This window comes from Ixodes scapularis, unplaced genomic scaffold, assembly GCF_016920785.2.
Source record: "Ixodes scapularis isolate PalLabHiFi unplaced genomic scaffold, ASM1692078v2 PGA_scaffold5__190_contigs__length_132052651, whole genome shotgun sequence".
NCBI lineage: Eukaryota > Metazoa > Arthropoda > Arachnida > Ixodida > Ixodidae > Ixodes > Ixodes scapularis.
The window spans coordinates 1,610,174-1,754,352 of record NW_024609880.1 but is presented as its reverse complement, the minus strand read 5'-3'; the positions used below and the strand labels follow the sequence as shown (position 1 = coordinate 1,754,352).

At 46.7% G+C, this 144,179-nt stretch overlaps 2 protein-coding genes and 1 non-coding gene across 4 annotated transcripts; 2 read left to right on the top strand and 1 right to left on the bottom strand.

Moving 5' to 3' along the window:
* Positions 1–55,891: 55,891 nt before the first annotated feature.
* LOC115315757 (ankyrin-1) lies at positions 55,892–115,720 on the bottom strand. Of its 2 annotated transcripts, XM_040502609.1 has the most exons (8): positions 115,371–115,720; positions 114,605–114,828; positions 109,456–109,705; positions 105,528–105,651; positions 93,567–93,769; positions 83,406–83,498; positions 67,237–67,491; positions 55,892–59,462 (listed from the first exon to the last, which is right to left on the bottom strand). In XM_040502609.1, exons 1-8 carry the CDS (start codon positions 115,450–115,452, stop codon positions 58,855–58,857), a joined length of 1,839 nt encoding a protein of 612 aa, XP_040358543.1. In that variant the 5' UTR covers positions 115,453–115,720; the 3' UTR covers positions 55,892–58,854. The 2 variants fall into 2 exon arrangements, with proteins under 2 accessions (XP_040358543.1, XP_040070838.1); XM_040214904.2 differs by lacking the exon at positions 83,406–83,498 and having other exon boundaries at positions 115,371–115,698.
* Trnas-aga lies at positions 114,273–114,354 on the top strand. Its single transcript has one exon. It is a non-coding gene; the product is annotated as a tRNA-Ser (tRNA).
* A 20,272-nt stretch (positions 115,721–135,992) lies between the features above and the next one.
* LOC120843530 (zinc finger MYM-type protein 1-like) lies at positions 135,993–138,056 on the top strand. The gene has a single exon (XM_040214923.1). The coding sequence runs from the start codon at positions 135,993–135,995 to the stop codon at positions 138,054–138,056; it is 2,064 nt and encodes a 687-aa protein (XP_040070857.1).
* The last annotated feature ends 6,123 nt before the right edge of the window (positions 138,057–144,179 follow it).

The window sequence follows — 144,179 nt, the reverse complement described above, 5'->3', positions numbered from 1 at the left end:
TTTTGTTCAAGATGGCCGCCGTGGTACCGCAGCCTTAAAGACCCCAGGCTAGCGGCTGTACCGCACTGGCTAAATTTCTCATCTACAGCTGGGAGACTCGTCGCCCCTATGAGGCAGACCAAGTTCTAGGTACAACTCAATTTTTTTTTTTTTTTGCGGTGGATGATCTTTGGCAGCCCGAGCCTCGAGCGTGGCTCGCGCGCACGTTGCGCGCCGGGCGCGGAGCGCGAGTTCTTTTGCGCGGTTATGGGGCGCAAAGCCCACAAACTCCCTCCCCCTCCCTACCCCCTTCTCTGTCTTGTGGCTCCGTAGCTGTCCTCTCTGGTTGGTGGTGGTAGAGGACGAGGGGGTTGTGACGATGCATAGGCGGCTGGATGCGGTTCTTGGAGGCCGCCTCAGGATTGGTGATGCGGTTATTGCAGTTGCCCATGAAGTCCTTGAAGGACGACGTACTCTACGGAAGCTTAAAGGGCCGTTCTCACTCCATGGCAAGGTGATCCTCCATCTGCGCGATGGCACGGCTGATTCTGTTCTTCGAAAACTTGATCTTGACGACATCGTTATACAGGCAGAGCAGATTGAAGAGCTTCTCGGTGTTCATCTTGTCGGAGTTAAGGCCGTACAACAGCAGCAGGGACTCCTGATGCGGGTCCGCCGCCTGAGGACGAATGGGCACCCCTGGGGCTGTGGCTGGCAACGTAACGCTCAGGTGAACCTTCGTATCGGCCCTGGTCTCCATTCGTGTGTCCCGTAGCCGTCGTTGTAGCCGCAGCCGGGGCTGCTGATCTGGCTTTCTCAGGTCCCGCCGTGGTCTTGAATCTTGCGCCTGGCGGTGTAGTTAGGGCCGTTAGAGGGTCCTCGGCTGCCCACTGCGTTGCCGTAGTCCCAAAACCACGTGGCTCATCGAGGAGGTTGAGAGAACAGCCGCAACGGTCGGGGAGGTAGCGGGACATGTCAAAGGTTCGAAAAGAACGAAAGGAAAAAAAAAGAATCAACAGTTGTCTTCTGGAGAGGCTTTTACAAGAAAGCGTCGGTAACGTTGGGCGCGGCAATAGACTAGCTAAATTTGCGAGCACACTGTCTGTGTATATCGCACATAACTACGCGCACAATCTGTATGGTGCGGAAACTAGTTCTCGTCAAAGCCTATTGCAACGCGCATCTTCTTAGCCTTCGTCTTCGTCACCAATATCAAAAAGAGTCCTCGCATAATCCACCTCCGAGAGAAGTTTGTCAACCGATTCATAATACCGTTTGAGGTTGGTGACATGAACAGGTTCAACGAGTCGTCCAGACTCACAATGAACGAGCGCGTACGTGAGGCGTGAGACCTTGTCTCGCACGCGATACGGACCATCCCACCTGTTCGCCAGGGAAGCTGTGAAACCTCTAGAGGCATCACTAAGTGGGTGTGTCCGCTGGAGTACAAGATCTCCAACTTCAAATTGCACGTCTCGGTAGCCACGATTGTACTGCTCAGCCTGCTGAAGCCGTGCGGCGTCCAAGCTCTCCCGGGCATCACGAACGATGTCCCTGATTCTGCATCGTAGGCTTCCTGCAAACTGACCGTATGAGCGAGCAGCGCCAGGGTTGTTGATCGTGCAAGTGTTTTCCAGTGGGAAAGTCAGCTCCTTTCCTAAATTAAGGCAAGCTGGCGTAAAACCAGTCGACCGGTTAACGGTTGTGCGCGTTGCGAACGCGAGTTCTGGTAGCTTTGCGTCCCAGTTGTGGTGACGTTCGGTGTGAACTATTAACATGGATTTTAAGTTCTGGTTCACCCGCTCTGTGGTGTTAGCTTGTGTATGATAAGGAGACGTCCGCCTGTGTTGAATGCCCAATGCGGCACATGAGTCGTGGAACACTTTGCTGGCAAAATATGTAAGCGTTGTCGCTAATCAATTTCGCCGGAAATCAGAAGCGTGTGAACGTCTCCATCAGACAAGTCCAGATTTTCTTGGACGTCAGCGATCACAATGCAAATAGCTCATGTTGAAAAAACAGCGCGACTAGACGTGGACACAGAGACGAAGAGAACACAAGACAAAGCGCTGACTATCAACTGTGTGTATTACACACTAAGGAATGACAATGAAATGAAAAACATGGAGTCAAATGTTCGCGCGCTTGCTTGGCGCCTCGTGAAATGTGTCCCTTTCTTCTTTTTTCCCCGATCGTAGATTGGTTTTCTTCTTTCTTTCCTCGGGAGCTTTTGTCACCCTGAATCCAAAACCTTCATCTCGCTGGGAGTCAGAGTCACCGATGGTTGGCTCACACACAAACTGTTGTTCTTCGTGATGTTGTAGGCTTCTATCATCTCTCGACATGTTTGGTCGCGGTGTTGAAACAATATACTGGTGTTTTCGAAGCGTGGTTCGCAACCGCAGTCTCTGCAATGTATCGCTAGATGCGAATTGGCGGTGCCCTTCAAAGAGCTATGGTGCTCTCTTAGTCTGATGTTTAAGCACCGGCCAGTCTGCCCGATATACCAGTGCCCACAAGAGAAGGGAATGCGGTAAACCACGCCTTTTACACACGACACGAACTGCATCCCATGCTTTACCTTACATGTGTTATATTCTGATCTTGCTTTACCCTCCTTGCGTGCACGTACAGCAGAACATAATCTACTTATTTTGTTTTGAGCTGAAAAAACAACGTTCACTTCGTATCTGGACGCGACTTTTTTAAGTCCGTGTGAAATGCGGTGAAGATAAGGAATGACTGAAACTTTCTTTTTTTCTTTTTTAACTGGTTCTTCTAGCATGGAATTGGAACTATTCTTTACGATTTTTATTAAACTATCGCATGCTGATGAAATAATCGAGTCTGGGTATCCTGAATCCTGAATTGAGCAAATAGCTCAATCCACTTGCTAAAGTGATCGGTGACAACCAACAAGTACTGGTTGCCACGCGGACTGCGTGGGAAAGGGCCCTTGACGTCGACAGCAACGCATTCCCATGGGGATCGCCTCACGACTGGCTACATGAGACCAGGGGGCTGACCACCGCGCGGTTTGGCTTTCGGACAAACCGGGCATGAACGAGCGTACCTCAGCACGTCCTGACGAATTCCTGGCCAAGTTGGAGCACGGCTTAACTTTTCAAAAGTCTTGCAGCCACTACTGTGACTAGCCAAAGCAGAGTCATGGTATTATCTAATGAACGACGTGCGAAGTCGGCGAGGTCTCACGGCTCGAAATGGAGTGTCTGTGGAGCCACCCTCCTCGTCGTCGATCTGAGGTATGTACCGGAGGAGCAGACCGCCTTCGGCCAGCAAGTACGAGTCAAAACCCATGTAAGCGTCTCTGTTGCCACGTCGGTCACGTGAAGATAACCACCCAGAGACCCTGCGACAAAGTCCATCGTTCTGCTGTGCTCCACGAAGTTCATTTCGGCTAATCAAAGTACCCCAGCGCGAGCCAGCATCTATCGCAGCCACAACATTGGCGTTCTCGTGCACGTGCTCCTCCCCGAGCGGAGCGCGCGACAAAGCGTCTGCAACTTTGTTTTGTGAGCCTGGCTTGTGCACAATGGTGTAGTCATATTTCTGAAGCGCTAGTGCCCAGCGAGCTAATCGTCCTGCCGGACTTTCCAGCCGCTGAAGCTAAGACAAGGCGGCATTGTCCGAATGGGTCACAAAGCGCGCGCCATCAAGATACATGTTTAATTTCTGCAGGGCGAATATGATGGCTAGGCATTCAAGCTCGCAAGAGTTGAAATTCCGTTAAGCTGGTGTCAGCGTATGGCTAGCAAACGCTACGGGTCGTAGGACACCATCAAAGTCTTGAAGCAGCACAGCACCTAAACCGTAGCCGCTCGCATCGGTTTGCAGTACAAACGGGCGGTTGAGGTCTGGGAGCAATTCAAGGATGCTGTTTTAGCAATAGCTCGGGACAGTTGAAGGGATGCATTTTGCTGTGCGTCCGTCCAACGCCACTTGACGCCTTTGCGCAGCAGTTCGTTCAGAGGCCGCGTTATCTCTGCACAGTGGGGAATAAACTGGCGGTAAAAATCCAACCACGCCAAGAAATCGCTGCAAACGTTTTGCATCATGTGGAGGAGGAAACTATGTTACGGCTTTCAGCTTGCACTCTAAGAAAAAAAGGGTGTAGTCGGGTGCATCAGGCGCTCATGCACCCTTTTCCTGAAGGACGCACCCTCCGTTGCCCAGCCAGTGTGCTTGTACACCGACAATGAGCATCCCCCTCTCCCTTAAAATCATCTAGGTGTACCAATGCACCGCCACGCTAGCCACGCGCCCCGATCAGCTTTGCTTGGATTCCCCCATGGAGGTCACTCTTTGGGATGGGCAGTTTCTTAGGAAGTATGGAGCTATCGTGTTCCCTCGGTATTGACAGTAGAGTGGACGCTATGCATGTTTTAGGCCAATCGGGTCTCCGGGTAGGATCACGTGACTGCAGTCTCCAAGCTAGAGATAAGGCAGAGCACGGCACCAGCCTCAAGGCCAAGGCCACGGATAGCATCCACTGCACTATTAACTTTGGGTCGAACTTTCAAGAGGATATAAGCGACAAATCCTTTCATTGTTAGGTTGCCCCTGAAGATAAGCCTTTGCGAGGGTGGCCCCTTTTGGCCTTGAAGGAGCTGCAATTTTCATACTCATTTCTTTTTCTTTCTCTCCCTAAGCTGAAAGCACAGCAGAAAGCGCGCAGTTGCCGGACCAATGAACCGAAGGCTTTTTTTATCCCTCGACTCCTCTGTCTGAGCGCGGATACGGCAGGAGCGTGATCACGTGGTAAAGGTTTCACGGATGACGTAGTAGCTTTTTTCAACCTCGGTATGTCTGCTTCCCGGCCTAGTTGCTTGTGTGCTGTGCTGCGACCAGCGGGGCTACCGTAGATTTCGCCCGCGACAACGTATTCGAGTGTACCAAGATTTCCAGTGTTTGAAAAGTTCTACGCGTGTATCGGCAACAGGGGATTTCTTCAAAAAAGCCCAAGGAAGTTATGTGATGTGTTTAGTGTTCGGTTCGGCAAATTCCTGCTTCGGCCACATCGTGTTGAATCTTCACGGACCCTTTTCTTGTCGTTTTTGTGTTTGTGTGGTTCTGCAGTGCCCGTGTCGACACATATATCGGATTACATATTTCAAGTCTGGTATTTTCATCGTAAGTGCACTGCAACCTACTCCTTTGCAACAACTGACCATTCCGTTCCGGATTACCTCTAGAATTAGGCAGTGTCTATTTTCTAGCAGCCGGGAGAATAATTTCCCCGAAATTCTATCGGCAGTCGCCTGCCATTAGCTGTATACAATCATGTGACAACTGCAGGTGGAATACTGACTTTCTTACTCTCCTGGCGTTTTGTGAAAACACGCTTTTGTCGATGCACGTTTTGTAGACACTAACGTTTCATCGTCACTCTTTACGCAAAATGCACGCTGTAGGGACATTTTGCCGCGTGTGTGTCTATGAGGCGCGTGCTCACCGACCCAGCCGACCCGTTCGCGCCGCTTCGTGGCGACAGTCTGCGGCGGCTAATTACAAAAATGTTAGCCCGCCTGTCCCCATACACTTCACTTCGCGGATACATTCTGGGGCGGCTCATTACAAGAAAAGAAAGGAGAGAAGCTAAAATAGAAAAGCTAATTTGAGTTGTCGATGAAACGTCGTTCGATGAATTAACGGCGACTGCCGGTGGATATTTGTGGAAATAATTCTACGGGCTGCTGGCAGAATTGACACTACCTAAGACTCACCCCCGGTTCTTGTTTGCTTAGTAATCTTTTCAGTTGTGTAAAAACTTCTTTGTACGTCTTCAGATATCACGGATTGCTTGCAAGTTTGTACTTGTTTACGGAATAGGCTGTCTAATAAACTTCTATGAGATTTGAAAACAATACCGTGTGTCCGTTTACCTGCCTTTTTGCAATCACCGGGCGCATACATTTTTTACTATTTTCCTTGATGTCTTAAATAGGTTTATGAAGTTATGAAACGGGTGCATAAAGTGGTGTAACCATGCACCTTTGAACCGGGTGCATCTGTGTTCTCTTCGAATTCAGCGAGTGTAGAAAGAGGTGTAACAGTACACTATTGAACGGGGTGCTCCTGTGTTCCCTTTGAGAGCAGTAGGTGTAGAAAGGGGAGTAATGGTACACTATTGAGCGGGGTGCGTCTGTGTTCCCTTTGAGTGAACCGGGTGTATGAAGAGTTGCAATGGTACACCATCGAATGGGGTGCATCTGTGTTCCCTTTGAGTGAAGCGGGTGTAGAAAGAGGTGTAGCCGTAAACCATCGAATGGGGTGCACCTGTGTTCCCTTCGAGTGAGATTAATGTAGAAAAAGGTGTACATATGCACCACACCAATGGGTGTACACGTACTCCCATATTTGGGGTGCACTTGTATTCCCCCAAAGGGTGTAGTATATGTGACAAGCACTTACACCCCCTATGGGTGTACCCCATGACACCCTATTTTTTTAGAGTGTGTCCTCGTTAGGGCGAAGCGCTCCACCGTTGATTACAAAACCGAGCAGGTTAATCTTAGATGTTGCCAGTTGCATTTTTCCTGGGTGAACTGTCAAACCAGCATTCCGCATGCGCTCGAGGATAGTCCGAAGGTCTACAAGATGTTCTTCAAACGTGCGTGAGAAGACTACTACGTCATTCATATACGCCATGGCGTAGCTGTGCCGTGCATCTCCGAGCACGATGTCCATAAGGCGTTGGAATGTGGCTGGAGAGTTGCTCAAGCCGAAAGGCATGCGCACAAACTCGTACAATCCTCTGTAGCATGTGAATGCTGTTTTCTCAATGTCAGTGGGTTCGACCTCTATCTGGAGAAAACCGCGACAGCTGTCAAGAGTCGTGAAAAAGCTCGCGATTCCCAAGTTGTACATGATCGACTCTATCGAAGGGTACGGGTACGCGTCACGAACGGTTACCGCATTCAGGCGTCGATAGTCGACGCAAAGCCAAGCCGTTCCATCTTTCTTGGGGGCAAGGACGATTGGGAAGGCCCAAGGGCTCTGTGAGTCACGTACTGCACCCGTGCCGATCATCTCTTGAAGCGCCTTGTCCAGCAGGGCCCTCTTGTGTACGCTGATTGGTCGAGGGTTGCAGCGTAGAGGCCGTGTATTCCCGGTGTCAATTGAATGCTTTAGGACACCGGTTCTACCGGGATTCTCCCTGAACATCGGCGAAAACTCCTCCAAAAGTCTTTGGAGACGCCGCTTTTGCTGGTCCGTAGCAGGACTCTTCTGCAAAGAATCGCTTACCACAAATGGGAGTCGCAAAGCAGGCGTTCTAACGCCAACGTTATCGACACTGACGATACAATCCTCTCGTCTGGTAAATGGGATCAGTTTCGCGTCACTACCTAACCGATAGCCTTTGTTCGGAAAGTCCAGAACCAGGTTCTGCCCGAAAATAAAATCTCGCCCCAAAATAATCGGTACCGTGAGACCAGGTAAGCAAACAAAACGCTGACGGCGTTTTTTCTCGTTTGGTAGACTTACCTCGCTAGAGGTAAGTCTACCAAACATAGATAACTTCGTCCGATGTCCTGACTCCCCGATCATCCTCACTGCTACAGGTGCAGAGCGCCGTCATGTTTCTCGAGGAAAGATAAAAAGCCAGGAGGCGACGTCACTTCCGGACTCTGATTCTTGATATTTCAAAAGAAGGGGGCGCAGTGCGTTCGCAATTCCGTGAAAGAACTTCTTTTACGACTGGCGTTATTAAATATTATAGAAATGTCGCTTACAAAGCTTCTGAATTTCATAATCGATTACGCCACATATAAAAAGAAGCGACGAGTCGTAAAGAAGTAGAGAACACGTCAATAATAAAAAGGCGCGCGCGCGCGCGGAAAATTTTTTTTTTTTTTTTTTGCGTTGTGTTTTATTTTGTGTGTCTATGACTACAATTTGCATCTTTCTGGGCAACGGAAAGAAACTACTGCCTTTGGAGTGTCAGTTTCTTTTTAATATACAATAGCATCGGTTATTGTTCCAATTTCCGAACAAATAACAATGCAAGAGCTCACCCGACTAAGCATTTATACATGGCACATAATTCCGTGCCCTCCAATTTTCCAGCAATGTTGCGTCTCTTCACGCTAGCACTAAAAATATTGAGGCACAGTAGTTTACGAGAGGAACAATAACTTCCCACCTCAAAAAAAAAAGTTTTTACAATAGACTTTTTTTTTACAACTTCAGTGCCATCTAGTGGCCCAAATGTCAGTCCACATTTTTGTATGCTAATGGAGGTTACGGTCTAGTACCCATTTCTAAACGGCAGACGTACGAAATTTACGGTGTTATTCGCTGTACAGGTGTTTCTCTATTTCTTTCATTTTCGATGGTGTCAAGAAACTACCCCTTTTTACAATGTACTTACATTAATAGACCGATCTCACCAGCCAGTTTGACTACGCTACCGCTGCCGCAATGCATCGAGGGAACTTTAGTCTTTCTGCACGTGCGACAACTTCGCTGGAGCTCTGCGTGTGTAGAGCACGAGACGGCACGAGCCCTTGCATGCACGGCCGTCTGCCTCCTGTGAACTAAAGTTATGGCGGTGTTACGCATGCGCCGAACGCTCAGTGAGAACGGTCTATTCAACTTTTCACAACAATCACCATATTTTATGTTAATGAGCATGAGCTGTCTGGAGCGTACCAAAGCCGAGCGTTCCAAGGATTTACATGACACCCAACTAACGTCTGAAATGTTGAAGCTCCGTGTAGGTGTCCGTCTTCAAATCCTTTCTTCAGCATCCACCAAAGGCCGCCATTCGCATGTACAGATTACAGACATCGGTGATGACGGTTATCAAAGTGGCCAGACCAAAAATTCGGAAAGGGTCTATTTTGTTTTTATTTTTAATATGTTTTGATAGCTCTGTACACTTCCTCGACCTATCCTGCAACGAATTTAACGCATAAAAAATACCCTACTCTGTTCGACCTTCCAACCAAGACGTCACAGCTGCCTTGACGTCGCCATCACTTGAAAAACGCTGACCACGGAGAGTCTTGCTGTAGAGTGGATAGTTCAATTGAGCCGACATTCTCAAATGGCAGTCTGTGATTGAAGTGGCATATGAACCGGTGCGTTGTCCTGAAGAAGGAGCACGTCTGCTGCGAGGTTTCCTCGTCTGTTCTCCTTGATTGGCTCCAGTAAATCAATCATTGTATTGGCGTAACTTTCTCTGGTTAGGTTGTCTTGTGTGACGTAGATACCGGAGACGAAAGTCTTTCAACATCCTACAAAACTGTTGTTGCGACTTTTTTCTTTAACGTGTTTGTTGAGGGGAAATGACTTAAGTTCTACTACGCTGACTCCATTTTTAGCTAGGGATCTTTGGTATAGGCAAAAGTTTCATCTCCAGTCGCCAAATAATTTAAACATTCCCTTTATTTTCACACCGCATCTCCAAGTTCGTTAACATTCTTGGAAGCCATCTTGCACTAACCTTTGATATGCCGAACTTTTCATGAAAGATTTCCCTAAATAAACCGGCCGAGATGCCGATTTCTTTAGGTATTCAAGAAACCCTAAATATTTCTTAAATAAATCTTTGACTTTCTTGCTCATTTCTAAAGAATTTGCTTCCACAGGCCGTCCAGCGCCATCTTCAATGGACTCTCTACCAATTTCAATGGATTTCACCAAACCTTTACTCGGTACTGTGATAGGACAGATTCTCCATAAACTGCAGACATCCGTTCATGCATTTATTTTTGCTTCTGGTGTACTTAGTGTGAACTTTTATCACTGAATATTTCTCCCAATTTAGCATTTTCTTACTTGGTTCGTACGAAGACTATTCTGACATTCCGTCTATTCGCGTTTTAAAATCGCACTGAGTCGCAACTGTTCCTGAGTAGCTTTGAGGCATGTCACAACATGTCTAGGATTGTTTCAGCACGCTTGCTACATTAATAAATTATTGAACCGGTCACACGTGAACAGAGCCACAGCTTTGCCCAACAGTTTTTTCTCCACCCGTTCACACCGGAAATCGCCTCGTCGCCAACATTACAAGCTAGTAAGAGCCGCTGAAGTACAGCAGAAATTTAACTAAAAAAAAAAAACTTCTTTACTTCATCAAAACCACTCCCCCGTCTAACAATAAGAATCTCCTTCCTGTAAATCAATGTTGGATCAATACATCAATGTAGCAATTAAGCGATCGTCCTGTCAATTTTATTACTCTTCACGTTTTACCAAAAAAAAAGAAACCTTGGCTCAGAAGGAAAAATGAATAAACGCGCACACTGAATCGATTTCACACCGTGCGGGGAAAGCTATGTAACCCCCTCCGGAAAGAGAATGGGGGGCATATTTTAAGGGGCGGAGGGTATTTTAGTAATGAAGCAATGGTGATGGTGCAAGCTAGCTTGGGTAACTATGCGCGGTATTTTAGTATCTTATTTTCCGAACGCGGAAGAAGTCCATTGCCTCAGGCAGGTCATTGGTGACAACCTCCTTTCTTTCGGAGAAGTACTTGAGTCGCAAAGTTTCCAAAAACTGTCTGAGACGGTACGGGCGTCGGTCTGCGCGGCGTATTAAGTACTAGTAAGACAAACAGCGCACACGATTTTACTATACTTCGTTTCAGCTTAACTCCAGACGCTACAAGAAAATGGGACAAATAAATCAGCGTCAGAAGCGCAAGTCACTAGGCCTTTTCTGTTTATGATTGGTTCATTGATAATAGAACACGTACAGAAACATGACGAACACCTTGATAGTGCGATTTTAACGCCGTTTGATTATTCCCAAACTTTCCGGATGATGCGTGACTTGGCATTAAAGAGCCCTAGTAAAACACACTACGTTATTTGCTTCGCGAAAAATTGGATATATTTTTAAATCCAATCTTAAACACGACCAGAAATCGAAACCGAAACTTCGGCTCCGTCCGCTAGCATTGGCCTCGGTCCGCCAAGAACATGGCTATCACGTGGTGCGAGATGTCACGTGATCCTTTACGCAACGACGGGCGGGATTGGGGCGGACGTATGCCAGGCGCAAGTGTCGTGTGCACCGCAGTCTTCACGACGCTTTGGTGTCTACGACATTCGACGACGTCTGCACCACTGTGACATCAGTCAGCGCACGTAGTGTCCGTAGTGTGAATGAAACTTCGAGCGACAATAATCACAAACGGTGAGACGACGACGGCGGTTGTGGCGTAAGAGATGGCGGTCGGCGGGGCGGCTACACGGCTCCCAAGAAGCCCGGTGCGCAGGCGCCAATCACCTTGACACCGCTGAGCGCCGTGAGCAAACGTTCCTGACGTCACCCGTAACGGGTGACTTCAGCTTGCCCGGAAAAGTAAAAACAAGCAAAAGGGGGCAATGGTGATGACCTTTAGCTCAATGTTGGCTGCGACCACGCCATTGACTTGACTGCGCTTTTGGTTGCGCCTCAATTCGCCAGCTCGAGTCGGCGATTTCGAGTCCTCACTCATTACTGCTCCATTACACACAGAATGTGATTAAGAGCTGGCATCTCTGTGAGAAGTAGGAGGTGACGTTCCGAAACTGGAAAACACGCGTGAAAATCTGTAAACTCAAACGCATATAGCTGAAGAGAAATTAAAAAAAAAGATAAAACATCTTCTCCGAAAACCCCCCACCCTAGACTCCAGGATACTAAACCTAACACTTCACCACTCCGTGTCCCCGTTACGGCTTCGCACTGCCGTGCCTGACGGACACCTTTTCGGTTCCTGCCTTCGTTGTCGTAGTAGCGATGGAGTTCGGTTTTTGGAGGCCAATCAGTTCTGAGCCTAACTCTTGGGTGAGAATCGTCTGGCTCGGTTGTAGGAGCATCCTATTTTACGGAAATCTCTCTAACCTGAACCCTGTTTTATTCAACATCCTTTCGTAATTTCCACGGCTAAAGAAACAAAAACATTTATTTTATCCACAGTCCTAGTTTTTTAGAATTTACTCGGAAGAGCATTCACAAAACCTAGTCTGACAATCGCATAATGCAAAAATGTATGCTTCATTTTTTTTTTTAAAGCACATTTGGGTTTTATGGCGTAGAACCGCAGTGGGCGCACTTTCTTAGTTGGGTTGGACAGCAATCAGAATGAAGGTGGTTTTGTAAGGAAACATACACATTTACTCTGACTGGAACTTTTTTTTTTTTTGTACGCTAGGGCAAAAATTAAAGAAAACATGACTACGCGTCCAATTTTTTTTTTTTTTTTTTTTTGATGAATATAGATGGTGTTAGAAATCCCAAGATTAGTTCGAAACTCGGTCGACCCAATCAGCGCCTGCACGTGTTCACGCTTCCTGCTTAGCGATTCATTCTTGGCAGTTCGTATTAACGCCGCAATTTTATTTGATGCGGAACGACAATAATATGATCAGTACACGCCACAGTGAGTATGCACCAACTCGACTCTCTGACAGGGTTGGGCGGTATCGCGATACAAATGTATCACGATAGTATTTCAGAAATACATTTCGTATCTGTATTTCTGTATCGCGATACATTTTTTTTCACCAGTATCTGTATTCCTGTATCGGAATACATTTTGAATGCTCTTTTGTATTGCAATATAATCAGGGTGAAATGTATCTCGTTACATTTCTTGAGAAATACCCCCCCCCCCCCCCGAAAAAAAACAAAAACAAATTCGAACGCATTTTTTTTTTGTTTTTTTACTTCTGAGGGCACCAGGGTCAAGGAGATGCTGGGGCACTGTTACGATGCTGACCAAGGTTTTTCCGATTCTCCAATGTATTTTCCTATGAGTCATCTTGCCCCTTCTGAGAAGTGTTGCGTAGCCGGGGACTCGTGCCAGGTGGCGTGCCAGGAGTGGAGTCAGAGAATCTTCTGTCGCAGGTTCTTAGGTAAGAATTTCTTGAGTTATTATTTGCTGGCATCCAATGCCCACTGCTAACCGTCTCTCTTGCCTTAGCGCACGCAGTACACGCAGCCGGCAAAGCTGAGTCACAGTCCGTTGCAGCAAGAGCCTGGCGGTGGTTGACTTCAAATAGCAGGATGACTCACGCAGTGAAGTTCAACACATAATCCAATCCGTCTGCGGCTGCGCCCGTAATATTGCACGGCTCAAGGGTACGTCATCAGCCGACGTGAAAGTTTTAACCCGCTCTTCTGGTGATCCAAAACCCAGGAAGGAAGTTAGACGTGGCCTCGTTGTGCCGACCCAGACTTCGTGCACCTGCGACTAGTCTCGAGCTCGCTGTTTCTCGGAGAGCTCGCACTTGTGCCGGCAATATCAGGTCGCAATCCACCAGGTCTCTATTTGGAGTATGCAACACGAAACTTGAGGACTGCAATCCACGCGTTAGCAGTCGTACTGCACTAACGAAATTGCTCATCTACAGTGTAAACCAGTGTCGCCTCATACTGGCACACCGACCTTATGCTGTATAAATCGCCGAACGTCCAATTTGACTTTGACTTTGCAATGCATGCGTCGGTGGCGGAGGGTCGACAAGAAGGACCTTCACAACAGGGATGCCACCGTATCGTTTTTTTCAGGTGGTCCACTATTCTCGAAAAGTCCAAATGACACTACCTGCTCGATCTTCGATGAGGTAACATACAACGAAAGTACGTATTGTCCTTTCATACAGCAGCGTGCTAAAGTTTCATGTTCATGGCCACACCTACAGATAAAGAATACCATTTCATTCCACCGTGAAGTAATGTGATAAATGTTGACAGGGGCGTCCTTATTGGACAGGGGCGTGTGATTTACGATGGACATAAAATTTATTTAGAGGTCGAAGTCTTTTTGCATCCCTCATCAAACAGAAAGGATGTCAGGGAAGGGACCGCGGTCAGTCCTTGATGGAACGTTTTTTTAAGTTAATTGAAGACTCCTCGTCGACCGAAATCGCTACCTTCAAGGCAAAGTGCCAAGCTTACGCGAAAGTAATTTCAGGATCAAAAAGTTCACACCTCCAACTTCAAGCTTCATCTTATTTGGCGTCTCATACAGTATCAGTATTTCTGTAATTTTATTTCTGCCCTCCCTAAAATGCATTCCCGTATTTGTATTTCCAAATACTTTTTGCCTCTTTTTAAAATGTATTTCCCATACGTATCGCCGATACACTTTTACAGATATATTTCAGTATCAGTATTTTAGCTAATATTTTAGTGTATTCCAGTATTTGTGTTTCGAAATACATTTTTGAGTATTTCTGGCCAACCCTACTCTCTGATGTCACGCTACTGAGGTGGCGCTGCTGTCGGTTCTGCGCATGCGCTGTCGCTTCCTCTCACGCGAAAATGGTTTTGTGCGCACGCGCGGCGCACTTCCCACACCTGGTGTGGGCACACGTTGGTTTTTTTTTTTCTAAACGGTCTATACTGGCGCATTTCACATTAAGAAATCTTAGGCCGTGGCCCTTTTTTTTTTGTGAGAAAAGAGACCAAAAAATTTTCCAGGCTCAACAGCGGACTTCGACGCAGCCGACCGAGCTAGCGCCGTTAAAAGCGACGTTTGCAACTTGTGGCGCCATCTCCCGACAGGCGCAGCCGACGCAAGGGGAGAAAGCAATCGGAAGCATTCAAAATTACGGAACTCAACATGCAATAGGGAAGTCGACTAAAATGGGAAGAAAATTAACGCAACGCAAGAAAGAGATTCAAATATACGCCGCAGCTAAAACTCACCAGCAAGAACAAGAGGGGCCCAATCTAAATAACTAAAAGGAATGGATAGGCTGCAATAGGTCAATCAGGGAGAAAAATGGAAGAGGAGAAGGCGCTTGATAATACTGCACGGAAAGATTGAATGTAACGCAGCACATCAGGAAAAAGGATGCAGGCAACATGTATGGATATTAGTAATATTAAAGGGAAATAGAAAACTAAACATTCGTACAGCCTGCATGGCTAAGGAAAAAAAAAAGACCCAGCGTGGAACATCGAGCGCATCTCAAATATGGCCGCATCTCAAAGGATATCACCACAAATTTTGAAAATGAGCCGGTCATGGTGGTGGGCGACTTCAGCTGTTAATAATGAGCTGGATGGTCGAGAAAGTGGAGTAGCAGGACTTAGGGAAGCAGTCAAGCGACTTTTCTAAAGATAGTCAAACTGGAGCCAGAATGCTAGGGAAAAGCCACATGGAGCAGCAGAAATCAGCAGACAGCAATTAACAACGTAGCTAGCGAAACATTTTGGAAGCTAATTACCTGAATGCAGGCCAGTCGATTGGGAAAACAGACCAAGCACCGATATCACGAAGAAACGGCAAAGACCTAGAGGACAAAAAAGTGGAAGCCGTTTACAACTCCCTGTAACATCGAATTAGAGCGCAGCTTTTGAGGAGGAGGAGGGAACGGTACTGGGGGGGTGAAGTGACCTGGGGGGGTTCACGTGACCTTGGGGGGTCACGTGACGATGCCGATGATGTCATCAGTGACGTCACTGATGACGTCATCAGTGACGACGACGATGGGGACTCCACTGACGTCATCAGCGATGATGATGATGACGATGCGGATGTCGGTGACGTCATCAGTGATGATGACGATGACAATGCGGATGCCGGTGACGTCATCAGTGACGATGACGTCATCGGGGATTTCACGTGACCCTGGGGGGTGGTCACGTGACCTCGGGGGAAGGGGGTCACGTGACTTCGGGGGAGGGGGTCGCGTGACCTCGGGGGAAGGGTTCACGTGACCCTGAGCGGGGTCACGTGACCTCGGAGTGGTCACGTGACCTCGGGGGGTCACTTGACCTCGATAGGGGTCACGTGACCTCGATGGGGGTCACGTGACCTCGGAGGGGGTCACGTGACTTGGGGAGTCACGTGACTTTGGGTGTCACGTGACCTTGTGGGCCAAGTGACCCTAGGGGAGGGGTCACGTGACCTTGGGGTGACCTTGTGGTGATTTAGGTTACGCCGACGCCGACGGCGACGCCGCTCAAGCCGGGAACGGGCCCCTAAGAGCTGCGCTCTAAAAAATGAAAGCCGTTTGCAACTCCCTGTAACACCAAATTGGAGTGCAGCTCTTGAGAAGGAGGAGGGAAGGGTTCTGAGGGGAGGGTATACCCCCTCCCTCATCCCTCGTGATCCTGCCTACTACTTCTCGTCCCCTCCTCCCCTCATCCTTCTTCACCTCGGGGGGGGGGGGGGGTCACGTGACCTGGGAGCGGGGGTCACGTGACCTCGGGAAGGGGGGTCACGTGACCCCCCCAGAGAAATTGTTCCGCTAGATTTAGCAGGGAAATATTTCCGCTAGATTTAGCGCGGAAATTTTTTGGCAAGATTTGGCGGGGAAAATTTTTCGCTATAGTGGGGAAATTTTTCCGCTAGATTTAGCGGGGAAATTGTTGCGCTAGATTTAGCGGGTAAATTTTTCCGCTAGATTTAGCGGGGAAATTTTTTCGCTAGATTTAGCGGGGAAATTTTTTCGTTAGATTTAGTGGGGAAACGTTTCCGCTCGATGTAGAGGGGATTTATCCGCTAGATCTAGCGGGGAAATTTTCCCGCTAGGTATGGCGGGGAAATTTTTCCGCTAGATTTAGCGGGGAATTGTTCCGCTAGATTTAGTGGGGAAATTTTTCCGCTAGATTTAGTGGGGAAATTTTGTCGCTTGATTAAGAGGGGGAATTTTCCCGCTAGATTTAGTGGGGAAATTGTTCCGCTAGGTTTAGTGGGGAAATTTTTCCTCTACATTTAGCGGAGAAATCTTTCCCCTAGATTTAGCGAGGAAATTTTTTCGCTAGATTTAGAGGGAAAATTTTTTGCTAGATTTAGCGGGGAAATATTTCCGCTAGATTTTGCGGGGAAAGTGTTCCGCTAGTTTAAGGGGAAAATTTTTTCGCTAAATTTAGCGGGGAAATATTTCCGCTAGATTTAACGGGGAAATTGTAGCGCTAGATTTAGCGGGTAAATTTTTCCGCTAGATTTAGCGGGGAAATTTTTTCGGTAGATTCAGCAGGGAAATTTTTTCGCTAGATTTAGCGGGGAAATTTTTTCGCTAGATTTAGCGGGTAAAGTTTTCCGCTACATTTAGCGGGTAAAGTTTTCCGCTACATTTAGCGGGGAAATTTTTCCGCTAGATTTAGCGGGGTAATTTTTCCGTTAGACTTAGGGGGAAATTTTTCCGCTAGATTTAGCGGGGAAATTTTTCCGCTAGATTTAGCGGGAAATTTTTTCCGCTAGATGTAGCGGGAAATTTTTTCCGCTAGATCTAGCGGGGAAAATTTTTCGCTAGATTTAGCGGGAACGTTTTTCCGCTAGATGTAGGTTAAATTTTTCCGCTAGATTTAGCGGCGAAATTTTTCCGCTAGATTTGGCGGGGAATTTTTTCCGCTAGATTAAGCGAGGCGATTGTTCCGCTAGATTTAGTGCGGAAATTTTATCACTAGACTTAGAGGGGAAATTGTTCCCCTAGATTAAGTGGGAAAATTTTTCCTCTAGATTTAGCGGAGATATCTTTCCGCTAGATTTAGCGGGGAAATTTTTTCGCTAGATTTAGAGGGAAAATTTCTTGCTAGATTTAGCGGGGAAATATTTCCGCTAGATTTAGCGGGGAAATTTTTCCGCTAGATTTCGCGGGGAATAGTTCCGCTAAATTTAGCGGGGAAATTTTTTCGCTAGATCTAGCGGGGAATATTTTCTGCTAGATTTAGCGGGGAAATTTTTCCGCTAGAAATAGCGGGGAAATTTTTCCGCTAGGCTTAGGGGGAAATTTTTCCGCTAAATTTAGCGGGGAAATTTTTCCGCTAGATCTAACGGGGAATTTTTTTTCGCTGAATCTAGCGGGGAGATTTTTTTGCTAGATTTAGCGGGGAAATTTTTTCGGTAGATTTAGCGGGGAAATTGTTCCGTTAGTTTTAGCGGGGGAATGTTTCCGCTAGATTTAATGGGGAAATTTTCCCACTAGATTTAGAGGGGGAATTTTCCGCTTGATTTAGTGGGGAAATTGTTCCGCTAGATTTAGTGGGAAAATTTTTCCTCTAGATTTAGCGGAGAAATGTTTCCGCTAGATTTAGCAGGGAATTTTTTTCGCTAGATATAGAGGGAAAATTTTTCGCTAGATTTAGCGGGGAAATATTTCCGCTAGATTTAGCGGGGAAATTTTTCCGCTAGATTTGGCGGGGAAATTGTTTCGCTCGATATAGCGGGGAATTTTTTTCGCTAGATTTTGCGGGGAAAAATTTCCGGTAGATTTAGCGGGGAAATTTTTTCGCTAGATTTAGCGGCGAAATTTTTCTGGTAGATTTAGCGGGTAAAGTTTTCCGCTACATTTAGCGGGGAAATTTTTCCGCTAGACTTAGCGGGGTAATTTTTCCGTTAGACTTACGGGGAAATTTTTCCGCTAGATTTAGCGGGGAAATTTTTCCGCTAGATTTAGGGGGAAATCTTACCGCTAAATTTAGCGGGGAAATATTTCCGCTAGATTTAACGGCGAAATTGTTGCTCTAGATTTAGCGGGTAAATTTTTCCGCTAGATTTAGCGGGAAATTTTTTTCGCTAGATCTAGCGGGGAAAACTTTTCGCTAGATTTAGCGGGAAAATTTTTCCCCTAGATGTAGGGGCAATTTTTCCGCTAGATTTAGCGGGGAAATTTTTCCGCTAGATTTGGCGGGGAAATTTTTCCACTAGATTAAGCGAGGAGATTGTTCCGCTAGATTTAGTGGGGAAATTTTATTGCTAGACTTAGAGGGGAAATCGTTCCCCTAGATTTAGTGGGAAAATTTCTCCTCTAGATTTAGGGGAGAAATCTTTCCGCTAAATTTGGCGGGGAAATTTTTTCGCTAGATTTAGAGGGAAAATTTCTTGCTAGAATTAGCGGGGAAATATTTGCGCTAGATATAGCGGGTAAATTTTTCCGCTAGATTTCGCGGGGAAATTGTTGCGCTAGATTTAGCGGGGAAATTTTTTCGCTAGATCTAGCGGGGAAATTTTTCTGCTAGATTTAGGGGGAAATTTTTCCGCTAAATTTAGCGGGGAAATTTTTCCGCTAGATTTAACGGGGAAATTTTTTCGCTAGATTTAGAGGGAAAATTTTTTGCTAGAATTAGCGGGGAAATATTTGCGCTAGATATAGCGGGTAAATTTTTCCGCTAGATTTCGCGGGGAAATTGTTCCGCTAGATTTAGCGGGGAAATTTTTTCGCTAGATATAGCGGGGAGATTTTTCCGCTAGATTTAGGGGGAAATTTTTCCGCTAAATTTAGCGGGGAAATTTTTCCGCTAGATTTAACGGGGAAATTTTTTTCGCTAGATTTAGGGGGACATTTTTTTGCTAGATTTAGCGGGGAAATTTTTACGGTAGATTTAGCGGGGAAATTGTTCCGTTAGTTTTAGCGGGGAAATTTTTCCGCTAGATTTAGTGGGGAAATTTTCCCACTTGATTTAGAGGGGAAATTTTTCCGCTAGATTTAGTGGGGAAATTGTTCCGCTAGATTTAGTGGGAAAATTTTTCTTCTAGATTTCGCGGAGAAATCTTTCCGCTAGATTTAGCAGGGAAATTTTTTTGCTATATAGAGGGAAAATTTTTCGCTAGATTTAGCGGGGAAATATTTCCGGTAGATTTAGCGGGGAAATTTTTTCGCTGGATTTAGCGGGGAAATTTTTCCGCTAGATTTAGCGGGTAAAGTTTTCCGCTAGTTTTAGCGGGAAAATTTTCCGCTAGATTTAGCGGGGACATTTTTCCGCTAGATTTAGCGGAAAATTTTTTCCGCTAGATTTTTTCGCTAGATTTAGCGGGAAAGTTTTTCCGCTAGATGTAGGAGGAATTTTTCCGCTATATTTAGCGGGAAAATTTTTCCGCTAGATTTGGCGGGGAAATTTTCCCGCTATATTTAGCGGGAAAATTTTTCCGCTAGATTTGTCGGGGAAATTTTTCCGCTAGATGTAGCGGAGAAATCTTTCCGCTAGATTTAGCGGGGAAATTTTTTCGCTAGATTTAGAGGGAGAATTTTTCGCTATATTAAGCGTTGAAATATTTCCGCTAGATTTAGCGGAGAATTTTTTCCGCTAGATTTGGCGGGGAAATTGTTCCGCTAGATTTAGCGGGGAAATTTTTTCGCTAGATTTAGCGGGGAAATTTTTTCGCTAGATTTAGCGGCGAAACTTTTCTGCTAGATTTAGCTGGGAAGTTTTTCTGCTAGATTTAGCGGGGAAATTTTTCTGTTAGATTTAGTGGGGAAATTTTTCCGGTATATTCAGCGGGAAAATATACCCATAATGCACCGCACAATTACGCGGATGGCGACGGCGACGCCGACGCCGACGGCGACGCCGCTCAAGTCGGAAACGGGCGCCTAAGAGCTGCGCTCTAAAAAGAAACAGAAGGCTGGCTGACTGAATATTTTACGCAACAACAGAAGCTCTAAGCAAACTCCAGAGGACGCAAAGAGCGGAGCAAAAACTACTGAAAGAAAAAAAAGGACAAGAACACTCTATTATGAAGCCCATAACTGGCGTGGAAATAAAGGAGCAAATAAAAATGTTGAAAAACCGAAAAGCAACAGGCACAAATATTATCCTCAATGATTTCATCAAGGCACTAAAAATAGAGGCGCAAGACAGCCTCAGGGCATGCTTTAATGGCATACTGGAGACGAATATAATCCTGGAGTGCTGGAAGCAAGCAAAAGTGAAGCTAATAAAAAAAAGGGAAACAAACGGACTCAACAGACCTGAGTGCCTATAGACCGATATCAATAATAAAGTCTGCAAGTTGTTCACGACTATTATTAACAATAGGCTGCAGAATATCTGTGAAAAAAATAACATGCTTTTACAAGGTCAGAATCGATTCCGGCAAAACAGAACAAGCGACTACATATTCACTTTAACCTAAGCAATAGGACTGAAAAGCATTCAGAACTCAGTGCGCGGCACTTTCGGATGTCGAAGAAGCGCATGACGCATTACCACATCAAGCTCTCTGGAGAAAAAGTGGATTTAGGAGAACAGCGTACGACTCTTAAGGAGCCTATAAAGGAAATTCGACGTCTGCTACACAATAGGAGAATGCCAATCAAGACCAGTGCCGATCACTATTGGACTGAGACAGGGACGCCCCCTGTCACCAACACTGTTCATTGTGTGCATCAACGACCTCCTCAGACGACTGAAGGAGGAGGGAGCCAGGCTGCGCGTCAGCACAATCACACAGAATGGAGACGAGGTGTACAAACGCATTCCATGCCTCGCTTTTCCTGACGATTGGTACACATAGCAGGGACCAAAGTAAATATGCAACACCTGGTGAACATCTGTACGAAAACGGCTGCGAGAAACTACTTTTAATTCAACGTGGTCAAAGAAAAAAAAAACTAAAAACCTGGGAGTAGTTTGGTGCAACGATAACAAGTGATAAGGACTATCTGGCCTAACATAAAAAAACGTATTTGCAAAAGCAGACCAATTGAAGGGGACAGTATGGAAGCAATGCCAGACACTCGTACAAGAAGTATTCGGTGGGCAGAACTTTGTGAAAAACACTCGCTGTCCCGGCCGTTACCTACACCACCGACGCACTCACATACAGCGCGGTCGGCACCAAAGGCTTGAACCGACACCAGTTCGAGCTGGGGAGGTGGCTGCTGAAGGGATGCCGCTGCGCAACTAACGCAGCAGTGACGGGCGAGATGGGCTGGTCCATGCACCGAACCAGAGAGGCCAGGTTCAAGCTACATTACATGGGAAGGCTAAAACTCCTCGCGCCGTAAAGCTACGCGCCAAGGATGTATTATCCTATTAGATACAGCGGTAAGGGGACCATTGAGTGAAGAAGCTAAAAGCCATAGTTTCCAAAGTCAGTCGAGGTACGGCCAGGTAACAGGCTGCCACGAAGAGAGAATGGGCCTAAACGATTCGCAAATAGGGGACACAGGCCGGAGCCCAGCAGTGGCAGAGGGCGACCCAGACGAAAAAGAGCCTCGAGCTCTCTCGAAAGCACAAGAGTGAAACAGGCCCGCCGGTACAAGGGAGATAGAGCCAGCGCCCTGCTTTTTCAAGCACGAAAGGGCTGCCTCCTGATCCAAAGCCGGAGGTGGGAGCTGTACGGGAGCGACCCAACCTGTCGCGTTTGCGGAGAAGAAGAGACAATCGAGCATGTCGTCAGTCGATGCAAACATCTCCAACAAACCAGGAAAAACTCCCCAAGCACCGGCTTGGAACGGGTCCTGGGTCTCACGGACGCGGATGCAGTGTTGCACTGAACTGCGTCCCAAGGAACGGCGTTCCTGGACCGCGTTTATTTTAGGAGGGACGAAGGAACGCTTTCGTTCCATCTTGCATCGGTGGAACGGATACGGGGACTCGTTACGTTCTTACAGGAATGGAAGAAGGAACGGCGCTTCTTGTTTATCGGACAGTGGGGCAATTTATTTTTATTTTTAAGGCGGAAACTCTAAAATTATGCAAACAATATATTTACGAAGTGCAAGATCCCGTTAACCTTATGGTTACTTATTTTCTGGTTTATTTTGTGGGATTCTCGCTTGGTAACAGTAGGGTGCAGGCAAGCTGGTGGACATTGATTTATTTTTTAGTACCCAAAACTGCGACACATAAAAAAAAAAAAAAAACTTTTAGCCAAAGAAAAGACACAAAAAGAAAGACGTCTCCAACTACACTCCCATCCTTGCTTCTAAGAATCCTCATACACCCAGTAATTTAAGGCCAACTGCAGCCATCACTGAACTTCCACTAAGAGACCTACAGTTACATCAAAAGGCCAGGTTACCAGAAATCGAACGCATCCTTGTAGCTCGAACATTAGACATTTGAAAGATACACAAAATAAATCTTAATTCCCTCTCCCCTTTTTCCCCACCTTCAAACTGAACAACGAATCCGACGTTCACGAAGAAGGACTGGTAGTTTTCAAGACTGAGCTTCCAAAAGCCCTACCCTCTTCTCCACTTACTCGTCTTGTGGACATCAACATCAAGAAGCAACTATTGCGAAGTTAAAACAATAGATTTTGTTAGATTGAAACGAGCGAGGTTGTTGTAAAACGCTTGTGCAGTCAGTGGTAACACCTTTAATGCGCAAACCGCATGGCGCGTTTTTCTGCACGCGAAAACGCGACGCACTATGAACGCTCGCGCGGAGGCTGACGCGGGGGCACCGGCATGCAGACAAAGCCAAGCACCGCCGGCCGCGCGTTATCAGCGTTGCCAGATAACAAAATTCTCAACACGCGATGTAAATGTTGACGCAAATACTACAAAATGAGAATTAAGTGAACAAATAAGTAAATAAAACGGGTTTGTGTGTCAAAAGAAACACCTTTTTCAATTTTTATATGGAAAATACAAATGCTTTTGAACACTTTCAAATGTGCTGAATGCGAAACAGCGTACTGTGCAGGATCACGTGATAGTTCGACCGACCCTCATTGGGCGAGAGCTGCTTCGACGCCTCGGCGCGCGCGTCTTGTTCTGGGTCGGCTAGAAACCAACGCTCCCGCGAAAACGCGCGCCCGCGCGCAGGAAATGATGTCACTTTGACGCCGACGGGCCTGAATCGCGAGCAAAAACGCGCCATGCGGTCTGCGTTTAATAAGGAATAATAAAATTAAACCCGCTCCTCCTTCTTGGCTTACAGTACGTTTTGCTCGTCTGAATCACCGACCACAAATATGGATATCGTGAAACGCTGAGATGTTTAAAGGTGAATATATCAACAAACGCAACCTTGCTTCCGGTTGGTTTGTTTTCCTGGTAAATTCCACCACGGCACTCAAATACGTATGTTGCCATTTGATAGAATATATATATATATATATCTTGGTAATATAAAAAAAATAACGTATTGGTAAAGATATTTTCCATTTTTTTAACGGTTACGGGAACGAGTTCCTTTTTCATAAATGAAACTTGTAACGAGAACGCCTTCCAAAAGCCAGAAGGAACGAAGAACCAGATTTCGTTCCTCTTTCGCGGGACCGTGTACAACACTACGCAGTCGACGACGGCGCCCGGAAGGAAACGGAAGACACGGAGCGCCGCCTCGTGACGCGGGAGAGACTTTGCCACAATACGGAACCTCTCAACGGCCGTGGACTTCAGAAGTGAACCTTTTTATTTTTATAAGTGACCAGAGGTACTCTTTCAGAGTACCCGCCCTGATCCAAAAAGGGTCTTTGTTCACTTGACTTACATTGCAGACGACCAGGCCGCCTGCTTTCTCGACTGAGTGCGTAGCGTATACACACGGTTTGTCTATCGGCCAGTGTGCATTTCTCACGAGCGGACGACTTGGTATAACATGTGCTTCAATATTACCTCTCCGTGACGATCACACAAGGCCTCCCGTCAGCGACACATTGCACCACGTGGCGCGGGAAATTGTGAGGTCGTTCCGATGTATACGCTCAGGCATAATCCCATGCTGTGTACATGCTGGAAGTGGCGCAATCCCTCTATTTTTACACTTCCAGTTCGGAACACATACAAGAAAAAACAAAAACAAAGCAGAGCGAAAACATTACAAATTCGATACGCATCTTGTTATCGTACTGCTTTCTTTGGGTTTTGGAATCGCAAAAAACTACACAAACTTGGATACATCGTTTTGCGCAAAGAAAAGACGGACACAAGAGAGAAAAACAAACACGAGCGCTCGTGTTTGTTTCTCTCTCTTGTGTCCGTCTTTTTTTTTTTACGCAAAAACCATGTATCCAGACGTTCACCAACTCGCCCAACAACAAACTATTTTACAGCACACAAACTTGAACTGCTTCTTCTATTGATGGGTACTCCCTCACGACACAGTACATCGGAATTCCATATATAGTATGTGGAAAACACGACGGAACGCGCTGCGTATTTACAAAATAGTCTCATCAGCACTGCAGAGTGACCCGCTTACAGTGACTCTCTGGAAAGAAAACACAATCTCGCCTTGTTAAAGGACCCATGAAACGAATTTTTTGCTGGAGTAAATCAATTTATTTTGAGATTGTACTAATAGTACATCGTTCAGTGGGCCAAAAGAACAAAGGTAGAAAGTCAGAAGCCTGACTTTCGCTACGAAAATTTGCAAAACATAGCGGACTATTTCGTACCTCCTTCCCTTCGTAAACTCTCCGCCTTTTCACTGTGATACATCCGCGGACCCCGCAGCGCGTCACCGGGCTACTAGCCACCATAACCTGGCCCCCGCAGCGCGTCACCAGGCCCAAGCGCACGTCACGCGACACCGAACCTCACTTAATCCCTTTACCCCTAAGCTGACATTGCGGTGGAAGCTACGCGCTTGCCGGACCAATCAGCCGCCTCCCTTTCATCACCTGACCTCATTCTCTGCGGGTCGGTATGCGCGAGAGAGCGTGATCACGTGGCAAATGTGTGGCTGGCCCAACGAGCACGTAGCTTCCACAGCATTGTCAGCTTCGGGGTGAACGGGGTGGGGAAATCAACTAGTCGGAATTTTGAGCGACGGGCTAATCTTCTAGGGGGACAATGGCTGTGTCCGGCTACACAAGCCAGATTCCGAGCAAGAGGGGACTCCCCCTTTCCGACTTCTTGAACTGTTTGGTACAATGAGCGATTTATGAGTTGAGGAGGAAAGCTAAACAGGAAAAAGTTGAAAAAGCGTTTCATGACTCCTTTAAAGGTGTCATGGAGCGCAAGCAGACATGCTCTTTTTATTATGTTACGTAGGTTTTCTACAGTCAACCAGCGTCGACTTTTGTTTGCTTTATTCCATCTTGAATTCAGAGCCTCGCGTGTTTCCTTTCGTCATTAAAGCAGTTTTTTTTTTTTAATGCGTTGGCATTTGTGCCTTGGTACATACGCTGATCTTGGACTGGTTTGAACTATTCAAAGTTTGCAACGTCGCCACGGGATGGCGCCACAGCCACACGTTCTGCAAGCGCCGATAGAAGGACGAAGGGGTGCGGGTGCGCGCTTTGGACGCCCTCGGAAGCTCTCCATGCCGCCGGCTTTGGAGACCTGTGAACGCCCATGGGCACCGGTTCCGCTCCTCGACCTGCAACACCTTCCACGCCGTTCTTGACGCGCAGTCCCCTTACCATCTCACCAGGACTCTGCCTCGCAACGCATTGTTATGTATAACCACCGAGAGCGACGTTATAAATGCTTCCCAACAGATGTGTGTCAGCCCGACTGATGTAGGACACCATACGATCCCGCTCATCGTGATGGGGGACTTCAGCGTTAACGTTAGAGGCGGACACAACCAGTGGCTGCTAGGGCACATGTCTCAATACGGAGTGACGCTGTGCACGAACACTAATGAAGCCACGTCGCGCGACGGCACCCCTATAGATGTCGGATCGCATGTGTCGCATGTTGTGAGCTCTTGTTTTAGACTTCTCAATGTAACCTCACGATTTAGCAAAAGTTTTTGGAGTGTATATCTTTTATTTGTGCTTTATCGGAGCATAGTTCACCCAAAACATAATTCTTCTCCAGTGATCTGGGACGGTCTTAGTACGACTGCTTCAAAAAATCTAAAACGTATACAGGAAATGTTTGCTGGAATTTATCATTGTAGATGTTCATACGACTCATACGTATACCCTGAAGTACTGAAATCATTACAGATATCTGAACTTGTAACAAGACGGTGTTCGCCCGATTTCGTATTTTTGTTTAATGTCTTACTTCGACATTAGCTCATTAGCCTCATCTGTGCACTATCATATACCTGGAAAGAAAGTTCAAAATCACCGCACGTTCCACGTCGACCCCAGAAACTTTATGTCACCATCAGGTCGCATTCACAGCGATTCAAATATCTCAGACTCATCTGACATAAGCATTTTCAATATAGATTTGTGCCGATTTAAAAAGTGCTTGTATGTGGCTGATGTATATAGGTAGCACTGCTAGTATTTTGTTCTATTTTGTGGTTTGCATTTCTTACCATCTTTATTCTTTATTGGTTGTATTCTTGTTCTAACGAGTGCACCAGTGCTTAGGCTTCGGCTGTTAGTGGGCTCGATAACTAAACGTATTACTATTATTATTATATTTAGTCGCCATGTACATAACATTCTAACGGCGGCATATATGGCATACTTCTTGTTGCACAGGTCACTCATGTGCATGATCTATCCGCCACAGGATTAAAGGCATGTTCGCGGTGAACAAATACACAGAACGTAATGGCTCTGTCATTTTACACACATTGTGCGCACATCCTTCATGCACAGGCTAAGTGAACTGATGTGAGAGGGGCTTCGGGAATGTTCACCCCGCGGATAAGTGCTGGGACGCTGCATTCACCATGCTTTAATATATAGGTTGTGAAAGTCAGCAGGCTCGATCTAAAATGGACCGTAGAAATCGACGCTTGCACGTAAAAATCTCAACTTTTCGTCAAAGGTGTATTTCCCAGGTTGTTTGTTTCTTTTTTTTTTTTGTAAAATTACAAAGCGTAGCTCCCTTTTTGTAAAAAAGATAGGACCAACAAACTTGTCAGGGTCAACGGCGGGCGGTGACGTAGACGACCAAGTCGAGTGGCGGGGTGCGTTTGGCACTTGTATGATAGATGGCGCCACCTCTTTATCGAGACTGCCCGCGACTACCGTGGTTTATTAAAAAAACACATCTTTCTTTTTAATGTACCTTTGCTTTAAAAATAAATGCGAACAATAAAATCACAACTTAAAGTAAAAAAAACTAGGTATCGTACAAAATAAAAGTGAAAGCCGTTTACAACTCCCTGTAACACCGAATTAGAGCGCAGCTCTTGAGGAGGAGGAGGGAAGGGTACTGAGGGGTGAAGTGACCTGGGGGGGGTCACGTGACCTTAGGGAGTCACGTGACCATGCCGATGATGTCATCAGTGACGTCACTGATGACGTTATCGGTGGCGATGACGATGCGGACTCCGATGACGTCATCAGCGATGATGACGATGACGATGCGGATGTCGGTGACGTCATCAGTGACGTCATCTGTGATGATGACGATGACGATGCGGATGCCCCTCCGAAGTCACGTGACACCCCCAGGTCACGTGACCCCCCCGGTCACGTGGCCCCCGCCGAGGTCACGTGACCTCCCCGATGACGTCATCGTCATTGATGACGTCACCGGCATCCGCATCGTCATCATCACTGATGGCGTCATCAGTGACGTCACTGATGACGTCACCGGCATCCGCATCGTCATCGTCATCACTGATGACGTCATCAGTGACGTCACCGGAATCCGCATCGTCATCGTCATCATCACTGATGACGATGACGATGCGGATGCCGGTGACGTCATCGATGAGGTCACGTGACCTCGGCGGGGTCACGTGACCCTGGGGGTGGTCACGTGACCTGGGGGGTGTCACGTGACCGGGGGGGTCACGTGACCTCGGGGGGTCACGTGACTTCAGGGGGGTCACGTGACTTTGGGTGTCACGTGACCTTGGGGTGACCTTGGGGGTCACGTGACCTTGGAATGACCTTGGGGGCCACGTGACCTTGAGATGACCTTGGTTACGCCGACGCCAACGGCGACGCCGACGGCGACGCCGCTCAAGCCGGGAACGGGCCCCTAAGAGCTGCGCTCTAAAAAAGCCGTTTACAACTCCCTGTAACGCCTAATTAGAGCGCAGCTCTTGAGGAGGAGGAGGGAAGGGTACTGAGGTTCACATGTTATCCGGGGGGGAGGGGTGGTCACGTGACCTTGGAGGGGTCACATGACCCCCTCGCCAAGGTCACGTGGGGGTCACGTGACCTGGGGGTATCACGTGACCACGGGGGTCACCTCTGTAAGATAAATTTTCCGCTAGATTTAGCGGGGGAAATTTTTCCGCTAGATTTAGCGGGGAAATTTTTCCGCTAGATTAAGCGGGGCAATATTTCCGCTACATTTAGCGGGGAAATTTTGCCGCTGGATTTAGAGGGGAAATGTTTCCGCTAGATTTAGCGGGGAAATTTTTCCGCTGGATTTAGCGGGGAAATTTTCTCGCTAGATTTAGCGGGGAAATTTTTTTGCTAGATTTAGCGGGGAAATTATTCCGCTAGATTTAGCGGGGAAATTTTTCCGCTAGCTTTAGCGGGGAAATTTTTCCGCTAGATTTAGCGGGGACGTTTTTCCGCTAAATTTAGCGGGGAAAATTTTCCGCTAGATTTAGCGGGGAAATTTTTCCACTAGATTTAGCGGGGAAATTTTTCCGCTAGATTTCGCGGGGAAATTTACCCATAATGCACCGCGCGGTTACGCCGACGGCGACGGCGACGCCGACGCCGCTCAAGCCGGAAACGGACGCCTAAGAGCTGCGCACTAAAAACGCGTTTGCCCAACGGCGCAGGTTTTGCTGCCAACGGATTTCGCATGCGTGTTGTCTGCTTTCTTTCGCTGGTCGGCTACACCTTCGGTCCCGACGCCATCTATCATAATGCGCGCGGCAAACGCACCCCGCAACTCAACTCGGGCGTCTGCGCGGCCATCCGCCGTTGGTCCTGGCAAGTTTCTTGGCTCTACTTTTTTACAGAAAGAGAGCTAGGCTTTGTAGTTTTACATGAAAAAAACCGACCTGTGAAATACACATTTAGCGAAAAGTTTAGACTCGTACGTGCAGGCGTCGGTTTGTACGGTCAATTTTAGATCGAGCTTGGTGACTTGGGACACCCTATATATGACCGCTGTGCGAAATCCTCACGTATTTCTTCGAGAATCAGCGCAGCGGCAGCAGCAATTTTGGCTCATTTTTTCCTCTTAAGTTGTTCTGTTCATTCGCAAAACAATTCGTTACGATTTGTTACGCACTAAAGTGAGCACTCCTGAAAAACAAAAGCAACGGAAGTGATGTAACCGCGAAAACTGAAGTATGCAAGTAACGTCTCTGTGTGTCACCATCAGCGAGTTCAGCTAGGTTAAGCGCTGTACAGCGGTCCCAGTGACTAATACGTTGTCAGAACTTCTATATTCTTTATGCATAAACTTCCGTTCGCATATTAAAGCTTTTATATTTTATTTTTCGGCTTGTTTGAATTTTATTTGTACGTACGTGGTTTCAGGTGATAGGAGAGAACCATTTTGAACTCTGCCTGACAAAACCCCATCAATTTAATCCTCCAAAGAACGACTTGTAGGAAACAAAACGAATGCGCGTTTTAAAGATGATTAGAGAAAAAAAAATATAATGTTTTTACTATGTTGGCAGACTTACATTGAGCACTGCGATAGGCGGATATAAGTGGGCCGTAGATTTTCCGGTGTTTCTTTGTAAAAAATATCGCCGGATGTGTTTCAGTGTATAGACGTTTTCTGTTTCTGTCTTTCTCAGTCACGTGGATCCGTATCTGGTATGAGAGACAAAAAAAAATAATAAAACGTTTCAACCCTAAATATAAGAAAAAATATAGGTGAGGAAAAACAAGAATGTCTGACAATCACGCGTTCTTCGGAAACAGCTTCCAGCGGCGTGGAGCGATCAAAACCATGTTTTACAGCACACAAGAAGTTACGATACTCAAGATGGCTGCGCCCTTGTGGAAACGGTGTATAATGTAAATTAGTGTCTTTCGGTTTTAAGGGAATGTCTAAACGGTCTAGACAATCAACACTCAATGCAGCCACTGCATAAAATAAATGGCACCTTTACCTCCAAAGCTTTATAAGGCATAAAATGCGTTATAGGGAATCGGTGAGGAAATTGGTGTGTCAGGTGACGTCCATTTTCCCGCAAAATTTAGAGGGGAAACTGAACCATTGTATACATCACGTGACGTAGAAGTCACCCGCTAAATTTGGAGGGGAACTGGATTGGTCCGTGTCCCGCGTCATATGATGTATATTTTTCCCGCTAAATTTAACGGGAAAGCTGATTTGTTGTATAGGTCACGTGACGTCGATTTCCCCGCGCTAAATTTAGCGGGGAAACTGCATTGGTGTTTAGGTCGCGTGACGTCAATGTCCGGCTAAAGATTGTGGAAAATGCACGGACGGACGGAAAATCTTTTGGGATTGGGGGGTAAAGTTAAAAAGCTTTTCACGTTTAAAAACAAAATGCGGCAAAACGGCGGCGTAGCTTTTTCTTTTCTTTTTTTTAAAGCCGTTTGTTTCGATTAATTTAGCAGGCACTATGGTGACTGGCAGCCTAAGAAACGCAGGGAGGGGCTTATTATGCTAATGCTTTTCAATTCCTCTAACTGATTGCCTGGGGTATGATAATGAGATGCACGGGACTCGCCACGCTCTGGATTTCTTAAGCTGCAAGACAGTATGAGGGAAGCAAGTTCGTCTGCTTCTTGCGCAGGGGTGACGTCAGAACAGAGCCGAGTTCTGATTGGCTTTGATTGAGAGGCTATTGAGTGGACCTGATTGCTAGATGCGTCGAGGTCCACCCACCATGTTTTTTCTTTCCAATCAGCCAGTAAGAGCTCGGCGTTCTGACATCATCGCAACCCCCGTGCAAGAAGCAGACGAACTTGCTCTCCCATGGAGGAGTCGCAAGAACGGGTGAAGAGGCTGCTAAAAAGTCACAACATGCAAGCTAATCTTTTTTTCTACAGTCTTAACGAGCAGCCACCTGGCAGCCATTAAAGGGTATTTCCAAAAGTGACGCTTTTCGGGGAGGGACGTGCCAGGCGCCAGTGATGGGCAAATCCCGCGGGACTCCCTCCCCGACACTAGTATTCACACGAACGGTGACGAGTCGAAAGGGGTAGCCGTGTTGTCAGACGGATGTAGCGGTCGCATTCTCGCAAGCAGGGCTAGGTGCGAGCTCACGACAGTACAAGAACGGAGGCGTACATGAAACGGCGATACGCCATTATGGCAGCAGCGCTCTTAGATGCAGAAAACAAACAAACTGCTTCATGATTAACAGAAAAAGCGATTTGAATGGGTGGATGCGACACGAAGGACGTGAAATCCAAAACCAGTTGTGCGAGGAGCGGCTTGATGATGGCATTCATGAATTTGGAACACTTCTTCGGGTGCCTCGGACGGCACGTGCAACAGCGCAAGCCACGATTTAGGCGATCCCGATGCCACCACCGGCATCCCGCTGAGGAAATTATGCGAGGTTGCCAGACACGCGAATAAAATTCCGCCAATTCCCAGGCCTGTTTGTGATGCCCGAGCAGAAGCTCCCCATCCTCCCGGGATGATATCCTTCAAGGCGGCTCCGCGCACACCCGTAACGTTGTTGCCACGTGATGCGCATCCCAGGGAGCGAAGGAAGGGATTGCTCCCACGTGTGAATACTCTTTTACATTCGCGTATTTCACTGGAAAATACACTTTACTCCGTGAAAATTCAATGGCCTTGGCGCCGACAGCTTTTCCGTAGTAGGAATCGCTGGACGGGCGCAGCCTCGGGGTTTACTTCTTCAAACTGAGACGGGTGCCTGTCGCCATCTATCGGCGTGGACAGCCTTCGAAGTAGCGGAGCTGGGCCTCCGAGATCCCGAAGCGCGCGAATGCCTTCGCGCTCGCGCGCTTCGGGATCTCGGAGGTTATGAGCGGGGGCAGCCGTCTCTGCTGTCTCGGCAAATCTGGTTTCTCGGCGCGTCGGCGGCACCACTCTTCATCAGAGAAGCGCGAAAGCGTAACAGCGTGTACAGCGCGACACGCATGCGTTGTCTCAAAAATAAGTTGCCCTCGCCAATATTTTTTTTTTAATATCGGCGCGTTGTTAAATGTATCTGAGCGGAGTAAAATGTCATTTCAAACGTTTAAAAGATTTAGACCTTTAAATGTTTCAACCTTTTAAACCTTTAAAGCGACAGTCCTACTCTCGCGAGCTGTTCGGAGACCCAAGTCTTTTCTTTTCAAAACATCAAGGCGTCGTTTTCGGCTTACCTTCAGAGGCTATTCCAATTCCGGCGACGTGCAGTATCACTAGCACCACATAGCCACAAACGCAGGCGGAGCAGCGCGGACGTTGTCGTATGTCACCCATCTCCACCTCGTTGGTATCCAGTGCACGTGATGCGGAGAGATCGACAAAAAACAACTCAAACACTTCGCAACAACCAGCACCGATGCACAAGATGAACTGCCGTAGGTTCTAAAAGTGGACACTTTCCGTACAATAAGCCGCACTTCTATCTAAAAGACGCCACACGAAGTTCCAGAGGACGAAAACTGACGGTGAAATAAACGAGCACGAATCAAAATATACACCACGCGACGAAAGTTAAATACGCCGAATCAATCTGGGCTGTGGGATTCTACTACCTCGGAGACCGGCGCCGACGGACGAGGAGGCGGAAACGCGGAGCCAGGACGGGAGGGGCGACATCGGTGGTCGGGCGCACGACAACAAGTGAACGGCGGGACCCACATTATCGGCGTCGACCGGTTCCTCTCTTACGCGAACCCCAGAAAGGGAAAGGAGGCAGTCGCTGCTGTCGATTTTAGACGCCAGGCGGCGCCATCGTACGGACCCCGGGTGCGTTGGCTGGCCCCAGGGCTTTGAGGGCGCTCGTCTAACAAAATAGTCCGGGCCATTGTCCACGCCCGGTGTATAATCCATCCACATCTAGTGCCTAGTTCGCACGTAACACTTCTCATTCCCAGACCTTAATGATTGCTTGCTCTATATTTGAGAATAGAACTTGTATCATACATACATGAATCGTCGTTAATACGTCATTGACAGCATCCCGCATGTCTCGTCACAATAAGCGATCTATAAAAAAATCCTTGTTTAGTGTGCAGTCAACGCAAAATTTTTACTTTTAAACATGTTTTGTCACCGGACGCCGGGAAATACGGCACGTTGAAATGAGCATGAGATCCGAATAGGGGCATGCCTTAAGTGCGCGTTCAAGCACCTCACCGTCTAACGCACGTCGGGTAGCCAGCGAGCTTCTAAGCATTCCTAAAGACACGAATTCGAGCTTGAGCGAGGTGCGTGAGTTTGGTTACGGGCGTGCGTACGGTCAAAACCTGTCTGCAGAATGTCCCCCCCCCCCCCCCCCCCTACACACACACACCAGGGCTGGGCAGAGATACTCAAAAAAGTATTCGAGAATGTGGATACTGAGTACATGTGTTTTAAAGCCCGAACACAAATACTGAGATAGATTTGTTTTTTATGCAACGGGAGATCCCTGAGATACTTCTGCAAAAATGGCAAAAAAGTATTCCGGATTATAGATACAGATACTTATATAAACACATTAGTTCACGAACGGTGCTCCGTGTGAAGAATGTAATTCGTGGCAAATGCGAATGCTAATTTGTGCTTGTGCTTCTCTTTTAGTGCTATTTTATGCACTACCTTACCTCGAACTCTTTATTTATCATTATGCCTAAAAAAAAAAACTAAAAAAAAAAAACATGTCACACACGTTGAACCACATAGTTACAGAACAAAAAAGATTGCGCACCACGACTGACATGCCTGTTTTGCCGAGAGGGCGCATCTCACAATGTCGTCTTATATGCTTCTGAGTCACCCATAGTGTGGGTAAATTGGACAACAGAGCCGTTCCTTTTTTTTCCAATGAACTCCTTTACAGCGTTCGCTCTGCTAAATTGGAAAGACTGGAGAACTTTGTAAAATGAGCTAATTTTGTTATTCTGCAAGTAACCTTCTTTAAACCAGTTTTTTATGTTGAGGACTGAGATGGATCATGTTATACGGCGGGTTAATATTGATTCCGAAGCAACTTGCACCAAAAATATGTTTTTATTCTTTATATTTATCTTTAAAAGGGCAACAAATATAACGAGATACCTAAGTCTGGAAAGTATCGCGATGCAAGCGATACATTATAAATGTTTTTCATTACTGAGGTACAAATACGTTTTTTTCAAATGTAGCTCGATACAGAGATACAGATACTCCAAAGCATCTCTAAGGTACGATAGCGATACATTTGTATCACGATACTGCAGAGCCCTGCGACGCAAACACACACACACAAATAATGCACTGTCTATGTTTTTCTTTTTTTTTTTTTCTATTGCAAAAATAAAGAACGTATCACCGAAAGCTCAGTTCTTGTCAGACCCTTCCCAAATGTAGCGCTAGCGGCCCGAACCTGGTGCCAAAGTTTCAAAAGTTGTCGTTATTTAATTCAAAAGTTATAAGCGATTTTCGGAATTTTTCAATGGGAAAATGACGGTCGATGAAGCCCGCAAATACATGGAGCTGAATGAAGTCAGCTATAAGGAAAGGACCCCAGTTTCCAATTAAACTTTTAAGAAATTCACCTGTAACCTTAAAGACCGACGACCAGACTGGAGGTTCTGCAAAGCAGAAGATTCTCCTCACTATGGGGGAGAAGGAAACAGGCAACGTCAGACAGGGTAGAAGGGGGAGAGGAGGAAGCGGGGAAGAAGTGGAAAGCGCGAACTGGTCGTCGGTCTTCAGCTAAGAAAATCACCTGTAATACCCATGCTACACGGGTACCCTGAGCCGCAGTTCGGTCGCATTCACACTGGCGGCTGAATCGCATTCGCAAAACGGTTGCGAACGTGATTACTTGAAAAAGCAGCACAAATTCACGCGCATTGGATGATGAAAACGAGCGGATCAGCTTCGCGGTTGCGAATCGAAGGCCAGTGTTGCCACACCGTACTCTCGTACAGCTACTTTAGAAGCAGAAAGTGCGCGTGCAAGACTTTGATCGGCACTCAATGTGCTCAAGCGCACGTGCGACCATAGCTTTGGCTGCAAAGCCACTGAACATTGTCCGCAATGTTCAGTGGCTTTGCGTTCCACGTGCGACCATAGCTTTGACTGCAAAGGCACTGAACATTGTCCGCAGTGGCTTTGCGTTCCACCATTCCACTATTTACCTTCTTGGGACACAGAGCGAACAACAGACGTGGACGAAGAAGAAACACACAGGACGAATTCCTGTGTGTTTCTTCTTCCCACCTACTCGCCCAACTATCCATTCCACTATTTACAACTCATCAGCCCAGCGTGCGATATATTCAGCCCAGCACGCGCATATTCGTCGCTTCACAAAGCGAGCAAATCACGTGTTATACGAAGGAAAATGTAACCGGCCAGAAGCCTTTTTTTCAGAAAGGTGTACACTGTGATCACTTTGGCTCAGCGTAAATGTAGATAAATATGCCCAGCAGTTTTGACGAAATAGCCGCAGATTTCTGATCGCATCATGAAATCGTCACCTCCCAGTGCACATTATCTCAAAATATCCTGTTAGCATTATAAAATACAGGACGCCACACATCGTACGCCAATCGGTGGCTACTTAGCATTTGAAGATTAAGTCATGAACATTTTCTCAATTTTAGGGTTAGAACTGTTGTTTGGGGAAGGAGATGTCCCTAAATTACAAGGTGTCTTTTTGTTTTTTCGGTGCCTCCTGTAGTTTTGTAGATATCTTATCTCGAAGCCTTGGTTTGGGGGTCTACGGTGAAACGGAAACCACCGATTCAAGCATGATGGTAACCCTTGTTATCAGCTCCATGGCCACCGTGTGACGCAAAGTTCGTACCGCAGTACGACAAACCGTGCGACTGGCCTAGTCCCAAAAGCAGTTCCGATCAGTCAGGTAGGATCTTATGGCTGTTTTACTGCTTTGCTTTATAGATATAAACATCTGTTGCAAATATAAATACACATTCATAACGTTGATGGCCCAAAAGAGAGTTCGCCACGATAAACGCAGCCTCAGAACGAGCCCACACTTATCCTTTGAGAAGAACTATAATCTTGGTGATGTGAATGCACGTTGCAGAAGCGTTGTGGAAGCTAATCATTAGATCGCGCTGAGCTGAAACGGAGTGTAAACTATGGCTGCCAGTGAATGCCACCTTCGGCACCACGACGCGCTTGAGCGAGGAGATAGTCAAAATTAAAGGAAGATTCATTGGTGGATCCTCAGGGCAGGGCCGTAACCAGGGGGGGGGGGGGGGGGGGGGTTAGAGGGTTCTGACCCCCCCCCCCCCCCCCCCGAAATTGTTTTCTGGGTACGGCCCTGGTCGGTGCACTGGCAGCCAGCCGATTTTAATCTCCACCTCTGCGCACGCGCAGTGGCGCCGGTCGGCTACCGGGTACCAAACCGGGACCGGTTCTCCGGTTTGCTGTGACTCTCCATTATATGCCACCGATGCACATGATTCATAGGCGAAAATAAGACAATAGACACTTTCAAAATGGCCGCCGCTGTCCCCGAAACCCCCCCCCCCCCCCCCCGAAATTTTTTTCTGGGTACGGCCCTGCCTCAGGGAATGCGTCAGCATGACCATTGGGAAACGCCACTCATGTCCTCCTACGGGAAACGCTAACGCTGACCAGTTCAGTTTTCTGCTTTGACTTTCTCTTTTGCTTCCTCTGTTTCTTGCGGGTCCATATCACAAGAGCGAATGACATTTTAGCGAACGGCGACATTTGAGCGAATGGTCGTTTTAGCGAATAACGGGGCCGCGCGTTAACCCATCCGTCGCGCTGCGCTTTACGCCGCTTCGCGGCGACAGTCTGCGGCAACTCATTAGAAAAATATGAACTCACTTGGCCCACCCGAAAACGCCGCTTCGCGGCGTCCGACTATTCGCTAAAGTGTCGTTCGATGAAACGTGGGCGTTCGCTAAAACGTCATTCGATCAAGTGAGTGCCTCCCGTTTCTTGCTGCCTCTCTTTGGCTACGTTACGGGGTCAGTGTTAGCGTTTTCCAAAGGGGGACTTGTGTGGCGTTTCCCAAGAGTCATGCTAACGCATTGATACACCAATGGATCTTCCTTTAATTTTTTCCGGTGAAGCAGGCTCCCCGAGCCTGCTTGGCTCCAGCATCTGTGGCATGCAGACCCGCGACGGCTTGCCGCGCTTTTTGCGCCGAGGAGTGGAAGCAGCTAGGCGCTGCTTCCACTCCTCTGTCTCGTTCGCCTGCAAGTTCAGACTCGCCCTAGCATCCGTGCGCGCATTGACTTCTGCCTCGTGACGTCGCCTCCCTCTCGCCTTTGTCCTAGTCACCTCCTCTCTAAGCAGCGTGCTTCCCTTTCCGCTGTTTTGTCCACAGACGGACGGCGAAAGCTTTCGCTGTCATGTAGGTACAAATGCTAACGCATTAATAACCTCCGTATGCGATCGCCGAGGCGCACTCACAAACTACGACCGCCAAAAGACATAGCAAGCAAAAATAGTCCACTGGGACGGCTGAAAACGCAGCAGAAAAACACGGCGAAAGAAGTGGCTGTACGAACACGTAACCTTCTTGAGTAAAAAAATGACATAAGAACACAAGGTTGCTTGACACACAACCGACCCGCTGAATTACCGCTGAGAAGCTGATGATAGTGTTGTTAATATTGGTTTTAGAGTAGATCGCAGTTTCCCATTAGTGCAATATTTTGGCAGTGCTCGTATTCAGTCTCCGTAAATCGGTATCAGTCATTTATTTTGGTTCAACTTTTGACCAAAGTTACCTCTTTTTAATGAGAATGAAAGACAATTGCAGGTCACCACAACATATTCTTGTCACCATACATTTAAATATCTTAGGTTATATTACGGTCCCCGGAATGGTGTGTTTAGCGTCCTATCCCACCCGTGCACCAAAAGCACGCTCCCGAAGTAGCAGGAAATGACGTCACGGAAGCCTGCGTGCAGTGTTGTCGGATGTCACGATCCTGACGGTGGGGGCTAGAAGTCCTGGCAAAACGTAAGAGAGAACTTGGTTGTCGCTGTCGTCGCGGAGTCCCAACTTTTCGCTACTGGAGCTTCCGTGAACTGCCAAGCTGGAGAGCTATCTGCAGCAGAACAGGCGCCTGCCGCAAACACCACCGCTGCTGGGACACCGCCAACACCGGCGACAACGGGGCACTTTTATGACGTCATATATCAAAAATTGAGGGACCACCTTTTAGGACGAGGCATACACAGCAGTCGGAGACGCTTTCCCGACACCATATGGTGACAGCATTTCTACCGCTACGGAGGTTAGCGGTCACTCATGATCCAGGAAGTCATTTTGCCCCAAATCAAATCGAGCGAACTCTAGCTGTAATGTTAGCCGGGATTAAAATTCAGCCCACGTAATCACGAAAGCTCTCGGCAGCGGTACGCTTCTATCCACGAGCAATGCGCCAACGCGTGTGGCCGAGACCGCCACCCATTTGCTGCGCTGCGTAATTTCTGCCACGCACAGCGTCCCGAATGTGCGCGGCAGAGTCGCCGTGACGCCGGACGCAATAAACAACGACACGCTCACAGTTGTGTACGAGTTGATATTAATAGGGACAAGATTCGGCCGGCACGACGGCTGCCATTGGTCTCCGGTACGTGTCAGGGCGCACGCCTCCACATTGTAAGCGCTAATCAGTGTAATGACGCCGAAGGTCTTCAGCCAGCTCGGAACAAACGGCCACTGCCCACCCTCCGACCTTCTACCTTCCTCTTTACCACTCTCTCCAGCGTTTCTCCCTCCCTCTTTCAACGCTTGGATCTCGTTCGTACGCGCACTGGATTTCGAGCCTGCTTGGAATGCGTTCGCTCGAGGCTCCGACACCAGCTGATAAAAAACAAGGCCCAGTCGTGACGTCATATGTCGGAGGCCTGCGCGAAGCACAGATTGGTCGCCAGTGTTACATCAGCATTAAGCTGAAACTCGAATTAAATTACCGGAGTGCCAGGCGAACGACTCTCATCTTACCTTGGTACGTCGCCGACACATTCACAAGCCATTGACTGGGGCTTTTTTTTTTTTTTTTTAAGAGATGAAACTTGGTGGTGAGAGGAGGCAGAAAGTGCCAATTGACGACACTCGCCGACATGTATAATGTTCAATAGACTACTTCCATAAAGCCCTGCATGCAACACGGCGCGCGTTGCACTCTGGGAACTAGTTGGCCAGGGAGGAGGGTGGCATGGTTTCGGTTTCGATCGACACGTCGACAAGAGATGGTTTTCTGGTCCCGAGAGCGTCATTTGTGGTCTCTAAACTAACCTAAATGGCCAGGCCTCGAAGCTTTAGCACAAGTATAGCTTGTCTTAACGCATGCTTGTTGTATTTTTGTACTTGAGCCTCCCTCTTAGCGTTCCAATCGAGGTATGTCGACGAGCCAGTGCTGGGAATCTCGACGCTGCGAAGCTCGGGGATCTTGCTTGTATACGAGTCAACAAGCTGTAGCAACCAATAAGTATGCATACATCGAGCTCGCGCCTTTACATTAGTGTTGTTGATCAGGAAGTTTGTTTGCTTCGTGCGTCCATAGACGAAATATTACTTTTTGCAATTACTGTATTTCTTAATATGCCTGAGTATGCGAGGTAAAACTCGGAGGCGCCATTGAAAAGCTCAATTTTGACACACTTCTTATCTCTTATCTGTACTGACCCGCAGCACTGCACGAAGTGAAGTCCCCACCCGCTTGCATTCCATTAATATTCAACATCGCGTATGCACATAAAGTTATCCTGCAATCATATAGGCTAATTCGCACATACAGACCGTTTTGAAAAAAACAAAAGTCGAGCACTTGTGTGAAGAATGTCGCACCGTTCCCCAAAAGTGCGCCGGACGGGCATGAACCCCTATGCGCACCGCATTGGGGTTCATGCCCGTCCGGCGCACGGTGCGACATTCTTTAGACAAGTGCTCGAACGAAGTCAAAGCGCGTTTGACGGTTGCTAATAGCCATAATATTTGTTTTGTGTTTGTTTTTTTTCCCGCCTGAGTATGCCGAGATAATTTCAGACACACCGTTCAGGCGCAGATCTTGGGAGTCAGTAAAAGCTCGTCCAAAAAGGCTTAGCGAGGAGTAGGGGACGCTTGTTAGGGCCTCCGTCGTAGCTAGCCCATCTCAGCGTTTGCGAGAAATTAATCTTCTACCAGCATAAAATTCGAGTGGGAGATATATGATGACACGAGGAAGACATCATAGTAACTTTTGTGCAGTAGTGAGGTCGAATTTATTGCGTTTCCTTAAAAGTTCATGCGTAAACGCTGGGCTCAACTTTGATACCCTGTGAGGATGCGGCTTTCTTTTCGCCCAATGAAGTAACAAGAAACGGACGTTTGGCAAACAAAATACGTATAAGGCTCCTGATGAACAAATTTCAGTTCTAGTTCAGTGGTACTAGACGGGATTATTGAAATTGAGCTCAAACATGCACTCGTAGGATGAGGTGACTAAGCCACGTCTTACTACGTTCGCATACGCACGCACAATATCCGGTGTTTCGGGAACCAAGGGAAGTACCCCGGTCTTCGTTTTGTGTCGCTCGAGAATGAGTCTATAGGGTGTTTTCACTGACGTAATTTCGTCCACCATTTTGTTGTTGCGATCTCTCTGGCGTGTGCCAAACTCGAGCATTTCAAGGATTTACATGCCTTCTGAAATGTGTAGAGCACCGCTGACATCATTTCAACCGGTTACGATGTAATCCTTCAATGTAGTAAATTTGTTTGAAAAAGCAAACTAACAACAAAATGGCGGATTGACGTCATGTGCAAACAACCTATTGTACGTTCGGGAAAAGTCAGATAATCGAAAACGCAAGCAGCGCGTTCGGTCGCGGAATGGTAGCATGAGGGGAAGCTGCTCAGTCGAAACCGAAACTGAGTGGCCAACTAGTTCCCAGAGTGCACTGCGTGGTATTTCGTCGCGATGGGGCGCGTCGGTTTTGGAAGTAGTCCATTGCGACTACGGCTCAGCGAGAATAACGTCCCGACATCAGAATGTCCAGAGTCATACGCAATTTCCATAAATACGGCGTTAATATGAGATCGGAATGGGCATGAGGCTTAGAGTTAAGAAAGCGAACAACTTTACCATGAAGGGCGTTCGCAATTTAATGGCGGCTGTCTCCCGAGCAGATCGGGTGCACGCGCGCATGCGTTGCAGCGCGGTGAGGGGAATAGCGGGCGGAGAGGTTGAGCAAAGCACGTAGACGCTTGCAGACGACCAACGCTGTTACAAAACACTTGACTAGGAGAACACATTATAGTCCGCTAAGTCACATTAGACAGCGCACCTACAGCGCCAAGTCCTTCCCTAGCTGTGTGGACAGCCCGCGTCGGAGAGAAAGCATGCGCATCGCTCCGTCCACGCTGTCGCGCTTTCGTGCCGAGCCGAAGGAGAGGGCAGCCGCCGACTCGCCGAAATACCGGATTCGCAAATGCAGTAGAGACGGCTGCCTCCGCTGCCTCAACGCGGTGTTTCCACGACGATAGATGGCGGCATGCCACCCCTCCCTTAGCTAAAAAGAGTAAAGTCAGCGCATCCAGCTGTTCTAGCTACGCAAAAGCTGTCGGCGCTAAGGCCATTGGATATTCGCCGAGTAAAATGTATTTTTAGTGAAGTATTGGCTTGCAACTCCCACTCGCGCCTCGAATCGCAAACGCGGTGACTTCAATCGAGCAGTTGGGATCATTCTAAAATCTAGGCACACAGTATAGTAATGGCCAACAATGACACACAACTGCGATATATTTGCACCAAAATGATGAGCGCCATTGCGAAACGCCCGCCAAGATTCGAAGCGCGCACTTCGGGTAGGGGTAACCGGTAAAAATTGTGTTTGTACGTGATGTCGCAAGATCTGAAAGAAGCAGTTAATCTTATCTGGGTTGAGGCCACCTGAAATTCACGATTATAATGACTTTGTCTAAATGGCAAACTAATTTTCTTGTCGGTAAACTGAAAACGCGCACTGACAGTGAGGCTCAAGAACGGCGGCAGTGCTTGAAGTGAACTGAGCACTAAACAAACAACAACAAAAAGCAACGATGCCAGCAGTCTCCCCGTCTTATATTACGCATGTCTACAATTATTTATACTCGCCCGCATTGTGAGTACTTTTAAAGAAGCCCAGCATACAAAATTGTGACAAAGCATGTAGTTTCTCTCGTCGAGTCGCAGGCGAACAGTCTGCTCGCAGAAAACATCTACTTTGTTTAACATCCTTCCTTACGTTTGGCAGTCACCAAGAATATGAGTGTGTACATCTCAGTGGGCGGGATGGATCAGCGCAACAAATAACTAGTTCTTAATCTAGCGTTGCGCACCACTAAAAAAAAGTATACATCTAATATCGAAATTTATACTGCTGCATTCCTAAAATTGTATTCCAAGTGCAATTTATGTCTTATAAGAGATTGAAAAAATCACAATTTATAGCATATTACCTTAAAAAAAAAAAAGGTTGAACAATTCAACTAGCTTCTAACAATCAAAATGAGCAAGTATAAAAACAAAAAGGATATCGAGCACGAGTGATTAGATGCAACAGTTTCACCATCGGGCAGCGCTCCCCAGACAGGCACACTTCAGAGAAAGAAACGACACCGCCTTTGGTAATTTTCTAGCTTCAGTCGGTCTTAACAGCACTGATCGCCGTTGTATGTACTTTGCTTTTACTTCCCCCCCCCCCCCCCCCCTTTTCTTTTTTCTTCCTTCTTCTCACCGTAAATTGAGCAGCCTGCAGATCAAATACTTCCTGGTCCGCGCGACACGCTCAAATACACTCTTCCACGCAGAACAAAAAAAAAAAAAAAAAATTAGCAAAGATAAATAACGCGACATCCGCGAACAAGTGATTTGACTTGTAAAGTATTCCTCCTCGTTTCGAGATGCCTAAGTGTACAAATCAAAAAGTGCCACGCGGCTTGCATATCAATGCGACGGGGCGCTGTTGACGCGTGTCTCTGGGATTTCATTTTGTTTCTTCTGTTGTGATAGAAATCACGTTTTTCTTTCTCTTGAATTCATTTTTTTTCTTCTGTTTCCACTTTGACGTGCGTTCCTTCCAGAGAATCATTTGGACGGCGAACTAGCAAGTAAAAAAAAAAGCTTGTTTCGTGGATAACTAACGCACTGTCTGCGTGTCATTTCGCGCATTACCTCCCTTGAGTATGCTGATACTGTGACGATAACTAGTGCACATTAATAATTTTTATGTGTGCGAGTAACAAAGCCTCCATGAGATGGAGGTATCATTGTTCTCGCTCGATTTTCGATGAACCGGGTTAAAAACAACACGAGTGATGAGAAATCTTCAAACATGCACAGAATGTAGATACACGCTCTAGCTACTTCTCCGCATAATCACCGCACATATTTTAGGCAGTCATTATGACACGGCACAAGCTTTCGGATGCACTCACCAAAGAAGGTTCTCGCATCGCTCGCACGGCCCGCGAGCAATGCGGGAAAACCGACCTGCACTCTGCGGGCGATTGCGGCGTCGTTCATATATAGCTGTCTCATTTATTTAACAACCGTTCCATTGGAATCGGTCGTTCCTACACGATGCCGGCTGAAATACAAAGTATTCTACTCGAAAGAACCAAGTGCTGCAATTTACGGAGAATGGCCAGCTAATGGCCTTGATTTATATACATTTAGAGCTAAAGAGAAATGAAAGCCCTTTACAACTCCCTGTAACGCCGAATTAGAGCGCAGCTCTTGAGGAGGAGTAGGGGAAAGTACGGAGAGGACGCTATGCCCCTCCTCCTCTCCTACTTGCTTCCCATTTAGGCGAACATTTTCCGCTAAATTTAGTGGGGAAGTTTTTCCTTCAAACTTAGCGGGAAGCTTTTCCGCTAAATTTAGCGGGGAAATTTTACCACTAAATTTAGCGGGGAAATTTTTTTTCCGCTAGACTTTGCGGGTAAATTTTTCCCTTAGATTTAGCGGGAAAATTTTTTTGCTAGATTAAGCGAGGAAATTTACCCATAATGCTCCGCGCGGTTACGCCGACGCCGACGCCGCTCAAGCCGGAAACGGGCGGCTAAGAGCTGGGCTCTAAAATGCCCTTTTCGCTGTGGCACTGAACATGACGTGAGACCATACGAATATGACGTAAACACCCATGTTCCCCCGATCAATTGCAGCGATTGGTTCTCCAAAGTGATTTCCGCAGTCTTGTACGCGTTGCTGGAGAAAAGTAACCGATTACAGTAATCAATTACAGCACCACAAAAAGTAATGGATCCATGTGGTGAGGCCGGCGAGTTGGTTCATGATCACACCTGCTAGCAGCGCGCAAAAACACAAGGACAATGGGAGGAACTCACAAGACAGTGCTCGTCTTGTGAATTCCTCCCTTTGTCCTTGTGTTTTTCCGCGCTGCTACCAGCTGTAATCACAAAAGTAATTGAAAAATTACTAGAAGGTAATTTATTACTTTTCACGTTACCTTTTTAAACTCTTTTTAACAAAAAAAAATTGTATATAGAATAACCCTTTGTTCTTAGTACGTTATATAGAAGCACGCGCTGGTGAACTCTTTCGAGATGAAAGGGAGGGGGGGGGGGGGGGGGGGGTTCTCCGTCGTGGCTAGATGAGGTCAGTGCAGTCGTCTATGCCGCGGCGGGCCCGGGTCGTAACAACACGGTACACACAAAACGAGGCACTCTCGGCAGCTCAACAGTCAAAACGTCGCTGAGCGCGATGACATTCTAATCCTTCGGATATATGGGTACCTTTTAGAGGTAAAAAAAGAAGTGTACAACGTTGGTGCAACATAGACGAATGCCGCAGGGGCAAACACAACGATATTTTACGTAAAAAAAACTCAAAAATTATAGTTTTTTTAACATAATTGATTACATGTAATTGATTATGGAAAAATAGTAATTGGATTACTGCGAACGTCACCACATAAAAACGTAATTGAAGCGTTAAAATGTTACACTAACATGTAATTGATTACAATGAATCATTTATTTGTAACTAGTTACGTAAAAGTCATTATTTCCGGGAAAGTAGACAGACGAATATTTTTTTAATGTGGGCGTGTTTTTTGCTTGTTTTTGTTTTTGTTTTTTAACGGGATAGCGTTTAGGCACTTGAGTCGCAGAAAATCTCGCGTCGCCATCGGTGGGACCAGGAAATCCCATTATGCAACGCGCGCAGCCACGTGTGAAGTCACATCTGACGTCAAGCGTATGACGTCATATGTGGCTGTGACGTCATGATCCTATCGACCCGCTAAATTTAGCGAAACATTTTCCCACCAAATTTAGCGGAAATGTTCCGCTAAATTTAGCGGGTCGATAGGGTCATGACGTCACATCTACGTGGGACATCACGAGTCATGACGTCACACGTGACGTCACGTGACACGTGACGCTACAGATTAGACCACGCACACACACTTGCACGGCTTCGAAACGAGGTGATTGGTTGATTGGTTTCTGTTGCCATGGCAACCGCTATTTCGGTCCTTTCAGATGTTCGAAGTAGGGTCGTTCTGAACCAGTCACACCAAGATCGCTATGGGGCTTCATTGTACTGAACGCGTTTATCGCCCAAATAAACGTATTTGACACTGTGCATCCCATCAACTTATCAATTGTAGTTCATTTCCGAATATCTCCTATAATATTGTTCTTCTCGTGTATTTCGAGGCAGGAAAATTAAATTCAGTGCTGCCTTGCAACGGCCCCGCATGTTGTCGTGAAGCGAAGATGCGAGCTTGTTTCGCCGGACTGTGGATAGCGAAATCTCGGCATACAAGAAATGTCTTCATAAAGCAACCTTAGCGGGAATTTGAGTCGGCTCACAAAAATAACAAACAGGTCCACCAGAAGCTGCTGATTCTATGAACCAAAACTTTTCCAGGATTCAGTGACTAAGTTTTGCTAGGCCACAACAGCCACGATACATCGAGAGAACTTTCCTCTTTCTGCGGGCCTCCGCGATCAGAGCACAAGACGGCACGATTCGTCACCTTCACTGCCGCTTGCCTCCTGTGAGCTAAAGTTATGGCGGCGTCACGCACGCACCGAACGCTTTGTTGGTGAGATCGGTCTACTGAAGACGCGTAACGAAGTATGTGTTTCTGATTTGTTTCTTGATGAAATAGAAAACGTTTCCAATTTCAGCGCATATTAAATATCACTTCGTCACGACGCTCAGTTCGTAGCAGACCAGTTGCCTTTTTCCTATTGTCTTCTGTTCTCAAAGAATGCGTAGGTGTTTTCCTGCTGTATTTTGTGTGAGGATGACACCCATGTAGCAGACAATACCCTTTCTTTTCACTAGAATCAGCAGACGACTCGTTTCCCAACTATATATCTTGGCATGTTTCATGAGATCCAAATAAGTTACAGCTCTTACTCTCGCAGTGATCAAAGTTGGACACCAGGGAGCGTTTTCTCGAAGCTGCTTAACTTTAACCGCGGTAGAAAGTTAACCGAATTTCCCTACGATGGAGAATTTTAGGTCACGTGACCGGCGGACTATGGGCGGCGGGGAAACATAGCGGTGCCCCTCCCAGCGAGCGCTGCTCACTTTGGAACAGATATGTCGTAGTTGCTGCACTATCGGGCCCGTTTGTCAGCAATGAATAGTGCAGGAGGCTTTCGTTTTGCCTTACCTCACTTAAATTTCAAAGTATGAGCCATGATCTCGCACCACTTTTTAGATTGTCTTTCGAGTCTGGCCATTCCTAAGCCTAAAGGGGCATGGCAACGTCTTTGAAATCGCATTATATTGTCTTGACTCGACCGGCCGGGCGTTGATGGCACGCAAAAGCAGACCCCGCACCGATTTCCACTGGAGCCGAAGTACGCGATTTTTATTTCATGAAGAAGGTTGTAAGTACCGTTCTTACATGCTGGCCGACCATGCTGCCGTCTTGCCACCCGCTTTTCACCACTTACTTTTTGCTCATCGTTTCTAACACTGAACTTCATTACCCTCTTTCGCACTGGGAAGGAAATTTCAACAAGGTTTGTCTTGACCTCAGACAGCCAGGCATTGAACAATTTGCCAAACACGGGTTACCTTTTCAGACAGTTTTCCTCAAATATTCGCTACAACTAGCAGGTGACACGAGCTATACCACACTATAGTAAAACACGGAGCTGTCGCGCAGCCAGCGCTCGTCCAAATTGGCTAGGTGCTTGTACGTACCTAGCGCGGAAGGGCGGTTAAGTTTTTGCCGCGGTTAAAGTTAACCGGCTTCGAGCAAACGAACCCTGGTCGTGCTCTTCAATCGTGTCATCTATCACACTTGGTGGAAGCAACAGAGACTAGAGCAGATGAAAACCTAACAAAATCACTCATAGCGAGTTCGTTTCACGGCACTCGTATCCACTCGCAGCGTGGAGCGGGTTCCTTTCGGCCGGCACTCCACGAGTGGTTGCACTCTCCGAGTTCGTTTCAGCGGCGGCACTTCAGGCGTGCATGCACTCGCTGTACCGAAAAAAATCGAGCGTGCGCCAAAATGCAATCCCGTCATGCCTCGCTCCGGCGAGGAGCGGGAGCGGACCTGCCGAATACAGCTAACGGAGTTCCCGGTTGGGCCGATAATTGGCGCCGCGTCGCTGGCTTCACTTTCGTACGTCCATCCAAAGAGCAAGAAGATTCGTTGGTTTACCCAACCGACTCCCACCAGACTGTTATGCTTATATTCACCGCTCTGCTTTTGAGCGCTGGCGACGTGTATATCATCTTTCTCTACCGAAAGCGAAGCACTCTGGGCTCTTCCAACCAATCAGTATGAGCAAGGGGAAACGACAGTTTTTGTCTTTGTTTTGTTTGCGCTCGCTCATCACTCCAAGCTTTCAAACCGTTCCGCGCGTGTTCAAATCAAGAGTGCGGATTTTACGGCAGTACAGAGCAACGCTGCTGCGCGCTTATATGAATTAGAGACGTCTCTAATTTGACAGAGATTCTGCCGAGTGTTTTGCGTGCCTTATGACGGCGTATTACGGAGTCTACAGCGCGGCGAAGTGGTGTAACAATTCTTCAAAAGAACTCGGACAGCTCATTCTTTCGGTTTCCAACAGACGACAGGTGAACCACTATATCAAACTTTTTTTTGTCAGCGTTCGAAACCGATCTTTTCATTAGAGCATCCAAATGGATTGAGTATGCAAATCGCCAGGACTTTGGAAGCCTGCCCGGCTTGCCGACGAGCAGGCTGCGCCAGCGTCGTTTGTGCAGCGAGCACTTCGGCGCTACCGCGTTTGCAAGCTGTGGGAAGATTCGTTTGTGGAACAACGCGTGCCCCACCGTTCTTGTTGCGAATCCGTTGCTGCAAGGACTTGTTCCTCCAGGTGAGTTGCTGTCAGAGCAATCTTCAGTTAATCGGACAACTTCGTGTTTCTATCTTAGGATAGAGTACCGATAAAGCACCTACAGTCAGAGATGTAGTCACTCCAAAACAGTAGTTGTTTTCTTTTTCTTAATTGCATTGCCTATTAGCGAATTTGTTTATGGTTTATTTATTATTTGTTTTTATGCAGCTCGCCTGCAAGCCTGCTTTATTTCGGTGTTGATTTGTTTGTTTGGGTATTCAGAATTTTTGTTTGTGGGACTTGTTTATAGAGCCATTTAGATGATTCGATGATAAGTGCTTTTCTCTTAGTTTGTAGATTAAAATAATTAATTTGTTTTACATATTTGACACCTTTTACTGCGTTTACTGCCTACTACAGTTCTTGGTTCCCCTTGGAGGGCGGTGGACTGCCAACGTAGTTTGTACGTGTTTGAAATACCGCAACTTATTTGAATGGTGTTCAATTAAAAATACATTTTAATGTGCGTGCTGTTTCTGTTTTATTGCATAGGTAATATCACGCGAAGCGCACTTGTGAAGTGTATCGCGCGCGGCTCGTCTGCTAGACCGGTGCCGTGTTGGCCGCTCGCAGCGGCCGGCGCGACACCAGTCTAGCGAACAAACCTGAAAAAAAAGAGGGGAGGGGGGAGAGGGGGGGGAGGGGGAGGCGAGGAGGGCGCACGCCAACGACAGTGGTGGCGCCATCTGGCAGTCTTTCGAGACACATTTTCGTCTCCCACCGTAAGTATGTTCGCCTTTCTGCCACTACCGCCTTGTGGCGCTAGTTTCTCCTTACCACGGTGGAGGCTACAGCTGCACTCGGCTGAACGACGAGGGTTCGTCTGCTACGATGTGTCATTCGTTCAGCGGAACCGAGAGGTAAAAAAAGTAAATTTTCTGATAGAAATCGTGTCCCGCGGGCAACGGAATCAAACGCGAGCTTGAATTGTGAGCGTCTGCTATTTCATAAAGGAAGCAATTCACAACCCGTGCTTTATTTGCACATTTTTAGTCGCTCTGTTGCCGTGCAGACGCTGAAATATACCGCTCTGGAAAGAAATTCTCAGAGCAAACGCATCAGTGGCCCCTGATATCTTCATCGCCATCCGTATGCGGGTAAAAAATTCAACATTTGTCGTCAAACCTACCCCAGCAGAAACTTTGTGACTCCCAAATTAGTATCCGAGAAAGCAAAAAAACATAGTGACTTTACGCGAGGTTTGGACATCATCATCCTGTTTAACATTTACCTTCGTCAGCTATCTTGCCCCGTCGTATTTTGTTTGAGAAAGCTCTCGTTCTCGACGCCCTCACCAAGGCTAAAATCTGATCGACCTGTAACGACCTTCGAAATCCAATGTCCCACCAAACGTTTTGCTGTACATTCCTACAGACTAGTTTTAAGCCGTACCCTTTCAGTGGTTCACGCATAATACCATGCTCGAACGGATCAAGCTTTTGCGCGGACAGCATTATCAGTTTTCTCCGGTGTAAACGGTTATAAGAATTGAAAGATCGCAACCAGCTACTTTCTAGTCAGCTGGTTGCGGAAATTTATAAACATTGGCAGCGAATGCACTCTCGCATTGCTAACCATCACGTCGAACAGAAAGGCGCTAGTTTCGGTTTGAAGTCGGTACTGTTTCTACAACATAAATGGCGACAGCATCAGTCTTCTGCACTCGGTGCATTTGGCAAGTTCGTCTGAGGCAGTTCTCCGTAAGACACTCCGCGAGTGCGATGCATTCTGGGAGAGAACTCGAGCGGTGCCAGTGCGTGTGAAACGAACTCGCTATCAGCAACCGCAAGCCTGCTTCACTGCATTGACGCACGCAAAGTGGGAAAGCCTCTCCTCCGACATTATTCTCGGCATCAACTAGGTATTTGTGCCAGGTTTTCAAGGCTATACTTCGTTCATCCTTTAAGCTGAGACTGGAAGCTCTGCCTTCAGCGCAAGCTCGCTCGCTTCCGCAGTGCTTTGATTGCGCAAATGAGACGAAAGACAACTCCATGTGCCGTGGCAGAAGCGGAGGGCTTCAGCACTGCGGAAGCTACACAAGCCTTGACAGCGTAGTGGAGAATAGTGCTTCAGCAGTGTGCGTCTGGAGAGATCCATTGCAAAAATGGTCCGAACAATGAACCAAAACATCTCGTTTAGCCTAATACACCCTTTAGGGCCAATGCGAACACTGCATGCATCTTATAATGTCTAAAACCCCAAAACGCAAACATAAGAAGAAAAAAAAAATGGTGCACGTGAAACTTATTTTGGTGCCAACTTCAGTTTTCTGTATTTTGACACCACGAACAAGAACGACTGAAATTCTCAAATAATACGAACAAGGAAAAGAAAGAAAAAAAGAAGAACATGATATTTCAAAAATATGTTTCATCTCAGCGAGAACAGCAAAATATGATCACGGGAAAAATGCAGGAAAACAGTGCTGAATAATAGATACGTCCGCGACACAACTGGAGCATACTTTATTGTATCCTCAAAAAAAAAAAAAAAAAAAAAAAACGAAGAGTGTTTTCGTGTCTTGTTTTACTCGCATTTACGATCTCTTCCATACGTTGTGCACAGTTTCGTTCAAGCACGTTTCAGTCCTCCAAGCGACACTGTTTTATTTAAGCTTTCCTAGAAAAAATAAACATTCCCCGTCGCAATCCGCCTCTAAATATGAATGGAAATCTCTCGAACTTGGGAATGCCAGCAATGACGACGAAGAACGCGCCAACCAAGAAGCAAAACAGCTGTCTAGTAGAAGCCCGCTGGACGTAAGGGAATCGAGCAGAAAACTGGATTCCCAATGTCAATCCCCAGTTTCCGCGGCCCCCTTCAGTTTCATTCACAAACATAGGAGTACGTGCGTATCTCTGTAACCCGAGAATTCGAAAAGAAATAGGGAGCAGTGATGTGATTGGGCAAAGCCCTTTTGGAGCACCTTTCGGAGCAGCCAAAACAGTGTTTTGGAGCAGCAAAAGTGAATTTTGGAGCAGCCAAGACAATGTTTCGGAGCAGCAGAAGTCGCTTTTGCAACAGATATTCCTATAAAAAAAAAAAAGATCGTTTTAAGTGCTGTACAAACGAAGGGCACTTTGTGTTGTGCTCTGATGTGACTTGTTGTGACGAAACTCGCTGCTTGTGGTTCTACTGCTGAGACATCCCACAAGTGTACAGTGCTGTAGGCATTAACGAGCAATTCCGATAAACCGCTTGCTACCGTTTTACTGGTTTCCGACGTGCCAGATTTTCGGCAAAAGTAAGCAAACTTAAAACAATAAATTGCAAACGCCCCGGCTGGTGCCTCTGTCGTGCAATCAAGTTCGCATGCACGTGAGGACAACTTCTGCAGGTTTGCAGCTTCGCGTGTTTCGTCGCGCGAGTGGAGATAACGGCAGTGAGATCGAAACCGAAACCATGCCACTCTGCTTCGTCGCCAACCGATTTCCAAAATTGTATGCAAAATGTAACTGTTGAGCATATGACGAAAAACAGTCCACCGGCGCGTGCTTGCCAGGCCGGCAAACAAGGTACAAGCTAAACGCACGCACGCACGCACGCACGCACGCACGCACGCACGCACGCAGACAGACAGACAGACCCTGAGCGCATCGATGCAATGCATCGCGAGCCAGGGTCAAAAGTTTCTTGGAGCGCTTTGTGCAACTACTGAACTCGAGATAAGCATGCGCGCTGTGCGGGTTCAGCGCGCAGACATTGGCTGTGTTCCAAATCTTACCCAAATGGATTCGAGTTACTCCGGCGGAACGTATCACTTGAAAGCACTGATTGAAAAACGCTGGACGGGAATAAGTTAGAGTGCCTTCATGTTCGCGAAGCGGGACATGAAGGCACCCTAGGGTAGGTTTTAGAACGCCTGGAGTAAGATCGAGTAAATTTTGGAACACGGCCATTGCCTTCCTTGCTTTAGCTCACTTCTCTTCACCGACTTCCTTTCGTGGCAAATTTTTCACGTACCGGGGTCCTTATCGAAAGAAAGCCCACCAGAGAAACCTAGGTAATCAATGGCGAGTTTTAGAATAGGGGGCCCCACAGCTTTGGGTGCCCCAAAAAGCTCGAGGCGTCGCAGTGGGCATGCGCAAAAGTTCAGCGCATGCGCAGAAGTTCAGCGCATGCGCAGTGGGACGCCCCAAGCTGTTTGGGGTACCCAAAGCTGTGGGGACCCCTATTCTAAAACTCGCTAATACTTCGACACAGCAGTTTTTGTACTTAGTTTCACTAAAAAAGCGCCATATGTGCAGCGACGTGGGGACGGCAACACCCGACGTCACGCGATCACGCTGACCAGAAGGCAAGGACCAAATATAGTTTTCCCACGGCCGTTGCTTTCAGGAGTGAGTGCTTCAGCTCACAAAGTAACTCCCGCCGCGCAAAAACGTGGTTTCGTTTCACAGCATGACGGCATGGCTGGTACCCGGCACGCTAGCGTCGGAGCGTCCGCGCACAGCTGCGTCTATCGTTGAAAATATTTTTGAAAACGACGCGAGTCGAGATCCACGAGACGACGAGAGCGCGAAACGCGAGACTGCGGAAAAACCATGCAAAACCGGATGGCCAATTGACGCACGATACTTTGTGTCGGACGGCCGCTTGCGCCACAAAAAACAGGCATGCTCAATTACGGTACTCGGTTTAGTTTCGGTTTTGAAAGGCGACCGAAATTGACTTTTTGGCGCAGGCTTAGCGCAGATTACCCATATTTTGGTAAAATGTAGCAGGATGTAGCAGGGTTAGCCCCTTAGCGCAATAGACCCTTTACGAAAGTCAGTCTACCCACCTTGTGCAGAGCCAGACCCGACGCTCTAATGGCGGAACTACACTGTTTCTCCACACCAGAAAAATCGAACGTCTTCGAAAGCATAGAGCAGAAAAAGGAAAAGATGTTGGTCCTTTCACGTCACCTTCGATGCACGGAATCGAGGGTGTTTGATTTAGCCGCGCATGATCTCCTATCACCGCCATTAGAGCGGCAATAATGGAGCTTTTTATACTGCCACAAGAGGACTCTGACTTTTGAAAAGGGTCTATTGGCGCAGCAATCACATCACTGTAGGGAGGAAACTGCAGTAACACAGTGATTTAGAAAGAATAATAATAATTGTGTTTAGACAGCCGGAAGGTAGCCAGCCCCAAATGGGCGCCTGGTGTCGCGGCTGTAGACGATACATTTTGCCAGTGTAGTTGAACTGCTAGCCTTTCATAACGCAGTACACGACCACACGCCGGTAGGATGGTTATCCAGATCGAGACTGGAAGGGCTGGGAATGGAACCCAAGATTCTGCTGCTTCACCGTAGCCTCCCTCCTCTATTGGCGGCGAGATGTTTTTGGTGGCGCCCTCGTATGGTTCCCTTTCGTGATGTCATTACCCTGCGAACAAAAAGTTGGATGGTGCTTGTAATGAGCCTGGTGGAAGCTTGAAGTCATTGCGCTTAGAAACCAACGCTGTCAACACCATCGAAATTGAAGTTCTTCCAATACTCTTATTTTCGTCCATGAGAAATCCTTTGCTGACGTCATAGTCAGCATTCGGTCAATCGTGGAAGGCCGACTACAGCGACGCTTTCGATCGCTCACGTCGCCAATACTCACAAATCCTGGCAGTTCGACGGCGGAGTCATAGAGTGCCCGGTCGCAGATTTGGAGCGCAAGGATACGGTAGCACAGAGCATCGACGAGACATTTCTAGGAGAACCTGGAACTCAGCGCACAGCTTTTGCAGCGGCGAGGACCCGAAACACACTTGTTCACTCGGGAGAAGTGTGTTTCGGCGTCTCGCCGCAGCGGGGCGCCAGTCACGTGTCTCTCCTGTCATCTGTTGTTTACCGCTCCACCTTATCAATTTGGGCGGTCGCTTCTCGTGGAGATCTGCCAGGCTTTGTTATGGCTCCACGCAACGGAGCCCGGCGGTGGAAAACCGCCGACGATAAGAGACGGAAAAGCACCGCTTGGGCGCGTTTCTCTGCTGCACGAGTGGCAACTTTAGCACACCAGTGTGCTTCCCACGGGCTCCCAAGACGTTCTCAAATTTACTAATTTAGTGTTTTTTGGGTGACGCTCATTAAGTTTGTACATGAAACCGTATGTTTATTTTCACTAGTTCAAAATTAACAAATCTAATTTAAGGACTTATCGTAACGATTCATTCAGGCGGCACTTGCCTAACTTTTATGACTTAAAAAAAAACACAACAAGAACAGTCTAAACTCTAGAAGGTTTTGTATAGAGTAGTAAAAAAAGAAAAGATTAACGGTATCTTTTTGATCAAATTATTTATCTTATTCGGCAAAACGCCCATGAACATAATCCAGCAGGGATCTGAACACAGTGTAGATCTGACTAAAGTCGCTACCGTTTCTCGTTTTACTGAAGGTTTGAAATTACGTCCAAGTGCATATTATTTAATTTTGGGTCATCATTTTCTTTACCCATCCTATTACGACGCTTTAGCGTTATATAAATAACGGGATGGAATACTGGTGGGAAGCGATTTGTTGGCAACACGGCACCGCGAGAAGTTGTGGGATCGCGGTTTGATCATTATAGTTTTAGCGTGTCGTCTTAACGCGAACGGTTCATCCCGGAACGAGTCAACGGCGCTAAACAAATAAACAACTTTTATCGGGAATGGTTAATCAGTAAATACTTCTCAATGTAGGCTCGATTTATATCCAGCCAACGCCTCCCAGGACTTGGTCACCAAAGAGAAGGCGTTTGTGAACAAACCCAAATGTTGTCCAGCAGCATAATATTCAATATGTCGAATTACTTGAGAACTTGAATACTACGAATTCGAAAATCGGATCAAATCGCCCGGAACATCACTGTTCGATTGGAAATCCAAACTTGCATATTCACACACCCTTCTTTCTATCCAAGGTTAATAAGCATACAGGAATAGTTGAACCGACGCTCTGAAGTTTCTAGTGCCCACACATGCCGATTGCCACCGACACAGGAAACGGTCGATGTTAGACAGGCAGCACTTTATATAATCCACCCAATTAGGTTTTTATTCAAAAGTAGAAAACCTACAGAGAAGTGGGGTTTTGATCTCATACAAGGAAGTGCCGGGCTGCACATAATGCATATTATGCAATGAAGAGGATGATGACTTGAAGTAATGGAGAGCATAGGGCTCGCTCCGCACTCGTCGCAGCTGCCAGGCGGTAGCTGCATTGCATGCCCAGTGCATAACTAAACCGAATTACCAGTTTCGATCCTGTTTGTGAAGTCAGAAACGGGAAAATAAAGATTGCTTGCAAACGCGTACTGAGTCAAGAAAACATGCCTTGGTATACTCCGTTTCCCAAGAGCGAGTTTTAGGAAACCGAACTGCGCATGCGCAAGTCTTACGCGGTACAGCATGTGCAGTTCGTATCGGAGGGCCCATCGCACCGTATCGAATGTGCAAAACCGGTTCCCTAAAACTCTCTATTGGAAAGTCCGACCATAACCAACAATATACGATCTGATGAAGCTAGTCAAGCTGCACCAAAAGTGCATCGTCATGGCACTCCACGGCTTTGCACGTTTGCCATCACTGACTATACCAATCACGTACGGCAAAACAAGGCAGGATCACGACACATTTACAATGCGCAACTGGTTTAGCCGCCGATGCGAAACGCGCAGACGACGAACGCCACGATACACTTTTGGCACTGCTTGATTGGCTCAATCGGATAGTAGCCTTGGCTGCGATCAAGCTTAATATGAAACGGAGTATTAAAAAAAAACTTAAAAAAAAATCACACACTTACGACTGCTTAATGCCAAAAAAACTAAAAAGCGGTTTCTTTTTTCTTTCTGTAACTGCTTAAGATTTTCGCAGTGGTCGTAAGCAGTCACAAAGGCTTAGAAAAAGGCTTTTAGCCTCTCCGGTCATAGGTAGTCTCAAGTGTGTGAACCGCCCTTTGAAATGCAGCCAACATTCTGCTAAAAGTTCCTCTTTTGTGCACTGGATCGTAATTTGTGCCGGGGGTATAAGAGGCAATTAGAGTATGAATGAGGGGGTGTAATAAGGGGAGGCCGATGCAACACCCTCTAAATGACACGGCTAGATTGTGCTAACTCTCGACTTATGGAGGGCACAGATGGGACACCAGAGCAAAGGAAGATCAGCGGGCTCATTGGTAAATAAATTCGAGGCTGATCATGAACAAAAGAATTTAACTTACCTCGATACTTCACATAAAGCCTACTGACACAAAATTCATTGTGGGTTTGTGTGAACCTATTTCAATCTGTTTTGCCTATTTGGCTTCTGGGGTAAGTTGTTATGGATGCTGTGTGAGAGTCAAGGGATAGGAGGGCACAAAGGTCAGTTAGAGAACACTCCGGGGACAGTGTAGCTAGGGAAATGGAGAGTGGGGGAAAGGGAAGAGCCAGGGTGGCAGCGGTGTGCAAGAGAGAGTGAATGGGTGGAACTTGCACAGAGGTAACAGCCAGGACTGGGACAGTAAAGAGTGGAGTTAAGCCTATGAATTGTTTGAAGTGTGATAGGGAAATATAACATCCGAGATGGACACGTGACGCATTCTGCACCAGTTGGCTTTATGCTAAGTATCAGGGCACCGCGAGTATGTGGCTGTTATAACGACAGGCATCCAAGCTGCCCTACTGGTGGCAGGGTAAGGCCATTGGACTATGGAGCGAGAGGCCCTGTCCTAAATTCCTGGCAAGTGACGATGTGATTTTAGTTTTCCGGGTCTCGCCTGTCAGGTGCCAGGGGAGACTTGGTCGTGTTAGTGAAAACTGTCATTCATTTTTAACAATGCTCTAGACTTCAATAACAGCCCTAAAACACGTTTTGCATTAAAAAGAAAAGCAGTAAGAAAAAAAATTGAGCAAGATAAAAGAAAGTACAAGGAATTGATAGGGGTATTTGTGGAAAAATTCAAAAACCAGGATATGAGCACACTACGGTAGGTTCTTATGACGGAGAGGCTTTTGATGTTACCATCTCTATTTTTCACAGTATGCATTCATTCCAAAGGGCTCTGGGACATAAAACTTACAAATAAGATAAAATTAGTGTTTGTGATGACTGTTGAAGTTGGTATGCAATATGAGCACTGCACAACACTGATAGTTCAAACACAACTTTGACACTTTTTTACATGTTATTTTGAAAGGGACTGGTGGGCATTAACATTTACCACTGAGGTTAGTACCGCAACTGAGCAATCTCTATCACTATAGTAGTTTTGATGACAGTCCTTCAATGCTGAGAAAATACTCTATGGCTTATCTACCCTAACAGTGTTATGCCATGTACAACACGAGCACTTCAAAATTACATTCCAGCTTAGCTTGCAGCTTTGCTATGGCTTGAGAGTCTTGTGCACATCAGTTGAATAGCATCTCTGATGTACCATTTGCGACATGTGTCACATTAATGACAGCAAACTACACTAGATGACCGACCTGTAAAGCCAGAATTATTTTTGCGGACACAGTCAGAAGCAATGCTCTGCACTGTATTGAGCTTGTAGATGCTTGCAAGCTTCCCACCTGCGCCGACCTCAGAGCTTCAGAATAAATTCCACACTAATCAATAAGAACCAAGAATTGACAGATATAGTCTTATGCTCAAGGAAACAAAGGAACAAATGTGAACAAGATAAATAAATTAAACAGTTGAGATGTCTGTACAGAATGCACCCTAGTGTGGTTGGGCGACTGCAACGCACAGCCACCCAGTCACACCATGGGCCTTAAGTTGGACAATGGAACCAAGGGACTGGAACATCATCACTCACTGCGATTGGTCAGCGCCAACGCTTTCTACATTGGCGGGCGGCAATGTCCCGGCCCCACCGTCCAACTTAGGGCCCCAGGCACGTTTGTCCGAGCTTTCGGGAGGCACGTAAGACAGTGAATCGCGCACATATTTCGCCGCCCTTTCGTTTGTCTACGATCAAACAACTCTCAATTGTTACGTCGCCTACCAAAACACGAAACGAACGGATGCCTCGGCCAGTTCGCAACGCACATCGTCGAGAAGAAGGAAGTCCTTCATGCTGGCCGGTAGAACTAGTCGAGACACCTTGGACACCAGGCTCTGACCCAGCCGTCTCCTGATTGTAATGCGGCAGAGTTCGGACAGCCTGAGCGGATTCGTCTTGACGGTGCGCAGCCAGTGCCTGATGGCCGTCTCCTGCGCCCCCAGCACATTCTGGTTCACCTCGGCGTCTGGCACCGCAAACCTGTTGAGGTCGTAGCCCGCATAGACGATCATCTTCACCAGCCTCAGCTCTCGGAGCCGCTTGGCCAGCCACAGGTTGTCGATGGCGCACGTGTAGACGTTGCCGCAGTTGACGTCGCATCCCTCGCGGATCAGCTCTTCGGCGAAGAGGAGCTTGTTGGCAATGATAGAGCGGAAGAGGGGCGTGTCGCCCGTGGTGCCGCTCTCGGCGTTCATGCGGCACCCGGCGCTCAGCAGGATATCCAGGATAGAGCGGAAGATGTCGAAGTTGGATTCGTCCAGGTCCGTCACAGCTTCGTGGAGCAGGGATAGGCCCGTGAGGCTGTTGGTGATGTTCACGTCCCCGCCTGCGCAAGACCAACCATAGGAGGACGACTGAGCTGCATGCTAGGCTGCCTTTGCATGCACATGCCCCCACAGACAATACAAGTTGAAACACCCGATTCGGCCTTTTTTCGCATATGCGGTCCTCAACAGCGTCGTTATCTCTCAATTAGTCGAAACGTCCAAAGTGTGGAAACCCAATTTTGCATTACGCTCCTAGGTCGAACCACAACTCTCAAAAACATGAAGGATTGTTTCAGCTCATACTGTCCACAAGAGTGCTTTATCAGAGTAATGCCTTCTTCAGGGAAACAAGACACTGGCTTCAGGTTTGTTCGTTTACTATAAATAAAGGGTATGGAATTACTTGTCATAAAATGTAATACAATGTAAATAACTTTTTTTTTTCCATTCTTAGTGATGTGATTGGCCTAAGCCATTTTGGAGCACCTTTCGGAGCAGCCAAAACAGTGTTTTGGAGCAGCAAAAGTGGATTTTGGAGCAGCCAAGACAATGTTTCGGTGCACCAAAAGTGGCTTTTGGAGCAGATATTCTTAAAAAAAATAAAAACATTTGTTTTCAGTGCAGTACAAACGAAGAGCACTTTATGTTGTGTTGTGCCTTGTTGTGACGGAAGTCGCTGCTTGTGGTTCCACTGCTGAGACATCCCAGAAGTGTACAGTGCTGTAGGCATTGCTGAGCAATTCCGAAAAACCTCTTGCCACCGTTTTACTGGTTCCTGACATACCAGATTTTTGTCAAAACTAAGCAAACGTGAAACAATGGATTGCAAGCGTCCCGGCTGGTGCCTCTATGCACGTGAGGACAACTTCGGCAGGCTTGTAGTTGCGCGCGTGCTACGTTGCGCGAGGGGAGAGGACGGCTGTTTGATCGAAACCGAAACCATGCCACTCCGCTCCGCCGCTAACGGATTCCCAAAATTGTATGCAAAATGTAACTGTCGAGCTTACGACAAAGAACAGTCCAGCGGCGCGTGCTTGCCAGGCCGGCAAACAAAATACAAGCTAAACACATACAAGAAACAACAACAAAAAAAAATAACCTTAGCGCATCGGTGCAAGCAGTGGCGTACCAACTTGTTTTTGAGTGGGGGGACAAACCAGACCTCCCCCCCCCCCCCAGAGGCCGGGGGCCGGTGCCCTTGGGTATCCTTTGGGCGCCACCGGCCAGTGTTTTCCCTGCCACATGGCAGCTGTTTCAGGGGGGGGGGGGGGGGGGGGGGGAGGAGGGGGGGGGGGGCAAAACATGCCTTGCCCCCCCACTCTGAGAACTGGTGGGGGGAGGCGAGCGCTTGGCCCCCCCCGGTTGGTACGCTCATGGATGCAAGACATCGCGAGCCAGGGTCAAAAAGATCTTGGAGCGCTTTGTGCAACGGCTGAACTCAAGACAAACAAGTGCGCTGTGCGGGTTCAGAATGCAGACACTGCTTTCTTTGCTCTAGCTCGCTTCTCTTCACCGACTTCCTTTTGTGGCAGATTTTTCATTTATTGGGGTCCCTCTTAAAAGAAAGCCCACCGAGAGAAACCTAGGTAATCAATACTTCGACACAGCTGTCTTTGAGTTAAAGAGGGACTTTTATAGTAACGTATGATTTAAACAAGAACAGGAATGTTGATGAACATGCGGCGGTACTTAGTTTCATTTTAGAAAGCGCCATACGTTGAAGTCACAAAGAATGCGACTTCAATGTATAGTTCTAGTTTTTTCTGTACGCTTTTTTACGATATGTGTTGACGGCTCCGCACGATTCGCCACATGACAAACGACAAAGCGCTTGGCTGTCAAAAATAAATTACACCAGAAGAGAGCCGAAAGGCATGCACTTTTCACACTCACAAATAATGTGTTTAGCGATGGACAGGGCATGGACATTCAATTCAGAAAGTGTTAACATTCAAACAATATATTGTATGTACCACACGATGCAGCATTATCCGAAAAGAATTTATTTGAGAAAGATCTCAAATAATACAGTCACAGTCAACAACAGTCGCATCTTGACGATCGGACGGAATCCGAGATGACTTCGTTTTGGGGCACATTTTGGGGAAAGCTTCCTTTTTTTCACAACAGCACCAAGTCAAAGGAACGAACGCATCTGACCCGTTTCCCACCCCAACAACTATTTTTGGAGGTGACTGAGGATTCTACGCGGATTATCTCTGGGAGGGAGGAGAACAATGTTCGCAAAATCGCGTGGAGGGTCGTTCGACGTCCTTCACCTCCTTCGTTTCCCGTGAATGTCGAGCAGAAAAGCTTGAATGGCAGGCACTTACCAGCCTTATTTCTCACAATGGAAGATAACACTAAAAGGGTACGTAGCACGCATAAAACAAATTAAGTGGAAACTTTCAAGAGGGGAGAGAAAACGTTGAATACAAAACCGCAAAAACCTAGGTAGAGAACCGCGCTGAGCACGTCTTCATAGTCTAAGAAAGTGGCAGAAAATTTCTAGATGATAGAGGGCGCAAAGGCGCACCAGCCGCATCAGCATCAGCATTATGGTGGCGACCTAAGAGCGTTTTACGGCTGTTGCTGTCAGGAGCGAGTGCTTCAGCTCACAAAGTAACTCCCGCCGCGCAAAAACGTGGTTTCGTTTCACAGCATGACGGCATAGCTGGTACCCGGCACGCTAGCGTCGGAACGTCCGCGCACACCCGCGTCTATTGTTGAAAATATGTTAAAAAAAGACGCGAGACGCGACCCACGAGACGACCAGAACGCGAAACGCGAGATGGCGGGAAAACCATGCAAGACCGGATGGACAACTGATGCAGGGTACTTTGTGTTGGGCGGCCGCTTGCGCCACCTAGCTCATGCATGCTCAATTACGGTACTCAGTTTAGTTTCGGTTTCGAAAGGTGACCGAAATTGGTCCTTTGGCGCAAGCTTGGCACAGATTACCCGTATTTTGTCAAAATGTAGCAAGATGTAGCAGGGTTAGTCCCTCGGCGCAATTTGGCGCAATTGGCGCAGCAATCACATCACTGCATTCTTTATAGCGATGGTTACGGTAGCGTCCAATGGGAACAGGGACCCGGGGTGACATTACAGGTGGGAGCAGGGAGGGCTTTTGGGGGAGAAGGAAGGCCTGCCCCCCTCCCCCATCTAAGGACAAATTTTCTTACAAAGGAAAAGACACACAACCAGAGGTGGACCTAACATTACACCACCCCAGGCAATCTTTGAAATTACCCCCCCCCCTCGATGCCCTCTCCGGTGTTGGTAACATTAATATAAACATATTTCTGCATTATGATTTCCACGAGAAATTGTGAAGGGATTACCCAAAGTTACTTTGGTGACGCCACTATAGAATTAATTGCCAGCTGCAAAGAGTAGGCTCATCTCGCAAGAATTGGAAGGTACAACTCCACATGACAATGTCAACAGCAACAAGCGCAGATGTATAGACTCAAAGGTGAGCAGTTCAAGGGAGTGGCGCTGATGTTCCATCATCCAAGAGCACAAACAATGCTTTAGTGTTTCAAAAACAAGAAGAACATTCCGGTGCCGCAGAATGTTGGGGTAAAGGGGTTGACGTTTCTTGGTGCTTTTGGAAAACTTGCACATAATATTCTGCAACATGCTTAGAATCTCTCGGGTATTCACCGAAAGACTGTGCATCTAAACTCGGAAGTGCGAACATTGAAGAATTTACCGAATCAGAGTTTGCGGCTTGCGGTTCCAAAAGAATGACGACGATACTCGGCTGGTTTCATCGGCGTGGTTAACATATGGTTAACATAATTTTCTTTCTGTGATCGTGCAGTCGCCGATTTCTGTGAGTGCGGCCAAGTGTGTTTTACATCAGCGCTTCAATTTGAAACGAGGGGCTTTACTCGTGAAAAGAATTAGGCATGGCGCGGAATTCTGGTTTCCCAACAATTCCTCTCTGGAAGCGGCGCAAGCGGGATGTTTCGGTTGTGAATCAAGGGTAGATTGAGTCACGATCGTGAGTAAATCTGCAGGCTATAAAGTTTGTTGCGTTTGTTACTTTTCATTTTTCTAACCTGTGCGTTACATTTTTGTGGAATGGTAGGACCAAAAGGTGTTTCTCGCATGGTCTGTCTAACAATACGGCGCTTACATCGGGAGAAAAAACAACTTTTTTTGTCAGCTCCGCGCCGACCGCGGGTCTTTGGCCGAATATATTGAATATTCGAGTGACCAAATACTAGGAATTCGATCCGCGAATCAAATTTGTAGGGAACTTTCTATTTGATTCGAATTCGTATATTCGAGTATTCGCACACCCCTAAAAATCACTATTCGTTATTCTGCTTTTTTTTTCTTGATTCAATTCGGTATTCGATTCGAAAACTACTATTCGGCATTCACACACCCCTAGTTATAACGCATCGTTTTAAGAAGTCCTTGTAAAAACATTTGGCCTTTTTAGATTAGTATTTCAATCAAATTGTTTTTACTCCCTCATCTCTGTCCAACACGTCGCAGTGTCTCTCTTTCTTAAGTATGAATAGGCACCGTTTGGAATATTGGACTATGCACTGATAATATAAATGTGCGGAAGACAACCCAAGGCAGATACTTAGTCAAGCATTATTGCGGCACATATGAGACCTAGACAACAGAATGAGAAAAAAGATGCAAGAAAGACACACATACACACCATCTTTAAAACTGTGTGTGAGATGATAGTTATGTTACAATAGCGTAAACTGTTTCAATTACTACACTAGTGAAAACAGGTTTTCAAAATACCATACACTAATAAATATTCAAATGGCCACATTTAGTTTGTACTGAATTAGTTATGTTTCGATTTCAAGGATCCAATTTCCTTTTAGAAATCATTCTAGCGTCAAAAGCTCAGTGCGTAGAAACTTCATATTACTTGATTTCTTCCGCTTTTACTTTTCCCGTATCCACCGATCACTTGCTCTCGTGTCTAGCTGTGCACCGGCAATATAAAAAGCGATTCCGCAGAGCTCTAAAACCCTTTCAAATGGTAAGACCTCGTCCAATTGCGCTGCAATTTCTGTTGTGCAGCGGGGAAAACTACGCTGACGCAGTGAAAACGACGTCATTGCTAGTGGACCCGCCCAGGGCGGCTAACATGCTGAAACCTCGACGCTTCCGTCTTCGCATCGCCGCGTGCCAATATCACCATGACGCAAAGATGTGAGACGCTGCAAGACGCGCCACCAACGACGCTAAAGCGAGGCAGGAGGCGCTGCATGAGTCAACAAGTGAAGACGTCTGGGAAGGACAGGCTCGGTCTTTTAGCTGGTATCGGTTCACTCCGGATTGTTTCGATCAGATTGAATGAGCATCGTACCGGCATGTGCTCGTGCGCCCGCCACCACTGCCCAACGCGCATTAAAGACCCCCGGCTAGCAGTGGCACTGTACCGGCTAAATTTCTCAGCAACGGCGGAGACAAAAGACGCACACTGGGGCTGACTGACTTCCAGCCGTCCGAAAAAACAAAATACGCAATTGCTCTCGCAGCAAAAAAAAAAAAAGGTGGAAGGCAGTTGAGGGGCGTGTTGTGTCCCCGGGCACTTTGCTGCGTAAGAGTGGAAATAGCGCAGATTTTTTAGCACAGACGCTGCGTGCAAAATGTGTTTTAGGATTGCGAGTTGACTTTACGTGTTCGCATTTTGACTGATCGAGTCGGTCGTGTCGTGGCGGTAAAACAAACGCTGGCCGAGTATCGGAAGATCTCTAAGATAGAAGACAATTCTAGAATGAAAGTTTAACTTTTCTTTTTTTACGAATTTCGAGCGAATTAGAGAATTTTATTTTGTAAAGATTTCCTTTTAGAAAATGCTTAGGGCCAACTATTAGGATTGAAGAATATGCCTCCGCTGAGTTTTGGGATTAAATTGCCCGCTACATTTAGCAGAAAATCTTGCCCACTGCATTTAGTGAAAGAGAAATGTACCCTTTGCCCGTGGCATTGCATCTCTTTGCAGACAAACCCCCAGTCAAATTCCGACCACCCCCTCAAACCTGACACATAAATCCTCCCCTGGCAAGGGGGTGCGAGTATGGCGGCGGCCATAGGGGCCTAAAAAACTGATATGGTTGCGGCTTTGTCGTCTGACTAGAATTAAAGCAAATTATCAAGCTGAGCCAGCGTCGCTGTGCTTTTGGGACTACGTAACTCAAGTTTCCTGGTCTGTGTTGTTGTTCCAAAATTCCGGCTCCCAACAATCAAAAACGCTGTGTAGAAATCATTCAATAATATGCACTCCATGTTTCGTAATGCTATACATATTACTTTACAATAATGAAAGAGGGACATTGAAGACAAACAGACAATACAGGCTTTCGACTTTCAACAAAACGTTGAAAGTCCAAAGACTGCATTGCCTGTTTGTCTTCAATGTCCCTCTGTCGTTATCGCAAATTAGAAACCAATACGCTCAACCATCTAGATATTATTTGGAGTCAAAAATTGGCAGCCACCTTTGTCTCCAAACTCCTACGACGTATGGAATGCAGCATTTATAGGGACCCCTGCCAACCCCACCCTCTATGTCTTTTAGAGCGCAGCTCTTGAGCGCCCGTTTCCGGCTTGAGCAGCGTCGCCATCACCGTAACCGCGCATTGCATTATGGGATGTTTGCCACAATGACGTTCCACGTGATGTCACGAGGGTCACTAGGGTTACGAGTGACATCACGAAGGTCTCTCGTGAAGGCCACACCAACGTCACAACCTTCACGAGTGACGTCACGAGGGTCGCAAGGGGAGAGAGGAGGAAGGGAGAGGACGAAACGAGGAGAATGAGAGGAGCAGGATGGAGACGAGGAGGGGGAGGGTATGGAGGAATAGGAGGGGCATACCCTCCTCTCTGTACCCTCCTCTCCATACCCTCCTCCTCCTTAAAAGCTGCACTCTAATTCGGCATTACAGGGAATTCTAAATGTCTTTCATTTTTTTAGAGCGCAGCTCTTAGGCGCCCGTTTCCGGCTTGAGCGGCGCCGTTGTTGGCGTAATTGTGAGGTCACGTGACCTCATGGGGGGGTCATGTGACCTCACGGGGGCCACGGAGGGGTGAAGGAGGAGGAGGGGAGGAGGAGTAGCAGGCAGGATGACGAGGTGAGATGGAGAGAGAAAGGGAATACTCTCCCCTCAGCACCCTTCCATCCTCCTTCTCAAGAGCTGCCCTCTAATTCGGCGTTACAGGGAGTTGTAAATGGATTTCATTTTTTATTATTACAATAAACAAGAAATGATTCCTAAGCATCATTTCAAGAATTCTTAAGCTTGGGAACAATGCATTTACAAAGAAAACAAACAATTTCAAAATGGCAGATTTGAAATTCTCGCCCGAATTAACAACGTAGATGATGAAACGGTGCGCTCCTCACCTTTTTAAACAACTTCAAATTGGAAGGGTCGTTTAACCTTCTCTCTCGCCCTCTCGTCAACCGTGGCAATCGCAGTGCCCTCAATGGATCTCCGACCGGTGCGATTATTCCGCCCGTGCATCGAAAGCGGCCCCAAAGTGTCGACGAATGACATCGGAAAAGTTGGAGCATCATGCCGTGGGATGTCGCAATACCGGCAGTTAGTGCTAGAAGTTCCGGCACAAAACTCGAGCGAAAACGAGCGTCGTCGCTATCGTCATGATATCCCAATTCCTGGCTGCCAAAAGCTTCCAGGACCGTAAAGCTAGGGTGCAACCTCTGCCGCAACACCGCCAGGATAAACGCGCCGGTCGGAGGTGCGTTTTAAGCAATGTGGTGGAGGGGGGGGGGGTAACCTCGGAAGCGCGACGCGGGCCCGACGTTCCACCCACCGAACTGGACGAGCTCGCGCAGCATGCTGGGGCTCTTCTTCCGGATGGCCAGGTGCAGGGGCGAGTTGCCGTGGACGTCCCGGGTGTTCACCGACACGCCCCGGCGGAGCAGGAGCTGCAGCAGCTCCGGCACGGCCGAGCTCACCGCATCGTGCAGGAAGCGCTTGCCCTGCAGCACCTTAGCCCCCGCGTCCAGCAGCAGCTGCGCCATCACCACGTCCACCTTGGCCACCGCCACCCACAGCGGGCTGCGTCCTGCCCACGGGAGAGAACAAGGTTTCAGGAAACCTGGGCAGATGGAAAGAAAAAGAAGGGGCATGCAATGCCCCTCCTTCTTTCCCCCCTAATATTTTAGTCGCATGGGCACCCTTTACTGCGGTTAAGTGTGACCGAGAACAGACTTGACTGCAGTTAGGGGTGTTCATGTGTTTATGTAACTGCGGTATAGTTAGTAGTAACTGCTAAACCTACTTAAGTGGAACTGCAGCTTGCAAGAACATTCTTAGATCTATCAGTTGTCGAGCTCCACGGACAAGTGGCACTCAAAAACAGTTCTTCTTTGCTGACTGCACGCAAGAGCAGGTACGGACAGATAGGAGAAGAATTATTATTGAGTGACACCCTTTCGGTCCAAACGTTTGCATAAACATAATGTTTATCACAAAAATTACCGCATCTCCATGTAGTGAATGATGTTGATTGGGGCGAAGCTCTGCTGGTGCTTGTCTGCGTAGACGCTGAGCTGCAGTATACCGAGCCTTTTATTCGTTTTCATCCATGTCAGAAAGAGAATGTGTGGTATGGAAGGCGGTTATATACACATTGCAGCATTCGACCGCAGTGCCCTCTCGTCTACAAAAGTTGAGCCAATGCATGCAAAGTTTAACGCGATTATATGCGCATTTGACCGCAGTGCCCTCTCCTGTATAGACATTGAGTGGCTACATGCAACGTTTCATCCACGACATCCCCAGCTCTTGAGTTACTACCACATCTCAGAGCCCCCTGCTTGTCCCGCAGTCGTGGCCGAGTGGTTAAGGCGATGGACTAGAAATCCATTGGGGTCTCCCCGCGCAGGTTCAAATCCTGTTGACTGCGCAAACATTTTTTTTTTTAGTCATTTTTTTTTTTGCTTTACACGAGCACGTAAGCATGATAGCTCAAGAGCACGAGCACCAGCACCAGCAAGATCGATGTGAGCACAGACACCAGACGGATAAGGCTAGACCCTAAGGAGCTTTGCCCCCAAAATCCCGATTGATTCACTTTTCTTTGGAACCAATGTGAATTCAATGAAATAGTCACCCTCCCATCACTTGATATTTTTGTTGAAGCAATCGCTTCCGCCACGAGAAAGTGCTCATAAGTACATCACATCATGCCATTATGTAACCACCCCTGCTATGGCTCACAGATGTGAGCCGCAGTATTCTTTAAATAAAAATTAAAAAAAACATTCTACCGGTTCTGTCCATGGGATGGGCCAACAGCGTAACGAGCGCCCTTGAGTGGACGTGGCACGGAAGTGCACCAGGTGTTCGGGCAGCTTGTCAACTTGACTGATCTTAGAAATGTCGGTTTAGGATGCGTGTCAGACACCCTTAAATCTAGTAAAGTCTGACCACAGCCACACTTAACTGTGGTTAAGGGTGCCTGTTTAACTAGGCTATTAGCCTCCTAAATGCAGCTTCTTTTGTGAAGAAAACGACAACCTATACCAACTTTTTCTTTCTCCACACTTGCAAGCAGGGATGGCAGTATTTCAAATATTTGAAATACGTATTTCAAATACTTTGTGTATTTTGCATTTGTATTTAATTGCAAATTGGGTAATGTATTTGACGTGTGTATTTAAATACTAAAACGTGGGTACAGTATAGACCACTTACAACGTAACCGCTTATAGTGCAGGACCGGGTATAACGCGGTTTTTTTAAACCACCGGTTCACCTCCCATAGAACTCCATGTAATTACATACCGCTTAAAATGCAGGCGCGCGAAGGGAAATACCGGTTATAGTGCGGTTTTTGGCACAGCCTGCCGACTGCGCCGACGACCGGAGCAGCGAGCTCGCTTCCCTGGGCGACACTAGATAACGGCGCGACCCGCAAACTGCACTCGCGGGGCGAGGAGGTTGCTCGAAAACGCGGGGAGAATCGAAGAGAGAGGCTTCAGTTGCCATAGCGACGGAGGGACGCACGCACGAGTCGTTCACGTGTGTGCGTCCCTCCGCTGCGTTGGAAACAAAGAAACAAACAACCGCAACGACAGACCAATCGCAGGTCGAGGAGAAGTGTTCGCGCGCGTTGCATGCCGGTCGCGGGCCGGCTGCTTCTTTTCCGCAAACATGGCGTCGGTTGTGATCGTTGTCGTAGACGGCGTTCATCTCATCGTTCTGCGTAAAAGCGCTATCCTTGACTGTGAATTTTCGTTGTGTGTCGCTATGATAACCCAGAACGTACTAGAAGGGAAGATCCACCTACTCGTGCGGCGATGTCGTGGCGGCGCTCTCAAGACGGCAGAAACGCCCGTGTCGTTGTGTTTGTTTACTTCGACTAGAGTGGTGATTTCTAAGCATTTGTGTCCTCGAACATCGCCCGGATTTCTTACTTGGCGCATTTCATGCGTGTGCTCAAGTTCAAGGTATTACTGGCGCGTACCGTATGAAGGATGCGAATTTTCACGCGTTTTCATCTCCGGAGAAAAGTGATTAGGGTTAGCAATCCTGAACGCTCGCAACGTCCGTCCACAACCCGCGACGTCGTTAAAAGGCTGCGCCAGGCAAAAGCCACTCATTTCGTTGAAAATGTGTAACACACTTGAGACAGAACTGTACTAGTCTGGTGAAATAAAGACTTTCCTCAAACTAAGCTTTATTTTTCATCTAACATAAAATAAATTCTTTTACAAAGGTAAGTTGTCTCATGGCATGTATTTTGGCCTGAAAAATTGATGTTTTGGTTATAGTGCGGTACCGCTTATAGTGCGGATTTTCGCGACTCCCGAGACATACGTTATATGCGGTCTACACTGTATTTCAAATACAATTGTAATTAAATACATTTTTGTGGGTGAAAATACATCCCTCAAATTTATTGTCACGACTCATTTTGCTCATCCTAAGACGCGTCCAAAGCTGCTTGTTCTTCATCTCAACGCCAACGGCAACAACAAATCAAGAAACTCTTCATACACCAGTCCTGCGGCAGTTCGCGTCTCGCTCACCGCAGGCGCCCCGGCACGCCGGGCATGCATCGTCTCATGCTGAGACGTTGAAACTGCCAGCCACGCCTTCCTGGGACCCCGACCTGAGGGCGCTGTCTGTGCACCGTCGGGGAGGTCGGAATCGAACGCCTCGTGCAAAAGGGAGTCGGAGGCGAGCCATCCTTGCAGAAACAAACTTCTTGCCCCCCCCTTCCTGCTCCTTTTCCTACACACACGCAGACGCGTGCGCGCGCGCACACAGCACACGAAAAGCAAATAGCACAATAAAACATTCTCTATGACCGAAGCCATGGAGGCTGGAGGATTCGAAGTACTGGGTGTCTAGAAATGGTGAGGAGGCTTTTTCATTTTTTTTTTAATTTGTTGAGCTTGCAAAGGACTTGCATGTTTTCTGACATGCAACAGCGCTAGTGCCTCCTGCCACGAGATTCGTCCGGATGAGTGGGGTGCTTGTCGCAGTGCAAACTTTTCTTCGTGGGAGCTCGACCGACGGGTAAGTTTTGAAAGAGGCGCCCCTAAGTGGTTTCCTATTCGCAAATCCAAACGAGTCGCCGCTATCTAGTGGTCGATACATGACGCGTTGAAACGGGGAGCTCGCGGCGATTGGAATGCGCAGCGGAAGCTGGCGTGGCCTAGGGAACGAAAGTTGAAACAGAGGAGCCAGTATAAAAGAGCACGTGGTTGGAGCTGCGAATATCCTATCTCGTGAATTCACTGCTTTTTCGAAGTGTAGACATTTCGCAAAGATTGGTACAGCTGGAACGCATGACCTTCGTAGAAATTCAAGTCCTAGCAGCTACCCTTTCCCACTGACAGTCCTGCCAGCCTCTACGCCTCGGTAAAATACGCCCCGGCAAAAAAATGCTCCTGTACTGACCGTTTGCACGACTGCGGATTGGCTGCTGATAACTTCGAAACAACTTTTTGGTTTCTGTTTAATTTCATTTTACTTTTATTTCTGCAATCTTAATATCTTGTGAGCCAAATTGATGTATGTGAGCCAAATGGATGTACTATCGCGAAAGTACTTAACAACATCACGCGAGCATGCGTTGTTTTTTTTTGAGGAGCGTTTGCTTGGTGACTTGCAAAAGAACTAAAGCTGATGCGACGGCCAGTCCATGTGGACTGCACGGGGGGCAGCCCGTCGACGCAAGCGAAATGCCGTTATCATCTCCCTGGGTGACAGCGTGGTTTGGGTGAAAGGAGAGAGATCATTTCACAAAAAAGAAAAAAAGATTGCTGATCAATACATCGCTTCTTTTGACAGCGTTCGGCGGCATCCGTCTTTCGATTTTGTTTTTCTGTTAGCTTTTTTTCTTTTTAGTCAACCCGCACTATTCACCTCGAGATCCAGTTTCAAAAGTGGGGACACGTGCTTTTGTTTATCCATGGTCTCCTATGGGCATTCTTTCGTGAACGCAGAGGAGATGACCACAACCGTCCCCGCTTTCAACATGAACCACAAGCAACGCCAGAGATACGAGATCTTGGCTTGAGACACTGCTTCTAGCTAGACGCTAAATTAGTGCCTTTTAAAGCTTCGACCATGCGTCTGTAGCCTTCACTGTACTCCAAGTGAGTGCAAATTGAGGCATAGTTCCGCCTTTCGCCACCGTGTGCGTGACGGTTCGATCTCGAGGCGAATACTGCGTTTTCATCTTCGGTTGGAGCGCAGCGGAACTACGGGCCATCCCAGCCAATCCAGCGTTGAGAGCGCGTGGCGAGGCCTTGAGCCGCGTGTCGCTCCTTCCAACCGGAAGGTCACGTGATACTCTCCCAGCGCTGGGTTGGCTGGGATGGCCCGCAGCGTTCGATGCGCTCTGACTGAATGTGAAACAGAGTCTGCTACGCGGGGAGATGATAACGGCGCTTAGCTTGCATTTACGGACTCACCCCGTGCGTTTTACATGAGCTGGCCCTGACGTCACCTGCAGTTCTTTTACAAGTCACCAGGAAAGCACTCTTCAGAAAGAGCGCACGCTAGCGTGATGTTGTTACGTCCTTTTGCGATAGTACCTTTGCCGTGACATGAGAAAAGAACATAGTCCAATCAGTTAGCTGGAAAAATGGCAACGCTTGTGTTCGTTCTCGGTGTTAATACCGGACTGACAGTTCGTCAGCAGAGGTAAAAGCGATACCATATGACGTTCTGTCGCCTTTGAAAGACCGTCCCATGTTAGTCTTATACACAAACTCAACTCTGCTACGTCACGCAACGGTGGTGGCGCGTCGGGCGCACTTCCAGTCTGGGGTGGTGGGCAGTAGTCGCGGTGCGAGACATGCATTCCTGCGTTCTTTTGGGAGAAACCAGACAAAAAACCTGCATTCTCGTCAAAATGCTGCGACGGGGCTGTATCAAGAGAGTCTGGAAAAATTTGAAGATCAGTTTTCATGTGTTTCTGTCCCCTCCGTTCGTCTGAGAACGTGGATAATAGCCGTGACAAGGGCAAACCAGACGCTGTCGAACTATGATTGCTTGTGCGGCCAACATTTTGTGCTCGCCAGATGTAGTTGTTGTGTTCCAACATGAACGGGAGAAAACCGCCAAGTTGTCGGGACCACCTGCGGGCTCAGCGCGTCTCCAAATTCACACAGCCGTCTGATCGTTCGAACTGTCGTCTGCTCTTTCGAACTTGTCTGCTTTTAGTCTGCTCGTTCAAACAAAAGCGGCCCGTAGACCAAACTTTAACCCGGTGATTGCAATAAGAAGTAATTGCAGCCTCAAAAGACTTAATTTAGCTCGGTGTAAACAGTAAATACAAGATATCGATCATTGGTACCAGTGGCTGTCACCAACTTGTTACGCTTGGTCTGTTCCTGCTTCCGAATTTCAGTATCGACGTCGATCATCGCCGCTACCTTCTACACTTTTGCAGCACGAGCGATGTTGCGACGGAAAATAGCTACAGTAAAACCTCGTTATAACAAAATGGGATATAACAAACTAATGGATATAACAAAGCAATCATAATTCCCTTTGCTTGAATAGTTGGAAGAAATGGACATTGGCTATAACAAACTAATGGTTATAACGAAATAATTACGACCGCTCCTTCAACTTCTTTATAATGAGGTTTTACTGTAGAAGAATCTCATCATGATTTTGGCGTCCATTCTGCAGCGTTCATGCGAATGAATTGCCGCACGTCAAATTATTTACGCAAAGTTTAGCAGCGTAACGAACCTTGATAATTTCGCTCAGGCAATTAAAGTGGTAAGACATTGCCATGAGGACGTAGAATTGACAATTCCAACACGAAAAAGAGTATGCAAACTCACACAGACGCCGACAACGTGACATTTGAATGGTTTGTTGACACGGGACGCGGTGCTTCTTGCCCGCACTCCACTGCGCATCCGTTCGAACTGTCGTCTGCCCTTTCAGACTTGTCTGCTTTTTGTCGTCGGCTCGTTCAAACGAAAGCGGCCCGTAAACCAAACGTTTACCCGGTAATTGCGATAAGTAAGTGCAGGTCTCTAAACACTTTTGAAGGTTGGTTGGGGTAAGTAGGCTAAGTGTAAATAGTAGATACAAGAAGATGTTGATCATTGTTACCAGTGGCTGTCACCGACTTGTGATGCCCGATTCTACTTGCAGTTTTCAGTATCGACGTCCACCATCTCAGCTACGGCCCACGCTTTTGCAGCACGAGCGACGTCGCGACTGAAAATAGCGAGATGAATCTCATCGTGGGAGTCACGCTTTAGCGCCCATTCTGCGGCGTCCACGTGAAATGAATTGCCACACGTCACATTATTCAAGCAAAGTTTTGCAATGTAACGAGCCTCATTAATTTTGCTGAAGCCACTCAAGTAGACAGACATTGTTAGGAGGACGTAGAATCAACAATTCCAATGCGAAAAAGAGCACGGGGACTCACACCGACGCCGACAACAATGCAATTCAATGGTTTGTTTATGGGCAACGGCGAGCTTCTTGCCCACCGTCCACCGCGCATGCGCGGCGCCGGTGGCGTCCGCTAGGGACGCTCCGGTTTGTTTGTAAACATGAGTTGGCGTATAGTTTTGTACACAAAGGGCCTTTTTCTACACATACAAGGGCAGGGCATGGCTGATTCATCGTCAACATCGTCAGAGGCGAAAAATCCGAATATCCTTGATGGAAAATTTTTTAAGGTCATTGTGGAAGAAGACAAGCTTGTGAAGGCCATCTGCCAGTCATGCCAAAAGACCATTTCAGGGTCACGGTAGGCAACTTCCAACTTTAGGACACACTTGAAGGTATCCTAATTTTCGTTTAGATCTTGAGCTTTTTATTTTGGGCCACTGATTTTACCGTATCATTATTATAATTCTGTTTATTTGGCGTAGCGTATTCATCCTCTCATTCTTGTCGAGTGCGATGAGCATGTGCGGCGTGATCCAAACCAAAAAAAGAGAGAATGCACCGCTGACCCCGAACCAGCCCTCAAGCAAACGAAACTAGTGCTTGCGGCTGTCCCAAAGGCTCCCATGGTCACGCAGACCAAGTTGGACAGTTTATTGACGGATCTGATTGTGAAAGGGATGCTTCCTTTGACCTTCGGCGAGCAGCCGGAGTTTGTGGCCTTCGTCAAAGGTGTTTTTTTATGGCCTTCAGTTTGGCTTGTGTATTTTAGTTATAATAGACTGATTATGTCATCATATTTTAGTTTTGTTTGTCATATTTCAGTTATTGTAGACTGATTATATCATTGAATTTTAGTTTTGTCTGGCATATTTTTTTACTTTTTTTTTTTTAGGTACTTGCCCAAAAACCATAAATGTCATGTCGAGAAGAACTCTGGGTCGCAGAGTCGACTCTGACTACGATGCCCATCTCGAGAGAGTTAGGGCGGAACTTAAAATGCCACTGTACGTGTCTTACGGCCAATGTGTGGTCAACGTCGACTAAGAGCTACCTGGGTGTGACAGCCCACTGGGTATTCATTATTTATCTTGTCATACTCTTTCTTAAATATGCGTCCACCTGGCCTGTCTTCTGTACAAATAATGTATATACCGCATTATTATAGCCTCCTCGACCGGATTTGGTTGCAGATACCGGAAGCGACACTAGAACAACAATCCGCCACACTTACTTGCAGGAGATTTACTGGCACCCCCTCCTACGACAGAATCGCTGAGTTGCTCTCGGACGTTTGCACAGACTACTGCCTGCCTACAGGAAAGATTACTGGCACGGTCACGGATAACGCAACAAATTTTGTGAAGGCATTCAAAGAATTTGGCCTTCGACGAAGCGTGTGTTGCAGGTATGGGCAAGCTCTAAGAGTTGAGAGTTTAGGCCTTTTACAACCCAACTATATTGTGCCTGGATTTGTTTAGAGCGCAGCTCTTAGGGGCCCATTCCCGGCTTGAGCGGCGTCGCCGTCGCCGTCGGCGTAACCAAGGTCATCCCAAGGTCACTTGACCCCCAAGGTCATCCCAAAATCATGTGATCCCAAGGGTCACGTGACACCCAAGGTCACGTGACCCCCAAGGTCACCCCAAGTTCACGTGATCCCCAAGGTCACCCCAAGGTCACGTGACACCCAAAGTCACGTGACACCCAACGTCACGTGGCTCCTCGTCACGTGACCCCCGGGGTCACGTGACCCCCGATGACGTCATCAGTGACGTCACCAGCATCCGCATCGGCATCATCACTGATGACGTCATCAGTGACGTCACTGATGACGTCACCGGCATCCGCATCGTCATCGTCATCATCACTGATGACGTCACCGGCATCCGCATTGTCATTGTCATCATCACTGATGATGTCATCAGTGACGTCACTGATGACGTCACCGGCATCCGCATCATCACTGATGACGTCACCGGCATCCGCATCGTCATCGTCGCTGATGACGTCATCAGTGATGTCACTGATGACGTCACCGGCATCCGCATCGTCATCGTCATCATCACTGATGACGTCACTGGCATCCGCATCGTCATTGTCATCATCACTGATGACGTCATCATCACTGATGACATCATCAGTGACGTCACCGCATCGTCTTCGTTACTGATGACGTCATCGGCATCGTCACGTGACCCCCCTAGGTCACGTGACCCCCACCCAAGGTCACTTGACCCCCCCAGTACCCTTCCCTCCTCCTCCTCAAGAGCTGCGCTCTAATTCGGCGTTACAGGGAGTTGTAAACGGCTTTCAATTTCTTTTTTTTACAGATTCTGAAGATTTTTGAGCACGTCACGTTTGAGGAGATCGAGCCCCCAGGCCCGCTTTTGTCACAGCACTTGCAGTGTGCCTGTCACACGCTCAGTTTAATTGCAACAGCGGACGTCAAGAAAGCTATCAGCACAAACCATGCTTATGGATGCCTCCATTCCAGCGTCATGAGCAAGTGCTCGAAATACTGGGGCGCCTTGAATCGGCCAAAATCAGCGGAAGTCGTTACATCCATCCTTGGCAAGCAACTACCAGCCCCTTGTATCACTTGCTGGAACTCTCTGCACCATGCAATGGATGTCCTCACCCAGAACCAAGAGAAACTACAAGACCTCTCAAACGAGCTCCAGCTACCCTCATTGAAGTCCTCGGACATTGAGTTTATTATTCAGGAATATTGTACCATACTCAAGCCAATTGCTACAGGTAGATAGTGAGTATTATTCAACAACCTAATTAGCTCGAAATTTATGATATGAATATTAGCCTACTACAAAGTGAAATAAAGTAGCAACGCAGGCGAGTTGGTTCATGACCTAATAAATTAAAAGCAGTGCGCAAAAAAGGAAGGACTTAAAAAATGAAGCACACAGGACGAGTGCGTCCTGTCTGCTTCTATCTTCGTCCCTGTCATTTTTGCACCCTGATTTAATTTCATATGCCACAAAGTAATATACATAACGTGGACAATAATTGCTTTATAACGTGCGTGCCTTCGCCTCTTTTATTTTATGTAGCGCATACTGGATCATTGTGCTCACAGTTCACTCATTAATTTCAGCGCTTGATCGCCTGCAAGGAAGCAGCAACAGTGGTTACTACGGCGAGTTGCTTTCGCTGTTGTTCACGGTCCGAGCAAAGCTGGAACAAGTTCGGGAAAATTTACAAAGTCCGCACACGGAAAACATTGCACAGGCTGCCCTGGACAGTCTGGAGAGACGTTTCCAGAGCTGGTTGTGCCTGGGTGACAAGCCAGCCATTATCGCTTCTTGTAGTCACCCGTATTTCAAGACCCGTTGGATGCCACGCGATGGTATGCATGACATCAGCGATCTCCTCGTGCAAGCTGCGCAGGATCTGTCGACAGGGTCTACTGCGAACTGTGCGCCGCAACCAGATGAAAGCGACGCATTCTTTAACTTTGCGGGTCACACTCCCTCGACCGAGACGTCGAGCGCATTCAGTGTACGTCTTGAGGTGTTCCGTTACTTGCAGGACACGCGCACCTCGATCACAATGCTGCATGAGTACCCTGCTGTGAAGCGCGTCTATTTAGGGTACAATACAAACTTAAAAACTTAAGTTCGTCTGCCCCCGTAGAGCACCTATTTTCCCTTGGCAGCCTCATTCTGTGCCCCAACAGGCGTCGTCTTAGCGACACGTTGTTCGAAAAGCTTCTGCTGCTGAAGTCGTACTAGTCAAAACTTCACCAATTAGCACGTACCAAAATTACACTGTACTGAGAAGGTCTCCTCTTTAATGTTGCACTTGCCTCTATTACGTTAAATAAATGTTATTGCCAAAGTTACAGCTCTTGTTTTTATGCTTGTGGTTGTAAGATATAGTCTCCATCATTTATTCGGCCATGGGGCTTTTTTCTTTTTGTCCTCCGGCTTTACTTTAAAGGCACTGTCCAGAGCGGGAAGAAAACTATGTTCTGCACCAAATGCAGTGTCTCTCAATCAAGCACAAGTGTTTAGCGACTTTGTGATTACGGTGCTAGTCCGGGGCAAGAATAGTGACGAATTCGACGTTCACAGGCAGGCTGGCTAAATAAGTGCCTGTGACAACTTGTGATGCTTTCCAGCCTGATTTCCATCCATATTTTTGCCTGGGACGTTCTAAATGCGCGAGTCGTCAAGATTTCCGTAACTGGTGCGAGTTGCAACAATAAAAAATTCTCTAGCTAGTGCTGCACGTCTTGGTCGTCTCGGTTCTTTGTTGGTCTATACCAAAATGTAATCGACAAAAAAAACCTGCTTGAAGCTCTCTACTTTTTTCACCTATTACGTCCAAGCTGATTACATTGTTTTGTGATTATATTTCTATTACGTTACTAGAGCCTCGCACACTAACTCCCGAGTGTGCAATGCAAAATTAAAATGATACCCAGAAACCCGTTGCAGGTGCCCTGAAGTCGCTCACGCAAATTTTGAGGAATGTATTTGAAAAAGTATTTGGAAGAGACCAAATACATTTGGGTGTATTTGTATCTTGTACTTAAATGCATTTTTGGAAATGTAATTAGATTTGTAATTAAATACATTTTTGACGAAGTATTTTCTATTTGTATTTCGATACATATTTGCATGTATTTTGCCCATCCCTGCTTGGAAGGATGTGCAAAGTTAAAAGATCGATGTCACGAAAACTTGGTCACGGAAGTGACGTTACACAGATAACACCGGAGCGCCGACTGAATAGGTGACCGGCGTTTGGCAGCAGCTGCCCTATGGGTATTATTTACTTCCAGTTCGTACCTAGCAGCCGACACACCACCATGGCGGTTATGGAAGCATGTGTTGAACACCCAATAAATTTGACCCACCTCTATCTGCTGCTGGTTGAGTTACGAATTTCTGATCGCCTCAAGTTACTTTTACAGATATGTTAAATAGGAATTCGTATGCAGAAGCACCGAGAATGGCCACGAAAGCGTGGAGTGAGTGCAACCAGTGGCAATCTGCACTTGCACTGCACTTTCCAAATCGCAGTGATGTGATTGGCCTAAGCCGTTCTGGAGCACCTTTCGGAGCAGACAAAACAGTGTTTTGGAGCAGCAAAATCGGCCTTTGGAGCAGCCAAAACATTGTTTTGGAGCAGCCAAATCAGTGTTTTGGAGCAGCAAAAGTGGCTTTTGGAGCAGATATTCTTAGAAAAATATATATATTTCTTTTAAGTGCTGGACAGATGAAGGGCACTTTGCTCGCCGCAATAAACAAATTATGGTCAAGTTAGACCAGCTCGGAGTCTTTCAACATGTTAACCGAAATGCCAATGACATGACACATTTTGCAATGCTTCAGTTAAATGATAAACATATGTACGTACCCGCTATCAATAAATAAGAGCCAAACTGCACATATTAAAATTTATTTGAAAATGACCAGCTCAGTAGAAAATATCACAGCATTAGGTTTACTAGTTATATAATAGAATAAAGCGAAGCAGTCTCCAACTGATCAAACACCTAACTACTGCAGTGCAAAGCGGAACTGTACACAAGAAAAAGTTGCATTACGACTAGCAGGTGCTTTTCGTTTCGCTTTTCGAAACTTTCTGCAAGGGTGCTGCAAGCCTCGCTTTGCCTTCGACAAGTAATGAATGTCCAATTTCAATGTCTCCAAAGAGACATTGAGACATCCCGCTGCAGGCGTTGCCAAGCAATTCCGTAAAACCGCTTGCCAACATTTTACTGTTCCCGACGTGCCAGATTTTCGTTAAAATAAGCAAACGTAAAGCAATGGATTGCAAACGACCCGGCTGGTGCCTTTCTCGTGCAATAATGTTCGCATGCACGTGAGGGCAACTTCGGCAGCTTGCAGTCGCATGTGCTTCGTCGCGCGAGCGGAGACGGCTGTTCAATCGAAACCGAAACCATGCCACTCCGCTCCCTCGCCAACTGGTTCCCAAAATTGTATACAAAATGTAACTGTCCAGCAGCGCGTGCTTGCCAGGCCTGCAGACGAGATACAAGCTAAACTCACCGAAAAAAAAAGAGCCTGAGCGCGTCGATGCAAGACTTGGCGAGCCAGGGTCAAAAAGTTGGAGCGCTTTGCGCAACGACTGAACTTGAGACAAACAAATGCGCTGTGCGGGTTCAGCGTGCAGACATTGCCTTCCTTGCTTTAGCTCACTTCTCTTCACCAACTTTCTTTTGCGGCAGATTTTTTTACGTACCCGGGTTCCTCTCGAAAGGAAGCCCACCGAGAGAAACCTAGGTAATCAATACTTCGACACAGCTGTCTTTGAGTTAAAGAGGGACTTTTATAGTAACGTATGATTTAAACAAGAACAGGAATGTTGTTGACCTTGCGGAGGTCCTTACGTTTCAGTTTAGAAAGCGCCATATCCGCAGCGACGTGGGCACGGCAACGCCCGACGTCATGACACCACGGTGACTGGTAGGCAGGGACCAAATATAGTTTTCCGACAACCATTGCTTTGAGTCCATATCACATGAGCGAATGATGTTTTAGCGGAGAGCAATAATTGAGCGAATCGACGTTTTAGAGAATAACAAAAGCGCGCGTTAATCCCCCCCCCCCCTCTCCCGCCACGGCCGCCGCCGCGCGCTGCGCTTACGACGCTTTGCGGCGACAGCCTGCGGCGGCTCATTGCAAAAATGTGAACCCACTTGGCCCACCCCAAAACGCCACTTTGCGGCGTCCGACAATTCGCTAAAGTGTCATTCGGTGAAATGTGGGCATTCGCTAAAACGTCATTTGATCAAGTGAGTGCCTCCCTACGGCATGGCTGTACCCGGCACGCTAGCGTCGAAGCGTCTGCACACGCTTGCATCAGCGCTTGCATCTATCGTTGTAAAAATTTTATAGACGCGAGACGAGACCCACGAGACGACTAGGGCGCAAAACGAGAAACGGCGAGAAAAACCATGCAAGACCGGATGGACGATTGATGCAAAGTACTTTGTGTCGGGCGGCCGCTTACGCCAGCTAGCTCAGACATGCTCAATTACGGTATCCAGTTTAGTTTCGGTTTTGAAAGGCGACCGAAATTGGTGCTTTGGTGCAGCCTTGGCGCAGATTACCCATTTTTCGGTAAAATGTAGCAGAATGTATCAGGGTTAACCCCTTGGCGCAGTTTGGCGCAATTGGCGCAGCAATCACATCACTGAAATCGTCACATGAAAACTCGGGCTAGGTTAGCTATTTTGTTTTTCTTTTGAGCCAGCGTTCTTTATTGGGTTTTGTTTATTTTTGATGGTTACGCTAGATCACATCACCCACTGAAATAGGTGCAAATGGAAGCCGTGGGTCACGGCTAGCTGAAATGCCCAATTGGAGCTTTGGCGTATTTTTCTCATTTTTTAAAACCCCTAAGACTAGGTGAGAAAATCTTGAAACAACCAAAAGTTGAAGACAGGAAAAAAAAGACAGTCTGATGACGTCTCAAACTTTTTCTCAAACAAACAAACAAATTTCCCGTTGCCATTTGTATGCCTGCAATAAGAAACAAGCCCGCTTTTAACGAAAAGCTACAGGAGGCCCGCCACAGATAGAGCGAAAAAAAGCTACAAAACACATTGTAAAATCCCGTGAAAATGCTCACCCAAAATGAAGCGATATATGGTGAAACACATGGGGCGGGCTATCTTTCGGGAGGCCACAGCAAAACTTTAATAAAAATTAATGATAAGCACCGGGGCACCCGCTACAAACCACGCGACGCAGGAACTGATACCGCAGATGGCGGACACGGGAAATTTGCGTTTCACGATAGAATAGACACACGGGAATTCGCTACAAACTCCTGTGTCATGGAACTCCTGTGTCCTGCGTCCGCGACCACAGATCGCGGACGCAGCAGATTCAAGTTTTATGGTGCAATAAAGACGCGGGAACCCGCTACAATCTTGCCTGTCAAAAAATTTATATCGCGCGCAGATCGCGGACAAAAACGCGGAAATACGGTACAAACTCGCATGTCACGGAAACAAATACCGCAGATCGCCAGAATCTCATTTCACAATGCAATACCGTGTACACATGGGAACAACTTGCGCGTGTTACAGGTAACAATTGATGTCGCGCACGCAGATCTCGACAAAAGCACAGGAATTTGCTACGAACTCTGGACTGGATAGCACAAATTGCGAACGCAACAGGTTCGCATTTCGCGATGCAATATACACGTGGGAACAACTCGCGTATTACGGGAGCCGATATCACGCGAGCAGATTGCAGACAAAAATGCGGGAGCCCGCTATGAACTAGCTTCTTGGACATACCGGTAACGCAGATCGCTCTGTTGATGCGCGATTCCTGTCGAACATTGCTTGACGTCCAATGGAAATCGGGGGGTGGGCGATGTTTCAGGAGGGGGCTTCCTTACGGTATTTTACGGTACTCAAATTAAGTGAAAAAAAAAAAAAAGCTATTTACAGAATATTTCTACAAAATAACCACAAAAACAAGCAACTGCGTACCGATTTAACGCAACTAAGGCGACCGCCACGTTTTGTCTGAGCGAGAGAGGAATTCGTGTTGTTCGTTAAGTTGTCTTCTCCGCAATACGCATGACGTGCACCATTGCGCATGTTGTGCGGGAAATTTTGGGTCTTCGGCCATTCCCGTCTGCCCCGAAGGTGTTTTTTCTCCTCCGCTTAGCCATCCGAGTACCGACCTACTCGAAAGTACACGGACTACACGAAACCCTACCTGACTGAACCTATCGCTGCCGACTATGACTATCCCTGGATTCTGTGAAATATGTCACTCCCTGAACCACCAACAATAAAAAGAAAGGTCCCGTCACTGAAGGTGAAATGGACCCTCCTGAAGATGTTCGGCTTTGCTCGAAGAAATCCGCGATTGCCAAGAAGTATGAGGTAACTCCGTTGACACTGTCAACAATAATTAAGAACGCCGACAACATTGACACGGTGCTAGACAACAATGCTACCTGCGCAGATCGCAAGAAACTACTCAAGCCAATATACGAGGATGTCGAAGCCACACTCTTTCAATGGTTTCTGGACACGTGTGCCAAGAGCGTCCCAATCAGCGGTCCGATTCTTACCGACAAAGCGTGCAACCTGGGGTTCATCTTCGGGCACGACTTCACGCCTGGAACCGGCTGGTTGCAGAGGTTTAAGGACCGACACAGCATCACCTGCAAAAGCATTGTTGGCGAGGCTGCGTCTGTCGACGATACGGTACTCCAAGGTTGGCTGAACAAACATCTCAACCGAATCTTCGTCATGCATGCCGACTGCGACATTTATAATGCAGATGGGATGGGAGTGCTCTTCCAGCTGCTCCCGGCCAAGACGCTTCCATCAAAAGACGACAAGTGCGTCGGCACCAAGACGAGCAAGGAGCGTGTCATGGTCCTGGTGTGCGCGAATACAGACGACAGCGAGAAGCGCAGGTTGCTGGTCGCCGGAAAATCCCATAAACTGCGGGGCTTTGCTGCCATGGTTTCGCTTCCTGTGACGTATGTGCAAAATGGGAAGGCGTGGACGACATGGGAGCGCCTTCGGACATGGTTGACCATCTTTGACAACTACGTGGCGTGCAAGAAATGGAAAGTTGTGCTTCTGCTAGATAACTGTAGTGCACATCACATCAATCCTCTGCTTAACGCCGTGGAAGTCCTCTTCCTGCCGCCAAACACCACGCCCAAGCTTCAGCCGATGGATGTTATTGCCAACTCAAAGGTCTATTACCGTCGCTGGGTTGTCCGAGCGTCTCCTCGTCAACCTACGGACCAACGTGACACCGAAGGACCGCAAGGTGACATTGGCCAAAGCTGTGCAAATGGTCAATGGCACGTGAACGGATGTGAGGAGCAACGCGATCGCACATTGCTTCAAAGGTTTTTCCCGAACCAGGCTGCCCGACTCTGTTGCTGTGGGCAACAAAGCGCAGAGTCACTTTGTTGCCCACAGCAGCAGTCACTGAAATGTGTGCGCTGCTGGAACGGCTCTGAAAAAGTGTGGCCAAGGATCAACTTGTACCGTCTCGTGTTGACCTTGTCAGCTTCCTCAGAACAGAGGACAACGTTGTGGCCACCGAGAACTTGACTGATGAAGCCCTCGCGAACTGTGACCCGAGGCAGGTAGCGAAAGGGACAAGAGTGACGACAACTTTGCGAAAAAGTCAGTGCCCGCCGGAATGCCTCTTACCGCAATGAAACCCTCCGAGACTACTTCGCTGGTGCCAAGCAGGTCGCACTTGGACAAAGCCTTTTCCTGCACTTGGACGCAATCGTCCAAGCGATCGTGAAGACATCCCTTACGGAGCGCGTACAGTCGCGAATCGACGGCTGTTTTGGAAGGCATTAAAATCGCGTGGTGAAGCAAATGATTTCTCGATATTTTTTTTAAGTTCACACATACCAAAAAACGAATATAGCGAACTGATTTTAGATTGATGCGGCATTCGTTATAGGTGGGCTGTACTGTTTAGCAAGCTGCCACTTCGCGGACACTCTACGGCAGCTCATTACAAAAAAAGTTCATTTGAGCTGTCGATGTAACGGTTAGACGGCCTGTCGATGAAACTGTATGTTGACGAAACATTGTGCAAAAATATTGCTTTTATTTTGCTGGCACGCGTTTCTCGCCGAAATAAATGTTGCACGTGCCCCCAACGTCATTTATTCTTTTTTGACAATATTAGGCTTAGCAGGATGTCAGCTCGCAGATAAATTTCTTCTTTCTCTTTCATTTATTCATCCGGCTAACATCATGGTCTCAAACTTCTGCGTCCCATCCCAGCTGCTAGCATCATAATCTCGCGGGGTTTCAGCTTTCTGCCGCACATTGTTCCTTTCAATTTGAATAAACTATGCATGGCAGAAAAGAATAAGCTACGCACGCATTACGAGTTCAAAATTCAAAGTAAAATTCGGACTCGGCGCAACAGAACACATAGCACCATCATGTAGATGTCCGAAGAAACACAGTTTTGGTTCAGATTTCATTTTTCGCTCTCTTCCAAATTGGTAAGCTATGAGAAATAAAACTCTGCTTAGTGGTGGCACTCGTTAAACATGGCCCCCCGCTGATATTGGGGACTGCTACAAAGACAGTTTCAATTGCACAATTTAACTGCTTATACTGGTTGTCTCCGTAACGACAGCAGCAGCGAAGACCATGGATTATGTTGGATTACTTGATTTGAGCTAGTCCAGCAACGTTTCCCCTCCGAGGTGTAGAATATTGACAGGTGCTCGTCGGAGAGCGTTATTCTAGCTTTCTAGGTTGTCCCAAGCAGGGGCACATACTTTATATGTGCCGCAATCCGTAAAAACAGCAGCAGAGGATAAGTTAGGGCAGTGTTATACAAACCAAGGTCTCGTGCAAAAAAGAAAGTGATATGGAGGAAATACAGCTCCGCAGGCAACAGCTTCTCTCAATGGCATGACACCACAGAAGCACACTTGCCAACGAACCAAAAAAAGATGGTATCAGTTAGTGCTCCCTACTTTACAGAAGTGATGGTGGTGAAAATCGGGTGCACTTTGTATATTTAGGATTTTTAAAAATCACAGCACAACTTGGTAAACCCACAAATGTTTAAAACTTTTGTTCACATTTTTGGACAAATTCCAACTTCAGTATTTAAATTTGACAAACTATTTTTAGACATTAATGTGAACTTTTTTTCTTCTAAAGAGCAGCTTATAGGCTAGATTTGTAATTTGTTATTAAAATGAAAAGGGTTTTGTCTATCTGGCGAAAATTATCTTTGAAAACATGCTAGCACATATAGACCTGGACAAGGGGGAAGAACAATACAACACAATGCACCAACTTCTGACTGTTTAATCCTCAGATATATAGAGGAATACAGTATAGACCACTTACAACGTAACCGCTTATAGTGCAGGACCGGGTATAACGCGGTTTTTTTAAACCACCGGTTCACCTCCCATAGAACTCCATGTAATTACATACCGCTTAAAATGCAGGCGCGCGAAAGGAAATACCGGTTATGGTGCGGTTTTTGGCAGAGCCCGCCGACCGCGCCGACGACCGGAGCAGCGAGCTCGCTTCCCTGTGCGACACTAGATAACGGCGCTGACGGCGCGGGCCGCACGCTGCACTAGCGGGGCAAGGATGTTGCTCGAAAAAGCGGGCAGAAGCGAAGAGAGAGGCTTCAGTTGCCTTAGCGACGGAGGGACGCACGCACGTGTCGTTCACGTGCGTGCGTCCCTCCGCTGCGTTGGAAACAAAGAAACAAACAACCGCAACGACAGACCAATCGCAGGTCGAGAAGTGTTCGCGCGCGTTGCATGCTCTCTCCTTTCCGCCCAACCTCTCTTACAACGCTTCTCCTCCTCCTCCTCCTCTCCAGTCGCGGGTCGGCTGCTTCTATCCGTAAACATGAAGTCGGTTGTGATCGTCGTCGTAGACGGCGTTCATCTCATCGTTCTGCGTAAAAGCGCTATCCTTGACTGTGAATTTTCGTTGTGTGTCGCTGTGATAACCCAGCACGTAGTACTAGAAGGGAAGATCCACCTACTCGTGCGGCGATGTCGTGGCGGCGCTCTCAAGACGGCTGAAACGCCCGTGTCGTCGTGTTTGTTTACTTCGGCTACAGTGGTGATTTCTAAGCATTTGTGTCCTCGAACATCGCCCGGATTTCTTATTTGGCGCATTTCATGCGTGTGCTCAAGTTCAAGGTATTACTGGCGCGTACGTATGAAGGATGCGAATTTTCACGCGTTTTCATCTCCGGAGAAAAGTGATTAGGGTTAGCAATCCTGAACGCTCGCAACGTCCGTCCGCAACTCGCGACGCCGTTAAAAGGCTGCGCCAGGCAAAAGCCGCTCATTTCTTTCAAAATGTGTGACACACTTGAGACAGAACTGTACTAGTCTGGTGAAATAAAGACTTTCCTCAAACTAAGCTTTATTTTTCATCTAACATAAAAATAAATTCTTTTACAAAGGTAAGTTGTTTCATGGCATGTATTTTGGCCTGAAAAATTGATGTTTTGGTTATAGCGCGGTACCGCTTATAGTGCGGATTTTCGCGACTCCCGAGACATACGTTATATGCGGTCTACACTGTATATCCTCTTCGTTATTGCGCCACTCTACCAAGCCTGTACCCCGCTGCTGCTCGCAAGAGCGGTGTCTCTTTAACCACCAGGTAAATCGAAGCTGCGCTTTTTGACTTGATCAAGTCTGCCTCTACATTTCCTCTTAGCGTTTTATCTTTAAAGGACAGATGCAAAGGAAAAAAAACATTTTTTTAAACAGCCCGGTTGGGAAAAGAAAGCCATAAAAAAACAAGAATCAAAGACATAAAACGAATTTACATTTTAGAGCTATATTTACGGAACTATACAAATTTGTAGTTCGTGCCCGCGGGCGCTACGGAGAAGTGGCCGCTATTTATCACGTGACTGGCCTGTATTTGTCACGTGGTGCTTGTGCTCTTTCGGAAGCTTCCTATGGTCTCTAAAAGTTACCTATTCATCTTCGTTTGAAGTGCAACAAAAAACGAAGATTAATAAGTAACTTTTAGAGCCAGAAGGAAGCTCCTGAAAAAGCGCAAGCAGATGCGATAGACCTATGCGCCGGTCAGATGACGGCGGCGGCACCCCGGAGCAGACGAACTGGCGCAGCAGCAGCAGCGGCGGTGTGAAGAAACGCATTGAACCGGCGTCGAGCCACGCTCAGCGTGCGGCGGCGGCGTGACTTTAAGGAGGCAGCTGCGCCACGCGACAGCGTGACCCACGCCGGCTCCCGCGGTCGCCAACTACAAATTCGTTTTGCGCCGTAGATATAACTCTAAAAATTTTTTTTCTTCTTTGTAAATTCGTTTTATAACATTCTTTTTCCATCTAAACTGTTTAAAAAAAAATGCTTTTTTCCTTTGCATGTGTCCTTTAAGCCTACTGATAATCGGACATGTAGTGAACATCAGTTTGCACCTGCATTCATGACAATGCATCGACAATTGGCCATCTCGATGGCTGCTCCGTTTTTGGTTGTGTTTGTGTAATCTATCCTTAGCACACCTTCCTGCCTGGCCTACGTATTTCCTGCGACACACCAACAGGATCTGATCTACGACTTCTTCTCCGCATGCAACAAACGCGCTCTGGTGCTTCTTCAGACAGCCTACGGGAGCATTTCTGAAAGGGTTCGCACATCTTGGAGAGTTTATCCGGTGCCGAAAAAAACTACCATTTACCCTATCATTAGAATGATTTGCTACCGTCTTAAGGTTGCATGTAGTCTTGTGCATAAATGACAGAACTGCCACCCTTTTTTTTTGTTCCTTTTTTTTTTAGCTATGTCTCGATTTGGAATATCTACTACTACTCTCTTTAAAACCCTTTCCACAGCAAACACAAAGAGAATCTTTGGAAAACCGGCAGAGACAAAGCGTTCTGACTGCTCCTTGAGACACGAAGGTAGCGCGCATTGACATGACCTCCTAAGGGCCACCCTCAAGTATTCATTTACAATTCCTCTTTAAACAAGTGTTGAATGCAAAAGGTTGAATGGCAAAAGGGGCTTATTGGCTCTAGGGACTGGGTGGTAAGCCCAACACGCATGCTGCTTTGTGAGGAGGGTGAGCTGAATGACATTTCTCCACAGGTACCTCATGCGTGGAGAGGATGAAGGGCATCAGCATTTCAAAATGCAGCTAGCATGACTGTGGACGACATTTTGGAATTGCTTTCGTTTTATCTCGTCTCGACCTCTGCAAAACGGAATAATGGCATTTTCATTCAAAAGTGAGAAGCATGTAACGTTTCTTGTCTAGCGCCCATCTTGAGTGATAGATTTTTACCCCATCATCAGAGACCTTTTAAACCACGTACATGGTTCTTATGTTAAAAAAGGTTTTTAGATGTGATTTTTTAGTTTTTCTTGACCACGATACTCCTCACTCCCCCTCAGCAGTAAAAAGTCGTTTAACCGTTTTCAGCAATGTCCTTCATCCTCTTCAACTGATGCATAAGGCACCTGTTGAAAATGTCATTCAGGTTTTAGACATTAAGCCGACCCTCTCGAAGCAGCACGTGTGTTGGTCTTGCCACCCTAGAGCCAAGAAGCCTGTTACCATTTAACCTTTCCCATTCAAAACTTGGGTAAAAGAAATTGTAAATTCATGTTTTGTGAATGCCCTCACAGTGTTGTGTCAACATGCGATACCTTCAGGTCTAAAGGAGCGGTCGGAATGCCTGGTGACTGCCGGTTTTCCAAAGACTCTCCTTGGGTCTGTTGCGATGAAGGTTTTAAAGAAGCTTAGAAGCTCCAGATCAAGACATAGTTAAAAAGAAACAAAGGGCTTTTTCGGCACCGGATAAACTCGCCGAGGTATACAAATTGATAATTCCTTCACGAAAAGCTCCAGTAAGCTGTCTGAAGAAGCATCGAAGCCCATTTGTTGCACGTGCAGAAGGAGTCGTATATCAGAACCTTCCGACGTGTGGCAGGAAATACATAGGCCAGACAGTAAGATGTCTTTGTGATAGATTACGCGAACAGAACCAAAAAGTGAGCGGCCATCAAGATGGCCATCTGCCTACGGACTGTCATGACTGGGGATGCAAACCTGTGTTCACTACATGCACGACTATCAGTAGGCATAAAGATAAAATGGTTAAGAGAAATTATAGGAGCAGACTTACCATATTTACACAAATGGAGGTCGACCCATTTTTCAATTTTTGAAAATCAGAAGTGGGGGGGGGGGGGGTTGACTTACAATCGAACCAAAGAATTTCACTGCCGACAAAAACGAAACAATTCCGATATCAAGAACACCTTGACTTGTTACAAGTTCAGCAGGCTGTACTTGTAGCACTGTGCTATTCTGTGCACTCAACTTACAAGTATTTTTTTTTTTTTTTTATATTTTGCAAGAAAGAGTATTACTGATAGCAATATGCAAATTAGCCTGAATGTACAGTGGTGAACAGCGCACGGCGCGTCCGACTCCTGGGGGTGGCACCACTTCTTGTAAGAGCCATTCCGGAATGGCCGCCAGAACAGTCTCACGCCTCGCTCCTTGCAACTTCTTTTCGCAGTTTTTCGCACAATTCACGGTCGCACGTCGTTTGATAGAGTGCCGAGATGATGCCGGAGCGCCAGCTATGTTTTTTTGTATTGACACGCATGGTACGGGCAGTTAAGTTTTCGGTGCTCGTTTATTTCCATCCTTCATCCAGAAGCAACCAACAACTGCACTGCTGGATGCAAGTTTGATCCGCCGGAGTGGGTGGCGCTCCAGTGGAGTCTGCAATGGCGCAGGTTCTTAGGTGTGACGGCAAAGGAAGAGGCTTCCGCGGGCCAAAGTCTGGATAGGCCTTCCAGAGTTAGAGGGCAAACTTGCAACGTACGCCGCATAAGTGCACAATTGGTCCCTACCTGCGACGTGCAACGCAATCACCGAGCAAGCGCGGAAGATGCAGTTGATGCAGTCATTTCCAAAGCGCGAGATTTCGTTGGACGACGCCGACGGCATGCTTCGAGAACGTAGCAGTGATGACGACGGGACTGCCATTCCGAGTGCGGATGAATCATAGTCTTTAGTCGAGAACAGAGTGAGAACGAAAGGGAGCCACTTCAGTTGTCCCACCTCGCACATGAGCATTCTAGTTTCGATAACGCCTGGGCATCTGATGCTCCACGTGCATGCACAGCCAAAAAACGCCAGAAGGCATCAATCGAGTGCTGAAGGCTGGGCGTTCGGAAGAGATATCCTGCAGTTCTCACGTGTGTAACATAAAATATGCCTTAAAGATTTTTTTCTCGCTGACGTGCAATGTGAGGGCTTTGACTTACAATTGAGTCGACTTACGATCGTGTAAATACGGTAATCAAAAGTTGCGGCGATGAGTGCGTCAGGGTGGCTTCAATTAATCTGGCAGATAAAGATACACAGTTCTTGCGAGCAGCAGCGAGGCACAAGACTGGTTGTCTGGCACAATAATGCAGAGGATATATTCCCATGTATTTTTGAGAATAAAGCGGCAGAAGTTAGCGCAATGCGTTGCCTCGTTTTTCCCTCTTGTCCGTGTCTATAAGTGCTACCATGTTTTCAAAGATACAGCAACAACTCGCCCAACAATCAGCACTGTCGAAAATGATCACTTTTCCCCATGGTGCGGAAAGAGTTAAGGGGGAACACTACCCAGAAAAAACAATTTCTGCAAAAAAAAGTTGATTTTGAAAAATGTCATATTTACATTCAACAACATCTAGAGAGTATTCCTAGAAATTTTCATTAGTTTACACTGCATAGTTAATATTTATAAATTATTTTCGGTCCTCCGATGCTAAAGAAAAGGTAGAGGTTGGAGCACTTTGAACGCATTTTTCTCCAATCCACTTTTTGGCATAAATTTCACTTTAGGAAAACTATCGTTTTGTTATTACGCAACTTGGATTCATTTTTATGAGTTTTTCTGGGGTGAAATTTTAAGGGAAGATAACTATGAGCTTGTATTTTTTATTTTTGTCATTTTTCATGCTCAAGAACTAAAAGTTTGGACAAAGGATGGAAATCTAAAAAACTGTATTTGTGTTTATATGGCTTTTTTGTCATGAAAGATGGTATAACATAGAAATATAGCTCCATAGTTATCTGCTTTGAACTGTCCTAATGCAATGTAACCCATGAAAACAACAAATTTATAAGTAATTTCAAAACGATAGTTTTCCTAAGCAGGCACGCCCACTTTCGTGTTTGAACGTTTGCAATTTTTTTTTGTACTTCACCCAGGTTAACAAAAATTGGCAGAAATGTTCTCAACATCAACAGAAACAAGCAGTGTAAATATAATTTAAATCCGACAAGTGGTTAAAAAATTTACTGTTTTGGGTAGTGTCCCCCCTTAATTACTCCTTGGAATTTTGACGTGTATGCTGGGGTCCACATCAAGCCGTGACGGTAAAATTGGTTTCGATGTCGCAACCACCACGTTTTAACAATCACACAATCAAAACATTGAGCATCGGGGTTGAACTTGACAACCATAGTTCCAGTGCCGTAAAAGCGGCGGTGCTTTTGAAGTGTAGCTTGCTTTATGTCTCAACGCCTTTTGAAAGCGTACCTAGTTGGTGCAGTTCTTCAAGCAAAAATCGGGATTTAGTTTGGGAATTTAGGGCCATAAAGGGACACTGACAGGGTATTTATGTTTGCCAAGTTTGTTCTTTTTGTACATGATGCATGAGAACACAATTACCCAGAACACAATTAGCGGGTTGAAATTCGTTTTTTTTCCACCCAAAAACCAGTGATCGAGAACTGGCTGGTTTGAGTTGCGCTCACTCCCTTCTCTGTGGTCATGTGCCAACCACCAAAGATAATCACCCACCAAGTGGTGGGTGATTATCTTTTCTATAATTCCAAAATGTCACTCGACAACCACCACAGATAACCCAAGTCGTGGGTTATCGAAGGCACATACTCAATAGTAGTATAGACAGAAAATATGACACATACTTTTTGTGGTTTCTAAAAAGCTGCAAATACGTTGATCAATAATAAAAGTTGCAGAACCATGTGACTTCAGGCAACGCTCTCCTCTTTTATGTTTCTTCTTCCTCCCCTGTCTAGTCTGAGTTTTGGTTTTAAGCAGTTGCGTTTTCGACTTTATTAAAGATATGCATGTGACACTCTAGCAAACTATTTTTTGCGCAAAAAAGACGGACACAAGAGAGAGAAACAAACACGAGCGCAACTTACAACTGTCTTTCCGTCCGTTTCTGTCCGTCTTTTTTTGCGCAAAACCATGTATCCAAACGTTCACCAACTCGCCGAACAACAAACTATTTTATAGCAAACTATTGATTGGGTAGTCTTCTGACACATGTTAAAACACCTGGCAAAAAATTAAAAAAAAAGATTTTGTGGGGTGTCAGTGTCTCCTTAAAAAGCCTGAGGAAGCCGAGATTGAACCACACTCGACCATCTTTGGCCAGAGTCTGGGCATCTTGGCCCCAATTCGCCAAACAAGTGCCAGGGTTAGGCTGCGCCGCTGGTAGTTCGGTTCATACACAGCACACGTAGCTCAAGTCCAGCACCTTGCCAGCTGTGCGGCGAGCCAGAGAAAATTCATAGAAACGCCAAAGGAAAGCACTTTGACACTAACTAATGCCTCGCAGCAAAATTGTATTAGGCCCAAGTTAGGCCCCTAGGATTATGAAGCCAGTGCCAAGTTTGGCGTTTCCCTGGTGTGCTACCTGGATGGGAAGGCATACCGTAGAGTCCCTCCATGTTGACGTTGGCCTGGTAGTTGATGAGCACCTTGGCAACATCGTGGTGACCTCCTATGACGGCAATGAGGAGTGGAGTCCGTCCCAGGGAGTCCAACGTGTCCACCGCCGCTCCGTACTGAAGCAGACGCTCCACAATCGAGGCGTGGCCCTGACTCGCCGCAATGTGGAGCGTTGAGGACCGGTCGCTGGAGCGGGAAAAAACATGGCAGAGGCTGGAGCACTGCAACTACCATGTTTTTAGGACTACGGTCTGCAAACTACTATCTTTCCCAGTGTATTACTCAAATATTTATATATTACTTTTACAAAATATTTTGTTGGGGCGGTTTATACAATAAGGCATCTTGGTCTATAAGCACTTCTTTCTTACACAGGTATGGACCTTAACAGTGCAAGTTTGCTACGGGGTTTATATTTTTCGTTTGATTGGTTGGCGAAAACATTTAAATTGGTTCTAGCTTGTGCCCGTACCATGATCATAGTACAAATATGAAGGTTTAATTATCAAAGCAGTTTTACTGTGCCGATCATACAAACGTACAAGTGCACTTTATACAAAGGCGCCACTTATATGCTTGAAAATACAGTATGTGTCTAAAAGTTTATATTCTATGTCAAGGGTGCCAAGCTGCGACTCTTTGCATGTTAAAATGCGGCTCGCGGCTCCCTCCCCTACCCCCCTTCCCGCCCCTCCCCCAGTCAGACAAGCACTTCCCCAAAAAGGAAAATGGAAAGTGTTTTAAATTAAAAGACAGGTTGCTGTTTGGTAGTCTTGTGCTGCTGCTGTACAGTAGGACTGCTTTTGACTCGAATACATTGAAAGTTGTTGTTTATTGCTCTAAACAAAAGTCTCGAGTGAATTAACAAGATTCGACTGTAAAGGCTGCAGGTAATCTTTTTCAAAAATAATCAGTAAAGCTGTCCCTTAAGAAGGCGCGGTACCTCTATTTATTCGTCCGTTTCAGCCACCAGATGGCGCGCGGCTCGAAACGTGGTTGAACGCGCAACTTCTAGATGGCGCCAGTATCGAGGTGTGAAAAGGCCCACGTTATCCGCTGCGTGAAATAGATCCCGAAATGTGCAGTGTTCTCCCGGCGGAGGAAGTTTCTCCCTCCCTCGCGCGCGCTTGGTATGTACGCGCGGTGGCCGAGTCCGGCCTCTGCGCTGTGTGATGCAGTGGGTGGCGCTCGTTTCTGTTCGGAGGTAGGAATAAAAATGCCGGTCCCCTTTTTTACGACGCTCGTTTTTATAGCTTCTTTTTCTTTTCTTTTTTATCTCAAGTGACCTACAGTACCGCCTGTTCGAAATCGTCCTTTGCGGTGAGCGATTGAGAGTCAGGTTAGCATTTTATTTGGGTCAGCACTACACGTTCAATGGAGACCTCGGGCGGCGATGTAAATACGCATTGCTCCCCAAAGTGTGTCCAAGGTGCGCAATGACAATTGGAAAGGGTATTGAAGGCGCGCGACCATCGGTTGGTAAAATACTTGCGTTAGATTCACTTATTCAGTCTAATCATTTTTGCCAACGTCTTTTATCTGTTTCGACAAATGACATGGTCGAGTCTATTGATAACCTTAGCTAGATTGGACGTACGGAGTGTCCGGGCTTTAAATAAATTTGCTTCGTTTATGTGAATGAATAACTGTTTTCTCTTTTCCGTGCTCGGTGCTATGCAAAAATCGCTGAGATGTTATGGTAGCTCAGTGTGGCGGCGTTTTGCACGCTGACTCGCTATTGCATTCGCTGTGCACAATATGTGTTCAGATGGAATGTGCCAAATCGTATTTCCGATCGATATGATAGATTTACTTTGCTACAGTGTTAATTATATTTTCCTGATTTAAACTGGTTCGTCCCTGATCTGAGCCTAAGTTCAAATTCGAAGGGCAGACAGACTTAGCGTCGTAACAGCCGTAATGCGCAGAAAGAAATTAGTACCATGAAAGAAAAACAAAAGGATACGAGACGGCTCGGTGTTATAGAAGTAATGAGTGTGCAAAGGATGCCATCGTACGTGTTTGTTTTTCTGTGTTTTTTTTTTTAACTCTCCGCATCGCTGGGAAACGCTCAAGGTACAGTGTAGACCGCATATAACGTATGCCGCGGGAGTCGCGAAAATCCGCACTATAAGCGGTACCGCGCTATAACCAAAACATCAATTTTTCAGGTCAAAATACATGCCATCAGACAACTTACCTTTGTAAAAGAATTTATTCCTATGTTAGATGAAAAATAAAGCTTAGTTTGAGGAAAGTCTTTATTTTACCAGACTAGTACACTTCTCTCTCAAGTGTGTCACACATTTTGAAAGAAATGAGCGACTTTTGCCTGGCGCAGCCTTTTAACGGCGTCGCGGACTGCGGACGGACGTTGCGAGCGTTCGGGAATGCTAACCCTAATCACTTTTCTCCGGCGATGAAAACGCGTGAAAAATCGCATCCTTTATACGGTACGCACCAGTAATACCTTCAACTTGAGCACAGGCACGAAATGCTCCAAATAAGAAATCCGGGCGATGTTCGCAAACACAAATGTTTAGAAAGCACCACTGTAGTCGAAGTAAACAAACACGACGACACGGTCGTTTCTGCCGTCTTGGGAGTGCCACCACATCATCGCCGCACGAGTAGGTGGATCTTCCCTTCTAGTACGTGCTGGTTTATCATAGCGACACACAACGAAAATTCACAGTGAAGGATAGCGCTTTTACGCGGAACGATGAACTTCCACTATGCCGTCTACGACGACGATCACAACCGACGCCATGTTTGCGGATAAAGCAGCTGGCGCGCGACCGGCATGCAACGCGCGCGAACAGCGGAGGCAGAGCCTGAGCGGAGGGACGCACGCACGTGAATGACACGTGCATGCGTCCCTCCGTCGCTATGGCAACTGAAGCCTCCCTCTTCGCTTCTCCCCGCTCCTTCGAGCAACCTCCTTGCCCCGCGAGTGCCGCTCGCGGCTAGCGCCGTTATCTAGTGTCGGCGCGGTCGGCGGGCTGTTCAAGAAACCGCACTATAACCGGTATTTCCCTTCGCGCGCCTGCATTTTAAGCGGGATGTAAATACATGGAGTTCTATGGGAGGTGAACCGGTGGTTTAAAAAAACCGCGTTATACCCAATCCTGCACTATAAGCGGTTACGTTGTAAGTGGTCTATACTGTACCAGCAAAGACAGCGAGCTGGCGTGAAATTTCCATCGAGCGGAAAACAAGTGTCATTTTTATTTCATCATGCGCTTTCATTTTGATATGGCTCAAAATGGGCGCGAAATAGTAACAGGTAAGGCAACAAAATTTAGATGTTAGGTCTGGAGCACCGCCATACTCAGCCGTGTTGGGGGCATCTCTCGCGAGTCAATACGGCAAAGGTATTGCGCGTCGAACTGTACGTGAGAGTTATCCATTTCAGCGAAACCTTGATTTCGCAAAACTATTGTGGCTCGAGTCGTGGCTTCCAGTACTTGGAAGCCACGAGCGAGAAATAAATGACAGTTGATTTTGAAGGACAATCGCGACGTGGAAACCCATAAAAGAGAGTTCCAATAAGACGAGAGCTTCCCCTTCTCTTCAAGTGCGTGGGTTACGCTCTCAATCCTGCACCTGTGGCAACACTGCAGGCTCCTAAAATCGCTTTAAAAACGTTCCTGATCGCAACAACTTTTTTTTTTTTTTTGTCGAGGCGCTATTTCTTTTTTTTTTTTCTTTTTGTCTACTTTGATACCCCAGCAGCGCAAAAACTACCATAAACTAAAAAAAAAAAAATAGTGGGCATACAACGACAACGCACCCACTGGGACCCGAGTCGAGGCAAGAACAACTAACTACTAAAAGGGGAAAAAAATCATGTTCGCATACACAGACAGAACGCCTTCATCGAAAGAAATGAATCCTGCACTTGTTCTGCCAGTCTCGTTGTGCGTCTGTCAAAAGCCACAAAGGAGGAAGACAATCAGCGCCTACACCACTCCCCTCCCCTCCCTCCCCCCCCCCCCCACCACCCCTAAAAAGAAAAAAGAAAAGGTTTCTTGGGCGCGCGCGCGGTCGCCCAAGCGATGACCTTGGAAGGGTATGCGATTGTAGCACGTTTGTCCCCCGGTTGTGCCCCTGTCTCAAATGCCACGGTCCGTTTCTCTTAAGTGCCTGTCTTATCTTCCCGAGTATCAACTCCGCAGTAATTCTGAATCATTTCGATGCTTTCCAACGTTGCAAAACTGTTTGACGAATATTTGCACAGAAGTATACACTGTTCGCAGAACTATCTACGGCGCTAAAATTCAAAAGCGCCATGTTGGATTCGGGAACTCGTGTAGGTTTAGCTCATTGTTGGAACATTCTTATTCGCTCGATGAACTCCACAAAACGTGTAAATATTAGAATGAACTTTCCAGAGAACGATAGTTGTTGTCGGGGTTCCAGGCGACCAGACAGGTCGCAATTATTGGCTGATTAAAAATTTTATTTCATAATCACAATCGTATCATCAAGGGCACGCCATTTCCTCATCACTTCTTCTACGAAAAGAGTTGCTGTATTCGTAGCACACACAGACGGAAACGGTTGAGACTGTGCCCAAATAATATCTTCTTTTGGCGGCAGGTACTGCGCAGCGATTACACACAATGCCTCTAACATAAACATGCTGCTCCACATGTCTATTCACAAGATGCAATACATCGTTCTCCCAACTTTGTTGAAATGGGCATGAAAGCGCGTAACTGTCACTTTTTTGAAGTTCTACTTAGAGGTGAAGTGTTTACCGTAAAAAGTCGTTAATTATTTATTTTTTTCCGTTCCACTACAAAGCTCGATTCACTTAAATTTTTGTTTTTATATCGTCTCTACAGCGCTTTTACGTCGGTACTTTCGTGTTAGAGGACATCACATAATGTGTGAAAAAAAAAAAAAAAAAAACGGTAGGATCGATGCTGCATAGCCTTTTTTTTGTGGACATCAAGAAAAAAAAAAGATAGTAGTTGTCTTCACTTCGCACTGCATGTTTTAGCACGGAAGTTTCTATTTGGTTATGATGTCTTTATTTCCTTAAAAATTGTATACAGTAATTTAAATTACCGAATTACAAAAACGTCGAAATTCTATAATTGCTTTTCGTTGGGACGCCATGACGACAGCGACACTAGTGTTCCCTTGTGGTTTTCGCCAGCATTTCTACGATGAATTGCCAGGATCGCGAGATGCAACAGCGTGACACTCCGTCTTCTGTGACGTCATTTGTTGCACTTCGGGACCACTTTTGATGTATGGCCAGCATAAGACGCTAAACACACCAGTCGGAGACGCGCTGCAGGTGCCATAGTACTGCTCCTAAAAGTAGCTGTCACGTGCTTTGCTCCGCGACTGTGATTCCCTCACAGCAGCTCTGACTGAGGGTTGCCAAATTACGGTGAAACGGAGTATAGACAAAACAGACCGGAAACGAGCTGCCAGCATACGATAGTCAAACTCCAACAAAAAGGATTAGTTTCTTCCCAAGCTGGACGACATTTACCGGGCATCTTTAGAGCTGCGAAGCTCAAAATCACGCGTACTCATAAGATTTTCTTTTTCTCGCGTGTTTGTGATTTTTATGATGTCCTGCAAGCAAGAAAAAAATATATATGGTGAAGTCACTCCGAGGGGGTACCGATAACTGCGAGCCACGAACATGAAGGATTCGCTAACATCTGTCAGGGGTGTGAACGGTAAATCGTCACGCAAACATATTCTCCCAAGCTGCAAATATTTATTTGGCTTAGCAAGTAGAATACTAGTATACTAACGACATGTGATTATTGTACACAAGATACCATTTCTCGGTTCTTCAAAACCATTTCCCTTGTCTGAACGGTCGCGCTACGGGCCGCGGCTAGCCGTGCCCTCGATAGACTACGGAGCTGCGTTGTGTCGTCTGCTACTGTACCGCCAACAGGAGAGCGATAGCTCTGTGTGCTCCACAGATGCGTGTTGCGGTATAACTCTGTACGTCTGTCCTAGAAGAAGACAAAAAGATAGGCTCTGTGACTCCTAAGCTAACAAAAACAAACAGAAGTATACTCGTTTGGACTGAAAGGTTTACAAAATAGTGACCAGACATTGGAAAAGCATATGTCACAGAACTTGGTTTATGAAATGGCATCATTGTTTCGAGCAAGAAATCACCTGCTCACCACTGGGACGATGAAATCGTCACTATTTATTGCGTCAGGTATATTTGCGCTCATGAAGAAAAATCTGAACACATCCTTCTCCCAAAGTCCATTGTCGAATAATAAACACTTTTTTAAACATCTATGCACAAATAACTCATTTTTTTTCTACACTTGTATATACACGTTAATTAAACGACGTCAAACCGCATTTTTGATTAGATCTTGATGTCTACACCAACTACATTCATATTTTTTAGGGCTTTATTGAACGATAACTTCAACTATAGTTAATGGAACACGATGGCTCGATCTCAACAAAAACCTCAACGTGCGAAGCTTCCACAGACGGTCGCTTGCAAGTATTCTCAATGTGAGACTTCAGAAGCTTTCGCTTGTCATAGGGAGCTTGCTTTCGACTACAGCACTGCACGGGCCCGGAAAGCGCGGAGCGCGCTGCTGTGGGGAGAGGTTGACTTACAAGATGACGTGTTACGTGGTCACGTAAGATGGCGTCATTTCGTGCAGCGTGATCACGTAAGATGACGTCATTTCGTGTAACGAGATCATGTAAGATGACGTGTTTGTGTCACGTGATCACGTAAGATGACGTCAGTTCGTATGAACTGACGTCATCTTACAACAACGCCAACAACATTAGTGCCGTCCGGAACCATTGACCTTAGAAACGCGCCTCTTCGCTTGAAGAGCTGATATGCGTTGATTGTTATTTGTTTCTTTTGCCTACTACAGACCATTCAAAAACTCGCCTTCTGGGTGCCACCAACTTCGTCTACTGGGCTGTGAAGCGCGTTCGAGCGTGCGCAAGACCTCTCTAGGCCGAAAGATTGTACACTGAGTATGCGTTCACAGCTCAATGACTTAGGCATTTTTCGTCAGGATAGATGCTCCCACGAGAAGAGCGTAATGGATATGTGAATAGAATTGGAAATTTGAAATGTTCTTGTCCAATCGCATTTTTCTTTGGTTATCAACGCTTTTTAGCGTCATCACAAGACGTTCAACCCATAATACACTGGTGATTAAAAAATAAGCACCGAAAAACATGCACCGATTTTCGCTCAAAAATAAACACCGGAAAAAACATACCGTAATCATTACCCATGTCATTTTTTTGGGTGATATGTGAATTTCCAGAAGAACAGCGAGTTATCACCCTCCCCTAGGAATACCCTGACTACAGAGCAGGCGACCCGTTTTTCCCCGCGTGAGATTGCGGTGACCACGAACCGTACGGAGGTCACAGGACGTCCGTGAAAAATAAAAAGGAGGCAAGCAACGATCTACTCTGTGCACGCTTCATCCCCGATTTCCACGACCCCAAGGCCGAAGGACGTTTGTGTGAAGGATAACAATAAAATAAAACTTTGCGTCAAAAAAAAAAGCCCGTTTTTAAAAGAAAAAAAAAAGTAGAAACAAGCACAACGCGTTGACGGACCGCGAGGTTGTGGAACACCTCGCGGTCCGTTTGCCACAGGACGGTTGTCTTCGCCCACAGCTCCAAGGTGAATTTGCCACTTGCGAAAACACGGTGACCTACCCAGCGAGAACCAGGAAAGCAAGACACGCACACTGACGCCTCGGTGTGCAGAATGAAACAGGATACGGGCGCGGAATACAGCCGCGGAAGAACACCTCGCACAGTGCCGATCCGGCCGATCTCCGAACGGACGATTTCGCATTTCGTGGACAGCGAGCGCCACCGCACGGGAGAGAGAGGTACCTTAAAAACGACGAAAACAAGCACCGACACCTTGGTTCTTTATATTTGCTGTAGTTACGGAACAAATCGACTTACATGAATAATTTGAATATTATTCGATTCCGTAATAAATTTAGAAGACACTAAGCGCAATACTTCTTATGTTTGAATTTAGATAATTTTGTGAATTCGCTCCGAACGCAAGAGTGCCGAATTAGCCGATTTTTACCATTTTCATGATTTTTTAAAGAATATAATTAAATTTATGATGAAACATTTGTTGCGCTTAGTGTCTCGATAATGGCTCAATGTCTTTAAAGCCGAAATTTTCAAGAAGATCCGCGCAGCCGTTATTATGTGAGAATTTTTTTAATTTGGTGAAAAACCTCATGTATTCTCTATGGGGCTCTGAGGTGCGCCCCCTCTTAAAGCAATTCCAAAAGTCATGCTGTTCCACCTGGGCATTATTCTGCGAGAAGAGCTGAAAGTGTCACCGCATTGCTTTCGCCCTCTATGCCCAGGCAGGTGATGTGCAAGGCGCCCGAGCAGTCAATGTGGATCAGGCTCCATCTTGATGGTACAAACACAAACTGCTTGTAAATGTATAATCTTTACTACAGGCAAAAAAGCGACGGTAGAACCTCTCGAGAAGCACAGACGCAATGCCATCAAAATAAAGAACAGCGTTCACGCTCATTCTCATTTCCGCTAAAACAATACAAATTGTATAAAACCAGCTTGAATCACATTTGTATTGCTCTATAAGTCTTGATTGGTGTTCAGTGTTCTCAGTTAATACCGAAAACACCAAACTGTTTATTAAAGGGGCACTGACACATCAAAATCATTTTTTTTTTATTATCCGAAACAATTGAAAACGATGCCGAGACATTACCCTCAAAATTCGAAACTTGGGAATTCAGCATTTTTGAAATATGAAAATTTCCCAATGCCGAATTTGAAGTTCCCGCGTGATCTGCGCCAGTGCAGTGAGTCAAATTTTGCGGTCTCCTGCGACTCTACTTTCTTGGGGACCTCCGTTGCCACCGCGACCCGAAGCGAGGAGGAGGTGAGCAGGCGGGATAGGAGGGCGCCGGCACGGGAAAAAAACGGTTTCTTTCCCGACTTGCCGATTAACCTCTGCTCAAGCGCCGCCAAGTTTTCCGAGCGAGGATACAAGTCCAGGAAGCGATATCACACCGAAATCTGATTTTTGGTATTTCAAAGAGGGGCCGTAGTGCGTTTGCAATTGCGTTAAAAAAACATGTTTTACGATTGCCGTTACTTAATGTTATAGAAATGTTGCCTACAAAGCTTCTAAATTTCCTGATTTGTGACATCATCGATCAAAAGAAACAAGGAGGTGAGCGCGGGAAATATAAACGCCAAAAATAAAAAGGCGCGCACGCGCGCAAGTAAACTTTTTTTCGCGATGCGTTTTTTTTTTTTTTTTTGCGTGTCTATGACTATAACTTGCATCGTTTTAGGCAATGAAAAATAAAATGACCTTTGGGGTGTCAGTGCCCCTTTAAACAGTTTAATGTTTTATCAAACTCGGGGTGAAATTAAGAACCCCAAAGAAATCCTCCACTAGGGCTTTGTTTCATATTTACCTGGAACACTGCTGCATTGATCTGTCTGCGAGGCTACATTATTCTTCCAAAACCAGACCCTTTATATTGTTTTCGGTTCCAGTACATTTTCCAAGTATTTGGGTCATGTGCATGTTCGCAGGAGGTTGTGGGACCCTATGTCCGTTCCCCATTTATTTCAACTTAGTTAACCAAGTCCTGATGAATGGCAAATTTTGGTCTAACACCAAAAAACACTAAATTGGTGTGAAAAAATAAACCCTAAAAAAAAACTCCCGCAAATTCGAAGAAAAATAAACCTTTAAAACACGGAACTCTAGTCGTGATTAAGTGCCATTCATCGGGGACCTAACGAGTTCTTTTTTAACAAAAGTAAAACATGGTCGAAGGAAACACCCAGTGTGGACTGCGCCCCAAGTGCAGACTAGGTAGCTAAGAAAGAACACTTTTCAGCCAAAAGTCTCTAGATGCAGGGAACAGACTTATAGCCTGGAAAACAAGGCAACAGCAGCACGAAAGGCAGACGTCGAACGTTTGCCATACTAGCGTGGCAAAGTCAATGGTAACACAGAAGGCGATGTGTTTCTTCAGAGAAACTGTGTAAACATGCATATAAAGACCGTATGGCGCAAAGTGGCCCCGTGTCGTGCAAGTCAGGTGCATGAATGCTCCTTGGATGTCCTACTAGTGGGTGCCATCCTCTGCAGTTGCGATGTAAATGCAACTTTCTCAGAGCCTGTTGGAGAGAGACGCACTAGACAGAGCGTGCAGAAAACAACAATTGGAACGCGGCAGTGCCGAGCGGAGCCCTGGACCAGCTGCGGCGAAAGAGAACCAAACACTCGGAGCTACCTCGACCCCTTGCGGCAAAGGAATCTGCTTTTTTTTTTTCTCTCCGCTTTCCCGTTGCTCTTTCTTGCGCTCTTTCTCTGGGGAAGGCCACAGAGCGCTCGGTCCGCGCTCGTTTCACCGAGCGAAGCGCCGCTGTTTGTCTCAACACGTGATGTTATCACACTATCACACTCTGTCGACTGAAACAGTTGACACAGTGTGATAGTGTCTACTGTTTCAGTGTCACACACCGTCTGAGTCAGTGTCACAGATTGCCAGTGTCATACAGTGTCACACTGCGTGAGGCAGTGCCACAGTGTCAGTGTCACACTGTCAGTCACATTGACAGTGTGTTGTGACACTGTCACAACAGACTGTCAACGTGTGTTGTGACAGTGTCAGTATGACACTGACAGTGTCAGTGCCTTCTGCAGCACAAACATAGTTCTGATGCTTCTGTGAAGCAATGTGTATCTTGATGTCGGCCTTGCCGCTGTGCAAAACGCTCACATCACAGGCGCACGTGGAACAGAAAGCATACCTGTCACCTTTCCGCAAAGTGACAAAGCAAGGAAACTCAGTTGTGTATAATCTCAGAAATACTTGCAAGTACTTCTTCTTGGCTTTTGAAAGCGCCATTAATCGTTCCAACGATCCAACTAAACAACTAACCTGGCGGAAACACAGAGAAGTTTGACGTTCCGCCCTTGTCTCGACAACCCAGCAAAGCCAACTGAAGCCTAGCGCACCCACGATCATATAAGCCGTGTGCGAAAATGCGCTCGAACTTACTCTAGAGTAGAGGTTTCGTACCTTGGCGTTTGAAAACCTACCCTCGTTTTACGCTGCTGCTCTGACCGAGTTGTCACGTGGTAACTGACTGGAGTAACCTAAACCTACTTTCGAGGAACTCGCACTGACACGTGCATAATAATTATGGCAATAAAACATAAAGAAAAAGAAGAAAAAGCTACTATTGCTGGTTGTTTTTTGGGAGATATGAGGCCACGTTTGTACAATCGGGAGATGTGATCAAGATTCGAGAGGCTCCCGGACAATTCGGGAGGGTTGGCAGGAATGCAACACGCACATGGCCAGGGTGAGAAAACACTGAGGATAAAAGAGATGAAAAAAAACCGCGCGCGATCGTATTGGTAGCCTTGCTCCCGCTGCACCAGTGGTAACTTTAGCGCTCCACCGTGCTTCCCATCTGATCTAGTGGTTTTCGATGATGCTCAGAAAGTTTGTAGCTAGAACCATATGTTTATTTTCAGCGATTAGAACGTTACCTAATTAAAACAGTTTAGTTCATTAGCCGAGTGATCGTTTCGATTAGCCCCCATACTATGTCCCTCTGTCCGCATAACTCACCTGCACAAACCGCATTAGTACAGCTTTCACGCCTTTTTTTAAAACAAACGTTAAGCTTAAAAATAAACACCCCATATAACAAATGCGCCGCTTTTGTTTAATTTACGTTCCATCTCACATTGCGTCCACCTAAACTTTGTCTCAGAGATTGAGCAACCTCAGGCAGCCTATTAGGCCATTTTTCAGAAGCTGGGGCATTTTTCCAAGAATTCGTAGACGAGGAATCGAAATTTGGCAGGGAGTCTCCAGCCCCAGGGGCCAATCAGGAGGCTGCTCACCTGTTTTTCGAGTTGACCCTGCTTCCAGCCTTGAGCAGCATGTGAGTGACCTCTTCGTGACCTCCTGTGACGGCCAGCTGGAGAGGGGTCACGTTGTCGCTGTCCGAGACGTTGATCCTGCAGCCTGGCGACAAAGACGCCATGCACTCGTCTTAGTTCGGCGCAAAAAAGCACCAAATGCACGTAAAGATAGATTTGATAGAAAAATACACAGCAAAAACTTCAGTCTAGTTATACACAGACTGAGAAAGTTTTCGGACTCCCTGAGAGATGTTCTTTCATAGTAGGTGGTTATGTGTAGCTGCAATGGGGTCGCTCACACTCAAAACAAGAATTCGTGATCCAGACTTTACATGTACTGTCCCATTGTATAATTCACAGTTTTTTCTTAAATATTTTTCTTGGTGCGTCTTATACTGATAATGACAAAAAAGTCTTTATGTACGACAAAGGTAATTTTGAAGCTATAGAGAAAGGGCTGACTGAATCTTTCGAAGATTTCGAGTTTTTCGCTCTAGAAAACAGTGTAGACGATACATGGGAACTTTTCAAGACTCGTTTGTTGGAATTAATAGGAAAATATGTTCCCAATGAAATAATACGTGCAAAAGCAATGAATGATAAGCCCTGGATGACAGCTGCCGTAAAAGAGGTGATAAAAAAGCGCAGATGTGGGTATAAAAATTATAAATTACACCCATGCATATCGGCAGCCGCAGAGCTAGAGAAACTGAATGTAACCTATAAGGAAGCTATTACCACTGCAAAACGCGAGTATTTTCATAAACTTTTCAATGGCATGCGACTTAGTAGCAAGGAATTTTGGGAATACCTCAGAAAGACGCGCAAGGAGAAGATGGAAATTCCAAATATATTATACCTTGGGGAGGTAATTGAAGGAAGTTACAAAAAATCAAGCTGTTTTAATACATACTTCCAGTCTATTTTTGCCTCTAGCGTCAGAACTCATTCATAGCCCTCCCCTCCCCTCCCCTCCCTCCTCTCCCCCCCCCCCCCCCCCCCCCCCCCTCAATGAACAAGTTGTGAATCAAATGCCTCTGGTCGCCATGAGTGTAGAAGGGATAAAGAAGTGCTTCGATGAGCTTGATATTAAAAAGGCTGTAGGTCCCGATGGTTTGTCACCGGGAGTTTTAAAATTATGCTCGTTTGTTGTGTCTCGCTACTTAGAGATTTTTTTTTCTAAATCGCTAGAACAAAGTGTATTTCCAGGTCAATGGAAGATGACGTGTGTTACGCCAATCCATAAGCACGGATCAAAACACAATGTAGAGAATTATTGCCCCATATCACTGAGCTGCATATGTTGCAATAGTTTGGAGCATATTGTTTATAGTAATGTTGTGAGGCATTTCAATACAAATAGATATTTCTCTTCTACTCAACATGGTTTTAGAAAGGGCCTCTCATGTTCCACACAGCTCGTAGGACTTTATCATGACTTGGTTTCAACTGCTGAGGGAGGAGGAGAAACGCACGCCATCTTTCTTGATTTACGCGAGGCTTTCGATAAAGTGTCTCGCCCTTTGCTGCTACACAAACTGAGCTCCCTTAGCCTCGATGAAAACATATACCGTTGGATTGAAAATTACCTTTCTGGGAGAAAGCAGTGTGTTGTCATAAACGGTGCAAGCTCAGATCTTGTTGATGTGACTTCTGGCGTGCCGCAGGGTTCAGTGCTGGGACCCCCTTTTATTTCTTGTATTTATTAATGACATATCATCGAACATTAACTCGCACATAAGTCTGTTTGTGGACAATTGCGTTCTGTACAGTAGGGTAGACAGTGTTGGTGATTCAGCTTTTTTGCAGTCGGACCTAGATAAAATATTGGATTGGTGCAGGATTTGGGAGTTGGGCTTAAATGTGGAAAAATGTATGCAAGTCACTTTTGGGAGGAAACGTAACCCTGTCCATCATGCTATGTTATTGATGATCCTAAATTGAGTAATAACACTGATGTTAAATATTTGGGGATTACTTTGTCAAGCACCCTTTCTTTTAATGTTCATGTCACTGAAACTGCTAAGAAAGCAAGACGCACTTTAAATTTTCTTATTCAAAATTTACGCGGTGCTCCACAGAAACTAAAAGAGACTGCCTATTGCTGTTCGGTAAGACCTACACTGGAATACGCATGTGTTCTGTGGGATCGCATCAGAAGTACCTTGCAGATAAGTTAAAAAAACTTCAAAACTGTGCGGCGAGATTTGTAACAGGAAATTATAGTAGGAACAAGAGTGTAACAGAGACTAAAAATGTACTTGGTTGGGAGACTTTATTGTGAAGGCGCAAAGATTTTCGATTGAGGGTCTTGCTCGCAATTTTTAATGATATGACTGGTATTGATAAAAGCAACTACATAAAATTACCTAACTACATTTCAAATCGTGTGGATCATACCAGAAAAATAAGGGAAATTTCTTGTAGAACAGATTATAACAAGTTTTCATTTCTTCCACGCACAATTGCTCAGTGGAAACTGTTACCAGAGTCGTTTTTTATTCATAAGGACGTGGGACCATTTATCTCAGGAAATGGTCTTGATTTTTAATGTTGTTTATGTTCAATGTTTATGTATTTTCTTTATTGACAGCCCAGGTTGTATATTTAAGCATTCTGTTTTTATTTTATTGAGCGTATCAATCCATGGGCTGTACCTGCCATAATGCCGAAGTTTTTGGCGCTGCAGGTTTTTTTCTGTAAATACATAAAACAATGCAACCTATATGTGGGTTTCTAAAAAAAAATGTACCATTGCGAACGCCATTTTTCTATGCACCAGCGCCGCCTTTTATAAAGCACCGTAACTACATAGCCATAAGTGTGTTGCACCTTCCAGGAGGCAGTGCTGTCGACGCACTCTTCCACACTCTTCATAGCCGACTCAGAAAGCGAGTTATTTGACAGTTTCCCCAGTATGCCACTTCCCTAAAGCAGCTCTATCTGGATAGCCAAGGCAGTGAGGATAAATCTTTTACAGCATGCGATTGACGTTGCCTAATTCAGCCATAGTTCCGTATTCTTTTGCTTCAGTCCAGTAACACTGAAATGTAAGTGGGCTGGTATACACACACTGCAGAAAATCTTCTCGTGCGTCTTTCTTCGTTTCCATTTGATGAGCACTTTTTTTCTGCCATGCTCTAGCTGCATCACTACATGTAAAAGGGATTGCGGCTAGCTGATCTTGTAGCGGTACCAAAAGAGTGTGTACCAAGGCCACCTATCTGCCTGCGCGTTGATGCTTGCGTCGTCTCTGACTTTGCTCAGGCTAGGCCTAGTAGTCCAAAGCTTGGTTCACAAGTTTCTGGCACGTTGAACTTTCGTTCACTCAGCATGCGTACATCTGAATAAATTTGACTACCTTCTCACTTTGCATGTTTTGTGTCCTTTTGCTAGGGAACACTCGATTGCACCCGCAAGACAGCGCCGTGCTATGGCCATTTCTTGCGAGTCAAAATGTCAAAGTTGTTGCGCGTCAAACAGTATGTGGGAAGTAGCCAATCGTGTGAAGCTCCCATTTCGCGATCTCTATCCGTGTAAAAAGAAAAAAATTTGTGGCGTGAACCAGGCACAAAGCCAGGATTTTGTTTTAGGGGGGGCCCGCCCATGACAAAATGCTGTACGAGGGGGAGGGGGAAAGGAGGCCCCAGCAAGATGGAAGATTTTGGGGAGGGGGGGAGGGGGCCGGGCCCCGTAGGCCCCCCCCCCCCCTTGCTACGTGCCTGGCGTGAACCACGCAAAGAGGTGCGACTTATACAAAAGTGCAACTTGTATACCAACTTTTCTGCAAAAACTGCTCAGTATACGGAAGTGCGACTCATTCGAGGGTGCAACTCACAGTTCGGAAAACACGGTTTGAGAAACGGTCTCCGAGAGATGGACTTTTCGAACAGACGTCCCAGCTCACCGGCCTTGATGAGGAGGTCGAGCACCTCCGGCCTCCCTTGCTGGGCCGCATAGTGGATGGGCATCCGGTCGTAGAAGTCCGGCAGGTTGACGTCCGTCTTGCGACGCAGCGGGGCGAGGCGCCACAGGGACTGGAACAGCCCCAGCCCCCTCTGGTGCGGGTTGTCTCGGTGGTGGGACGAGGCGTCGCGTGGCAGGTAGATGCACGGCAGTGGGTCCTCCTGGAGGCCCGTCTTTCGGGGGGAAACGTCCTGGAGACGGTCCAAGAGGTCGGCCTTAGTCATCTCTAATAAGATGTCTTCCATGTTCACAAGCCACACTGCTCGTACACAGTACAAAAGACGCAATGTTCACCACGGACATGACGACAGGGTTATTTGTAGACGTGCCTCATGGATGTCCAAAGCATGTTTGCTTCGTACATATGTACACTTCGAACTTGTCTGCATGCAGTTTTTATGTGACCATGGTGACAGTGACATCATACGGGGAGGAAACATGCCTCGGACAAAACGTTTGCAGAGTGTCTTCTGTAGGATGTATTAGCAGTGTGACAGTTGCTTCATGATGTAATCGAACAACGGAATCTCCAGAGAAACCCTGGTCTGTTGTAAAGCTGTGAGAAGGAAAGGTTGCGAGGAGGATGCCGTTCAGAAAATATGAGCAGGCGTTCTCAAGACGGAGTTGCGTTTAGCTGAGGCGGTGCAAGTTTTCTTGTTGCAAATCCATTTCCGACGGTGTATTCGCGCGACAAATATCTTTTTTGTGGGGAAAGCCGAGTACCATTTTGAAGGACTACGGTAGGGAAAAGTCGAGAGAAGGAGAAGACGAAACTGAAAATCTGAGCAAGTCCTCGCACACGGCTAACCCGGCAGAGTCTTTCTTTATGTGAATGTGTTTGTGACCTTCGTAAACTCATCCAACAAAACGCAGAAAAGAAAAAAAAAGAATCAGAAGGGCACTTCACAGCTCATTGCTGCTGACCATAACCCTTTTTCAAAAGGAGGAGGACCGGAAACTTTGACGGAACTGTGGATGTTTTATCGTCTGGCCACCGACTCCCAGCAGCTTTCCGCGGGCACCAGGGATTAGCGAGCACCCATGACGCAGCGCGTGTGACCTCAAAACTCTAAGACATTTATTCCTCTTCTCAGAGAAAGGCTCCATCGCACAAATAAGCTAATAACATACTCTTATGACTGCTAGTTCGCCGTACAGTAACTGTATATGCACCACTTGCAGAGCAGAGTAGCGCAGCAGTCTTCTCTTTTTGATCCAAGAATGACACGTTGCAACGGCGGAGTGCAAGTGGTAACCCTCTCCCTCGAAAGCATGTGCTCTACGTGGAGAGCATGGTCGTTGTCTGCTTGTCCTTGGATCATTTTCGAGCATATGACCCCCGCACCGCCAATGAGGAGTTGGTGGCGAAAGAAAAAGGAATGCTACACCTTGGCTCTGCCATCTAGTTACTCTAGTTTACGGCATTGTATCGAAGGTTCCGTGAATACCAGTTAAAGTTGAACAATGCCGCATAATAGACAATATCTGATGAGAAAAGGAATAAGAAGAGGGCAGTATTTAGATGTAGACCTTTGCAGTGTGAAGGTAATAATAACGTCATTGATCTATTATTTTTCAAAACCCCATTAGTGGCTCCCTAAAAGGGGTAGTGCAATGACCTTAGTGTTAAAAAATTTGCAGTGTGTATTTTTTCTTTTTCGTACGGAAGCACAAGTGACCAAAAACACGTCACTTTGGCCCGAAATACAGTCTAATCTCGTTAATTCAAACTCGAGGGGGTCCAAAAATTTGTTTGAATAAAGCAGAGTTTGAATTACCGGGAGTTTCTTCCCATAGAAATGCATAGGATGGGACCAGCATGTTAGTTTGAATTATCCAGAAGTTTGAATTAAGAGAGTTTGAATTAATGAGATTCGACTGTACTGTTATTCCGCCGCGTAATCACAAAGGAAAAAATGAATTGTTTGCCAATCTGCGGCTGCAAATGGCAGATATGGGAACTACAGTGACGTTTCTGGAGGATACGTAGAAGTCAACAAAACGTGTCCCTTTGTACTGCTACAATCGTCATCAGCCCCGTCGAAGATGGCTCACCACGACCGTCGAGGATGCTAATCCTCAAAAAGTCGACAGTCACGGAGGAAGCGACTGGGTTCTCTGAAGAAAGAACCCAATGGGAAACCAGGCAATCCCCCAGAGTGTGTCACTCGAATGACGACTTGGGAAGTTGAAAGAAACTTTGATCCTTGATTTTTTTTTTTTTTCCATTTTTTTTAAATAGAAACTAGCACAGGCAAGAAATTCCGGTTTTCTGTTCTTCTTTCTATAGGTGATGCAAATTAATTCCTGCAGTTAATTGGCCAAAGTCCGAAAATCATTGCACCGCACCTTTAAACCTCAACCAAACAATTTAGTGTCCATAATAAGTGGCGCACGATCTTTGCACGAGCCAGCAGCCACCAGTGTGTGGGAGCACATGCAACGAAAGTGACATCATAGTTCTCGATTCACGCTTAATTAAGATTACCATTTTTTTCATTAATTAAGATGACAGTAAAATCACAATGTATGGGTTTCGGGCCAAAGGAGAATAAGGACAGGCTTTTCATCTCCACAAGTGAAAGCTATGTGCTTATTAGACCAATTGATCGCTTACCTTTTACACCAGACCCCACTGTGGAAATGAAACGCTCGTCATTATTCTCCTCCTTCCTTGGACCCCACACATTTCACTATCATCTTAAGCATGAATGGGGGACTACGACATCAATTTCGTTACGTTTGCTCGTGCCCACCAGCGGCTGCTGGCTCGTGGAAATATTGTGTGCCACTTACTATTGACACTGAAATATTTGGCCGAAGATCTCTTTAAAGGGACCCTGCAGCTATACTGAATTCAAATTTCACTAACTGCATGTACCTATATTCACTCAAAGAACGAGAACAGACACACACGCGCTGTAGACCGGGTGTGTCTTTCAAATGCCTGGGCTCCAGCACATGCTCTGCGCTTTCCTCCGAGCTTTGGCTGCGTGCACGCCCAGGGGGCACGAGACGCATCATTTTAGGTAGGAGGCTCGCGCCGGAGGCAGAGCAACCAAAGCTCCTCCTTACCATTCTCCCTTAATCAGTGACTACAGAAAGGCACGAAACATTTAGGCAAGGATTGTGGAGCAAAAACTGTGGTTTTCCCCACAAAATTCTGAAAATGAGGTGCTGGGTGAATTACCATATAATGTGGCTCGAGCACTGTGTCACCAGCGTGCCTGTGCTAGGTAACAATAAAAGGGTAGGGTGCTACCGGCACGTAAAAGTGAGCACTTTAACATGCTCCCTTTTGCGTGCATTAGGTTTCCCGTGGCCCGGCGAAGGACGTGCTCCCGAAATGCTGCGGCTTTGCTTTTTCTTTTTTTTTCTTCTTCTTTTTGCGCGTATTTTTTTTTATCACACGCTATTATTTTCTGAGGTAACAATCAACTCTTTGGCGCATATTTGAACAATTGGCACGGGTAAGGAAATGACCGAAACCCAATGCCATTCGATGCCCAGCACGTACTGAAGAACAGCCAACCCATGGACCTGACTTCGATGAACATTGGCAGCTGAAGATAGCAAAAGAACACTTGTCAGCTCGTTTAATCCACGAGCCAAAAGAGGACGCACTGAAACACCTCGCAGGCTTCAATATGTCATGATCTGAGTCACTGCTCATTTCGCTAATGAGTTGAGGAAGCAAGTCGGCTCGGGTTCTCAACATTATTTTCTTTACAAATTTACCAATCACTACTTAGTTAGGTCTGGAATATCATTTGATGGCTCCTTTAAATGAACCAATTTAATTTTCATTTCTGACAGCATTAAAAAAGAACACAAGCCACATACCCTCATTAGGATGTGCTATGCACAGCGCAGACCTATGTCAGAGAATGATCCAGCCTTACTCCCAGAGCGGTTCAACTTTCCTCTGCCTTTTGTCAGCAATCACTTTCTCTACAGCATCAATTGAACACTCGACGGTCGCATATCAAATCAAGAATCGAACACAACAAAAAACGGGAGGGGCAACACTATACGCGAGCTGTACACACAAGATTCATGGGTCTTAAACTCTTTGACCTCGAAGACCAGCCATCTTCTTTGACCGATAGCCGAGGAATTGCTCCAGGCATCGGCTCTGATGCCATGAAGCGATGCAGAAGACTACAAGCCTTGCAAACAATAGCGAACGTCCTACATTTTCACGCGGGCAACTTTCTGTGGCATTTCAGAAGCGAAGGGTGTGCATGCACAGCTTTCAGCTCAAGATGCACAAGTGCACAAGCACCCATAGCTTTGACTGCATAGCCACAGAAAGTTGTCTGCCAGTATAGAGTGTGCTCCGTGCATCCCTCGGCGGCTCTGATCTTCTACAATAAAAAATGATTGCATCTCCACGTGGTGAAGGATGTTGATGGGGGCGAAGCTCTGGTGGTGCTGATGATACTGATTTTGTTCATAGGTAGTGCTGATGGTACTCATTTTTTTTTTTATTGCTCATAGATAGTGCTGAGTTCCGGGTTGCATTGGCATGGAATGTGTGGTATGAAACGTGGTTATATACGCATTTGAGCATTTGACCGCAGCGCCCTCTCGTCTATAAACGTTGAGCCAATGCGTGCAAAATTTAACGCGATTATATGCGCATTTGACCGCAGCGCCCTCTCCTGTATAGACGTTGAGCGGCTACATGCAACGTTTCATCCCCGACATCCCCAGCTCTTGAGTTACTACCACATCTCGGATCCCCCTACTCGTCCTGCAGTCGTGGCCGAGTGGTTAAGGCGATGGACTAGAAATCCATTGGGGTTTCCCCGCACAGGTTCGAATCCTGTCGACTGCGCAAACATTTTTTCTTTTTTTAAGAAGACAGATGGGATGGCAATCGATGTGAGCACGGACGCCGGGCAAGGCTAGACCCTAAGGAGCTTCACCCCTAAAAGTGCTTGAAGTAGACGAACATCTCCTCTTGCTGATGAGTTTAAACACTCATCGCCGAGAAAGCGTGAAGCCTCGGAGAACCCTCGACGGTACTTCGGAGAACACCAGAATTCCTGGGAATCCAGTTTGAGGATCCCTGGCACAGATCATACCTCGTCGTTGCTGCGGTTCCAAGCTGCGTCATTGGGACGAAGGAACGCGTCAAGGGTGTCGTCCAAAGAGTAAGGATCCTCAGGCCCAGCCGAGTACTCGCTGTCATCGGCCGGGAAAAAATCCTCAGCGTGCAGCAAGACCTTCAACACTTCCAGGTTGCCAATCTGTACGGCTTGGCCCAGCAACGTGTAGCCCGACTGGACGAGCGTGTTGACACGAATGCCTATCGGAACGAGAAAGAATAATGATTTAGTTAGAGCAACCTAAACTCTCTAGAATGAACTCAAAACGATGTTATCTATAGTCGGGTGCAGGTTAAGAACAGCAGGTCAAGCTCCGCCCCCACGAAGGCCCTTTCTCTTTTTACTCAAGCACAGCGAACGCTGGAATGAAGGCGAGTGGAGGGGAGCAAACCACCAATCGTGGAGAGCTCTGTGCGATTGGTCTGTCCTTCTTCTCTAGACCTGCAGCAGAATAACGTTTTTAGCCAGACTGATCGACTAAGGACCTGTCAGGCCCGAAACGCTTCTGCACCATCTCCACTGCTGTCTCCCCACCCCAACAACTAAGGCCAGGATTGTTTGACCATATTACTTAAAAAACCTTGTTTTTTTCAATCCAGGTTAGGCCATCCAATTTCAACAAGCCACTAAGCATCTTTCAAACAGCTGAGTGGACGACCAAGTTGACCGTTCGTTCCGATTTGCGACAAAGAATTGAAGATACGATATGTGCGCCTCAGTTCGAAGGCGCACGTCTACGTACCTTCCCGAAGAAGAGCTTTGACGTTTTCGACATCACTACGTGTGACTGCTTCGTACATAAAGTCGCCTAGCTCGGATGACATGTCGCATCCGAGATGGAAGCACTCTCGAGTCTGCGGTTTAGTCACTCGCCGGAATCAAATGCACTGCGCGCAGACGAAGAGATGGGATTATCGGGAATGCGTATCAGTTTTAAGAAGCCTCAACCAGTCATTGGCAGTGATATGCGAGTAAGCGTTAGTCTCGATCATCTCGCCGATTGTCTTCAAGGATTGAAAGCCGCGAGAGAAGATACAAGCAGCGGGGCAGCGGTTCAGCGACAGCAGAGACGGAAATGGATCGGATTGGATTGGAATGGATTGAACTAATCTAGCTTTCATTTCTCCGTTGGCTGAGATCAGATCATCAGAGATACAACTCAGTTGGTTGTGGATATTTGAATAAAAGAGGTGCTTTTAGTAAATAAAAAACTAAACGTTATACGTGAATTAACGAAATTAAGTGTAATATGTGTAATATGTTATATTATTGAATAAATTATTATCACTCATGTTCGTACTGTTTTTGTTTTCTTTTTTTTTTTTTCGGTTTCGTTTCGACGCGTTGGAGTAAGATTCCGAGATAGCCGTCCATAAAATGACATATTTCAGTAGCAACACGTCGCCCGTTTCATCCGTCATGTGCCTGGCGCTTATTTCATGTAATCTTACCATGGCATATATTACCCCGAAACCGTGATACAATTTTATAATTTTTTTCAGGTTATTTTACACTGATAATAACCTGCTTAGGTTGCACTGAAGTCGATTCTGAGATCGTTTTTTTGTGGTGACAACTCAATTTAGACGCTCTAAGCATCCCGAAAAATTCGAAATCACAATCGTGCGTAGCTTATTTTTTCGTTAAAAGCGTGTTCAAAGGTCGCGACGCGCACTTTTTGGGAAGAATTTTCTTCCGAGTGAAGTGGTCGACGAAGGGCGTTTGTCGGCGAGTTGCAAGCGAGATCTTCGCCCGTGGAGAAAAAGAGGAGTTTAATCTAAATGTGCACCGACCAGACTCTCTTCGAAACGAGTTATAATAAAATCATTTGGAATCTGAATTTAACTATTTCCATAAATCCCTGCATGCTATACGGCGCGCGTTGCAATCTGGGAACTTAACCAAGGAGCTATTGGTGTAATCTGAGCTAGTTGGTTACTCATTATGAAAAAACCAGCTGAACTAAGGAAAAGGTAGAGATAGAAAGAAAGACACCCGATCGCTGGACTACCAACCTCCTCTTCATCCTCTTCCTCTCCTTCTGCATAATTCACTTCGCCGGGGCACCTATCTGCGCATTGCCGAGCATGCAAGTGCACGGCGAAGCTCGCGCAAGTTAACATCGTAACACGCCACAAAAGCCAGCTCGCGCGGGAGATGTTAGAAGCTGCTGCCATAGAAGAAAAAGGAGATGGGTGTGTTAGTGCACCTTCAATCACCTTGTTGCGCACCGAAAAACTATTTCTCCGAGGGGGTCAACATCTTGTAAAATAAAACGTAAAACAAAGGGGAAAAGGGGGGAACGAAGTGAATTAGGCAGAAGGAGAGGAAGAGGATGAAGAGGAGGTTTATATATAAAAACAGTTGGTAGTCCAGCGATCGGGTGTCTTTCTTTCTATCTCTACCTTTTCCTTAGTTCAGCTGGTTTTTTCATAATAACCAAGGAGCAGTGGCATGGTTTCGGTTTCGATCGACACGTCGACAAGAGATTATACTTATTTATTTATTTATTTATACATACCCTCAATGCCTCGGGGGCGTTATAGAGGGGAGTGGGTCAGTACAAGTGGTTTTGAAGGGCTAGTCGGAATTGCTTGGAGTCGGTATAGGCCCGTAGCTCTCAAGTTTTGAGCAGCGCTCCAGGCGAGCAAAATAGAATGTTTGGCTCGCGTTTCGAACGAGCGACATCACGCTTCCCCACTACAGTTTTTTCTACTCCGTTCCATTCTTAGTGCCAGCGTAGCAGAGGCTACAAGAGCGAGCTGCGAGCTTGCAGTGTCCCTTCCAAGCACGCGCGCTCGTGCAGTGCGAGCATCGTTCGGGAGAACATGTTTTTGCAAGTAGCTTCAGCTTCGCTATCACGTAAAGTGAAACATATGGGCTCATGGTAGCTATGAAAGAACGCAATAAAACGATAATGCTGAATGGGACGCTCAGGCCACGAGGTGCATGATTCTTTTTTTTATTTTAGTTTTTCTTTTTTTTAGGCGTTTTGTTATCGCGCGTCCACAGATGCTGACAGATGCTTGCATTCGAACGTGGCACGTGCAAAATCGAACGTTACAGCGCCGCCTGGATAGTGCTGCCAGCATAACATGGACGCGTCTTGCAGACGCGCTGGCGCCCCCTGCCCCAGAGCAACGGGTCTATGGCGTCCGGGAGGTCATTCCAGTCCACAACTGCTTCAGGGATGAGGGAATGCTGGTGTGCTTCACTTGATGACTTGGGACGGGCGATCTTGCATGAATGGTCTAATCTTGATGATATGTAGGTGGGCGGGTTCAGAAGAGATATTTTCAAGAAAGGTGTGTAGAAGACTTTATGAAGAAGAGAAAGGCGGGAAATTCGACGGCGGGAGGAAAGTAGAGGAAGATTAAGACGAGACTTCATTGATGACACACTTGAGGTACGAGAATAGTCATTAAAAATAAAGCGAGCAGCACGGTTCTGAACGGATTCAATGGAGTCTGTTAAATTTTTCTGATGAGGATGCCAGATGGAGGACGCATATTCTAATTTAGGCCTAACAATAGTGGTGTACAAAATACGTTTTAGGTTTTCAGGTGAGGATCTAAAGTTTCGGCGAATGTAGCCTAGAGAGCGGTTTGCTGAGGATATAATTGTTTTAATATGAGTATGCCATGATAGATTAGGTGTGAGATTCAAGCCTAAGTATTTGTATTGGTTAGTATAATCAATGGGGACAGAGTTCAAAAGAAGTACAGGATAGCTAGGTGATTGACAATGAACGAGAAAAGCACATGCATTGACATTTGTTTAAGGACATGCGCCATGTGTTACACCATTCAGAAATTTTATAAATGTCGCCTTGAAGCGTTACAGTATCATCTGTAGAGGTTATCTTACGATAGATTACACAATCATCGGCAAAAAGCCGCACAGTGGAAGAGATGTTGAGAGGAAGATCATTAATATATATTAGGAAGAGTAATGGGCCGAGTACTGTCCCCTGGGGGACACCAGAAGAAACAGAGCACAGGGAGGATTTGGTGTGGTTAGCATAAACAAACTGACGACGTTGAAGAAGGAATGATTCGATCCATTTTAGTATGTTAGGGTCAATTTTTAGCATAGAAAGTTTCAGCAGAAGGAGGTTATGTGGCACTTTGTCAAAGGCTTTGGCGAAATCCAGAAATACAGCACTAGTGGGGTAGCCGGAGTCAAGGTTTAGGTGAAGGTCATTAGTAAGAAATAGGAGCTGCGTTTCACAAGAAAAGTTGCGGCGGAAACCGTGCTGCGCGTTGCTAAAAAAGGAGTTGTTTTCGAGGAAATCAAACAGATGCGTGAAAATGATATGCTCCATGATCTTAGATGGGATGCAAGTAAGAGATATAGGCCTGTAGTTGAGGGGAGAAGACTTACTGCCGCTTTTGTGGACCGGAATGACCTTGCCGATTTTCCAGTCCCCAGGCACCACCCCCGACTCCAAAGACTGCTGAAATATCTTGGTTAGAAATAAACTACAAGACAGGCTAGTGTTACGTAATATTTTAGTGTTTATATTGTCAACCCCAGAGGACGACGAGACCTTTAATGAGTTAATAATTTGAGATACACCATTAAATTCTACAAAAACAGGGTCCATTGGAAAATAATCAGCAGGAACGTGACCAGGTAAAAAGTCGGTAGAAATAGGTGTAAACACATTGCAAAAAACATCATTAAACACAGCTGCACACTGATCATCTGGCACAACTTCACCCGAGCCGTTAAAAATCTTTGGTAAAGTGTGGTCTTTTGAGTTAACAATACTCCAGAAACGACGAGGGTTGTTAAGTAATATTGAAGGGAGCGTCTGCTGAGAGTACACGCTTTTGCACTCTTGCAGTTTCATTTTGTAGTTATGTTCACAATTTTTATATTTGGACCATGACTCAGGAGTATCATCACGCTTAGCAGCACGGAAAAGCCTTTTCTTTTTGTTACAGAGAGACCTAAGCTGTCGATTGAACCATGGTTTCGCCGAGGAAGGCCTGAGGTATTTGAATGGGATATGAATGTTAACAAGTTCATCTAACTTGTTTTTAAATAAGTTCCAATTCTCGTTAACATCTCGAGAACCAAAATTATTTAAGAAAAAAGAGAAATAGTCACACAACGCTCGGTTTATTTCTTCGTAATTCCCTTTGTCGTATAGCAATATTTTCTTTCCTGAACGAACAATTTTTGCAGTTTCAACTTTTATGTAAGAATGAATTGATTTGTGGTCACTGATGCCGTCCAAGAATACCAAAGGCGTTGGAAATAATTCAGGGTGAGAAGTAAGAACAAGATCTAAAATGTTTGAACAGGAATGAGAGACTCGCGTAGGAAGGGAAACTATCTGAGAAAGATTGAAATCTAAAACGACGTCAATAAATTGTTGACAAACACTGGAGTTTTTAGAGCAGACAGGAGTTGGGTCGTTCCAATTAATGCACGGAAAGTTAAAATCGCCAAATAAAAGTATGGGATAGGTTGGATATTCTTTTGAAAGTAATGACAATTCATCGTGAAGAAGGCTTGAGAACGAGTGTGACGCGTCAGGAGGACGGTAACAAACACCAACCAAGACAGACCTAAAACTGCATTGTAAGCAGACCCAAACTATTTCAAGCTGTGAATGATTAGAAACAACTCTGCTAGGTATCTTTTTATCTACGGCTATAAGAACGCCACCACCGCGTCGTTGCTGTCGATCGAGACGATAGATAATGAAATTAGGGTGATCAGGCAGTACTTCACTATCAGTGACTTGAGGAGTTAACCACGTCTCGGTCAGCAAGATTATTTTGGCGCTGCAAGACGAGATAATGGTACTTAGCTCATCACATTTAGATAGAACGCTTCGAGCATTGGCATATAAAAAACTGATGCCCTCATACGAGCCTAATCTGCTGTTTCGAACACTCCCCGCCTTGCGCTATCGCTGAAGTTCAGTTACTAACTTAGAATGGTGGTCGTAGGTATATGTCTTTGGACCGATCAAAAGTTTATCGAAGCGTAGTTTGAATGGGGAAGTTTGTTGTTTGGCATATACGAGCAACGCCTTCCTTGCGGTGCGAACAGTTGGTGAATAATCCTCAGATAATGAAAAGGGTGTACCTTTTAGTTTCGAGGCGGAAAAAAGTAGCTGGTTTTTCATTTTGAAAGACAAGAATTTCACAATGATGGGCCTTGTTTTCCCTTGACGGAAAGCACCAAGGCGGTGCGCACGCTCAACATGCGAGCTATCAACTGCGACGCCCAAGTTGCCCTTCGCAAGGTCGAGTGCTTTCTGTTCAGAAATTTGTTGAGACTCGCTAGGAGCATCAGGGATACCGTAAAACAACAAGTTTGAACGACGCGAACGGTTCTCTAAGTCGTCTATGCGAGCAAGCAAGGTTGATGTTGCAGCACTCAGCTCAGACGTCACAACCTGTAGCTCATTAATGTCATGCTTAACTTCAGCAATGATAGATACATCCTTTTCAATTGAAGTAACCCGATTAGAAAGAGAAGACAGAGCGGTATCAAGGCTTTGTTGTTTCTCTAAGATATGTTTTATGTCGACCTTGATGTTTTTCTGTCCAGCTTCAAGTATAGTTGATTTGGATTCAATGGTTTGTAGCATAACAAACATGTCATTTAACTGCCTTTGTTCAGAGGCAGACAGGGGTCCCGGATTGGTTTCCACATCACCACACTGCAGTAGCAGTGCCTTAAGCATACAAAAACAATCAGTGACAGATACAATAAGCACTCCGGGGCATGGGAGCAGAAGAAGGTACACGTTGCTAGTTCGCTTAGTATGTAGGGAGAAACGTTTACAGACCTGTACGAAAACGAGCATGTCCTGGTTAAGCGTCAGCATTACGCTTGCGCTCCCATGCCCACTGGCGCGGCGACGCTCTGGCACCTCCTTTTGTAGGCCCATCGAAGGGTATTGTGGGAGTGACGACAGGGGTGGTAGCGCTGTATCCGCAAAGAAGGCGCTCCATGAAACAGCTGACGGGCCCTCCAATCCAGAAGACGATAAGGGTGATCCCGGACTGTCGATGACGTTGTTGGTCGGGGCAGCGATGACGGTTCCAGGAATGAGTCCGACCAAGACGAAAAACGGGAGCTGTACGAAAACGAGCATGTCCTGGTTAAGCGTCAGCATTAAGGCCCGTTCACACTCTTGCAACCGAGTACGACCGAGAGAGACCAAACCGGTTTTTAAGCCTCTTGCGATCTCTTAGGACCAGCTCCGCTCAGCGCATCCGGTCTCAAGAAGTCTTTCTCGGTCGTACTCGGTTGCAAGAGTGTGAACGCGCCTTTACGCTTGCGCTCCCATGCTCACACAGAGCGTGGGCTATAAACGGCCGTTATATCATGTTTTCTGGTTCCGAAAGCGTCATCTGTGGTCTCTAAACTAACCTAAATGGCCAGACCTCGAAGCTTTAGCACAAGCCCGAGACGTATAGGCCTCCTGCACTGAAGCTTTGAACAAACCGTAGCGCCCTCATTTTGGGTAGTACAAGCTCACCTGATTAAGCATAGCACTACTCATGGCACATTTGTCGAGCTTTTTCAGTTCTATGTGGTGCTAAAGAACGAAAAAACACCTTTGGACGACAGAAATCGGCCAAACTCAACGTTGCAAGAGAATCGAAAGTGCCTAATTCATGACACCACCGCTAGGGCACGCGTCTCTTATCTCTGGGTGGTGACGTCACAGCACCTGTGTCACGACGCTTTAATTTTTTTTTTCTTTTTGATGTCTACTTTGGAACGCGTGAAACGGCCTCTCTTGGCTCACGCTCTCAGCGTCTTAGCTTTGACGGCGTTCGAATTTTTGTTCTGTGTTTGTATTTTCATCGTGATCTCGCGCTCCGCACCAGAGCAGGCACGCTTCTGCATGCGTGCCAGTTTGAGACGCTAAAATTTGTACTACCCAAAACAAGTCCTAACAAGTCCCATTCTCAGCACCCTCTGGGCAGCGCAGGAGGCCCATAGCAATTGTACGCATGCTTGTTGCCTTTCTGTTAGCGTTTCGAGGCATGTAGAAGAACCAATGCTGGGAATCTCGACGCTGCGAAGGTCGGAGATCTTGCTTGTGTACGAACCAACAAGCTGTAGCAACCAATAAGTATGCATACACCGAGCTCGCGCCTTTACATTAGTGTTGTTGATCAGAAGTTTGTTTGTTTCGTGCGTCCATAGACGAAATATAACTTTTCGCAATTACTGTTTTTCTTAATACGCCGGAGTACGCGAGGTAAAACTCGGAGGCGCCATTGAAAAGCTCTATTTGAGCACACTTCTCATCTCTTATCTGTACTGCCCCGAAGCACTGCACGAAGTGAACTCCCCACCCGCTTGCAATCCACTAATATTTAACATCGCGTATGCGCATAAAGTTATCCCGCCAATCATATGGGCACATTCGCACATACAAACCGTTTTAAGAAAGCAAAAGTCGAGCACTTGTGAAAAGAATGTTGCACCGTTCGCCGGAAGTGCGCCGGAAGGGCATGAACCCCTATGCGGTGCGCCAAACGAACGAAATTATTCAGAGCGCATTAGACGGTTGCTAATGGCCATAATATTTGTTATGTGTTTGCTTTCTTCCTGACTGAGTATGCCGAGATAAATTCAGAGACACCGTTCAGGCACAGATCTTGGGCGTCAGAAAAAGCTCATCCAAAAAGGCTTAGCGAGAAGTAGGGGACGCTTGCCGATCTCAGCGATTGCGAAAACTTAATCTTGTATCAGCATAAAATTTGAGTGTGAGATATGTGATGACACGAGGAAGACATCATAGTAACTTTTGTGCAGTAGTGAGGTCGAATTTATACTACAACAAAATGTCGGTGCTTATTTTATGGTCTATATGGTGTTCAAAGGAGCAGTATCACATCGAACACACGAATATCTTGTTAAAAATCTTGTTAAAAAAGTCACGAAACGGAATTTTAAAACGAATTAAACGATTAGCAAAGAACACCTGGTGGATGTCGCTAACGCCTCGTTTGTAATGCCCGTCTAGGAACCTTAACAGCTGTAGTGACGGTGAGTGTCTCGCCTCCGGCCACGACGAGAGACGAGGGGAAGGAGGAGCTCCCCTCTTCCCGAGAATCCCTTTTGTGTGTTCCAGAAGTAGCTATTGTCCCCCTACAAGATTATAAAAGATTAACCCGTCGCTCAAAATTCGTACAAAAGCAGCCGCTTCGGTGGCTGGAACGACTAGGCCATCCCCTCGACGTCAGCCTCGCTGACGTCGAGGGGATGGCCTAGTCGTCCAGCCACCATCGCTTTGCTCGTCCCGAGACGACCTACGTCACGATTGCGTCGGATATCACGTGCTCCAAGCTGGGCCTTCTCCGAGCGCTTGCTAGAGTGGGCCGTTTATAACAAAAAGTACAGCCACCAGGCTCAAAATACAAACGTGCGATTGTCATTTACGGATTTGTGGATCATATTCAACCTATTCTTGAACACGGCGGATATATTTCAAACTTTGTTGAGGTATCCCTTTAAAAGTTCATGCGCCAACGTTGGGCTCAACTTTGATACTCCTGTGAGGATGCGGCTTGCTTTCTGCCCAATGAAGTAACAAGAAGCGAACGTTTGGCAAACAAAATACGTGTAGGGCTCAAGGTGACCAAATTGCAGTTGTAGTTCACTGGTACTAGACGGGATTACTGACATTGAGCTCAAAGATGCGTACGCACGCACAATATCCGGTGTTTCGGGAACCAAGGAAAATGCCCGGTCTTCGTTTTCTATCGCTCGAGAATGAGTGCATTGTACAGGGTGTCACAAAAGAAAATTTACACGGTCTTTTTTACCGCAAAAATAAACTAGGCATCGCCGAACGCTCATTCTCCGCCCAAAGGTAGAGCTAGAGGTCACAACCAGATGCCAAAGTTTCAGCCCGATCCGATAACTTAATCAAAAGTTATAAGTGGTTTTCTGAAAATTTCAATGGGAAAATGGCGGCCGACGGAGTTTTTGAACTCATGGGGCTCCATGGCACCAGAAACCGAAAACAGGCAAAAATGGGCTCCATTTTCCCATTGAACGTTTCAGAAAATCACTTATAACTTTTGATTAAGTTATCGGATCGGGCTGAAACTTTGGCATCTGGTTGTGACCTCTAGCTCTACCTTTGGGCGGAGAATGAGCGTTCGGCGATGAATAGTTTACTTTTGCGGTAAAAAAGACCGTGTAAATTTTCGTTTGTGACACCCTGTACATTCGTAAAAAGTCAGATAATCGAATACGCAAGCAGCGCGTTCGGTCGCGGCGTGAAAACATGAGATGAAGCTGCTTAGTCGATAGAAAACATGATTTCGCTTTGAAGACGGGGACATAGGAAGGACAGACACCACAGAGCCGCTCTGTGGTGTCTGTCCTTCCTATGTCCCCGTCTTCAAAGCGCAATCATGTTTGCTAACGTACCATACCAACTTGCCCAACAATCAGCACTTGCTTAGCCGAAACCGAAACTGAGTGACCAACTCACTGATCTCTATTGTAGTAGGCTGGATCGCGGACCGCGGCCTCGGCAGCTGGGGCCGAGTGTCGCCACCGGCGGCCATTGATTGACACCAGCCAATGCATGGGACTCTATGGGAAGAACGAGAAAAAGTGACGTTTTCCCCTGTTTCTAAGCTGTTGTCGACACTGAAACTTTTCGGATGGTTTTCGATAAGCCCGCCAAATAGCTTGCGTACAAACATTAAAACTGACAGCCGTCGCAGTTCTTCTAAACAAATATTTTGTGGTCGAGAGTGACTCCGCTGTGGTGCAGCTCAATGAGGCGAGAGTTACCTAGAGTTACCGCCGAGTCGGTGGCGGCTTCGTTGAGTAGGGTTTAGCAGACGACAAGCTCGAAGGCTTTGCTACGCGGAATTCGCTCTCTCCCGGAAAGCCGCTGTCGAGCTGGAACTTCTTTGTCATTCATCAACTTCTGGGCTTCCCTGAGGACGGTCTTATTGACGGCAAGCTACTTTGTTTACTCCTCTACGAGAGCAAGCTCGCCAGCTCAGCCGTAGGTGCTCCGGTACGTTTCATTTTTTGATTCGGTGACCGGACGTTTGAGAAATACCAATTCAATCTCCAAACATCCGACATAAGGATCGCAGCGCACCATAAAATACTCGCCTCCGAGCACAGCGTACATGCTTCAGTTTGCTTACTTTTGTGCGTTTCTCCCATAGACCTGCGTGTATTGCCTGGTGTCAAGCAATGGCCGCCGGTGGCGACACCGGCGGGCTCCCGATCCGCGATCCAGCCTACTAAAATTATGGTGCCTGGATCGCGTCTTCGACTGGTGTGTTTAGCGTCCTATCCCGCCCATACATCAAAAGTGGTCCCGATGTGGCAACAAATGACGCGAGTGTCATGCTGTTGCCTGTCGCGATCCTGGCGGTTGGCCGTAGAAATGTTGGCAAAAAGCACGAGCGAACGCGAGTGTCGCTGTCGTCACGGCGTCCCGTTAGGCGTCCCAACTTCCGGTTGCACTAGCTTCCGTGAACTGTCACAGTGGAAAGCGACCTGCAGCAGAACAGGCATCTGCTACACACACCATAACTGTTGAGACGCCACCAGGGTCGCGACCGGCGACAGCATGACACTTCTATGACGTCATCAGGCGGAAATCGAGGGACCACTTTTTTGGCCGCGGTAAACACACCAGTCAAAGGCGTGATCCAGGCACCATACTAAAATAGAGATCAGTGGGCCAACTAGTTCCCAGAGTGCACTGCGTGGTATTTCGCCGCAATGGGACGCGTCGGTTTTGGAAGAAGTCTAAATAGGGCTTATGGTCCACACAGTGTAGCCCGCGAGAAAAAAGAGTCCACATGTTTTTCTATTGCTCTGAGATGAATAGGCGGTCTTGTAATAGGAATTGGTGTATGTGTGAACTAACCATGGAGGATAGAAGGGTAGGAGAGGGCATGACGTCAGCCGCGTAGCCTGCACAAGCCATGCTTCCTTAGCGCCTCGCCTCTTTCTTATTTTCCTCCTTACTCTCCTCACTTATCAGCCAAACATGACCACATCACGTGACCGTAGCAAGCCTTCGTCTAGCCTTTGATCTGATAAAATCTACCGGACGGAGCGCGCCCAAGCCTGCAAGGAATCCTCCTACAATCAACCACCCATGTCGCAATGGTCATGTCACGCGCACCAATCGCCAGAGAGATCTGGGCACAATATCGTTTAAACTTTTGGGGATCGGTGGCCGAGTGGGCTAAAGCGCACACCCAGCTCGACGCGCGTGGAGCGAAAGTTCGCGCTGCAGAACCCAGGGATCCTGGGCTCAATCCCCGCCCCTGCCCGTTTCGATCTGGATGAGCATCGTACCGGCGTGCGGTCGTGTATCACTACAGCGTAATGCACGTTAAAGACCCCAGGCTAGCGGTTGTACCGCACTGGCTAAATTGCTCATCTACAGCGTGTGACTCGTCGCAACTTTAATGGCTGACCAACTACACGCTGTATAAATATCCCCATAACCCAAATTGCTTTGCGTTTAAACTTTTTAACCCTCCTTGAACTTCTAACCTCTTGGAACTAACAGATTGTAAACAATATGGGATCAAAAATGGCCTTTTTTTTTAATGACTTCAGTGCAGTGCAGTATTTTATTTTCATTTTATTTCTTGTTCCCTTCAATCGGCCGCAGAGGGTTTTAGATAAAAGGGGGTGGGGAAGGGGGGGCTTTAGATTACGGCGACAAAGTATACAGTAAATTAGTAGCCAGGTTGCTCACAACTCGACGCAAACTCACAACTCGATGTATTGAAGGAAGACAAAAGAACAGCCCTCGGTATCAACTCGAGCCGAGACCACACTCGCACGGGGGCACCCGAGCACGCGGAGGACACACACCATCAACCTAAAGTCACATCAACCATGAGCTTGTCTCTTATTTCTTCCCTCTTCTCTGTTCCTTTCTATTTGTGCGCAGTTTTAACCATGTTCAAAGACTATATGTATTCGCAAAAGTTACGCGAACCATGCACTGCATTCTTACGCTTAGTAGAAGAGCGTGTTGGTTTAAGTCAAGGATGAAGAAAGAATAAACAATTAAAACAGGGACAACAACAATGAAAGATGTAGTTGTGTTGTCCCTGTTTTAATTGTTTATTCTTTCTTCATCCTTGACATGCACTGCACTCAGCTATTCTCCTTCAGAACACCCTCGCCCTCAAATATTTTTTTCCCTGCTTCCCGTATGGTTGGGCGTAGCTGGAGTCGCGAGATATTCGCCCCGTTGCAACAAACCATAACTGAGAAGGATGGAGGATTTTCTGGAATTTCCTTATGGCGTATAAGAAATGCGCAGGCGTCTACTTTCTCAAGAAAATTTTCTTGGTAAATTTGAAGCGATTTCGAAACCCTTTTTTGTGGGTATCCTCTGGGCGTGCACGCTCGCGCATGTTCGCATCTACTATACGCCAAAAAGCGAGCATGGGTCGCTTCAATTCCAAGGTAATACCAAACAAGAAAAAAGCGCGGCAAACGACGAGGTAAAATTATGTTTAGACGTAAAGCCTGATTCACATGGGGCGATATTGCTGGCGCTCGTCCAGCAAAAATTCGTGGTGGAGGCTTCGTTACTCAACGCTGCAGCTGCGAAATCGCAAGAAAAATCGCACCACGTGAATCAGGCATAAGGCTGAAGCCCGGGATGCAGGGGCTCCGGAAGCGGGGGGGCAGGGTGGGCTTGAGCCCCTCCTGTCCTCAGGACCGAGCTGCCGAGCCCCCCCTCCCCCTCCCTCCTTTTTTTTTTTTTTTTTTTTTAGTTTGTGTGTGTGCAGGTTATCTGTTATGGGCCTTCGGCCTATCTGCTGTACCCCCGTCTCTCCTGAACCGAAATAAATTAAATGAAAATGAAATGACCCTTCCATGCATGCTGACCTACCGCCCTCCTCATCTCCGCCAAGCACAAAAAGCACCGTGGTGACGGAGAGACTTGCTTGAAAAGTCAAAACCAGAAAAAAATGACAGGCAGGACTCATGAGCCTGATTGACAACCAGTTTAGAGCGAGCAAAGAGGGGACAACGAAATGAATGGATTCCGACAAGACGACGTCGGCGAGCGTTTGTCTGCTTCCCCCGTGTGGAAGCAAGAAGCCCAAAAGATGCATGGTGCTTCTGGTCCGCGGACAAAACAGGCAGGCGGTACTACCGCGGCGCTTATAAGGCCATCATTAGGAGAGGGGGGGGGGGGGGGGGGGGGGGAGGGGGCTGGTGAGTTTGAGTGGGGATTTGGGAGTGCTTAGAAGAGGCGAAAGTTTACGAGCTCCCAATTTTGACAAGGCGCCTTCGATGGCGAAAGCTTTGCGCTCATGCGGCGTCGTGCCCGCAGGGTGGTGAGGTATGAGGCGACACATGTTTACAAAACTCGGGAGAAATATTGAGAAAAGTCGACAGGAAAGAGGAATTTGGTAGCTGGCCTGGAGCTTTGTGTTTGCGTAAAAGAGATGCTATTATTTCGCGAGATCATTGTGATGTAGTTTGTAAATCTCACATAACACGCATCCATCGTTTTTACTCCGTCGTGTCCTTTTTTTGATGGATACCTTTTTCGGTGGATGCATAGAAATGATATCTTTCAGCCGCGCTTAGCCGCTGCGAAATGACAAAAGACTCTATTAAGCGTTTTGAACCGACTCGATGCGCACACGAGGACGTAAGCAGTTAAAACCGGTGGCCCACGAGTATATGATTATCGGCCTTTACAGTGACTATCCAAGGCTAGCGCTATCACCAGTCGTCGCTGCGTTGATAAAAAAATCTATGTGCGTGCCACTGGGCAGTGGCGATGCGTGTTCATGATTTTCTGGTATTTGTTTTTCGCCTCTATAACCTCAGTTGGACATCCTATTGGGAAAATGCGTTTGAGGCGAAAATCAGTGAGTAGTTAAATGGTTGGAATGATCCACTCTCTCGTTGCAACCGTCGGATTCAAAAGTGCTGCACACGTCGCGCTGCAACTTAATTTTTTCTTTTTTTTTTTGCAGGAGACTTTTTTTATTATTAATATTCTCTCCAAGCGCTACGTGTTTCAACACACCTTACAAGGAAGGATTTGAAATAAGATAATAAGCATAAAAAAAAAACAAAAAAAAAACAGAGCGTTCACTTCTACGAAAAGCGGGGGTTCACCGACCAGAAGGCAGGTCTCAAATAAACGTATTATGATGATGATGGTTACGTAGAAAATCACCACGAACAACTGAACAATTCTAGCGAATTACCAAGATTGGAATAAGATTAAACTTCACAATGCCTTGTAGGCCGCGACACTGAACATGACGTTTTCCTTGCATGATTGTCCTATTGTGGTTTGGATTTCTTATATCTAATTGTTTATATGCCTTGCCAGTGACGTACGACGTTCTTTACCGTCGTACTTTGGTACCAAGCGCCCTATTAATGCAGTGGAAGCTATGTTGTCACTTGCCTCAACGAGTGTTTCAAATCATGATACGTTTGCACACCCAACGTCACGCTGCCATATGCGAAGGACTCCTGCTTGCAGTACAGTATTACGTCAATGCAAGGCATCTATTCCGATCTTCGTTGTTAGCTCGAATTCCTTCGTTGTTCGCTGTGACTGGATGAACCTTCTGTTCTGTTCTACAAGAAATTGATCGGTGAGGCTCCTAAACTGTTAAGGCGTCACGAAACACAACATAAAGGGCGTCACGAACGAAAGCCAAGGGGGTTTGAGTTTTCGAGTATGAATGGAAACTTCGTAGGAAGGAGACTGGCTGGTACAGCTTCCCCCAACCCTAACGCCCCCACGAGATAGCCCTCTCTGGTGACACTTTGACTTGTCGGTGACTACCCTATCCAGGGGAGGCATTCAAGATGGTCCGTTGTCCGATTTATCTCTTTGCAAGCGGCAATATCTCAATAACTGGGAAATCAAGTGACGTCATTAAGGCTGGAGAGGAGCACTGTACTTACCTATCCTTATCTCGACTCCCTTTTTCAAACTAAAGTATAAAAAAAGGCCGTTACAAGCCGGCGATATTGACAGTATCACTTAGCGCCCTTAGCTTTAAGATGTGTGATCGATGCTATTCATGTATCGTGGAACCTGAAAGCACTAGATGCATGCAACCGGTTCAGTCAGGCTAAAATATTGTCGATCTGCGCGGCCAAAAGTGTCGCTGTTCTTGCACCACAGTGATTACCCGAAGTTACCTAAGTTTGCGCGTCACGCAAGGATACAATGATTTCGCTCACGGAAGGTTAAGATCACGCGAATAAAACTGTAGAAATTGCGTTGATAACAGCGCACACAGTTTCTCCGAAGTTATCAGCTGCCAATACGGAACCGTTCGCATGAGTCATGACGAGTTGGCAAAAAGGTCCTGAGGGAGACTCTGAAACATCTCATCGCTAATAGCTCGCAGAGTTTTATTTAGCCTGTTTTTCTAGGTCTGGTTTTGTTTTTTAGTCGTGTGGTTCCTGCTGTCATACAGTGTTTTCAGTGTCTTTGTTTCTCCTTTGTTCGGCGGTAGCTCGGCTGTTCTCATAAGGCGGGAAAGCCTAGATGGTACCTGCGCTGAGAAGATAGTGATAAAAGAGAATAAAATAACTAAGAAGGTGACGGCCACACGTGATGGCGACCGTTCAAAACCGATTTGGATGGAAAAACGATATCGTTCTTCAGGTTTAGACTGCCGACTTACCTCGGTGAACAACTTATGAGCGCTGCTTTGACAAGCTGTTGCAGCTTTCTCTTTCTGAGATATAATAATAGAAGTGCCCCCCCCCCCCCCCCCCCCCCCAAACAAACGTGTCTTTGGTAAGTTTGTTTAGGTGGGTGTCCCTAACTGATCTAAGTGTGCAAAACAAAACAAAAAAGCCTATACATAGCTTGCCCTGACGTAATTTGATCCTCCTCTCTGGTGGTGGAGCGTAGACTTTACTGTACTAATTCTACAAACAGGAAACGAGCGTTGCGAGCGAGCGGAAAAGGAGTCAGCGGAGCTTCCAGTGCATTAACGGCAGACTTCCACTACCAGCAAGGAGGACGGCTTTGACGTCATGTGCAAGCCATGTATAGGCATTTTTATATGCCTTAAATGAGTACGGAAAGAGGCGAACCCTGCAGCCAGGTCACACTGCGACAGGCCTATCGGGGGTGTTTTGGATGCAGTTCTAAGATGTGCTCGCTTGAATTACTTAATGACCTTCTTTATTTTGATGACACTGAATATAAACAGTGACAGAAATCAACGTCCAGCCATCCGCTTACCGCCTTACCGAGAACTTTCATGACATAAACATGTCGAGACAATGCTGTTACCTCGATGGGCAAAAGCGGAACCAGCATGAGTCTTTCACTGCTGTCTTCACTCATGGTCCAGTATGTCGGCTCCTCGAGGTTTCATGTCGCTCCAGCCTCCCGTAGTTTTGCCTTTACAAAAGCCTGCTGATCGACCGCGCTCCTAAACCAAATACTCCGGAGAGAGGAATGAAGCGCAGGTGTGGACGCCTCGCGGCAGACGTCGCCCAGGAGATTACGTTGATGAGCTGGAGGAGCTTTTGACCAGGGCTGCGGGGTCTCTTCTAACGACCTGGACAAAGAAAGGCGGCGGCTCGTCTTGACTTTGCCGAAACGACAGACCGTGGAGTATCGGATAATCCCAGTAGCTGACGAGACGGAGTGGTGGTAGACGGCGCCGAGGAGCTTATGCTCAGAAGCGTCCGACTACCGCCACTGTGTCAACTGAAACCGCTTAATTAAAGGACTCTGAAGCCGACGGCTCGCGTTCCTAACCGAAAGGAGGCCCCCAGAATTTTCGGATAATCTGGGCGGCTTGTGAGGACGAGGGAGTATGTTTTATCTTCGTCAAGGTCACCATTTCCCGAGTCAACGAACGTGATCGGCAGGCCTTTGTTGCAGCTTTGCCACTAAGTGGTGTTCGCGTGTGTGCAATGTGGGACGGGACAAAGACGGAGCCTGATGATTTAAAAGTGCCAGATTTACTGGCATTGGTACCCTCTTCATAATGCGGATTCCCTACCTAGGGACTCGGGGAAAACCTACCATTCAATAAGAGCGGCGTGCAGTTTCGAACTGTGCCCTCTGCACTGAACATACGACTGTGTATGAAATATAAATAGACAGCGCTTTTCAATCGAGAGACCCGGCTCTCCGACGGGACGTTCATCTCCGGAGTCCTGCCCTGGTCCTGGCCCCAATCGAGCTGATCCAGCAGGACAACCGCTCAATCCCAACACCCCGCTCCTGGTCTCCCCACATTTAATCGTACCTCTGCGTGCACGACATCGGTGAGTGGTCTTTTCTCCCCCCTCTTCCAAATGGGTTCCACATATATTGCGTGTGCTCCGATATGGAGTAGTTTCTCCGCCTAACGTGTAATTTAATTTTCTTGAATGAATTTACCTTATGAGGAACATTGTAATCAACGGTTTGGAAAATGTGTCAATGCGTCATTTAGGTTCACATTGGTCAAAATTACCAAACGTCATTCTTTTTTCTCTTTGAAAATGCATACTACCCGAAAAGGTAGACTGACGTAAAAGTCAGCCGAGACTTTCTGGAACTTGAAATATATTAGTCCCGGCCCGAATCCTGAAAGTCGTAATTATTCGAATCAATGAAATAATCTCCAGATTGGTTTTTTTTTATATTAAAGATTAAGTCGAACATGCAAGACTATAGTAATTAGTATGATTCCCGGTAGGGAAAAGCAAAGTCAGGGAGTAGATTTTGGCCTCTAACGTAATTGGATTTTCAAATCTCGTTGAAACATGGGATTGCACTGCGTTTCATTTTTCTCAACGACATCTAATTGCATATTATAACACTTTTTTACAATTATACACCTATGATCATGTAGGGGAGTGCGGGGCAACATCGGCCTATGTTTTTACTTTCTTTTTGTGGCTATAATTCTTTCTGAAGCTTTACTCGGATTATTGGCAGAGTTATTGGCCAGCAATCTGGTATCAGTGTGTGGTGTGTATGTTAAAACTTTTTTTACTCCAATAAGATATAAGTTTATCGGAGTAAATTTTATATATATTAATACCATACAATGCATTTTCGAAAACACTGCGCTGTCTGATATTACCCCACGGCGGTATTTCCTACCACAAAAATAATAACATCTAGACTTAACCTTACGTGCACTGGTGGGCGCATCTTGCGCTAGCTAGTTCCCTTTCTGAAGAAAGGCACTGCACATGCAAAAAATATGCACTATCTTATTAACTAGAAGAATGTGCGCTCATAATTTGCTTGGTAGTCGTGTCAGCTCGAAGTCACTGAGCACATACAGTAGTGAACAAAAATATATGATATTTCGTTTCTTTTACAGAAGTATTGCTCGACGTCTAGTTGATTGAGTCATATTTAAGTAAGCATCAGTTTCTACTCTATAAATACGTTAAGTAGTGTTCCATTACAATTTTTATATCGGTATCACACTTCGAAGAAAGGTTACCCACGTAAAACCGAAATAATATATCTTTTGGTTCACTACTGCATGTTGATTTTAATTTTATTTACCAATATTATTGTCAGGTGAATCTCCCTTTTCAATGGTACAGGGCGAGAATCCTAATTATGCGACTTGCAGAAAAAAATTTGTAAAGTAGTCTTGGCGAACCTGAAAATTATCCCTTTTTTTTTTCTTTTTTTACTTTCAGTAATAGCGCTAGCTCTACCAGAGAGGTTGAAATAGGTCATTGGCTACATTGAAAAGCTAGGAAGTATGAAGAACAGTGTTTACACACCGTCGCGCGTTATCTGTTGCCACAGTCTGCACTACTGCTGTTAAACAAACGGGGGAGTTTTAGCCGACCGTTTTTCCGCTCCCAAATTGATACCCGATAATAGGGAGTTTTAGTAGACCGTGTTTCCCCGGAGGGTTAGCGGAGGAATCCGCTAACTCTCCGCTACGAACAAACCGGCACTGCGCCTGTGCGCCGATGGCCTTGGCTGTAGGGTTCCGGGTAGCGGAGGGGCTTAGCGGAGGGGGAAACACGGTCTACTAAAACTCGCCAATGACGATGAAAAAGGAGGGGTATCGGGTATGGTTTCAGGGTTAAAACTAAAACTCCCTATTATATCTCCCATCATATTATCATCATGTAGATGGCTGGCATTACACCGTCACGTGTTTAACAGATACGCACTTATTACAGGTACGAGAAAAGTCACGGGCAAAAACAGCCATCGCGCAACTCCAATATGCCAACGAATATGCGAGTAAAATGTTATGCTGATGAAGAGTATATTTTTAAAGTTATTTCACTTTAAAGTCTCTAAAGTCAAAACATAATAACCCAATTTTAAAATTAACACAAATTCTCTCTCTCTCTTTTTTTTTTTTTTTTAGAGATCGAGTGGTTTGTGTGTATCTAGAGGTTGTCCTTTTGATGAGACTTTGCAGGACAGGCGGAAATATCTAGTGTGATAAGCGAGAAACATGGGTGGCCAATATTTTCCGCCAGTCTGAATTAACTCGCTTTCTCCTACTGCATTAATAACGTATCCGGACTCTCAAAAAAGAAGTTGGAAATGTAATGTTTCCAGCTTTTGATACGGTACTTAATTTCAAAACATTTCTTGTTCTTTATTACGTGCTGTTAGACTAATTTTATTTTGTACCTTTTCAGAAGATTTCGGAACACTATGGAAAAGTACCTCATCAGAAAGCGAAAAGCTCCTGATATCAACTGCGGGACTCCAAATACTTGCTCAGCCCTATCCAGTGACTGCTCAAAAAAGCGAACCGTCGGTAAGGCTCAAGATGCTTGCACTTTGGCAAAAATGCGGCGACGTGCTGAGGAATGCGCTTAAAGAGTATTCTGCGAATTATGTTGCACAGGTTGAGCACTTCTTCGGATGTTGTATTGTAGAAGCTCCGTTCGTTCCTCATTATTTTTTGAGAATTTTCAAATTCAAAATAATTATGATCATACTGCCTTTGAAAGTGGTAGCAGCTAGTGAGCGATAATTGCGCTTCTCCGCGCGTGCCGGGCAATCATTCATACGCAAGCTAAAACAACACCAGACCGTCATGTACCCTCTTATAAACGGCGTCTGACTAACGTGTCTGCCTGTAGCAAAAAGTGCTTATTCATATTTCGATTAAATGGTTTCTTGTTTATAAATACAGAAAACATCGGCAGACCTTCTCCTAGCCCTGACTTCACTGATGCTTCGGATGATCTTGAACCCGTCGAGGCTCCTTCAACATCATGTTTGCCGGATGAGCAACGCCGTCATGGGGAAGATACTCCAGCCGCCAGCAAATTTGTGCCCCCAAAAAGCTACCTGTTCAAAAAGAGCAAAGGTAACAGGTCCTGCCAGCATGCATGGTTTCAAATGTTTCCTTGGCTCCACTACGTATCTGATCGCGACGTCGTGCTTTGTCACGAATGCAGTGTTGCGTTTAAGGAAAGAGGGGTCACTATCCCGGGCTTAGAGCTCAGCTTTCTACAGAGTGGGTTCTCAAACTGGAAGAACGCGCTTGAGAAGTTTCGCTGTCATGAAAAGAGCACGTATCATCTCGACGCCGTGCAGTACCAACTAGGGAAAACAAAGGGTGCACGTGTTGTCGAGCTCCTTACAAGGAATTCTATGAAGCAGCAGCAAGAGTCCAGGGACGCCCTTTGCGTCATTGTGAGCTCTATTCGGTACCTCTGCCGCACAGGTCAGGCTCTGCTGGGGCACACTCTACAGGACGGCAACCTAGTTCATTTATTAGAGGAACGCTCCGAGGATGTGCCTGCTCTTAAGACCTGGTTAACTCGACGAGACAAGTGGCTGAGCAGTGACATCCAAAATGAAATAATCAAAATCATGGCTCACAAACTGCAACGCGACATTGTAGAAGAGGTGAAAAGGAGCCCTTTTTTTGGAATCATCGCTGACGGGACAACCGATGTTGCCGGAGACGAGCAGTTTACTCTATGCCTGCGTTGGGTCGAAAATGCGTCATTGGAGATCAAGGAAGAGTTTATTGAGGTTTATAGCCCTCCAGACTCTAAGGCTAACACGCTGTTCATGGCGGTCAAGGATATGCTCGTTCGTCTAGGGCTGGACTTCAGTAGTTTGCGAGGACACTGCTTCAATGGTGCGGCAAACATGTCTGGGCGCTTTTCTGGTGTTCAGAAGAAAATTAGCGACATTCAGTCGAAGTCTGTTTACGTGCATTGTGCCAGCCATTCTTTAGACTTGGCTCTGCAGGAGGTTGGCAGAAGCAGCAGAGTAGTTGTAGAAGCGTTAAGCACAGTAAAAGACGTGTCCAACATCATCCTAACGTCTTCAAAACGGAAGAACACATACATAGGCATAGTCCTCCCTCCGTGCGCAGACGCTTCACAGGAAAGGCCCGTGAAGGCAAGCAATCTTCTGCCACTCTGTCCAACGAGGTGGACAGTGAGAGTGAAGTCCATGAAACGATTTCTGCAGAACTACGAGAGGGTTCAAGCTACGATCCACGATCTTTTGCAAACTCCAGGATCAATCGGAGATGATCGAAGAGCAATCATGAGAGGGTACGAAAAACTGCTCAACAAGTTTGAGACACTTTTTGGACTGAACATGTCAAAGGAACTCTTCGGCCCATGTGAACAACTTGCCAGGGTTCTTCAGAGTCCTAAATACAGTGCGACCGGAACGATGCAAGCGGCTGAAGCTCTCCGTCAAACTATGATGAATCTGAGAACAGACGAAGGTTTTGAAAGAGTTTGGGACGAAACCAAAAATGCCTCCGTGAAGCTTGGCCTTAAACAGAGGGAGACCACAACCACCAGAACTGTAAAGCCGCCAACAAGATTTGAGCAGACGAAGACGCCTACTTCCCCAGTGGTGCTGGATGCGAAGGCCAACCTTCGAAAGGAATTCTTTGCGGCAGTTGACTGCGTAACGTCAGAAATAAAGAGCCGGTTCGACCAACCTGGCATGGAGCTGCTGGTAAAGCTCGAAAGCACGCTTGTCAGCGGTGCACGTGGACAGCGATTCAATGCGAAGGAGTTAAAAGAAGCGCTCGGCGTCCATGGCAGCGACTTTGATTTAGATAGGCTAAATGCACAGCTTGTACTCCTCCCAACGGTTCTTTCTGGCACAGAGGTGAACGTAGTCGATGATGTCGCGGAAGCACTGAAGGAACAGTCTCCAACTGTTCTGAATCTCTTGGACCAAGTTGTCAGGCTTGTGCAGCTTTTACTAACGGTGCCAGCATCGGCGGCATCAGGGGAGCGTTCTTTCAGTGCGTTGAGACGAGTAAAAACTTACCTACGGAGTCGCATGACACAGACCCGCCTCACGCATCTCCTTCTTCTGCATGCCCACCGACAAAGAACTGGAAAGCTGTGCCTTAAAAATGTCATGATTGAATTTATCGCCAAAACAGCCGAACGCTTAGCTACGTTTGGCCCATGCTAGTTGAATAGTTTCTTTTTTCTTATTTCGAAAAAGTGTTCGAAACAAGAAATTTCGTGTTTATAATTTGACGCACCAACCACGGGCCCCTCGATCTCGCTCAAGCGCGCGCAGCAGACCGAGCGGTCGTGGATTGACACTCTGCATTCTCTGCCAGTGTATATTTTTGCCTTTTTTCTAAACCTGAATGTGTTGAATGTTGGTTTGTTGCCTCGCATATATTTGTTAAAAATTATTAAATATACACGCGTGATAAAGTTTATCATTGTGTGGTTGATTCGTACTCAGTACGAGATGCACGCAAGGACTACGTAAATGGCTTTATAGGAGGCAACACACCCTTTTTGAAACTTGTTATTTATGATTTTCGCCTTGTTTATTTTGTGTTGCGTTTAGTGTATATAATTGATTCGCACACAAACGGAGCTCTTGTGTCACCTTCTGGTCATTACGTGTTTTTTTTTCTTTTTTCTGACAGTGCTGAATCATGTCTCTATATGTGGCGGGATGCCTGGGGTAACTTTCCGTGAAATGTTCATGTATACATGTTCGCGTTGATCCTTTTCATCTGTTTGACGGGGTTTAATCTGGCATCATCAGGTTTTTAATGAAACATTTTTTTAGACCATATATGTATCCACTCTATTGAATAAACGGAACATGTACGTAGAATGCATCGAAACGGGTCAGCGTATTTTTTCCTTGGAAAGGTTAATTCTAATTACCTGTACCACACCTCAAGTAAACTAAGTACGATCGTTTTGGTAAGATAGGTCATTATTTAAGGTTTATATTATGAGAGCAGGAACAGGAAACAACCACGTTCACGAGATAGTTATGTTCTGATCCGTTCGTTATGTGTTCACCTTAACGCTTTACAGTCGCAATGAGTTCTCCCCCCAAAGCCGTAGTTAACCTAAAAAAATATGACTGTGCAATGATACCTTTGACATTGCATTCCAGTTACTTTTAACAAACAAAAAGTTAGGGCGCAAGCAAGCTGTTGAAAGTTTAACATTTTAGACAAAACCCTGAGACTGGGGGAAAAAAAGGACAACACAACACGAAGTCTCAAGCACAGCTCTTATCCTTCAGCACCTTCCTTTTGTGATGACCCCCAACTTGCATTGACGCCAAGAGTCCAAAGCGATCACGGTCGATGTACTTGATCCTGAGGCACATACCGATGTATGCAATCTCTGCCTCCAGTTGAGAATTCGATGGTCCAACTTGCTGTGTTTGAGACTTCGTATTGTGTTGTCCTTTTCTTCCCGCGAGTCTCGGGGTTTTGTCTAAAACTTTTAACACTAGTTTGTCTACGTCTGCGTTAATACATCATGGTTCCCCGAGAATCACTAAATGAAGGAACGTTTTCCTTGTTAGACATAGCCAATTTGGCATAGGCACAGCTGCGGTTGATATGTAAAAGTTGGTATAGGAAAGAAAAGAATAAAGAGCACATGGGGCGGCTGATTTAAGTGGTTATCCAATCATTGTATGAGTTGTCAGTGCAAGCTTCTTACTGTTATTTTACTGAACCATTGAATTAATTTCTTTTCCATGGATATGTGCGTGAATATGCAAACGCGCTGCATTAATATGTTTTCATTCAAATATGGCAATTAATGTCAACCTGGAACCAACCTAACCTTAAGGATTTCGGAGATGTCGAGCCCACCCTCCAAAGAAAGACTTCCGGAGCCTCTGCCGGGATGTGTCACTGAACATGACGGAATGATCTGGAACTTCCTGCTCAGAAGTCAGTGTCATGCCGCGGCCAGGCTCTTCGTGCAGCGTTGCCCACAGATGGTGCATTTCTTTTTTCTGTCAAATTTGCAAAGAGCAAAATCACCTGAGGAAAAAGTAAAGAAAGAAAAAGGCTTAGCTCCTATGGAAACGCAGCGAAGCCACCGGTCTTCAAACAACACGGCGCCGTTTCGCACGGAAGACAAGAGATGGCGCAAGCGGTCGCGATGCCAACTGCGCCAACGAACGAGCATACGTCGCCGAGAACCGGCGTCTGTAGCAGACGATCGTTTCGACTCAAAAGGGGCGCACGTTCCGCAGGCGGCGACAGTCGCAGAAACAAAAACCGGCGCGGTAACAACAAGGAACTGCAGTTTCTTGTCTGCTAAAGACGCCGTCTGCTAAATACGCCGGCTCTCGGCGCTGTGCGCTCGATCGTCGGCGGTAGTTGGCGTCGCAAACGCTCGCGCCATCTCTTGTCTCCCGTGCGAAACGGCGCCGTATTGTTTGTCTGCGTTTTCATAGGAACCAGGCCTTTTTCTTTCTTTACTTTTTCCTCGGGTAAGTTCGCTTTTTGCAAATGATAAAAAAAATGCACTATCTGTGGGCAACGCTGCACAAAGTCGTAGCGCGATAGGTTAAGAAACCGAATTTTGCGATCGATTAGAAGAGCCTGGCCGCTCCTTGAAACACCCAGTAGTTGCACACACAGCGAAAAAGTACACCCCTGGACGTGTAAACCGTTGTCCCAGGGCGGACTCCCCAAATGGTGTTCGTTTTACACGCGAGGCTCGGTGTATTTCGTTTGCACCCGAGGTCTCGTGTAAAATGAACATCTTTCAACGTGTACTTCGTTCTGAGATCACACGTCTAGGGGTGTTTTTTTACAATGGCGGCCGTTTGACGCAAGACGGGTTCTACGAGCGAGGCCCAGCGCTTTACACGGCTTTTCGCCGCAGCAGTTTGCACGTGTTCGTTCGTAATCGTCCATACGTGCTGAACTACCGCAAGCATTCACCCCCAAGCGCCGACGCCGTATCCATTACGGCGATTACGCGACAGTGGGAGCGACCATCGACTGCATCCAGCAGCGTACTTCCCCATCGAGCAGGTCTCGTTCGCGTGGCGGTTCAGCCGATCGCCGAGGCCTCAAGCCGGTTGCATTGTCACCGACGCCGGGTAATTTCCACAGCAGTTATCTTTTCGCGACCACAGACATGAACTTTATTGAAAGAGCCCGTTTGCCGTGAGCGACGACGAATAGCTCCGACACCAACCCGACCCGACCCTACCCGACCGGCGTTACCGACGTCCCGCTCACCTCTTTACGGCGAGCAAAGTTGTACGCGACGTTTCGACGTATCCACTCATATCTCGTGTGTACGCAAATTTTGCGGCTTTCCGGGTACGAATCGGCTACCGAAACGGCCAGCGAACGAGGATGAACTCAACGCCGGCGCTATGCGCCATTCACGCGGTTACTTTTCTACTAGACTGTAGCTATGTCAGCGCCCCTATCGGCCCACCCGGGAACTCCGGAGCTGCATTCGGCTGGCTATACACGTTTGCAAGTCCGGCTTCAGGGCGGCGCCATTTTGCCCGGCTGGGGTGCGCTCGGACGAGTCATAATCCGATTACGAAGCATTGCTAAGGCGTCGTAATCGGATTATGGCCGCGCACAAGCGCGCCCCAGCCGGGCAAGATGGCGGCGCCCTGAAGCCGGACTTGCAAACGTGTATGTGGTGACGAAAGTAATCCCTGGAGAAGGGGAACAAGAAGGACAAAGGACAAACATAAATCTCCAAACACAGCTAGGTGACTGGTGAGCGACCGAAAAAATCCGCCTGGTCCGGGTATCGAACCCGGGACCTCTCCATTACAAGTGGAGCGCTCTACCAACTGAGCTAACCAGGGGTTAGACGTCAGTAGAGCAAAAAAAAAAAAAAATAAAAAGTGTATGTGGTGTGGTTCCTTACACATAAATGGACTACGTACAAACAAAGCTAAAATAAAATTGGGCGGCTGCTTGCGCCACCTAGTGAGTATGCGGAAAATTACAAAAATGAAGGACATTTCGGCATTTGAGGAAGTGACACGCTCGAACACGGACGGCAGCATACCAACACACACACACATCACAACACAGCACAACACAGCACATACCACAAGATCAACATACGAGCATCTACATACACAAACAACGAACAGAGGCACTAACAACCCGACACTCCTACTCGGTTATAAAAGAAACCCGCTCGGTATACACGTTTGCAAGTCCGGTTTCAGGGCGCTGCCATCTTGCCTGTCTGGGGTGCGCTTGGACCAGTCATAATCCGATTACGAAGCCTTGCTAAAGGGGTGTCCAAACAGGACACTACTGTCCAAACAGGACACTACAAAACCCGCGACTCCGGCAAATCGTGCCGCGCTCTGCCGCGATCCGCTTCCGGCCGTCGGAGGGAAATTTCCCTCCGTCAATTCTTCCCGGGGGGAAACTTCCCTCCGTCAAATCTCCCCCTCGCTTCCTCCACGGCGGCCTTGCTCTGCTCATCACGTGGGTCCGGAGAGCCACTCACACGCTCTGTTTGCTGTCGGTCAATTGCTCAAGGCCTCCGCCACTGATCTCTATGACAATTGCTGGATCGCGTTTGCCCGCTCCACGAATGCGGTCACTGGCGGCCATCTTTAGGTAGAGTTATATTATCACCTCTAGCCAATGTAAGCTGCCGCAGCCGCTATCATCCATCCATGGCAGATAGCGTTTTGGCAGGTGGGTTGGCAGGCTGCGGTCAAAATAGCGTGGGTGATATTGCGTGCTTGATTAAAATTATTTGACGAAACATGTTTTTGAAACCCGGCGTGAACAGTAGTCCGGTTTGTGAGGACCTGGTAAAAGTTTCACGAAATCGCAGCACCGGAAGAAAAGCAGCACAGCACGTATCGAAAGTCGCATCGAAAGAAGCATCGAAAGCAGACGACGGTACGGAGTCTGCTTTTGATGCGAGCTGCGCTGCTTTCCCCCGGTGCTGCGCTTTCGTAGAACTTTTGCCGGGTCCTCAAAGATGAGGCTACCGTTCACGCCGGGTTTCAAGAATCTGCTTCGTCGAACAACTTCAATCAAGCACGAAATGTCACCCACGGTACAGTGTACTAGATCTACGGCTATTTTTATGGCAGCCTGCCGCCATTGCGATGTCCGCCATATTGTCACGGGTGGTGACCAAAAAGAACAGGAAATAAACAGGAAGAAATAAACATTTAATGTGGCGAACTTGTGCCAAAAATAAAAGAGTACAAGAGATAATAACAAAGCGTCGCGGGCGTCGAAGTCGGCGAAACCGCAAGATCGAGCGCTGGGGCGAGACTGACTCGACAAGGTTGCGAGCGGCGTCTTATCTAGAGTAGGTCACTATCTCGAAGATTCGGCGGAGAAGGTTCGAGCGTAGCGCACTCGGGGCGAGAATGAACACGCACTTTCTAGAACAACATAAGCGGGGATAAACGATAGAAGTTATGTCCGGAGCAAGAATAAACGAGAAACTTCTAGAAGTCCGTGACCCCTGCGCGCGGCAATATTACTATGATGGCTAGATATGATATAACTCTACCTAAAGATGGCCGCCAGTGACCGCATTTCGGTCCATAGGAGGAGCTGGTCAAACGCGATCCAGCAAATAGACATAGAGATCAGTGGCCTCCGCTCACAATACGGAACCGCATCGGGCGCCATCACGACGAAAGTGAATCTCGACAAAAAAAGCAGATCCAAGGCGGGCGAAACGCACCCTTTGACGCAGGAATGTCCCAAATCCACCCAAAGCCGGACCTCCTTGGCTTTCGAGCCGAGGCGACGGCGGTACGCGAGGGCGTTGGCGAGGTGAGCCAGACGCAGGTGGCGTGTGACGTCAATCTGATGAGGAGAGCAGTCGTGATCGTAAAAATTTTCACGACTCCTGCAAACATTTTCACGACTCCGACAGACCGTAAAAATAGAAGCGTCCGCTTCAATTTTCACGATTTGTCGGAGTCGCGGGTTTTGTATAGTCCTGTTTGGACACCCCATAGGAACCGTGCGGATCTAACTCAAGCCCCGACCAGGGCGCCCCTAGCGGCAAACGGGTCCGTTGCATCGGGCGTCTTCTGCCAGTCGCTGCGTTGGTTGTGCGTTGTGGTTAGCGCTGTAATTTCTGAGATGGCTATTCCGCACCAAGAAAGCCGCAACAATTGCTGCGTGGTCGGCAAGATCGCGCACGGCACGAAGTACTACATCGTCCCTTCGAAGCTGTACGAGGCGAAGTACTGCGCGACCTAGGTACGACTTGTGCGTCCATACAGGTTAGTGGTGTTTCTTACCTTCCAGTTCGCGCTTTGTTTAAGCTG

Bases quoted from the DNA above. Each gene is read 5' to 3' on its own strand.
- LOC115315757 (XM_040502609.1), bottom strand. From the start codon at position 115,452: ATGTCATCCGAGCTAGGCGACTTTATGTACGAAGCAGTCACACGTAGT. The intron at 93,770-105,527 runs GTGAGCAGCCTC...TTCCCGCTCCAG, and splicing joins AGGGTCAACTCGAAAAACAG to CGACCGGTCCTCAACGCTCC. The intron at 59,463-67,236 runs GTGGGTGGAACG...GGTCTTGCGCAG, and splicing joins GCGCGAGCTCGTCCAGTTCG to GCGGGGACGTGAACATCACC.
- LOC120843530 (XM_040214923.1), top strand. From the start codon at position 135,993: ATGTTTCCTTGGCTCCACTACGTATCTGATCGCGACGTCGTGCTTTGT.